The sequence below is a fragment of the Chenopodium album genome, chromosome 2 (genome assembly GCF_948465745.1).
Source record: "Chenopodium album chromosome 2, dcCheAlbu1.1, whole genome shotgun sequence".
Taxonomy (NCBI): Eukaryota; Viridiplantae; Streptophyta; class Magnoliopsida; order Caryophyllales; family Amaranthaceae; genus Chenopodium; species Chenopodium album.
This window is the reverse complement of record NC_137835.1, coordinates 79,455,010-79,564,456: the sequence shown is the minus strand read 5'-3', so window position 1 is coordinate 79,564,456 and position 109,447 is coordinate 79,455,010. Positions and strand designations below refer to the sequence as shown.

General features: G+C 35.2%; 12 protein-coding genes, 1 long non-coding RNA gene and 1 pseudogene across 13 annotated transcripts; 4 read left to right on the top strand and 10 right to left on the bottom strand.

The window, feature by feature from the left end:
• Nucleotides 1–829: 829 nt before the first annotated feature.
• Nucleotides 830–6,326, bottom strand: LOC145589124 (fructan 6-exohydrolase-like). Its single transcript, XM_081645686.1, has 7 exons — nt 6,182–6,326; nt 5,964–5,972; nt 3,084–3,952; nt 2,335–2,493; nt 1,921–2,168; nt 1,477–1,567; nt 830–1,140 (listed from the first exon to the last, which is right to left on the bottom strand). The coding sequence occupies exons 1-7, from the start codon at nt 6,309–6,311 to the stop codon at nt 934–936; spliced, it is 1,713 nt and encodes a 570-aa protein (XP_081501812.1). The 5' UTR covers nt 6,312–6,326; the 3' UTR covers nt 830–933.
• A 1,167-nt stretch (nt 6,327–7,493) lies between these two features.
• LOC145589115 (AAA-ATPase ASD, mitochondrial-like) lies at nt 7,494–9,929 on the top strand. Its single transcript, XM_081645679.1, has 2 exons — nt 7,494–8,069; nt 8,641–9,929. Exons 1-2 carry the CDS (start codon nt 7,519–7,521, stop codon nt 9,539–9,541), a joined length of 1,452 nt encoding a protein of 483 aa, XP_081501805.1. The 5' UTR covers nt 7,494–7,518; the 3' UTR covers nt 9,542–9,929.
• A 721-nt stretch (nt 9,930–10,650) lies between these two features.
• On the top strand, nt 10,651–16,858 carry LOC145589106 (uncharacterized). The gene is made up of 3 exons (XM_081645673.1): nt 10,651–10,911; nt 12,822–13,167; nt 16,599–16,858. Exons 2-3 carry the CDS (start codon nt 12,876–12,878, stop codon nt 16,676–16,678), a joined length of 372 nt encoding a protein of 123 aa, XP_081501799.1. The 5' UTR covers nt 10,651–10,911; nt 12,822–12,875; the 3' UTR covers nt 16,679–16,858.
• A 2,850-nt stretch (nt 16,859–19,708) lies between these two features.
• On the top strand, nt 19,709–21,062 carry LOC145576850 (hyoscyamine 6-dioxygenase-like). Its single transcript, XM_081634558.1, has 4 exons — nt 19,709–19,916; nt 20,047–20,297; nt 20,377–20,695; nt 20,790–21,062. The coding sequence occupies exons 1-4, from the start codon at nt 19,716–19,718 to the stop codon at nt 21,060–21,062; spliced, it is 1,044 nt and encodes a 347-aa protein (XP_081490684.1). The 5' UTR covers nt 19,709–19,715.
• Nucleotides 21,063–25,009: 3,947 nt separating this feature from the next.
• Nucleotides 25,010–28,416, bottom strand: LOC145602225 (eukaryotic peptide chain release factor subunit 1-3). Its single transcript, XM_081658403.1, has 2 exons — nt 28,260–28,416; nt 25,010–26,720 (listed from the first exon to the last, which is right to left on the bottom strand). The coding sequence occupies exon 2, from the start codon at nt 26,690–26,692 to the stop codon at nt 25,379–25,381; it is 1,314 nt and encodes a 437-aa protein (XP_081514529.1). The 5' UTR covers nt 26,693–26,720; nt 28,260–28,416; the 3' UTR covers nt 25,010–25,378.
• Nucleotides 28,417–33,142: 4,726 nt separating this feature from the next.
• On the bottom strand, nt 33,143–34,730 carry LOC145576840 (AAA-ATPase At3g28580 pseudogene; annotated as a pseudogene).
• Nucleotides 34,731–35,447: 717 nt separating this feature from the next.
• LOC145602216 (DDT domain-containing protein DDR4-like) lies at nt 35,448–45,878 on the bottom strand. The gene is made up of 12 exons (XM_081658391.1): nt 44,718–45,878; nt 44,508–44,618; nt 41,484–41,570; nt 41,345–41,382; nt 41,185–41,266; nt 40,747–40,853; nt 40,433–40,601; nt 38,366–38,458; nt 38,097–38,217; nt 37,183–37,225; nt 36,895–37,074; nt 35,448–36,808 (listed from the first exon to the last, which is right to left on the bottom strand). The coding sequence occupies exons 1-12, from the start codon at nt 45,336–45,338 to the stop codon at nt 36,064–36,066; spliced, it is 2,397 nt and encodes a 798-aa protein (XP_081514517.1). The 5' UTR covers nt 45,339–45,878; the 3' UTR covers nt 35,448–36,063.
• A 3,182-nt stretch (nt 45,879–49,060) lies between these two features.
• On the bottom strand, nt 49,061–53,086 carry LOC145576830 (HIPL1 protein-like). Its single transcript, XM_081634539.1, has 7 exons — nt 52,993–53,086; nt 52,733–52,890; nt 51,355–52,155; nt 51,065–51,278; nt 50,076–50,254; nt 49,654–49,895; nt 49,061–49,481 (listed from the first exon to the last, which is right to left on the bottom strand). Exons 1-7 carry the CDS (start codon nt 53,084–53,086, stop codon nt 49,061–49,063), a joined length of 2,109 nt encoding a protein of 702 aa, XP_081490665.1.
• A 7,215-nt stretch (nt 53,087–60,301) lies between these two features.
• LOC145589097 (protein NUCLEAR FUSION DEFECTIVE 4-like) lies at nt 60,302–65,826 on the bottom strand. Its single transcript, XM_081645664.1, has 2 exons — nt 64,277–65,826; nt 60,302–61,849 (listed from the first exon to the last, which is right to left on the bottom strand). The coding sequence occupies exons 1-2, from the start codon at nt 64,727–64,729 to the stop codon at nt 60,704–60,706; spliced, it is 1,599 nt and encodes a 532-aa protein (XP_081501790.1). The 5' UTR covers nt 64,730–65,826; the 3' UTR covers nt 60,302–60,703.
• Nucleotides 65,827–74,575: 8,749 nt separating this feature from the next.
• Nucleotides 74,576–84,411, top strand: LOC145602209 (uncharacterized). Its single transcript, XR_014104509.1, has 4 exons — nt 74,576–74,853; nt 76,166–76,287; nt 78,922–79,019; nt 84,276–84,411. It is a non-coding gene; the product is annotated as an uncharacterized LOC145602209 (long non-coding RNA).
• LOC145602181 (protein NUCLEAR FUSION DEFECTIVE 4-like) lies at nt 76,916–81,762 on the bottom strand. The gene is made up of 2 exons (XM_081658354.1): nt 80,841–81,762; nt 76,916–78,198 (listed from the first exon to the last, which is right to left on the bottom strand). The coding sequence occupies exons 1-2, from the start codon at nt 81,303–81,305 to the stop codon at nt 77,047–77,049; spliced, it is 1,617 nt and encodes a 538-aa protein (XP_081514480.1). The 5' UTR covers nt 81,306–81,762; the 3' UTR covers nt 76,916–77,046.
• On the bottom strand, nt 82,027–84,818 carry LOC145602198 (protein NUCLEAR FUSION DEFECTIVE 4-like). The gene is made up of 2 exons (XM_081658378.1): nt 84,181–84,818; nt 82,027–83,385 (listed from the first exon to the last, which is right to left on the bottom strand). Exons 1-2 carry the CDS (start codon nt 84,649–84,651, stop codon nt 82,267–82,269), a joined length of 1,590 nt encoding a protein of 529 aa, XP_081514504.1. The 5' UTR covers nt 84,652–84,818; the 3' UTR covers nt 82,027–82,266.
• Nucleotides 84,819–85,083: 265 nt separating this feature from the next.
• Nucleotides 85,084–87,071, bottom strand: LOC145602191 (protein NUCLEAR FUSION DEFECTIVE 4-like). The gene is made up of 2 exons (XM_081658365.1): nt 86,538–87,071; nt 85,084–86,365 (listed from the first exon to the last, which is right to left on the bottom strand). The coding sequence occupies exons 1-2, from the start codon at nt 86,994–86,996 to the stop codon at nt 85,235–85,237; spliced, it is 1,590 nt and encodes a 529-aa protein (XP_081514491.1). The 5' UTR covers nt 86,997–87,071; the 3' UTR covers nt 85,084–85,234.
• A 1,252-nt stretch (nt 87,072–88,323) lies between these two features.
• LOC145602173 (protein NUCLEAR FUSION DEFECTIVE 4-like) lies at nt 88,324–92,758 on the bottom strand. Its single transcript, XM_081658343.1, has 2 exons — nt 92,059–92,758; nt 88,324–89,673 (listed from the first exon to the last, which is right to left on the bottom strand). Exons 1-2 carry the CDS (start codon nt 92,527–92,529, stop codon nt 88,546–88,548), a joined length of 1,599 nt encoding a protein of 532 aa, XP_081514469.1. The 5' UTR covers nt 92,530–92,758; the 3' UTR covers nt 88,324–88,545.
• Nucleotides 92,759–109,447: the final 16,689 nt, after the last annotated feature.

Here is a 109,447-nt window from a genome sequence, read left to right as displayed (position 1 = left end):
TGGTGGGCGATGACTGGTGTCTGGTACCTTGGTGAATGGTGGTTACGTGGCTGAGGAGGCATGAGGGAGGTGAAGGTAAGGGGTGACTGGGTGAGTCCGTGAGGGAGTAATGGAGTCAGGGTTTCAAATGAAAACTGACTGATTTTTTGTTTTGATTTTTGAATAAAAGCTTTTTTTATTTTCTGATTTTTTTTTTTAATTTTAAAAAAAAAGCATTATGACCGGGTTTCAGGTCCAGACCTGAAATTTAAAACCCCGGGTTTGGACCTGAGCTAGACCGGGACCGAAAACCTTGAATTTCAAGGACCATGATCGGACCTGAATCTACAGGTCTGGTCCCAGCAGGTCCGGTTCAGATCGGTTTTCAGGTCCGGTCCTGTTTATGTACACCCCTATTTGCATTTAGATGTAATTGGAGGAGTAACAAAAGTTTCTAGCTGGGCTTGAAAAAACCAATTGCAAAAAAGGAACAAGAGAGGATAAATATGAGAATTGTAATTGGTTTGGAGGATTTGAAGCAAGTATCATTACTGTATAATTAACACTCTGTAATTCCGTGTATTATCATGATATATATATATGTAGGAAAATTTTCAAAACTAACCTTTTAAATATCACTTTTTATAATAAACAATCTTTTGAAAATTATCTAGCAACATTAATAAAGAGCATTTCTAATGATAAGCTACAAGCAGTGGCGGAGCCACATTGGAACAAATAAAAGCACTAATAAAGTATAAATTGATTGCAAATGTTAATAATAGCACATAATTGGTTGAGCGTGAATAATTAATGTTAACATTGGCCACAATCTTGTACGGAGTAGGGAAATACCGATCGAGTAGAACTGAATTCACATCTTCCAATCCATGACAAATGCTCCAAAGTAGGTTTGAATAATGAATTAAAGAAATTATGATTATTCACAATTCATTAATTGTTCTCGTTAATATCTATTGGAAGATTAACTTGAGCCTTCTTCATACTCCAAGCACTTAATTTAGTAATACGAACATCTTCGGTTCCATAGTTGAACAAATACAACTTTGCTTTGTCATTAATTGCAAGTTTGGGATAAACCCTAGCAGTTATGCAATTCTTTCCCATACTACCAAAGCTCTCTACTATAGAATGATCAATCTGTCAAAATAAATAAATACGTTATAAATTGTAGAGCATTTTACATTACTTTGTAACTAGGTGTGTTGAAGAGTAATTTCTACCTCATTTGATAATTCTTTGCTCGTTTTGATTTTTTTTTTAAAAGAGCAAAAATCATCGAAAAAGTCATCCTTTAGGGTCTGTTCTCATTGACTGAACTGAACTGAATATTTTATAAGAGAAGGAATGAACTGAAAATAATCGTATGAGAACAGACCCTAGAGCACACGCTTACAAGTTACAACTGCAAGATGAAGGTGCTATCCGTGCAAAGTGTTAACACTATTAGTTTTGAAAAAGATTGTTTGAACTTACCAAAGCTCTTAAAGATAGTTCTTCTTTAGCAGGATTCACATCCACAAAAGTTCCATAACTGGGTTTTGTAGTAGTTGGATTTTGAGATGACCTGTGCAACCAAAACAACAAAGGTATAATTGTAAAATATATACAAGATAGATACCTAAAATATTAATACGCAAACACAATCTAAGAGTTAATTAGTTAGAGGTTCCATCGACATTTAAGGCTTGTTCTGATTGACTGAACTGAATTGGAGCTAAACTGAACAATACTGAACTAATAATCTGAAGAGAACAAACCCTTAAATGATTACTACTCCGTAAATTTTATCTTGTATATTGATAATAATTTATGTTCAACTTAAACTTTTTGACTAAAACTTCCAATTGCATTACCATTTCCAACAGGAATACATTGATAGAGTCTAAATTTAAAGAATACGAAGAGTAGTAGTGTAACCTGCTTAAGTCATTGCCCATTAAGACGACATATTTGTTTGAGGCATTCGGGTCTTTGAAAACTCTAAAGAAGATTGCCGTGTATTCTTCTAAGCCAGTCGTAGCAAGTGTTAGAAGCCCAAACGGCCCAATGGTTCCGTTAACGGATACTCCCTTTTCTTCGCACAATGTCCTTGGATTGGTCCAAGTTGGGTCCATTATTTCAGCATCTTTTAATTCTGGTATTTCAAATGAAACTTCTACATCCGCCTTCAACAATATCAGTCAAGAAATTATTACGTATTAATGTATTATTAAGCAACTTATTCCATTATAATCCTAAAATGATCAAAAGACCAACCAATATTTATAAAAAAAAAATATGTCAAATAAAAAACTAGAAGAATTATTTGTGATACTCCGTAGTTAATTTAACCTGAGAGCCTGTGATTCCGGAGATTTCAACAACTGATCCTCCTTTAACTATTTGAGAAGGAAAATCTACTTGACCATATCGTAGCGTTTCAACTTCCGTGATTGGCCATTGCACTAGCTGTTTGCCAAACTCATCCAGCACCATTGTTCTTGGGATTCCCTTAAATACAAGATCAAAGTTATATTACAAAGATATAATCAATTTATATTAAAAAAAAGACTTTTTTTTTTTTTTTTTTTTTTTTTTTGTTGTTGTTGTTGAAAATTACCTATTAATTTGATATCTTGTGAGAAACTACCTAATGTAAAGAAATATATGAAATAATAAGAAATTACCTTTTAAAAAGTAAAATGTTGTAAAATACTATCTCTGGTAAGAATTCTACCATTGACATGATTTTCCGGCGTTAGCACCCCCGAAATCATCGTGAGGGCTAATTTTCAAGGCGTTAAGGGTATTTCCGGGGTGATTGGGGGATATTTTAAGTTAGTGGGGGATAATTTCTGGCAACAAGATGATAGTTTCGGTCCTTTGGGAGTATGTGTTTTGAGGTGAGCCAATGTCAAAAAAAAAAAAAAAAAAAAAAGGATTAACAGTAATCTGACCGAGATAGTATTTTACAATATTTTACCTTTTATAAGTTAATTTTTTTGTAATAAAAAAGTAATTTTATATATATAAAAAAAGCTAAACATTAAATGCCTAACAAACCAAAAAATAAATAAAAACATTATATTGTGATAATATACCTGTAGTCCAGCCCATCCCTTTAAGTTGTTAGCTTCTGCGGAAGAAGTTTCTCTAGACCACCCAAATAGTATTCTTCGGTTAGTCTTACTATCAAAGAATGACTTGGATGCAAAAATTCTACCATAATCACACATCAAACCCGAACCATTTTCAATAGATCCCTCATCCGGTACATAAATGTCTTTACCAATATCGTACCTTCCAATAGTATAGAGTTCTTTTTTACCATCGATTAAGCTTACCTTAAAGACATGTTTAACATCGTCACCAATAACAGATGTATCAGCACCTATCGACTTCCCAACATAGACCGGGAAAAAATCAGGACATTCCCACATCCCGGAATCTACAACTGAACGTAAAGGATGATCAACGACGGTCCATGTTACAAAGTCGTCACTTGTGTAAAGAGCTGCTAACCCGTTCTTCCTATGTTGTGTACCAATAACGATTCTCCACTTACCATCCGGTAGTAGCCAAGCAGTGGACGGATCTCTAAGGTTAAAGGGATCAAGGTCGTTGGTATTGGGTGAGCCAACTATTATTGGATTTTCGGGTGCCTTAACCCATTCCTTAAGGTAAGGGTCGGATAAGTCTTTGGGTAAGGCTAGGTTTTGGACTTGGTAACCTTGAGTGTCGATACCGGTGTATAGGATCGCTGGTTTATCTCCCAGGAGTATGGTGACGGATCCTGACCAACATCCTCTTATATCGTAAGGTTCAGAGGGAATGAGGGCAATTGGTTGTGTTGTCCAGTTGATTAAATCAGTAGATGTAGAGTGTCCCCAAACTAGTTCATGTTTCCAAAATGTACTATCGGGATTGTGTTGGTAAAAGAAGTGATATATTCCCTTGTAAATCATGGGTCCTATAACATATATATACAAACAAAAGGGAATGTAATTAGTATCATTTTGTATCAATATTAACACTATTGGGAGGGGACTGAAACCTAACCACTCAGAACTGATCCCCAAATTCGGATTAGCCCAAAGTATGAACCGGATGGAACACCAAAAAAAAAAAAAAAAAAACACTATATTCACATTAGCTATTCCCCTAACCCCATGTGGCAATGTATGATCGATCTATCCCGATTTTAACAACCTTGGCCACGTGAAAATAAATAAGTTTGGGTTCCCGGCTTTTTGAAGGGTCAAAGTCACAGGATCAGTTCTGGGTGGTTAGGTTCCAGTCCCCTCCCAATTGTTGTTGCGGGGGATCGAACACAGGTCCTCCCTACCAAGTGTAGTCCCAATCACCACGCACTACACCAACATCCAATTGGTTCCATTCATTCTTTATAATAAGTAGTATGTCACATAATTTTACAATATCATATTTTTACAATTTTTTCTTATTGATAATTTGATATAATTATTAGACTTGTGCATTAATTAACAAACATAATATATAAAAGAATCGTCTCAAATAAAAAAAGGTTAAATTAGATACAAAATTAGTACTATATTCCTTTCTAATCCATATTAGATAGTTTGACTTTCTTTTCTTAAAAAAAAAATAAATAAAATTGATGTGTGCATCATGCATGACATTGGGATTGTAAATAGGGCTGACAATCTTTGACCCGACCCAAAGTTACTGAGAGAAGCCCAATCCAAATTCAAACAACCCAAATTCAACCCGATTGACCCAAATTTTATATTTGGTAATGATAGTAAGTGTTACATTATTTTGGATAGTTTCTAAGCACAATTCAAAATTGACCCAAAATCTAACCCGAACCCGACCTGCTGACCCAAATTGCCACCCCTACTTGTAAATGGACCTCCTTAGTTGAGTTAGTTCAAATGTTCAATGGAAGGGAAAAATTGTTTGTATATTCAAGTATTATACTCGAGTAGTATGGATTTATGGATACATTTTTTTTTTACTAATAAGCATATGCAATGTCTGATATTATAAAATTGCATCAATCAATCAATTAACCTATACTAAAAGCGAATCTAAGATGACATTTGTCACGATGTCATTAATAATTTTCCCACCTTTTTGCACTTTTTTTTTTAACCAAATTTAAATAACTTCCATTTTATAAGCTACAATAATACTTATTTCTATTTTGACAACATATCTAATCCAATCATACCAATTAATATTTTTTTAACATATATTCTATATACTTTAATCTTTTAGTTACAAGTATACAAACATAGATTAAAAATAAGGTATTAAATATATCATTGTCCAAGATTATTATAATATTAAGGAGTATCAATTTTTTCCTCCAAGCTCCAACATTAATCATTTGACATTAATCGTTATGCAATGTGATTATTAAAATTAAAATAAAAACCGCTACTACTCACTATAAATACATTTTAAAAAAGTTGATTATGGAATACTAATTATCCTAAAGTAATATAAATCAACTAAATTTTCATTTAATGCCGTTCAAAGTGTGTCAACAAAAATATAAGGACAAATGTATATGAGTTCGTATACGGGTACTAATTTTTTTTTCCCTTTTTTTTTTGAAAACATATACGGGTACTAACCTAAGCTTATATTTTCGTTTTCTTATATAAAACCTAATAGCTTCTAAATTTCTATTAATAAATTATTTTTTATAAAATTCAAAACAATAACCTTTACGCATTTGGTATAAATTAAAATTCAAGTTATTTTGTGACAAATATTTTTTTTGGATAAATTGTTAAATTAACAACCATTCTTTATTCCCCTCAAAAAAAAAAAAAAAATAAAAAAATAAATAATAACCATTCTTTATAATTTTTATTGTAAAGTTTAATTATAACCGTGCATGGCACGAGACTTAACCTAGTGATATTAATAAAGACCGGTAAAAACAAAAGGAGAAGAGCTAGAACTAGAAGAGGTAATGGAAAACTACTAACCATTTGGATCTGCAAAAAGTCAACCCAAAAACCACTCCAACATTCAGCACCAATTTCAGCAAGGAAGAATCCAATCACATCCATTAACATAAATGTGCACCCAAAAAAAAAAAAAAAAAAAAAATCCATTAACATAAATTAGATATCTCATTACAAGGAATAATTAAGCGAGGAAGATAGAGTTTACAATAAAATTAGTGTTAATAATAGAAAATTACCGTTCATCCAATATCGTGTTGGCTGAAAGTGATAAGCAGTTCTATAAGGATCATCAACATTATAATCCGGTTGATCTTTCGCTAAGTTGATTAACATTTGGTTATCATTGTTGTTAACAGGAATAGCCATTTTTTTAGAAATAATGATTAAGAGAATTTGACTTTGATTAGATGTAAATTAAGTGTGCGTACTTGGGAGCTTTATGTATACTCTGTATTTTTTAAAAAATAAAATAAAAATTAGAATAAAAAGACTTTCATAGGAGCAGTCAACTTTTCTTTTTTAGGAAAATAAACAAGGGGTCTATTTCATTGGAGGAAAGTGGAGAGGATGTATAGTAACAGCCCTAACAGGTAAAGGGGAGTAAAGGGAGTCATGCAAAATAATGTCAGTTGGTTTTAAATTAATACTTTGTATTTTTAATTGTTTATTTAAAAGTATGAATATTCACTCAAGGTTCACCCGTGTTAGTATTTGCTTATTTGATGATGAAATGATCAATAATCATCAAACTGGATAAGTATTACCTTTAATTTACATCATGTACTCGAATAACCAGGTGTTTATAAAAATTTCTTCAGACGATAATGGTATCACCATGCATGGTACCAACATACTCGTACTTCTTTATTGCTAACGATTGCTATTTAAGTCATTAACGACTCAAGTTATAAAAGGCAAGAACGTCTGTCTTCCTTTTGATACTCATCTTGCATACTCTGTGCCACATATGAAGAAAAATTATGGTCAGGAAAAGCTATGTAGTACTTTACCAATTCTTGAAGTCCATATAACAACTCAACAAGACAATAGGTAGTGCTATTTTTGTGCTAATGTCTCCATCTATTCTCAAAATTTACAAGAGATAAGTTCAAATTTTGTATTAAAAATAGCATCATTGGCATGTGCATACTCCTTAGTTTTGGCATATAATGTACCTATTTTCCAAGCAAATTATAAAATCTTTTTACTTGTTGTACACAACTTGTGATATTATTTCCTGAAATTTCAGAATTTTTCTTAGAAAATTTGGTCAAAAACAAGTCTTACTTACAGAAGTAGTAGTGTAGTACATAGTGCTACTTGGCACTTTGGCAGCTAGACTCACGCCTATTAAATGCTCAAATCAAATTTGTAGTTCACAATAATTTTACCTGATTTGTTCTTGTCCTTAACTATTCTTAATAAAAATAAGGTAAGTATATTCCCATTTTATTTTCTATAAAACAATCATATTTTGTCATATGATTCTTGAATATTATTACCACATATAATGAAACTACAACACCCAAAATTATTCATACCACCACATTTTCTACCAAAAAACAACACCAACATGCTAGGAATATGGGCAAAACTAGCTTCTTCACTAGCAAGTTTCATGTTTGTATGGGCAATGTTAAGCCAATTTATCCCTTACGAGCTCCGTAGCTTCATCGAAAAGCGTCTCACGCAATTTTATTCCCAATTCCATCCCTACATCGAGGTGACAATCCCCGAGCACTCCGGGGATCATCTTAAGTGTAGCGAGGCCTATACCGCGGTCCAATCCTATCTCTCGTCTATCTCTTCCAAGTCCGCTAAGCGGTTCATGGGGGAGATAGGCCGAGATGGAAAGAGCGTGGTTTTGAGCATGGACAAGCACGAACGTGTCGAGGATGAGTTTCGTGGTGTTAAAGTTTGGTGGATTTGTGGTAAAACCGCTACTTCTAAGAGTGTTTTTTCACAACAAAACACTCCTGGGCCAGAACATAGGTTTTACAAAATCACATTTCACCAAAAAAATAGGGAATTAATTACTGAAGAATACTTGAAATATGTGGTCCAACAAGGGAAGGCAATCAGAGTCAATAATAGGCAGAGGAGACTTTACACTAATGTTGGAAGGTATGGCTTTTTTTTTTTCCTTCTTTTTAAAATTCATGTTAATATTTTAATTCTTTTACTAATCACCTTTAAACCTTTTATTTTATTTTAATATATATATTACTACATGTGAATTATTGATATTATCATATTTTATGGATGATTTATATTTCTAGGTGAATCAAATGATCTTTCTCCTTTATTTATTTATTTATTTTTTATTTTTTTGCGTTGTAAGTAGATGTGACCGGCTATTTAATATGAGTATGTTCTAGACTTGTAGTCGTATGGAGTACTAATTTTGGGATCAAGTTGAGTCAATTTTGGTTTGGATTAAAGTTATTAATCGATTCGTCTACTTATAGTCAATTTTGCTAATTCTAACAAATTTGAGGTCATATTCTATACAACAGTAAACCGTGTAAACAAATATAGAAAAAAAAAAAAATTAAACAGCCTATAATATTTTTTTTTTTTAAGAAAAACATGAGTCATTAATATTATTGCAACTCAAGCTCCGTCAAATAAAGTCAAAATACGGGGAAAAAGAAATTTAAATCCACAGCCTATAATTTCTTTTTTTTTTGGATAGGTACTCAATACATGGCAGCATGTGGAGTGGTATACCATTAGAGCACCCTGCAACATTTGAAACACTAGCAATGGAGTCAAACAAGAAAAAAGAAATAATAGATGATCTTACAAAATTCAGTAATAGTAAACACTTCTACAAAAGAATTGGTAAGGCATGGAAAAGAGGGTACTTATTATATGGTCCTCCAGGAACAGGGAAATCAACTATGATTGCTGCAATGGCTAATCATCTCAGGTACGATATCTTCGACTTGGAACTAACAGCAGTGAAGGACAATACAGAACTGAGACGACTTCTGATCGAAACCACGAGCAAGTCGATAATCGTGATCGAAGATATCGACTGCTCGCTTGAGTTAACTGGCCAGAGGAAGAAAAGCAAAATGGAGGAGGTTGATTATAAGGAGATGGCAGAGAATGATAAGGAGAAGGGAGGTGATAAAGCGGCGAGGGCGGGTTCGAGTAATGTTACATTGTCAGGGCTGCTGAATTGTGTTGATGGGATATGGTCGAGTTGTGGGAAAGAGAAGATTATTGTGTTTACTACGAATCATGTGGAGAAACTTGATCCTGCATTGATTCGAAGAGGAAGGATGGATAAACATATTGAGATGTCGTATTGTGGTTTCGAAGGGGTTAAGGTTCTTGCTAAGAATTATTTGCTTGTTGAAGAGAATGATAATAATGAGGATTATCAAGGGTTGTTTGATGAGATTGATAAGTTGTTGAGTGAGGTTAAGATAACACCGGCTGATGTCGCGGAGAATCTGATGCCAAAGTCTTGTGAAGAAACTGCTGGTATGTGTCTTCGGAAGTTGATTAGGGTGCTTGAGGAAGCTAAGGAAAAGACTACCAAGAAGAAGAAAGCAGAGGAGGATACAGAGGAGGAAGTTGATTAAATGATTAATCCTGTCCAAAAAAAGAAAAAGGATTAATTGTTATCATGTTATTTTGTTTGAATGATTGATTAAATGGGGCAGGGAAGATTGATATTTTAGCTAGTAGTATTATTGGTTTTAGAAAGTTTAATGCTAATTTTTTTTTTTTTTTTTTTTTTTCAAGCTAAGGTGATGTTGTGTACCTAGTTATGCTGAGAATTGACTTGTATTGGGTTGATTCTTTGGTGAAATCAACAAAGTTAGGTGAGGTTGTAGTACTTTGTGTATTGTTGTCACTCTTGATGGTTGGCATGTTGTAAACTTGTAGGCGTAGCCTTGTGGATAAAGGTGGCCATTGGGTTGGGTAACTGAGTTGTGAACTCATTCCAGCCAGGTTGGAAGGATTGAAATCGGCTCACTAATCACACTAGCTAGGAGGTGAAGCTCTTTGTTTTCTGTCTAAACCAAATACCTTGTGATATACATTACTGTAAGAAACAGGCTTTGAACAATTTTTTGGATCACATGTATCGCACCCTACTTGCTCTCATGCACATTAGTGACATTACATATAGTCATACACTATAAGTAAATGAATAATGGCACGTGTCGGTGTTACACAAATTTGACCTATTCACAAGGAAGATTGAACCAAGCTCAAGTGCTCAACTATACTCATTACTCAGGTTACGAGTCTACGGGGACCAATGTTAGGATTAGGAGCGGAAGCACAAAATGATATAGAGACACAAATAAATAAAAGATGGACAAAAAGAGTAATAAGAGACACAAATTTAACGTGGGAAAAACCTTCAAATGAGGTAAACCACCCACCAACAACGAGTACTAATTATCTAATGTATAAAAAAGGGTATGAGAGTACAACCCCGAAAGGTATAAGAGTATGGTATGGCTCTCTAGATTATATTGGATCTGATTATCTAATGAGCTAGTAGTAGTGTGTCTTGTGTCATGTCCACAAATCAAGAGGAATGTGAATATATGATGGATATTTATATACAGTACTACAAATATAAGCCTTGACCTTGAAGAGCAAATATTATAACTTTGAAAGCTATCAATATTAAGTAGCAATAATAACTTGTTTGTGACTTAGTTTAACCAAAACCCTAAGTTGGGTCACATTGGGGGCGGGGGTTTGAACCAGCACGAGAGCCCTGGAGACCCTTCCATATGCATTTGTGGCCTTTTTAGAGGTCAATTAAACCAAAAAGGGTTAATCCAAATTAGACAAAACACAGAAAATTCAATATTGCCGCTGGGCATTTTGGGTAAAAGTTTGGAATCTACAAAACAAATCAGTATTGGCGGGCAGAAATCAGAGAGAAGGGGATCATCTTCTTTATTCACATCTTTTCGTCTGGTGTAAGGTAATGTTCGAATTTCTCATCAATTTTTCCATAAATTACTCTACTTTGCTAATTTTAATGATGTTTATTCCTAGTTTCTCGACAATTTTAGGGTTTACTTCCTTAATTTCAGAGCTTTGTTCATGTAGTCGATGAAAATTTAGATGAATTGCTGTTTGTTCTTCTGTTCATTTTGATTGGTTTTTTTCCTTGTTCATCATCAATATTTTGATTACTGTATATTGGTCTTCTCAACAGATTGTTTGATTGTTCAAACCCCATTTCTAAGTGTAAATTGTCAAGTTTTTCTGTATATTCCTAAACCCTATTGGTACATTAGCGAATAGTAGCAATGTAGCATGAATTGATTAAGAGCTGACCACATTAAAACAATTTGGAGCGTAATTAGGTTTTAAGTTGCAAATATCTGGGTGCAAATTATGTAGTTATTGTTGGCGTTAAGACATAATCATTGACCTTAAATCATACCATTGCGAGCTAGATTGAAAAGATCACTTACTGAATTACCTGAATGGTAAGAAGGAATTGGGACATCGAATCCGTGCTAGTCGCTTTTCCAGGAGTCAAGGTGTGTTTGAGTATTGATGTTGTTGGGTGTATACTTTTATAGTTATATATGAGAATCCAAAATATAAATTTAATTCTTTTGGAGGAAATAAATGATCATATGAATGACAAATTAAAATAATTAAGCTGTTGTAATTTGATATCAAGAGAAGGTTCGTGGTAATTTTTTCTCCCTCCATCCCATTCCACCGGATTTAATTTTATCAAAGGGTAATACTGGAAGTTGTTTAGCAATCTGTTGGGATTCTAGAAATCGAGACTATATTTTCTCACACCCTCAATTGTATGTGACTGGTATTACCGGGTGAGGGAAGTATATCAATTAAAGTTAGAGATGGGATGAGAGAATCAACAAGCAATCAGAACATTGGATGTATTTTAATTGATGGTTTGCCACCTTTTTCAGTTCATTGGATATCTTTCATATTTTCTAAGAGATGACGAAAGGTTAGTAGTGTGTTAGACAATTATGAGTTATGACATAAATGTTGATTAGAGTGTCAACAAACTGGAAGAAATTGGATATGCTTATTAAGGTTGATGCAGAAAGAAGTACATTAATCTTGCTATTGTAAACTGGTAAAAGCTGCTTTAGATTTCGTGATGGAATGTGGTCTAATTTTCTTGATCTAAGTAAGTAGAAGTCGAAATAAGTCATTTGTCTTTTTTTTTTTTAATATTTATTTTCTCAATTAGTATATACTGATGCCAGTGTCAGCTTATGCTTTAAATATGGGTTTTGGACTTTTAGGCATTTAGCAATAAAGGATATGAAATATTTAGGGAAGCAGATTTTTTATAATACACCCAAATAGGGTCTTGTTTCAGAGCGAGGGTATCTTTGTTTTATGGAAATATGGAATATCACATTTGTAACTTTGAAAGTTATGTTTAAAGTAAATCTTATTTGGTTTGAAATATCATTTTATTGGTGGTTTGTGGACTCTTTTCTTTAATTCGCTGTTAGGATAAACCCTCTATCCGTAAATAAGTATACTGTTTTGGAATGTCAAGATACATTTTTCAACTTTTATTTAAAAAATTAAAATAAAGTAATGTTTGGATCTTTGGCGATATCCCCATTAGAATATTTGACGGAGGGTGCAAGTTATTCAACTATTACAAAGTTCTCTTTTTAAAACAAATTACCACCATTAGTTTAGTAATTTGGGACAATGTGATGACTTTTTCTGGATGAAGTATTACCAGGGCACCAAGGGATTGGCTTTTTTTGCTTTTCTTTTGGGGGGTGGTGGAACGTGTTTCTAGGCAATTAGGTTATTGGAAATTTCATCTGGTTTGTAAATATACTGATTAGGCCTGCATTCTACTTGATTCATCAGGAGGGCTTGGAAGATTGCCTGCAATTCCCATCCTGCAAACCTGTTGCTGCTTTAATGGCATCAAAGCGTAATGTAAAATACTCTCCACTTGCCACTGATGAGGATGGAGGTGACATTTACAGTTATGACAGTCATATAAAGGGAAAACAGTATGATCCTCGGTTTGATTACACGCCGAAATATCTAGACAAAGTTCCATGGAAATCAATTCTTCTCGCACTGTTTCTTCTTTGCCTTGGTTCACTTCTTCTCTTTCTGTCATTTTTCATCCTCACTGGTCATATGGGAGGGGAGCAGTCTCAAGCATATGGTCTTCTTGCGCTTGGAATTCTTAGCTTCCTTCCAGGTAAAGACTTTCCCTTATTTAATTATATTCTCTCTCTTCCTCATTCCCCCCTCTCTCTTTTTCTTTTTCTTTGTTTGTTGTGGGTGTATGGGAAGGGGCAGTAGGATGGGGTGGTGGAGGAAGCCATTTTTTTTCTTGCTATGCAGTTTGCACTTTTTTGGTTCAGTCAATGAAGGCTTTAGCAAGCATGAGTAGAATTATGAAAAGAAATGGAGAATGTATTAATCAAGTCATTGACTAACTGGTGAATGTCGTGCCCCTCTAGCTACATGCCCAAGTGATTTTACTTATCATTTTATTCATTCACCGAGTTTTGCAAGTATATTCTTAATTTTTTGGGAAGCATCTTTCTTTACTCTTCCCTCTCGAGTGTATGCCTTTTTGCAGCTGTAGTGTCAGTTGGAATATTTTATTATTTGGTTTAAAATAAGACGTGATGTGGAAAGCTGAAAGAGGGAATTTAGGCTACTCAATTCTGTTGATGGTCATAAGCTGTTATAAGGGGAAGTGATCAACACCATAAAAGAATAATAATGGCTTAAGTGTTAATACTTTGGAGCACATGAACTTAAAGGTTCTCAGGGCATAAAGTGAAAAAAAGAAAGTTGAAAACTGTTTTGAGACAAACTTTAGATTGGATGTCTTTGACAATTATACTAGCGGGCTTCTGTAGTTCTGTTTGACATTTTTCTTCAAACAAGGAAGTCTAGGATTTGAAGATTAAATATGATAGAAATTTGACCACCCGAGTGAAGAGAACAAATCACACTCGTCTTTGTTTAAAGTCCGTCAAAGCTAGCTTACCTAAGTGAAGAAAACAAGATAAGTCCTCTTCATTAGGATGTGAACTAAAAGGACCAGAGCTTACTCTGTTCAATGAGGAATTTATGAAAAGCAAAAGATAAATTAGATGCAGAATTGACACATTAAAAAAGCTAAGACAATAAAATTTAACGTCTTCTACTATTTATCCACCTAAAGAACAAATTGATTTTGAGGAATGATTTCTTTCATGCTTAAGGAGTCAAGGATATGATCTACCTCAAGACCTTTATAGTGAAGCTACCATTAGTCCCATTACTAAGCTTCAAGGCTGTGATAAGTTGATAATAATGATAATTCTCACAGAACTCTTTTGGAGTATTGGACTAGATAATATCTCTTTTGTTCTTCATGTATCTTAAAACTTAATTGCTTTTCTGCTTGATTCGTCTACTGTTATTGGACTTCACACGTGATTCTTATTTTTGTATGAAAAATCCAGAATTATAGAAAACATAAGAACATATTCTATAAGTCCTAATTTATAGCACTAGTAAAACAGTAGCCAATGCTATTGACTTCTAGTTAGAATGTTTTTGATTGATGGGTGTTGCTTACTCTTCTAGCCAGTTAGTATCTTCCATAAGTTTCTTCAGAAAGGTCTTTTAAGATTGCTGGATAGTGGCTGTAATTGCTGCAACAATAAATCCTGGGACAGTAATTTAGCTGCAAAACTATTGAACCGGAAACTACTACTCTGTACGGCTCCTTACATCTGAAATTGCCCCTTATCCTGTTTAGAGTGAAAGCTTTGTGGGAGCATTGGGTTAATGATTTTGTAGTTGTTATAACTGACTTGCAAATTTTGGTTAGCTTGATTAAGTTGATAATAGTTATTGACACTAAATTTGGATGTATCTTGATCAACTGTATGACTTGGATCCATCATCATAGAGAACTTGGTGATTATATTACTTTTATTACATAAAGCAAGCGGCTCTTGAAACTTTTGATAGAGGCTTTCCTCATGAAGTTTGTTCCTTGAATAATTTCTTTTGTGATTGTATTGCTTGATTTACTTGACTTGTTTAATGAACAAATGTTCTTTGCGGTGTGCACTTTGTTCTGCAGTCTTTGAAATTAATCTTACTCATTTAAATCAGCCTTATTTCATTTGAATGAGTATATTCTTTTGCGATTGTATTGCTTGATTTACTTGACTTGTTTAATGAACAAATGTTCTTTGCAGTGTGCACTTTGTTCTGCAGTCTTTGAAATTAATCTTACTCATTTAAATCAGCTGTATTTCATTTGAATGAGTATATATTAATATATTATATAGTGTATAAAAGCTCTTCAACATACTGTATTAGTTATCTTTTAAAAATAGGCTCCCTCCTGGCGGATAGGTTTAATTGCCTTGTTTTATTTATATTATTATCTTCTCTGCTATGTATCTACTGATGGGTAGCCAGCAGCAGTTATCTTATCTGTTAAACACTGCCACTTTTGGCATTCTGGGAAAATTCTTCTCCTGTCCCCTTTAAGGACTGTGCTTGTTACATTTCTCATAGAGGCAGTAGTAGCTTATGGCTTCAAAATGCTTGCCTTTTGCTCACGAGTCATTGCTGACAGATCACGTAGAAGGCAGAATGAGAAAGATGAAAAGATCTATAGGTTTTGCCTTTTGGGCAGCATATGTTTCTTTCAGATTTATGTGCTCCAGCTTTCAGAATTCAAAAAGTACTACACTTAATTAAAACAAACTCCTTCATTGAGCTTGCAAAATTTCGCTAATCAATATTTCTTGACAATTCTGATTGATTTGTTGAAGCATAAATTGTCATTAACAGCACATATTCTGTTGAAACTCCTTCAGTCTTCTGCTACCACAAGATGGATCTTCTGCTTTGTATGATCCCTAGTTGATATCTAGGCAAGTAACAAGCACTATAGTTGACTTACAAGTGTTCTGGAAGGTCCTTTCTCTTATATCATAGATTTAATGGTATAAAGAATTTTGATGAGTGACCCTTGAGCTTTGCCATGTTATCCTAGTATATATTCCACGTATATTAGCACCTTGGCAGCAGCAGGAGTTGTTTCCATAATGCTTTTTTTTTTTTTTTCCTTTCTAGTTTTGTTTTTGGTGCTATTTACTATTCATTTAATCTTAAGGGGAGGAGGAGGGATTGTATTAGCATTAGCTCCCCTAGAGCTAAATCCAAAAAAGGTTTGGAAGTATCTGCATGACTTTTGAAATAATTTGGGGGTGAAGGAGCTTAGGAGCCTGCCCAAAACCCTTCTTGGCCCATGTATTTCTTCAAAACGTACAGAAAAAGAATGGGCAACGAGAAGAAATTGAAGATTTAGATTGCAGGCACTCCAATTTCTAGGAAATGGAATGCCTTTTTTTAGAAATAACTTTTGGCTCACAGATGATGGATTTCTGTGTTTACTGTCTAAAATTTATGCTATATTATCAGAAGAGATTCTTCTTATTGCATAGTTTTAATGTAGAATCATGTGCACTAGTCTTTTGAGATTTTAATTCTGTTTTACACAGCATTTGTATGTTCATGGTTAGGAATGTTGAGACTACCTCATTTTAAATTCCTCTTATGTTTTATCGAAATATAATAATGTCCTGTTTCAAATTATTAATGCAGGCTTCTATGAGACTCGGATTGCATATTATTCGTGGAGAGGTGCTGCTGGCTATCGTTTTGCAGCCATCCCTGACTACTGAGTCTTATTCTTCAAGATTTGCACCTCTGGTTCATGTTTCTACTCTGTCTATTCTAGTCTGTATGTTGATGTTATTATGCATGCCTGTTGTATAGAGCACTAACCTTTAGGAGTGTACTTTATGATTGTATTTTGTCACATTATGTGTATTAATGAATAAAATTATGTGCTTTGTTATAAATCTGATATTTTTCCCCCCATATAGTGGAACGTTGTTATTTTTTTGACAATATATTTTAGGAGAAATATACTGCTCCCTCAGTCCCTCCATCCCTTAATTATATGCCTATTTTTCTCTACTATGTGAGAAAGAAATAGACATATAATTAAGTGACAGAGGGAGTATTACAAGAGATCATGAGATTACCAAAATATAAATAGTCATTGTTTTTGGTTCCTGAGAGCCAGTGAGGTGAAAGAAAGTGATAGTAATATAAAATTAAACAAACATTTAAAGGTTTAAGGAACCATACCATGGCTCAGTCATTTCATGAATTTGAAGGAAAACGTTAAGTGTTAAATTTGACTTTCAATTGCTGTAATTCCTCTTATCTGACACAATTAAAGGTGGAGAGTGTCATGAATCAATATCATGTATATTATGGCGTATACACTCAAATCCAAGACTTTTAAGACTTTACGAACCAAATTAGTTACTCTATCTAAATTTTAAATTAAATGGTGGATCCACCCTTAAATAAAAAGGTATGGGCTTGCGCCTTTTACTTGACAAACAAATTGAACAACTCAGCAAATAGCCAAATACCACTATGGAATGATTAAAAGTGGTATATTGGTTAGTGGATGTATTTTAAACTTGAAGGTCACATGCGATCTTCGAGTCTAATAAAGATCATGCTTTTCGTTTCTTGTAAAACTCATGCTCTTTGTGCATGCTTTGTATATGGCCTTTTTCCACATTTGAAAAATCAAAATAGCTTCCTCATAAAGAGTAACAGAGTAAGACTGTACAATACTTTTACCTCCTTAATTTCGGAAGAAGTGACACACCTTTTCTTTCTTAATCGTTTTAAAATAATTTAAAACTACTATAAATACAAGGAATTTGTTGTGAAAATAAAGGAAAACATAATAATTGAGAGAGAATTAATCTAAGTATATTATTCCATATATTAGGGGTATATATACATAGAATACAATTAGGGTTTGCTTAGATAACAATAAACCCTAGATTTAGAATATTCTGGAATGATATAAGGATAATGGATATCCACACAATATTTTCATAACACTCCCCCTTGGATGTTCATTATCGAAGATTGTGCCTCGTTAAAACCTTAATAGGAAAAACCCTATGGGATAAAAACCTAATTAAGGAAAAAGAGTACAACATTCTTCGTAATTATATTGACATTCTTCGTAAAAAGAGTACAATACTTTTACCTCCTTAATTTCGGAAGAAGTGACACACTTTTCTTTCTTAATCGTTTAAAAATAATTTAAAACTACTATAAATACAAGGAATTCCTTTTATTAATTATATTTACCATAGCCCTCATGGTCCAATAACTTCTCAGTTCTCATATATTTTTTTTAAAAAATAAAATCTTTTGTAAATTAAGTTCACTAACTTTATATTAAACAACTCATTTTTGTAAATTAAGTTTACTAACTTTATACTACCTCCGTTAACTATTATTTGCAACAAAGGGGTATTATTTGTGAGATATAAAATATTCCTTTATTGTAAATAATAGTTAACGGAGGTAGTATTAAACAACTCGTTCATGATCTTCATCCAACTATTACGTATTATGTACATTTGTAAACCACGTGTCAATTTATCAAAGGAGCATGTTAAAGCAAAGAGCATGAATTTAACATCTCTCTTTAAAAAAGAACTTTGAGAGGTCAAATGATAAGCTGGAATCCACAACGCCTAGCTTGTTTATAAGCTTCTTTACTCCCATATAGGGTGTTTGGTTTTATTGGGGAATAAAATTGTTGTCCATAACGAAAGAAAGCAAGATAAAGTCTTGAAATCAACCTCAAATGCGACATGATTTATGTGAATTATATTCTTATGTCCAATTTCTATATATACATAAGGAAAATTTTTAAGGGTGAAATTCATGCTTCATCTTAAAACAGACAATTAAGAAAAGAAAAGCTCATAATAATTTAAAGTGTTAATGAGTGATATAACATAGTTTCCCATAAATTTTACATTATAATTACTCCATATATCATAAAACCAACGAAGTATATCATACTTTGCTAGGAGATCAACCTTTGTTTGGAAGGGACCCATATATCCTGTTTGAAATGATATTTAACCATCCATAATGTGGCTTGTACCATTATTTATTTATTTCACATTTTCACATCATATTTCTCATTAAATCATAATTTCGTTCATTCCCCTTACTCCAAAAATGTCCTTAATATCATGTTTAAGATGTGATGTGCGCAATTAAGTAGTTGGATTAGATTTCTTAATGTGATTTGCATTTGGTAGTTGCTAAACCGGCTTAAAGTGCGACATATTACTACTCTTAATAAAAAGGAAAAAGTAAAAGAGAAGGATAAGTTTACTTAGGGTATATTAGTAACTATGTTACTTATCCAACTCTTATACTCCGTACTTTGTACCAAATAAACAATAACACCTTATTTTATCCTTATCCTTTCCTCTTATCCTTATCCCTCATATAAAACACCCTGTATAAATAACCGTTATAACTTTATATATCAAACACCCTGTATAAATAACCGTTACTCTATCAATTATCTTGTCTTGTGTCAATCAAAGGCTATAAATCAGGAAACTAAATATATGATAAATATGAATAATATTCTCCTAATATTCCTCCCAATACTTCCTAACATGTCTCTTTTTTGAAACATTAAAATGCGGCTTATTATTTTTATTTTGAGTAAGTATTAGTTTTCTATAATTTTGTGCATTAGTATGTTTTTCCTAACACTTCAAAATTTCAAATAGATGCTACAAGTAGTTAAGATTTTCAAGAAACCATTTTTTTAAGGGTAAATTTTTTTGCAGATCATAACAAAAGATGGACAAGTTTGTTTCTACTTGGTCTGATGGTAAGACGCTGCCTGAAAATTATGTATTTTCAACTGAAATGAGACCCGGGGAGCATGTTCCCGTTTCCAAGAATATTCCGGTCATTGATCTTGGAAAGACGGTAGGGCTTGATCGCAAAGATACAATTCAAAAGATTATAGAGGCTAGCCAGGAGTTCGGATTCTTTCAGGTCCAATTCTGCACACCCCTACATATTAAGTTGTTACATAGAGTGTACATTTTTTTTTACTGATGTCATGGTATGAAATAAGCTCATTACTATTATGCTCATTTTGGTTGGTTTGCTTTGTGTATGAAAGGTGATTAACCATGGAGTTCCGCAGACAGTAATTGATGACGCGAGAACTGCTTATCAAGACTTCTTTGATCTTCCAACAGAGGAAAAATTGAAATTATATTCATCTGATATAAGTCAGAAATGCATATATTACACAAGCAATGTCACGTATGATGACGAAGACATTCATGCTTGGAGAGACAGTTTACGACACTTGTGCTCTCCTCTGGAAGAATGCATCCATTCTTGGCCTCAAAAACCAACCAAATACAGGTTATTTATCGAACATTACATAAAATCTACGAGTATGCTTGTAAAAAAAATGTACGAAGTATAACATATACTATTTCAGGGAGGTTGTGGGGAAGTATGTAACTGAAGTTAATGAGATGGGAGCAAGAATTCTGGAGCTCATAAGTGAAGGACTAAAGCTTGGAGTAGGATACTTCGCGAATGAATTGAGTCAAGAACAATATTTGAGCATTCATTGTTATCCTCCATGCCCTGATCCTAGTTTAACCTTGGGACTCAGACCGCACTGTGATACAGGACTCATCACCATACTTCTCCAAGGAACTGTCGCGGGGCTTCAGACATTGAAGGATGGCCAATGGATCGGCGTTGAGGCAATTCCTGATGCATTTGTTATTAACATTGGATACCAATTACAGGTACAAATATTACAGGTACAAATATTGATCTTTTCCTCAAAAATTGTTACTACTGTACTAACAATAGTTCGTTCCTTGTCAAATTTTGCTATAGATTGTTAGCAATGGTAAGCTGCATAGTGTGGAGCATCGAGCAGTAACGAACAAGGATGAAACTCGGATGACTGCTGCCTTCTTCATAGAGCCTAAGGGAGACTGCATTGTGGAGCCTGCGAAAGCGTTGATTAATGCTGAAAATCCTCCAATATATAAGAGTGTAAAATATGCAGAGTTTGTTCAAGCGTTTAGGGAAGCCTATTTAGGGAAGATTAAGAATGCATTAGAGCCTTATATGATAGCATCAACATCATCATTGTCAACCGAGTAAGGCCCTGTTCTTTTGAGCTTCTGGGCAGAGCAGAGCAGATTTCAGCAGAGCCGAGCCGAGCAGAGCAGAGCAGAGTAGATTTTATTATTATTATTATTATTATTATTATTATTATTATTATTATTTATTCATTATTATTATTATTATTAAATATTAATTATTATTATTATTATTATTATTATTATTATTATTATTACTAATATTATCGTATTATTATTATAATCATTAAATTTTTAAAGTTAAATATTTACTATTATTATATTAATTATTATTATTATTAAATATTATTTAATTATTATTATTATTATTATAAATTAATAATTAGTATTATCTTTAAATATTAGTTATTATCTTAATATTAATTGTTATTATAAAAATCAATTATTGTTATTATAATTAATATTATTAGTTATAAGTATTATTATTACTATTAGTATAAGTACTATTATTATTACTATTATTATTAATTATTATTATTAATAATAATTTATTATTATTATTATTATTAAATATTAATAATTAAGTATTATTATTATTAAATATTAATTATTTATTATTATTCTTATTAAATATTAAATATTAAATATTAATTAATTATTATTATAATAATTCAATATTGAGTATTAATTTTAAGTAGAGCATAGCAGAGCAAGACAGAGCAGAGCAGATTGAAGCAGAGTAGAGCAGAGCAGATTTTAGCAAAGCAGAGCAGAGCAAAGCAGCTCTAAAGAACGGGGCCTAAGGCTATGTCTAGTTCTAACTTATTTAAGTTGATAATTGGTCATTTAAGAAATTAATTAGATAGATCTTAATTTATTTTTTTTCCTTTTCATTTAGGGTTTATTTATCGTTAAAATATCTTTACTTTATTGCTAAAACTATATGAAAATTTGATATTTTGGAAATGCATATTATAAAAATCTAATGACAGTACAACTCATTTGATAATTTTGATCTTATATAGTGTATTAATAAGGTTAAAATTTGGTCAAATTTAAAAATCTGATTAGATCATATTAAATCAAATGAATTAAGCGTAGCCTAAATCAAAGAATAACTCGTATATCCAACAACAAAGTTCGCTCGTGATTGCTAATGTATACTTCGTAATAACATAAACTATAACATCTTATACTCAATTTTTAAAAAAAATTATTTATAATCTTCCTATTTACTATTCATTTGGTCAAACTTTAAACCTTGGACCACATTTTGTAATGTATACAAGAAGAAATATGAGTAAAACATAAATACAGTCCCTGAAATATTGTGTAAGGGTAAGTTTTAGTCCATCTCAACCTTTTTGGAGAGTTTTAGTCCCTCCCCCACCTTAAAAGGTGATTTCTAGCCAAAAGTTTAGGGACTAAGCTGACTAAGCATTAATTTAGGGACTATGACTCAGCAAATTAGTTTAGGAATGTTGAGTCATCAATTTAGAAAATAGTTTAGGGACGTTGACAAAGCAAATAGTTTAGGGACTTCATTGATTAATGTTTTCAACCAGTACAAAGCAATTTTTGTTTTATAGTTCCGTTTTTTTGGGTAACCTATTGAATCTATTAATTTGGTTTTCCAAGTATGTTAATCGAATGATTGTTGGTAACATGAATACATTATACAGATTAGAGTTAATTTTACATCAATTAAAAAGCGTAAAATTAATTGATTGACAGTGGACTATAAACAATTTATTTTGATTGTGCCGACTTAAAAAAGATGATGCTTGAAATTGATTCACGCCCAATTGCAGGCTTTGCAGCGGCACCCACCATCACCTCAAATCGCTTCGCTGCGCCATCTGCTAGCACTTAATCGCGGCATAGATGCAATCACCATCATTCGTCCAATTTGAACAGTAGTAGTAGTCATGCAAAATCACCACCTCAATTGCTGCAATTTTTCCCCTCAAAATGCCAATGTCAGACCCAAGTAAATCTAATTAGTTGGCAAAAATCCAAAGTTTGAAGTAATTTACAATCAATTGAAAAAAATGAAGAATAAAAAAAAAAATTACTCAAAAGAAACATTACTCCCTCCGTCCCTAAATTACATTCCTACTTCTCTCTATTATGTGAGGAATAAATGCTAGGAGTAGGAATGTAATTTAGGGACGGAGGGAGTAGCATTTAGCAGACGATTGAAAAACTGAAAATACCTAGAAAATTAATTACTCGGCTAAAATCCAAACTTTAAAATAAGTAGCTTTAGTTTGTTTAAACATGAAATCAAACAAATAAAATAACCAAGGAATTTGTAGTGAGAGAATGAGGAGTCGATGTAGAAAGCCCAGAAATCAGAAGTTTGGTTGAAAAATTATTTTAAAATAAAAAATCATCAGTCTTAATCAAGCTTAGTTAAATAATGAAGCCTGCAGAAGAATTTTGGTTGAAAAATTATTTAAAAATAAAAATATGACTAAACATCCCTAAACTACTGATGACTCAACATCCCTAAACTAATTTGCTGAGTCATAGTCCCTAAACTAATGCTTAGTCAGCTAAGTCCCTAATTTTTTTTTTTTTGGAAAACGCTTTTCAAGGTGGGGGAGGGACTAAAACTCTCCAAAAAAGTTGAGAGGGACTAAAACTTACCCTTATACAATAGTTCAGGGACCGTATTTATGCTTTACTCGAAGAAATATCATACTCCGTATAAAATATGGTGGAAATTGGTTAAATATGTAGAGTAGTTTCTGAATTTCTGCTTCGTATTTTTAATATTTTTACAAATAATATTTTTACAAATATGATTTTAAAAATGTTAATGATCAAAATTTTGAGGAAATACAAGTTTATCAATTTGATAAACCGGACATGTTTATCAAATGGCAATTATGTAAATATTTGGTCTTGAAATTTAAGCTTATATAATAAAAAACTCAGTGTAGTACTTATGTACAACTGTCAAAATACTACTCTTCACGGCATTATTTGACGGAGGTGAAACTCACAAACATCCACTTAGTCAGGAAGAAGGTTAGACCAACTTCAATGGAGATTTCAACGGGGGAAGAAAAGCTCACAAGCAATCAATAAACACCTAACCATACCCTTAATTTCTCCCTTTTATCTTAGGGTTTTCAATTAATTTGGTAGCAAAGCCGCCGAAAATGATGGTAGTTGAGGTTGGCGAAGTCTCCATATCAGCAACTTGAAGGAGGCAAAGAAGATGAAGGTAGGTGGTGAAGAGATAAAGTCTCTATTGTTGTGAGAAGTATACGAAGAAGATGAAGATGGGAACAATAACAACTAGTTAACTGTGATTATCAAATTACATACACACGCTTCATTATCAACTGAAAATGACGCTTTTACCCCTTGATAAACTTCAATTGTTTATCAAATTGATAAACCCGGGCAGCCCACAAAATTTTACCAATTAGACCGCATAAATTGCAAATACTCAGATAGGAAAATTTAAAAAGGACGGAGAGAGTACAATGGTTTTTTAAAACTATGCAAACAATGTCAATGTAATTTTGTTCAATGTTCCCTCTATGATAACAGTAAACTACGAATGCTTACTAAAGAATGAAATACGGAGTAGGATTTTGGGAGAATGGTGAAACTAGAAATAAGGATTTAACCAATACACTGTCGGCTATATAAGTATCATTCCTTAAATCCAATTGAACCAAGCAAAAATAAGTATTTTTTCGGCTATTTTCAAAATTAAAGAAAATATAGCATACAATAAACGAATTCAAAACGATCAATACGAAAGTATATACAACTACGGCACTATGTTGAAAGTAACTGACTATTGCGAGAGAATAAAGAAGAAACATTTTCTATACTTGAGCATACAGCTTCAAACTATGAATCTTTTGCCAAAACACTAACATAGAAATGTTTAAAGCAAAGGGCGAATCAACCCCTTGACCTAACATACCTAGGATAACTGTTTCACTACCTCAATCAACAAAGCTCAGAAGAAAAAAGGGATCCTAAGCAAAAGAAAAACGACATCTTTATACCATTACCTCATGCAATGAATTCTATGATATCAAACAACAATATGATTCATTCAACATCTCAATCAAAATCACTTCAGGTATGGTCAACCTCAAGACGCAATGGTGTATTCTCGGAGCACAAGAATTCTAAATTCTAGAGGGATCTCGAGAAAGGTATTACACACAACGTTATATGAAATATGTTGAAATTGATTAATTAAACCTTAAATGGAACAACTCTGTAGAAATCCTCAGAGGACAACCTGAGCAGCAACGTAACTGCGATGAACTTATGCACTACTTACTTCGGTCTGGTTGATGCTCAAGTTGTTGGGCATGGGAATGCCAAGCTGATGATTGATTAATCTGAATCTCCATAGGTTTCCCCATCATCAGAAAGCTCATCAAAGGATCGCATATCGAGTTGGTAACGGAGAATTCCTCCTATGCCACCAAAACCCCTGCAAAATTGCGATCCTTCTTGGGATTTGTTAGTGACAAATTCAAGGGAGCATCCAAAATTCTTGTACTCATTAGCAAACCATTCCAGCAAAGAAGTTTTTTCCTGCACCTCCAACTCAGCATTAGTTTCTGAGTCCCGGAAATTGCTCTGGTCAGCCTCTTGCTCCTTGTTCAAATGTTTTACAATAAGTTCACCAGTTGAGGCATTTTTGAGTGAGTATCTATTGATATCCAGATTTTCCCAGACAATGAGAATCTCAACAGCCCCCATTTCCAAAGCCTTGAGTGTATCTTCAACACCAAAAACATACTTACCTGTATCCTGACTGATCTCCTCAAAGTACTTTCCTATCAACTTCTTCTCCTGAATAAACTTCACATTGGCAAGAATTTCAGCAGACAGCTCTATTGCCTGGTTAAAACCATTCTCACCACCATAAGAAACATCAACAACATTAAGAATCTTTGCCTGAAGGCGAGGATCGAACATGTCAGATTGACTGAGCTCAGTTTTAAAGTCAGCTGATCCAGCAAGTATAAGTCCTGAAACATTAGGCTGACTTGTAGCAGGATTAATGAAAAACTGAGTGGCGAGTTCTGCGGTCTTCCTCACATAGTTATGCCGCTTCTCCATTCGAAGACGAGCAAAACGTAATGCAGATTGTCCTCCTCTACCGTGCTTCTTTGGAAGATCAACAGTAAATTTGTGAAGCACCTCCCTGGTGTTCCCACTCAGAGTACCGAATAGGGTACCATTACCATCCATGACTATAAAGCCAAACTTATCATCAGACTCAAGTAGTTCATTCAATGCCTCTGTATGGAATTTGTTGTCACACAAATACAGGGAAGCATTTATTGGCCTGAAGGGCTCAAAATCAATGGTTACTTTCTTTTCTTTACCATCATCCGTTACGATGGTTCCGGTGTATAGAACAAGCCCATTAGGAGGAACCTTGTTGTACAGCTTCAACCTCTGTTGCGCAGATGTAATAGCTGCTAGCACAGATTGACGATTCACCCTACTCTTGATATTAGAAGCAGTTCCGTACTCATCACCCAACATCTTTGTAACCCTAGCAACTTGATCACGCGGAGGCATGATGAGGGAGATCATGCTTGTTCCATTCCCCCTGGCAGCTTCCAATGCCTTGATCAGCTTTTTGATCTTCCATATTTCAATATTCTTGTCAGTCTCATGGCTGTCCGACATCTTAAACTAGAATTTTGGGTATATTCACCTGCACAAACAAGCCTCCCTCAATCAGTAATATGAAACCACTCACACCAGGTACCAATTACATGGTGATTTAAAAAGTATATACTTTGCATTATTTCTCAAGATAGTAAAATATATAGATAGGTCACAAAGCCAAAATATAAAAATTATAACTTTATAAGACAAACTACTAATTACTGATTTGACTAAGATTTTCAAACAATTTTTAAATGTTAAGTTTTATAACAGATGTGTTTCAAAAAAAAAAAGTTTAATAACAGATGAACCTAAGCTACATATAATCACAATGATCGCATACTCTCATAATTATGACCAGCACCATCTCCAACTCTAGTAGTTAAACAACTACTAATTAAAAAGTCCACATTTGGTAGCAAATCAATCCCTATCGAAAACGGTTGGTATCCTAGGTGACTTCATATAAACAGTGAACAAGCGTTACGAGTCCATAACAAACATATCCACAAAGGAAGTAATGATGACCAGCAGAATCTCCAACTCTAGAAGTTAAACAACCATTAAATAGAAAGTCGAATACATTTGGTATCAAGTCAATCCAGTATCGAAAACGGTTGGTGTCCTAGGTGACTTCATATAATCAGCGAAAGAGCGTTACGAGTACATAACAAACATAATCCACAAAGGAAATAATTGGTCAACACAGGTCTTCATAAAATAGGGGATTGCTCCTTTGGTGCTATCATTAGCTTGGTTAACAAGAACTTTAATTGGCAACACGCGGCAAGATTATATCTCCCTGGAAGGCTGGAATAGAATTAAAGTTAAAATAATTTCCCAAAACTCCACTACAAACCTTAATCTGGATTTATGATTGCGCCACAACCAATTCATCTATCACTGAATCGATTTGCTACCGACTGAATTTCCTAATTTCTCACAACTCCCTACAAACCTTAATCTGGGTTCATGGTTGCCACACAACCAAATCATCGATCACTGAATTGATTTGCTACCAACTGAATTTCCATACTTCAATAATTCCTAGCATCATTACCCAATATCCCTTTCTCGCCCACAATGTTTTTTCTTTGATAATACTCCAAATCACAGAGATCAACACAAAAACTTACTCATATAGCTACATAGAATAAGATCAATCGCTAAAAACCCCTTTTCAGCATAGATTAAAAAAGGGTATAATCTTAAACTCAGAAATTCAATTAAAAAGGGTGCAATGCAATTTAACCAACAAAATTGAAGCAATTAACAATAATAATATACCATAATTCTTCAACCCTTTACACAAATTTAAACAATTACAACACGAATCCGTTCAAAAAACAATTCAATTCAGCATTTTTATACCAAAAACAACTCAATCTGAACAGAAAGATACAAAATTTCATCATAAAATCTACAGAAACAAAAGCTATAGAACAAAATCACCAATTCCACACAAAACCAGACAATCAAACTGATGATAATATTGTAATCATGCACATAAAAACCCCAAATTTTGGAATTTACACAAGCAGTAAAAGATGATGAATTTAAGAAAAAAAGGAGGAGAGAGAAAAACCTGGAAAAGATGAAGGGGGATCTGGGGTGGATCTGAAGGAGAAAAGCTCACACCGCCGTCGAATGAGCTTTAGAAAACTAAGGGGACGGCTGTGTTGTAAAAGGGTCTTAGGGTTTTCTCGATTTTCCACTTTTATTGTTTGAGATTATGGACTACTTCGTACTTGTATTTTCTTTTGTTTTTTCATGAGCAATAAGTCAATAAAATTAGGAGGTGTTAAATACCGCCGTAAAAAATGATCAAAATCGACAATATTTAGTATAAATGGACAATTATACCCTTAGTATTTTACCACTATCTTCCCTTTTGCTACCATTCACTAACATCTTGACACCACCACCTTGACTGGCGACGACCACAACCACCTTGAAAGGCGACCCACCACATCCCCCTTAATGATGGGGAAGGTGGTGGTTTTTTATTTCCAGTAACCGCGGTAACCGAAGCACAAAACTGGTTCCGGTTACCGCGGTTGACGAAAATAAAAAGAAAACCACCAACTTTTACCGGCGGGGGAAGGTGGTGGGTTGCATTGAGGTATGGTCGCCAGTCAGGGTGGTGGTGGTCGTCGTCGATCAAAAGAGGTGGTGAGTCGCAAGGGAGGATAAGGGATGGTAATACGGACATGTATATGATTGACCATTCACACCAAATGTTGGCGGTGATGATCATTTTTTATGTCGGTGTTTAACAATCCACTAAGGGTCTGTTCACGTCAGCTTATTTCAAATTAATTAGCTCCAATCACTTCAGTTCGATTTAGTGCATTTCAGCTCCTAATTTCCTTCTCTCATAAAATATTCAGTTCAGCTCCAATCAGTTCAGTTCAGTAAATGTAAACAAACCCTAAAATTAATATTACCCTCGTTAATTTTTCAATAAGTCTTATGTAATTAAGGTGGATATACATTAATTTTATTGTAAGACGGTTAGTTTGAGGATAAGTCTTGTGTAACGTAGATGTACATTAATTTTATTGTAAGACGATTAAGTTTGTGTAGGGTGGATGTATGTTAATTTTATTGTAATATGGTTAGTTTGAGAATAAGGGCATGTTCGGCAAAATGTAGCTGTGAAGGTAGCTGTAGCTGTGGAGGTAGCTGTGAGTTGTGGAGATAGCTGTTAGCTGTCAACAAGCTGTTAGCTGTGAAAAAAAGATAATTTAGGTATGATTGTTCGGTAAAGTAGTGGTTGACTAGCTGTTACATTTAAGAATCAATATTTTATTTTTAAAACTATACATTAAATTTTCAAAAGCTACTTCAAAAGCTACCTCTAACTTCAAAAGCTAATAATCCTAGCTTTTAATAAAAGCTACCTCCACCACTAAAAGCTACTTGAACCATTACTTTGCCAAACACTCACATTTTTTGTTGAGTAGTGGTTTAACTTGGTCAAACCACTAAAAGCTACCTAAAAGCTACTCAAAAGCTAGCGCCGAACACGCCCTAACTTTAACTATTTTTATGGTAATTTTAACCCCTTAAAAGATAACTTTTAATTTATTGTTGGTTTGAATTTTATTTTAATGTGTAATTTCTTATAGATTCATAATTACATACTAAAATTTATTATTAGACAAATAATAATTTTTAAAGTATAAAGGGTAACTTTAAATTTTAAAGATAACTTTTACAATAATAAATTAACTTACACCCGTTGTTTTTTTTTTTTTTTTTTTTTTTTTTTTTTTTTTTTTGTGGAAAATTTGTGAAATCTAATATATATATATAAAGGGGAGTTTTTCCCCGAGTTTTTAGAGAGCCACGTAGGATCTAATTTTCTCAGCGCGCCATGTAGGATTATAAATCTTAGTAGTAGCCAATTATTAATTTCTTTTAGAATTAAATAATTTAAATGCCATGTAAGCAAAATTGGCGAATGAGATTTTTAAGTTTAAATTAATTAAATATTATATATTATCTTTTAATATTAGGAATTTTATCTAAATATAAATAAAAAAAACATTATTTAAAAAAAAAACAAACCAACCGTACATCGCACTGGCTTCATCTAGTAATAATAATAATAATAATAAATATCTTTGGTGTATAACACTCCGTAATAATAATTAATAAATATGAAGTACAACTAATAATAATATAAAACACTACTGCCCAAAAAAAAAAAAAAAAAAAAAAAAAAAAAAAAAAACGAAGTAATAATTTTGTGCTTACTAATACGGAGTAATAACTTTTTACACTTATTTCTTTCTTTCTTTTTTTTTTTAATGATAACTTTTTATACTTTTTGCCAGAATTTGAGTTCATTATGGTTTAAAAGTTGGAAAAAAAAAGAAAAAAAAAAAAAAAAAAACCTTTGTACTTTTATAATGGGGTTAAATTCTACTTCATAAAACTCAACGAATCTATTTCAAATACAGTACTTAATTGAAACTTATGATTGAAGCATCATTGAACTCAATTTTTCTATCTCCACTTTAATAAGTTTGTGTAAAAAATCTAGTACTTTTATCCGAGTTCTAATGACATTGCTAGTTGTATGAAAATAGTATAGTGCACCCGAGTGCACAATGCGCATGGTGCACCCGGAAAGAATATTAGACATATTTTAAAGAACATGGGCAAAAAAAAAAGAACATACTAGTCTTTGAAAAAGAACATACCTGTGTTTGACAAAAGAACATGTTTATGTTTGACAAGAACATGACATTACAAAGAACATAAAGTCTTTACAAAAAGAACATGTTATTTTTCATGGTTATTTCGGTGGTTAAACGTGTTTGAAAAAGAACATTATATTTGACAAAAAAGAACAAGTTCGTGTTTGACAAAGATATAGGTGATCATTGGGCGGACCGGGCCAAGGTTAAAAAATCAGCTCACTTCTCGAGTTGGGCCAAGTTTTGGGCTGAAGTTTTTGTGCCCAAACCTGCCCAAAATGGTCCGGTCGTGCGGGCTTTTCGTGTTGAGTATAAAAAATCAACTAAAATGCATAATAACGCAATCCCAAACCCGCCCAAAAATTTAAATTTACGGGTCGGTCTGATCTAATTTGGGGGTGAAATTTTTTTTGCCCAAAACCCATCCAAAATCAAGCCGGGTCGGTCTAACTTTGATCACCTCTAACCAAATAACATAAAGTCTTTACAAAAAGAACATGATAATACAGTAAAGAACATGTTCTTTTTTCTAGTTACTCGGGTGATTGATTTTTTTTTTATTTTTTTTAATGTACATACATTAAAGAACATATTGTATAATGTAAAGAACATATAGTTCAAATTCAAAGAACATATTAATCAAATTTAAAGAACATATTATGCTCACGTTCTTTATAAATATCTATAATGTTCTTTTTTTCGCCCATGTTCTTTTAAATATACCTAATGTTCTTTCCGGGTGCACCATGCGCATGATGCACCCGGGTGCACCAACCATACATTATTTCCATCTAGTTAATTAAATCTTGTAATAGTATGTACGTACTAATGTATGTACTAGGTGTTTAATTGTAAGGGTTCTAGTTCCTCTAGTTAATTAGGTTTTCCTTTGGAGTATCTCTTCTTTTTCTTTTTTTCCATCATTGATGATCTTGTTTTTTCCCTTTTAAACTTGTGAATCTTGCATCCATACCAAAACTCTTCATCATCTTCATCTCCATCGCCATCTCCATCTCCATCTCCATCTCCATCTCTATCGACGTTATTACACGATCTTTCTTGGCCACCACTTTTATAAACTACCTTACCCTTCTGTTCTTCCTCTTTCTTTATTACGGCTTCTTTATGTTGATCATTGTAGTTATCATCATCAACACGAGAAACATCAAAATATGAACTACCTTCCATGGTTTGATTGTAAGGATAGACGAGTTCAGTATCTTGATGATAATAGTTATTATAATCAACATGTAGGTTGTAAGGATAGACGAGTACATGATCTTGATAATAGTTTTCAATATAATCAACATGTAGGTTGTAAGGATAGACGAGTTCATGATCTTGATAATAATGACCATCATCATTATATTCATCAGCACTAGAAACATCGAAATATAAATGACTACCTAAACATTCCGCCATGGTTAGGTTGTAAGGATAGACGAGTTCATGATCTTGATAATAGTGACCATCATCATACTCATCTTGAGAAACATCGAAATATATACCACCCAAATATTCCGCCATGGTTTGGTTGTAAGGATACATGAGTTCATGATCTTGATAATAGTGACCATCATCATAAGCATCAACACGAGTAACATCAAAGTATAAACTACCTAAACATTCCGACATGGTTAGGTTGTAGGGATATACGAGTTCATGATCTTGATAATGACTATTATACGTAACGATGTTACCATTCCAAAAATATGACTCCATCATGTTCATATTTAATTTTAGGAAAGAATATGCTTTAGTTTAAAATTGGTCGATCTTCAAATTAAACTCAGTTTCCCATATATTTATAGGTTTTTTTTTAGTTAACATCGTATTTCATTAGGTTTAGGATTATCTATCTATAAAGTGTGATTTAAGAATTTTAGACAATATTTGATACTATGTATGAATATTTGACAAATCACATTATTTTTATCTTAATAATCTTATCATCCCAAATTATTGGTTGTTTGACTTTTTAACTCATATCAGCTTTAATTTATTAAATAAAATAAATAAATAACTCATTAACCATTCTTCAAAAAAAAAAAAAAAAAAAAAAAAAAAAAAGTAAATAAAGATTGTAATTAAATTACGAAGTATATTGTTTTGATTCTAGAGTTAAGGCCACACTTAGATCGTGTAATTAGGTAATTTCGTACAAAAGCAAATTAAAAAGAGGACATTGTAAAATGTAAACCAAAATAGGGCAAAACAATGAAGGCATAAGCATAAGGATATTAATAGTATTACTGTATAATTATTATAGGCAACTTATCTTATGCATTTATACAGTTATACTATAGACTTTTAATTTAAATAAGTGATGATATCTAGCTTCCTAATTTTCCTATCAAGTTCCATTAACTTAATTCAATCTTTGTGTTAGTTGTCTCCTTCACTTCCTGTGGTTGTGCAGCAGCAGCAGCTTCTGCTTCCTCCTTAGCCTTTTTCTCCATTCTCCTTTTCTCCAAGGCTGCCTTCTTAGCATCCTGGTCTACCTTCGCCTTTTCGAGGGCACGAATGAGATTCTCCAAACATGTATCAACACCATCATCAGGGAACTTAGGCAATAAACTCTCACCAACATCAGCAGGTGTAATCTTAGTGACTTCCAACAGACCTTTAATCGCGTCAAACTTGATGTGTTCCTCAATCAACAAATAGTTCTTAGCAAGTACTTTGAACCCTTCAAATCCACAATAAGATAACTCTATGTGCTTGTCCATCCTTCCTGCCCTTATCAAGGCCGGATCCAACTTCGCCACAGAATTCGTTGTAAACACTATTATCCTCTCCCCACCAAGAGATGACCATATCCCATCAACAAAGTTAAGCAACCCTGAAAGAGTTACAGAGCAACCTCTGCTCCTACCCTGACTCGACGATCCTGCACTCTTACCACCACTAGTCTTAGAACTCTCCTCCCTCTTACCCGTTAAATCAACCGAGCAATCAATGTCCTCAATAGCAATTATAGACCTACTCGTCGTGTTAATCAATAGCTTCCTCAACTGAGAGTTATCTTTAGCCGCGGTTAGCTCAAGGTCATACACATCATACTCTAACAAGTTGGCCATTGCAGCTATCATAGTAGACTTTCCGGTCCCTGGAGGACCGTAAAGTAAGTAGCCCCGCTTCCACGCCTTCCCGATCCTCGAGTAAAAGGCCTCACTATCCCTAAACTTCAGAAGATCAGCAATAATTTCCCTTTTCTTTTCAGGGTCCATTGCTAATGTATCAAAAGTTGCAGGATGGTTAAACTCAACAGCATTCCAAAGTGATTCAGGGTTATTAGACTGTCCAACTTTGTTCAAATAAAGTTTTCTTGTCCTATTTTTTTCTCTAACATTTTTTCCTTCATTAATCACATAGTCCAAATACTTCCCAGTTATTAACTCTCTATGCTTCTTATGAAAACTAAGCTCATAAAACTTCCCCTTGTTCGACTTCGACGTCGATTTTCGTGATCGGAACTTCCACCAAACTGTGATCCCATCAAAAGTATCAGTCATTTCCTCATCAACATCCATGCAAAGGATACGTTTTTCGCCGAAAAGGTAAGGTAAACGTAGTCTTTTAGCATTTTTAGACCCGTTTTCGGCTAAATAAGCTTGTATAGAAGTAAAATCATCATTCTTGTAAAGGTTAACTCGGTTGGAAAACTCATCAATGTAAAGATGAATGTAAGGGGACAATACGTCGAACAGTTGGCGTGCATAGCGAGTCATTAAACGGCGAAATTGATAGGGTGCGTAGTTTCTAAGAATTGACATTAAAAACATGAGGGTTGCAATTGCTGAACTCGTGTTCACCCACTTTGCAAGGGTTCGTTCATGGTTTGCCATTGCTTTGGATTCTAGGGTTTTCAGCAAGATTCAAACTTTTTCAAGGGGTTTGGGGAAATGTTTGAGATTCACTGCTCCCCCACTCGTATAGTCGTATGTTGGTGTAGGCAGTTTATACTCTGTATTTTGTATACGCCACAGTACTAGGGTTGTCAAATAAGTTGTTTTGTGTCGGACTTGTGTCAATATAAACGGGTTGAAAATTCTGAATCCAAACCCGCTATGTAACACTTGAGCCAAACATAAACTTGAGCCAAACACAATTATCTTATATCAATTTCGTATCAAGTCATGTCATTTTGTGTCAATGTTCAGTTACGGTTTTTTTTTTTTTTTTTTTTTTTCATTTCATTTCATTTTGAAGGTATTTTAGTGAATCGATATGGAGTAGTAAAAGATTGCAGTGGTAGAGGATGGGTAATTACTCATATCAGACTTTTTATGCCTTCTGGTTTCAAAGCCTAGCTCAGTGGTAGAGGATAGGATTAACATACAAAGTTGGAGTTCTAAATTAACTTCAAATTTTCCCACTTGAAAATTAATCCTCTCAAGTAAGGTCGTAAAGAATAAATTACACAAAATGCATCTTCAATAGGTTATACGCTAGCTTGCTCGTTTCATTCAAATTGATTGTTTACAAAAAAAAAAAAAAAAAAAAAAAAAAAAAAACAAAAAAAAAACCCTGTGTTAAGGCGAGGATAACAAGCTGAAAGCAAGTGAGGGAATTCCAGCATATGTGCATGTTATAAAGGGAGCAACAGGGCAAAGAATTACAAGTATCGTAATAAAGTTACAAAAGAAGCAGCAGAATAAGCCCTTAAGTGGGAGGAGAATCGAATTACAACAAGGTGATCCCAGCTCCCTTTTAAGACAATTTATCAACCAACCTAGTCAACCCAACTACATACTACTACATAATAGATACTTTTGTCGTCCCAGTCAACAAAAATTCAAGAACAGGGCTCTTAATCTAGGAAACTTGGTTACCGGTTGGGTTAAGCTATTGTACACGGAACAAACTCTCAACAATTTTGCCCATCTCTCTCAAACCCTGTAGATGTACGAACTCTGACAAATGACTAATAAATCTACCATTCCTCCGCATTGTGTTGCTCCCTTGTGGAAAATCCAGAGTAATATTGCACAACAGGAATCCCTCGAGTATCCCACAGAATAAAATCCGCCAACAGTAAATGTAGAACTGAATATCCTTCATGGACCTTCGTGGGCTAGACTGTAAACTCATAATGTCCATATATGATACAACTAACCACCCAAAATGGGAAACAAAGACTAGGAAAAACTCCATAGCCTTGATCCTTTAAAAATGAGATCACTCACCTTTCTGATCATCATCCTTTGCTAAAGCACTGGGTCCATCATCAAAACCGGAACCAGGCGCTAGTTCATTAAGGTCAAGAAATCCCCTCGCTTCAATCCTGTCAGGATCAACTTGCTTTGGACTTTCAGGCTTAGGCAAGGGCCCGTTTTCACTTTTCTCAACATCCATGGGAGTAGACTCACTAACTCCTCTTTCTAGCTGCTCTTCCTCGTGATCATCCTCATCAGAGTCCTCACTTTCAGTCGAGTAATTCGGATAACCAGTTCTATCATGATTTACCTTCCTGTTTTTCGTGGATGTCTCAGTTTCAGAATCAGATAGCTCGTACTTCCGGTAATCTATACGATTCCTCGTAGCGCGTTTACTACGCCTCAAACCCGAGTCTAGGTCATCAACTGACCTTATTTTAGTTCCTCTTCGAGTCCGACCCTCAGGTTTCTTAAACCTTTCTCTTGGTCGGTCACTATCATCACTATTGCTCAGCAAGTCTTCTTCCTCTTCTTCTTCCACCTCATCTTCTCCATTTTCCTCACTCCATTGGTATTCCTCATCTCCTTCACCTTCAGAGCTGCTAGTCATTCTCTTCTTATGTTTACGCTGTTGCATATATGCCTCGTCATAAACAGCTTCCCCAACAATATCGTCATCACTATCTAAGTATCCCTCCTCATTGTCTGAAATCCCTTCAACATAATCTTTTTCTGAATATCTCTGAGGTCTTTGTCTCCTCCGATTACTAAATATCACAAGAAATTAAAGTTGTCAGAAAACCCTATCATTGCAGTGAATTAAAAAGAAAAACTAGTGTGTAAAGAATCTAACCCTCGATCCAATGGTTCAGAATTGTGGTCTACATCCATTTCATCATAATCAGCTGGAGACGGGGGACTAAATGACACATGCAGGGAGGAGTGTGAAGAGCCATTCCATCTACCGTTGGCAGATGGTTCAGGTTTGATAACATCCCTTTTAACACCAGGTTCTGGAGATGGCTGTTTGCGCCTACAATCAAAGAAGCAAAAGGAGATTAAATTAGTGAAGATAAGAAAGCATAAAAATATATAATACAAAGTATACATGTATAGAATATGTCCAAAAACATTTCCATACTTGGTAGTCTTGATAGCTTCATTGATAGAACGATCGAAATCATCTGCATAAGAGTATAAAAAAAACCACTCAATCTTTCAGCAAGCACCAAGGTTAGGTAAACGATAAAATCAAAGATCCAGGATCAAATAACAAGCTCTATTACTACAAAGTGGTAATGAGGTGAAGTCTATTAGAAATAATGGCAAGCTATCTAGAGCCAACTATAATCGCCTCACCACTCCTTGATAACACAAAACTGCTCACACCATTAATTGCAAAATGGGAACTAAATTGTTTGCATACACAAATAGTAGAGTATAAAACCTGTACTTTCTTAGCTTAGGTTGCGAAGGCTATTCAAATTTAATAGTTCAGCTTCACTATAAGAAAATATATAGACAAAAATTTAAAGTTGATCCTCAGTCAAATTAAGACAATATCTTTGGGGAAATCAGGGTGATTTCATTATCATGTCCTACAACCAAGTGCTGGAACTTTAAACCTTCCATAGATTGTTACTTCCTCCATTTCATAAAAATTGCAACACTCCACCCAAAAAGCTCTCACATATTTAGTCCAAGTGTGGCAATTTTTTTTTTTTTTTTTTTTTGAAACAGAGGAAGTATATATTTTAATATTTCTCAACCCCCCCCCCCCCCCCCACCCCTCCTCCTTCCACCCCCCAAAAGTCCCAGAAAACAACTAATTTGGTGTCTGGGCATGAAGAAAATAACAATACTTCTCAATTTCTTATCCCATTAGGCAATCCTGATAATTGTACGTTCACAGCCACTAGTAATGTAATTCTCTGGCACTCTTGCACACCCTACCAAATATATTGGTAAAAGGCTGATTCATAAAGCATTGTATGATAGGCGAAAGCCCTCAAGGTAGACGCAAATGCATCCAGGAGAGAATTTAAAAGTTCTTACCAAATGTATAAGTGACAGGTTTCCTGTCACGAAGAGAGCGGCCACCAGCAAGCCCATCCATGACAAAATTATCCAGAAGAAGAGCTTGGCGTTGCTGCTTTTTCAGCAATTTTTCTTTTCTCTGTTGAGAGAGGGAGAGAGAGAGAGAGAGAGCAGCAAACAAGGCAAGAGAACATAAGCAAATCAGGCTCTTCTGAAGAAATTAGTACAAACTTTCCACTCATGAAAGTGGAAATTAGCAAAGAAGAAACAATTCTAAAAAGCTTTACCCTGTAAATCTTCTCAATCTCAGGAAGCATATCGTTCTTTAACTTCTTTCCAAGTGAAGCTTCTGTTCTGTTCTTGCTTGAGAAGAGCTTCTCCTGCAGACAGGCACATGGACATTAGCTTTTTAATAAAATTTGATGACAAATCCCAGCCAAAATCCAGTGACACTTCACACATCAAATGAAAATTCAATTTTTTCTAGCAAAAAAAAATAATTCTAACAGAATGAAGGCAGCATACAACTCGAGGATCAGCTGTATCAGACTAATCTCACAGAAGTTTATAACTTGAAAGGTCAGCTCTCAATGAAATACAGAGAGTATATATATATATATATATATATATATATATATATATATATATATATATATATAGATCAAAGGTTAACAGTTAAAGTTAATGATTTGTAATTGAGAAAGAAATCTTAATAGGAAAAGCTAAAGTTTGACGTATATGTTTCACCTTATTTTGTCAACTCACCCAACACTTCTTTCTCTCATGTTTTTAGTTCTCTCCTCATTCAACATTTCTCTGCTTTCCCTCTCATACTCAACAAAAATATACATCCTAACGAACAAATGTATCTTCTCATACAAGTAAAAGCCAGCAGCATAGTTTTTGTTCATAGTTGTAGCTTAATACCACTGTTTTTAATCACTACTCCTTCACATATAGAATTCTCAGTACAAGTCAGGTGTGTGTTTCTACAACCCAATGCACCTTTATATCCTAGTTGCAGAAATGTGCAATACTTAGCCCTACTGCTCAAACCTTGCTACTTCTTTACTTCCTTTATTCTAATTACTTTCTTCATCTCCCATACCTTGTTTACTCATTTAAACAGTTATATCTTCAAAAAGTTCAAATACTCCCTCCGACACATGAGCTTTGCATTTGGGTCAGATCCAGGGATTAAGAATGTTGTCAAGCTTAATACATATATACATACTTCCTTAACGTTGCAATTAAAAAAGCTTATATAACATGAAAACCCCAAAGCTGCAATTGAAAAAGAACGGAGGAAGTATATATTTTGGGACATTTTGAACTGGTAAAGGTTAAGTGTGGTATGGTTGTATGGCCAGAAAGTAAAAAGGATTACAGGAACATTTTACTTCAAACATTATTTATTTACTGTATTTGTTCAATGGGATCTTCAAACAAGAAAATTTCCTACACATAAATCACTTCACTCTAATAAGACACATCATCTTCTACACTGAAAGGCTTGAATCAAACAAGATTAACAGTACTCAAGTTTGCAATCTTCATAAATTCCAATGCAAATGAAATTTGATACCCTCTAGATTAATATATAAGAAAAAACATCCGCATGCTAGGATCGTTGATTTGCCTTGATGTACTAACATAAGCTTTTAAAATATTTAATAATATGTATCTAACTATATAAGCTCAAATGTGTGCACTGAGTTGAAAATTAATCATCTCTCAAAACTCCAACACCAATAGATTAAGGATGAGTGTAAAGGAAAGCTAGCAAGTTTATACTAACATGAAATTCATGCTGTCAGCTAGCATTATTAAATTAGAAACAACTAGCTATATCAGTTATTAAATTTATCGCAGAATGAACCAATGAACTGATATATTTTCTAAGGTATAAAAGCAATGTGGAAAACCCTACAGCTCTGGAAGTAATAAAAACAAAGTTCTTCTAATAAAAAGGCAGCAAAGGCCACAATTCTAACAAAAAGGAGAAATGAAGAACAAGAAATGAAAAGAAAAAAACAGGGGGTTCATCTTTCAAAAGATTATTCACACAGGAATGGTAAACAAGAGCACATGCAGGCCATACTTTTATCTCTCATTTATTCATACGTAGCATTTAAAGACTAGTACTGATGTTGACCAAGCTGCTATTCTGAAGATTGCAGTGAAGTGGGAAATAATTGTTTATTTGTATTTTGGGTTGCACATAAACTATAACCGTTTCCAGAAAAAATGGTGCATTAATCAATGTCTATTTTGGTTGTGACAGGAAACAAAACAACGTGGATGTATCCTTCATGAGAGAAATATAGCAAAAAACAGTAATTCCAACAGCTTACAGAAACATCAAGGAATTCATCCAGATTAGTTGCCACTGTTTCCCACTCGTAAGTTGTGCAAGGAAGGACATTAGAGCCCTTAGTCTTTCCCTTCTTCATCTCAACCTTCCTTTCAACTTTCCTGATCTCCCGATATAGCCTATGGCCAACAAATTCATCATCTTCATACCTGCAAAGTGACACAAACCTTAATTTCTTAAAAAACAGTGCAAAATCACAAGTACTCGTATACAGATGACAATAAACAAAATCATCTTATTAATTTGCAGCATGAAAGACATTTAGAAACTTGGATAAGTGATCAGATGTAATACCAAAACGAAGTTCCATGTGAATCACCGCCAATTCGCTCTTTCCGAAATGCAGAAAGCTGAGCTCCATGTTTGAGTGAATTATCAATATAACTCCTGATATCATCTTGCTACAGATTACAAGCAAAACACATAAATGTAAGTATCTAGGGGTCATGGACAGGACGGACACAAAATTCAACACAAACAAATAGATCAAAATATTTGTTAGTCACACTAACATAAGTGGTGAGCTTCTCATGACTATTGTCTCTAAACTGACCAAAAATTAATTGAGATATAAGCGATCATAACATGCCTCTTGGTACAATGAGGAATATTGCTCGTGACACAAAGTCCTCCAGACGATGGGCATGAATTTTAACAGATATTAGATGAAGTTGTGAAAGTCAATTCTAAATAAAAGCATAAAGAAGGCTTGTGATTAGATAATAGTGATACCTCTACTCGAATATCACACAGGGCTTTCAGGATCACCACACGCACTGCTGGATCAAGGGTCTTGTACATTTCAATCTCAGCCCTACAGATTGATAAAGCAAGCACATTAAAGACATAATCACCAAAAAGTAGAGAGCTCAAAAGGCAATCAGACACTCACCCATGATTAGCAACTATAGGCAACTCTCCTTCAGCAACCTTCAAACAAATACAAATTCAAATAAGATTAAGGCAATCCAGCAGAAGGGGCAATGCAGCAGCATATCTGTTCATAAAAAATAACTAAGCAGGACAATTACCCAATGCCACCAGTCTCGCAACTTTCTGCATAGCACGGTCACCCAAGTTTCACGTCCACAAGCCATCCGAGTAACTGGAGGAATTGCCTATCAGCATCAAGAAATATTTTTAGATCACTTGGAGAAAAAGCAGAGTAATTCAATGACCAATAGTACACAATAAGACCACATTAAACCAATAATCAATTCAGGAATCACTATGGTCAGAATCCTAGATCCAATACTCAAGGAGAATAGACAAGAGGTTTGCTAAAACCAAGAAAAAAGGGTTACAAAGTCCAGTAGGAGAGCTGTGAAGGTTTACCATCACCAGTAAAGTCTAAACTAAAATAACAATGTATGAGAGGGCAAAATGCAAAAAACACAAGCAGAGCAGAAAGAATTTCCTCAAGACCCAAGATGTATTAAGCTAAGTAAGCTCACTAGACAACCTTATCAGCAAATTCAAAGTGTTCAAGGGCAAAAAAATTACCTTATTTTTTTAACCTGTGCAACAATAGAATTAGCAAAATAAAAGATGATAACCTATGATGCCCCTAATGAAAAAGGAATTTCTTTCTCTAAAATCACATACACAAAGCCAACTTCTCTAATAACATCATGTACCAGATCGACAGCTACTAAGCGTGATTATAAACTGAAACATCTAGCCAAACAACTACTTCAGAGAGACTTACTGCTTTTAAATAGGGCTACTATGCTAATACAAAAGGTACATAAACATATAAAAGACCATTTCAACAGATCATTCCATGAGATCACAAAAAGAACAAACCACCCACACTTAATTATATGCTATTTCACAATCCAGCACAGACCAACTGCTCTCCCTATTATATCTCAAACACGTAATTAGAAAAATCAAGTCAACTACTAGGCATCCAGCCAAGGATAATTTTTGTTTACTAATTTACCCACAAGCAAGTAAGCAACCTTACTTACCAACCCATAGGTCATGGCTCAGTCTTATCTTTACTTGTTGAAAAATTTAAGGTAGCTTCTCTACTCCCAGATATGTTATACATTTATTACCCCGGTTTATCCAAAACCAGCTTGACCTGAGCTTAGTGGCTCAAGCTTCACCAAAAATATAAAACACTTAAAGTCTTAATAAGCAGTTCCCATTTTCCTATACCAATAGATCAATCCTATATTCAAGCAGAGCCTAAAGAATAAAAATATTCAGCTTTAAATTTATACACTTGTTTACTAACCTAGTAAAGGGTACTGTGTTGCCAAAATACCTTAAAAAGGAATAATTTCTCAATTTCTTTGCACATCCCTAGATTATATCAATAAGCACAAAAAAGATGCCCAAAAGCTTTAGCTTTTCACCCATTACAAAATTCCAGCAAATTGAGTTCCATACCTTGTCAGCCTAATAATAAAATTAATAATCCATGTAATCATAGTTAACATAATCCTCCTCACTGTCTTCTTTTTTGAGTTTAGCGAGTTCAGTCACATTCATTAGTAAGCCCAAAAAATGTATACATACAGCTTCATTACATTAACAGACACCCTATAAAAATTAATAATACAATTTACAGTTCAATTTTGGAAATATATATTTGTAAATCAAAGCTCCCCCCCCCCCCCCCCCCAAAGAAAAAAAAAAAAAGAAAAAAGAGAAGAAGAAGTTCTCATCCCACCAAATAACTGATATCACCTATTTACTTGCATACTCTACGCTAAGCTTATAATTGACAGAAATTAACATGAAAGAAAAGGTGGAAGTAAGCTACCTATCTCAAAGCCCACGACACAGGCTTAATATTTCAGACATTAATTGAACAAAGATACCACAACTACACACTCACATGATTCTGTATCCCCTAAAAATTTGAGGCATACTCTTACTACGTGCCTACAAATTCACATTGGAGGCTCCGTTACGTCACATGCTCATTAGAAGGATCATATTGACCAAAGTCAATGAGGAAGCAAGGTAGAAAAAATGTGAATCCACCCCAACACTTCAGGTTCCTAGACAATATTGCATACATTGAAAGAAATTTATAAGAATGAATGGATGGTAGATATCAGTAACATAGAGTAACATTGCATATGCACACATAAAGTACCATGTGGATGTCCACTACCTTATTTGGTTAAAGTGTGTGTACCCAAGACCTATCTCGCCTACATCATTTTCCCTTGTGACTCTCTACATTAAAATAAATAAATAAATAAATCACATTAAATACCATTGCTCTCCAAAGACATTTCAGATTCATGATCATCTGCAGCACGCTCTTGGGGAGTAGGGGCTCAAAACAGACTGGAAAATTGATTCTTCCTAATTCAATCGTGAAGCTAGTGAGCTTAACCCCTTTCCTTGCAGCAAAATATAACTAAACACAAGCTTCTAGAGTTCTACTATGCTACCTCATAAAGACATATTAGAGCAAAGATACAAATTAACACTTCATGTATATCTAAGGTTTCAAACCAAGATAAAAAAATCTACTCATCTAGCAGTCTCGTTCACCAATAGTATAACTAGCATAAGCCTCTAGAGTTCTGCTACACTACCCTCATAAAGTCAGACTAGAACAAAAATACAAGCTATAATTTGCCTGTATACCACAGGCCTCAAAGCACAATTCACGGCCTGATCATACATCAATCTCTTTCACAATATTACCAACGAAGTCTCTTACCTGAGCATCAAAAGCCTTCAAACTACGAAAGAGTTTTTATAGAACTAGAACATGACAATCAAACTCAACTTTAAATCAATGGAATCCAAGGAGTAGATACATTAATTCAAGCAGGTGCATACACGCAATAACCAGCCCTCTGATATCAAAATTACACATTTGCGGTATTGAATCCTCTTCCATCTAACCAGTTTCAATGAAACATATATCATAGTAAGCACACATGCATTTTCAATAAACGCTAACTAGTTTCAAATTTTCAATCCAATAAGCAAACAACTAATACTTCTACATCAAACAAACATACCAAACGCTAAAATATTTTCCACACTTAAAATAGATTAGAAAGCAATGGACCAACCTTCAACAATGGGATATGTATATCACTCAATGTACTATTGGGAGTAAGCAATGCAGACTCCAACTCCTCAGCACTGAATTCAGCATTAATGTTCAAAACTGCCCTAAACAACTACAATCAACAAACACAAACACCTCAATCAAGCTCAATAAACAACAAAAAACACCAAATTAAATAACAAAATTCCATCTCTTTTATATCTTAACTGACATGGAGAAAATTGAGTATTGAAGCCAATTCCCACATAGACCTCAAGTGCCACCGCGGCATTTGCTCCGGTGTAGGTGGATTCACCAATGAAGTTACAACCTTACTACAATGCTCCTTTGGCAAATCATCATCTTCCTCTTCAAGTACCTCCTCCTCTACCACCACCTTCTCAACTTTCTCCCTCTTCGGCGGCCTCGCCCTCCGCTCGATCACCGGAGGGTCCACATACTTAGCCGGCCGAGCCGTGCAAGCTCGAGTTGGCCTTTCTCTCCTAACTATTACATTATTATTACTATTATTAGTGCTATCCTTCTTTCCACTTTTGCTATTGCTCTTATTAAGAGCATCATTACCACCCAGCTCTTTCTTGTTTTCATCCTCAATTGGGTTACTACCCTCTTGCGTTACAGTTCCGGTTTCAGTTTCGGTTTCGGCTTCGGTTTCGGCTTTGGGTTCAGGGTTATTGTTGGTTTCAGGCTTTTGGGTATCACCATTAGTCTCCGGTTCAGCCAAAGATCGGTGGATCGGGGACGATACGGCGTCCTCCATAGCAGGAGGATCAAGAAGGTGAGGGTTAGGGCTAATTAAGGTGGGATTTGGCAAAAGATCATAGCTTTGCATTGAAGAAATACAATGAAATTAAGCCCAAGTTTTTGGGTACTTAGAAAAATCCAAGAGAAGGTAAAATAACCCCAGAAAATATAAATAATCCAACATTCATTACATCATACCACTCTTCTCTGTAAATCTCTTCAACCCCAGAAAAATCAAGAAAACAGGGAGAAAAATGGAAGAAATTTAGAAACCCAGATAATAAATTGGATTAATTTTTGTGGGTATTTGGCAATTTTGATGTTAAGCTTAACCCCAGTTCTTCTGGGTAGTTTTAAAAATGGGGGGGTTTAATTGGAGTTTTTTTTTGGGTTTTTTTTGTTGAGTGCACTGGATTTTTTTGGATTTTTTTGTGTTAATTGAGTTTTGGTGTATGGGAAAAAGGGGAGAAATAGAAGGGTTTCGGTAATTAGGGCAACTGGGGTGAAAAAGGCAGTCTTCAAAGGAGCATATGACAAGGAGCATGGAAATAGAGGGAGAGGTTTTGCCTTACTTCCACGGTCTCTTTTCTTTCTTGTTTTTTCAATTTTCCTTTTCTTTCTTTTTTCCACACTTTTTCTTCATTCATGGGTAAAATTGATTATGCATATATGGAACACTCATACATTGTATTAGGATATTGGATCATAAAGTTATCATGATGTTAATTATAGGGATGTTCCTTTCAAAAAAAAAATTAAGGTATATTAATGGGACGAGTTTTAGTTTAAACTTGTATTGCATGCTACATCCACCCATCTAATGGATGGTGAAATGGAGATTGGAGATAAAAATCGAACTTGACATGTGTGATGGGGCGGGTGTGAATGTTACAATGTATATATCCCATGCATGTCTCATCTTCATATATTGTCCACTTCAAATACACTATACTGCTTACGAAATAATGTCAAAATTATTTTAAATTTTATAACGAAATTTAATTGAGCACTACAACTCTACAAGCCAATGTAATCCGACTATATTAGTGTATTATGTAGAATTTAAATTAAAATTTAATTTGATAGAAAAAATTGCTAAAAAGTAATACAACCTTTAGCCCATTATTTTTTAATAATACAACCTTTGGATTATTTTGTAATAATACAACCTTTAGGGGATGTTCATTTTAAACAAGATAAAATCAAATTTTTGGTGGACTTTGAGGTTAGGAAAGGGGACGGATGAGTTTTAGGTGGTGGGGATGAGGAAGAATGGAATATCCCCTCCCCTTCTCCTACCTCAAAACTCATCGAAAATTTGATTTTATCTTGTTTAAAATGAACACCCCCTAAAGGTTGTATTATTACAAAATAATCAAAAGATTGTATTATTAAAAAAGAATGGGACAAAGGTTGTGTTATTTTTAGCAATTTTTCCTAATTTGATATGTAAGCTGAATTCAAGGACGAACAAAGTAAATGGTGAGATGAGTAGATTGAGTGTCAAGCGGAGATGGATATTTAAGTGGGGTGGTGGGTAGGGGTTGGTAAGGCTGAGCAAATTCATCCTAAGATCCAATATGATGATTAGGATGGTATTGGATCGGTATTCCTTAATTTTTTTTTTTTTTTTAATACTAGGGTGGCCAATGTGCGCGATGCGCGCGTCATAGCTAGACATGTTTGGATAGCCCTTTCATTTGTTGGCAACACTAATAAGGGAAAATAGGTAAACAAATACTTTTAAGGGTATAAATGCTCGCACACTATTCTTAAGAGTTAAAAAATAACAATTAATATTAACGAGGGCAAATAAGTAAATTAACCATTTGAAGGATATACTAGTAATTGTCTAAACACTATTCATAAGAAATCATTAACACGAGGAAAAAACTAAGTGGAATGCTAAATACCGCCGTCCAAATTTATCGCCACCACCATCATTTCGAGCAAACAGACAATTTTGCCCTTACTAAACCCAAACCCATCTTTGACCCTTATTTTTTTTTCTCTCTCCTCAAACACCAATCACTCACCTTTTTTACCACACAACCACATATTTGGGGTTTACCGGGAAGAAATTGGCGGCGAGCTCAAGTAGCGGCGGTGGCGCGATCTCAAGCGGTGGAGGCGGCGCGGACTTAGACATCGGCGGCGGCGACAGCTACGGCGGAAAGGAGGTAAGTAGTTTCCGATTAGTTTTTTTTTTATGAAATAAGTGGGTGGTAACCGGAGGTGAAAACCGGTTGCCAACACCGGTAACCGGCGACCAAATCCGGTTGACCGCGCCGGTAATCGATTTTCACCTCCGGTTACCGGTGGTGGGCAACCGGTTTTCACCTCCGGTTACCGGCCACACCATATTAATTTTTTTTTAAAAGAAAATTGAGCAAATTTCGAATTAGGCTCCGATTACCATGGTAGCCGGTTTTGGCCTCCGGGTACCGTGGACGGTAACCGATTTTGACCTCCGGTTGACCATGGTAACCGAAGCCCAAATCCGGTTAACGTCCACGGTACCCGGAGTCCAAAACCAGTTACCGTGGAGCTCTGGTTGATCCTTGATTTTTTTTTTCATCAGGCCACCTCGATCACTATCCATTTCTCGTCGACTTTTGCCATCGTTGTGGATGTGCGGTGTAGAAGGTGGTGGTTGATACGGTTGTGGTTGATGGACTAATGTTAAAGAATGAAAATAGGGAAAAAAAAAAGTAAGGGCAAGATTGTCAATTTGCTTGAAATGATGGCGGTGGCGATAAATTTGGACGGCGGTATTTAACACCCCTTAAAACTTAAAGGCAATTAACATCATATAATAACGGTATATATTCAAATAAACATTTTGAGAATATATTTGTCTTCACACTATTCATAAAGTGTTTTCTCATAAATTTTAAAAGGTAGGGATATTCGATATCCAAAAAAAATGTCTAAAATATTTCATATTTTGGAATACCAATTTGGGTATTATATATCTCACCTTTATTATACATCTCACCTTTTCTTATAAAATATCCAATAGGATTGTTGTTACAATTACAAATGTAAATGGAAGTAAGAGTATCAAAAAAGTAAGATTAACATACATGTCAACTAATGACTACTCCTTTGTCAATCTAAGCATGAGTATTGAGGGGGAAATATGTGAATAAGAGAAGATGTTTGAGTCTTGACGATGAAACTAGTATTTGGGTCTGAACTATTCCTGGTTCAGTTGTATTTTTATTGGAGGTTATACGTTTGAATCTTGTATGAATAATTTGTTTAAAAAAAATTATATGTAGATCAATCAATCAACCACAACCTTAATCCCATAAGTGGAGTCGGCTACATGAACCAAATTTGATTATTTTGTGTAGTCATCCACAAAAATCTTCTTCCTTTTACAATCCAAATAAACACATGGGGGAGAGTGCTATGCTTGATTGGTAGAATAAACCAAAAAAAAAAAAAAAAATTGCAATTGGATTAATAAAATCAACTTAATATCTTCCCTCAAAAACAATAAAAATAAAAACTTAGGGTTCGTTTGGCATTAGTTTTCTGTTTTTTGATTTTTTGTTTCTTTAAATCATATGATATATATCATATAATGAATAAAAAATTAGTTAAACTTATTAATATCATAATAATTTTGAAAACTGACAACCAAAAAATGGAAACACCTTTTTCCTGTTTCCTGTTTTTGGTTTTTAGTTTTCAAAAATACAAAAAACTGAAAACAAAAAACGATACCAAACAAGCCCTTAATTTCTCTTTCTAATTATAACAATAAATCCAATTTGGAAAATAAAAATATGTACAAACTGATCACATATCTAGGCAATTCATCATAAAAAGGACCAAGGAGAACAAATAAATCATTAAACTCGTGCATAGGTGTATGCTCAACTGGGTGGCAAATGAGTGTGAAGGAGACGGCGATTGAGCAGGTGAAATGGCTGCAACATCTGTGGTGTATTCTTTGGAGCACGCATACTTACAACGACTTGGACGAACAACTCTGTAAACACCACTGCTAGTAAGGACATAAACATCTTTATTCAGGTCTTCCCCGAATGAGAATATGTAACCCAGGGCCGGTGTTGAACTTCCTGGGACAGAGCTACACTTTATAGGAGAGTCTGCAGCACAGCTATACGAAAGCAATCTAGAGGTGAAGTTCCCACTATTTTTGGGATGTTCAGAGCCTTCCCACATAGCTTCTCCATATAAATCAGCATATAAGTACCTAAAATCCACCAGATAGTTTGTTTATGTCTTAAGTAATACCAAAACTGAACAACTCATTCATCACCTGTGAACTTGGGAGGCAAAATAGACAGTGTTTTTACAATACAGATGTAATGCAGACTCAATTTTCGTTTGTATTAACTAGAAAAGGATAGCTGAAGAAAACTCACCTGCCAGACATACAAGGATCAGTTTTAGACCTATAAAAGTAACCTCCAGTAATTGATGCTGATCCCTCTTTTGAACTCACAGTGGAATGGTTGTAACCCATCACAGGGAAAATAGGGTTTATAGAGTTCAAAGAAGTATTTCCTCCGGGTGATGTTAGAGGAGTATAACTGTAGGGGCCTTCATAAACTCGCCAACCATAGTTTCCACCTTTTGTGATTATGTTCACTTCTTCAAACTTGTCCTGTAGCAAAAATATTATGATGGTGAACAAAAGCATTAGGTGGTATTGTATAACTTTTCCATGAGAATCAAGGAGCAACCATAAGACTTCAGCCAAAAAAGACAATACAGACAGAAATGCGCTACACAGGTTCAGAAAGCCAGTAAAGAGTGATTATGTAACAAAGAGAAAGATCAAAACCTGTCCAACATCAGCACACATAAAGTATGAAGGCCTTTCAGCATCAAAGCTGCATCGCCAAGGATTCCTTAATCCAGAAGCCCATATTTCAGGTTGTGACTGACTATCGTTGATATACGGGTTGTCTTTTGGAATAGTGTAGTTTCCCCATAAACCCTCTTTACTTATTTCTGCAGCACCTGGATAAACAAGATAAGTTACATAAGTAGGCAAAAGGAATTTAATATGAGAAAGTGAAATAACCTTATTGCAAACCATACAAGCTTGCTAGCTTCAGTGTTTCTTATTGGGTTTTACAAATTTTGAGATTTTTCATTTTATTTTTGTATTTAAAGCATCATATTAATCGCATCACAAATTTCACAAGGCATTTCACATATGAACACTTGTGACTTGAACAGTTGAAATAAGGATACTATCTTTGGGGTACACAAATGGAAATTCCAGCATCAAAGATGGATGGCTAATTATATATGTGTTACTCCTAAGATACCAATGAGGACAACAAGAGCAAGTGATCTATTAAATTGCAAAAATACACCTCTGACACTAAGCAACTGGCTTTAGCAGTTTAGCATATGTTCTATTAATTTAAGGATCATGTAGTAACTTCAGAAATTAATTCTGATATGACTTATTGAACATAAGGAGAAAGGATTTTAAAATCAGCATTAGATAAGAGAAGTTTAGAAGAGAAAATCACTCCAGAGTCCAGACCAGAGTAGCAAAAATGGCATAAAGCAGGAATTATGAAGAATATTGTATACTTCACAGCTTAATATGGAGTAACATGATACAAAATTACTATGACAGTGGAAAAACTTGATTTCTATATTTTTGCTTTCTACTACTTCAAGCTAAGAGTAAACATTACGCAAGAAACAACCTGCTTAAAAAACTAAAGAATCAAACATGGTAACATCATAGCATTAAACCAAATTAATGTTTTATAGAATAATCACATAGGAATACAAGAAAAGAATACTAACTTGGGGAGTTGTTGACATCAAACCTCATGATTTTACCAAGCAACGATTTCTTGTTCTGAGAAAAATTATAGGGATCACCACTTTCTCCTCCGTCTCCCATCATGAAGTACAAATGCCCATCTGGACCAAAAAGAATTTGTCCACCATGATGAGATGTAAATGGCAAGCCCATGGTGAATATTCTTCTGACTTCTGCTGGGCTAGCAGAGCTTGCTTGGATAGTTAACAGAAGAGATTAACTTTAAGTCCCTAATTAGTCAAAAAAGCTTAGTTTGGGTCACATGATTTACCATTGATGGCTGGATATTGGTACCACCGACAGAAAACTCAGCAATGACACTTTGATATTGGCAAGGTTGCGCACCATTATCAGGTGGTAGCTTTGAGGGATCACAGTTTACATCAGAATTACATGCACAACGCCCTTCACATCCAGGCCACACTGTCTTATCACAATTGAATGAAGCGAAGAAACGGCCATTGTCAGTGAACCTTGGATGAGTAGCTATGCTCATTAATCCAAACTCAGCATCAAAATGTACTATATCACTTAAATCCAGAAAGGGGCTTGATTCATCAAACTCGATTACTCCAGCTGAACCTTCTCGTGGAAACGTTGCCAGCCAAATTTTTCCTTTTTGGTTGGAGAAGAAAGCTCGGTTGGAGCCATCAGGATGAGGCACCATACTAAGGTAAGATTCATTTCCAATTTTCTCGAGGCACAAACCAGATGGGCTACTTGGGGACTCTGCAGTAATATTAAAAGAAACAGGTTCTCCACCAAAGCATAATGATCCATCACTTGAACCTTCACCCAAGGCATTGCAGAAATCAGTTTTTGACCGCCACATTTCTGTGATCTTGGTAATACTGGAATGTACTGATGATCCGCCCTGACGTTGTAATGAGGGTGCAAATGGTGAATTCAATATTGACACATTCATACACGTATCCCATACTTTTGAGCAAAAGTTGCTCGCTGCATGACTGGATTGTGGTGATGTTGTTGACAAAATAGAGTTGCACAGAACAGGAACTGAACGAGGCACACTATTGACTCTGAACAACTCCGCTGAAAATTGATCACATCTCTGTAATTACCAAAACCCAAGAAATCCTCAGAAAATACATGCATAAGTAACACTTACTGGATAAGAACAACAACAACAATCATCTGACCACCTAAAACTAATCCCATCAAGTGCAGGTTCTGGGAGTGTGTGTTTAGCAGTAGCTTTTAGTGCTTCGACCAAGTCAAAACACTACTAACTTGGAGTAGTGTTCTGAAAAAGCTTTCAAAACTGCTTTTGAGTAGTGTTTTGCAAAAATCTATAAAAAAACCTTTAGGAGAGTATATTTTTTGGTTTGTTTGACTACTTCAACAACTAGTTGTGCCGCCTCTGTCAGGTAATCTTTTTCAGCTACCCGCTAAATAGTAGACAACTGACAGTTATGTACTACAGCACTGAATTTTTACCAACCCTAGTGAAGGTGATGAGGATGTATACAATTGTAACAAGTAGAGACAGGTAGAATTACACTTCCTAAATAACCCGTAGAGAGGAAGAGCAATTACACCAAATAATTAAGCAGCAAAACAAGTTATGCAATTCAATTTTGCATGAAGAGGCAAAAAACTATCTCTAATGAAAGGGAAGACAGTCTTACAGCACAAAGGATTGATTTCACAATAGAGGCACAGACGGGATCAGCTACATTCATGGACTGAAATTGCTTCTGCAGTTGCACATCCTGTGAGGAATTACAGCATGAACTCCCATTGTACGGGCAAAATTTCAAAGGGTTCTTCAACTTTATAGGATAACCTAAAAAACCAAGGAAAAAAATCCACACTAGATGAGATTATTTTAAGATACCATAATGCAGAAACAATTGAAAAGCGAAGAAAGATGAATGAAAGGACTCACTCGAGTCAATGCAAAGAGGATGAGATGACAACTTATCAGCAAGAAATAGCACACTAAAAAGATAGAAGCTGATGGTAGTAAATGGAACACACATTTTTAGAAATAATGCGCAAATAACGTCAATTCTCTACAATCCAAGATACTAACAGACACCGCCTTTTTTCTATCAACTCTTGAAGATTCTACTAGAAAATGAAACCCCCATGATTCATGATTGGTGAAGAAACTAAAAAGATACAGTTGATTTAAGATTTTATACAGAATAAAATTGTATGGGTTTTCAATAATTTTAATTTGCTCAGATCATACAAACTCTAAACTTAAGTCATCATCTTCTATGATTGGTGTACATGATTAATATAAATATATTAAATTTCACTCTTGTCTACATTTCAATTCAGCTCCTACAAGAAATTCATATTTAATACCAGCTATTCGCCTATTCCAACCAAACAACCCAGCCCATATAAAATCTTACAAGTTGACTTCGTCCAATTTTCAGAGTAAAAAAATATATTAAATTGTTATGAAGCAACTTGTGTGAATGCCACACAATTATTTGGTCTTCTTTGTCATCACCATTAAATGCATAGCCAAGTTTTTCCAAGACTATTAACCTATATGTATGACTAATGTGTATCTAGTAGTAGCTTGTTTCTACTATAAATACATGGTGAATGCACTTGCAAATGCACCCATTCTCATTTTCATCCGTAGTGAGATAATATTACAGATAGTAAAATACTTCTTTAGCTCTCTCTCACTATATATATAATTCATAACACGTTATCAGCACGGACTTCAATCAGTTAAAATGGGAGACTTGATGAAAATACAATTTGACGTATTAGACTTGTCCGGACATAATTATCTTGAATGGACAGTTGATGCCCAAATGAATTTAAAGGCTCAGGGATTGGAACATACAATCAAAGAAATTACCATCCCAGGAAACGAAAAAGATGCCCCTACTCAAGTTAAAGTTCTTACTGATCAAGAGAAAGCAAAAGCTATAGTTCTCTTAAGGCATCATTTACATAACAGTTTAAAAACTGAGTATTTAATGGTGGAAAATCCCAAAGAACTATGGGATAGCCTGAAAGGAAGGTATGACCACCACAAAAGGGTACTCCTTCCTTCAGCACAGTTTGAGTGGACAAACCTGAGATTTCAGGACTTTAAATCTGTCAGTGATTATAATTCATCACTATATAAAATTGTATCAATATTGAGATATTGTGATCAACCAGTCACTGAAGTGCAAATGATAGAGAAAACACTCTCTACATTCCATGCTAACAACATTGTATTGCAACAACAATACCGTGAAAGAGGCTTTGCAAAATATTCTGAGCTTATTTCTACATTATTGGTTGCTGAAAAGAATAATGATCTTCTGTTGAAGAATCACAACCTAAGACCAACTGGGTCTCAAGCATTCAATGAAACAAATGCTGTAGAAAGCTCAATTCCACCCGAGACAAATGTTGCTCATAGAGGTGGACGTGGAAAACATAATAATCGTGGCAGAGGTCGTGGAAATTTCCGCGGACGTGGTCATGGCCGGGGTAGAGGTCATTTTCCCCCTAGAAACAACACTCAAAGGGGGCATCAACAAGGAAACAAAAATCAAGCCACCACAAAAGGAAAAGACACATGTTATAGATGTGGCATGACTGGACATTGGGGACATACTTGTCGTACGGCCAAACATCTTGTAGAACTATACCAGGCTTCCATTAAAGGGAGAGAAAAACATGCCGAAGCAAATTACGTTAATGAAGAAAATGTCCCTGGAACTAGCCTTGATGTGTCTGATTTCCTCATAGACAATGGTGAAGCTGGTGGTGAATTTATCTTTGGAGAGAATAATCATGTTTAGATAATTCATCAATTACTATGATATGTATTATGTTTTCTTTATGTACTTTTCTTTATGTTTTTCATGTTCAAGCTATGTACTTTTGATCTTTCATCATTAATAAAGTAAGTCCAGTTTAATTATCTTAAACTAATCTTATACTTATTATTTTATGAAGATATGGATCTGCCCAAAGTTGGTTCCAAATTTCAATGCCTCTTGGACAGTGGAACAACACACACTATTCTGAAGGATAGAAAATATTTTTCAAAGTTAAGATTGTTTCAAGCAAATGTTAATACCATTTCTGGTCAGCCAAGCTAATAGAAGGTTCTGGAAAAGCTTGCATAATACTCCCAAATGGAACAAAATTAATCATTAATGACGCTTTATATTCGAGTAAATCTCGAAGAAATCTTATAAGCTTTAAAGATGTGCGTCAAAATGGTTTTCATTTAGAAACAATGATAGTGGATCAAAAGGAATATTTATGCCTCACGGCAGAAAAACATGGCAAGAAGCATGTGTATGAGAAATTGCCAGCATATTCTTCAGGGTTATATCATATAGATATACGACCAGTTGAAATAAATTCGATATCTAACCAGAAGTTAGATAATAAGAATCTGCTAACTTTATGGCATGATCGTTTGGGTCATCCTGGTACAGGAATGATGCACAGGATTATAGCAAATTCAGTAGGACATTCAATTAGGAATGTCAAAATCCCTCGATCAGATGAATTAACATGCTCTGCATGTTCACTTGGCAAATTAATAATAAGGCCATCTATGAACAAAATTGCTACTGAATCCCCAACATTTTTAGAGAGGATTCAAGGAGACATTTGTGGACCAATTAATCCTGCAAGTGGACCATTCCGATATTTTATGGTATTAATTGATGCCTCAACTCGATGGTCACATGTAAGTCTCTTATCCAGTAGAAATGTTGCTTTTGCAAAACTTCTCGCTCAAATTATTAAATTAAGAGCACAATTTCCAGACCATACAATAAAAAGAATAAGGCTTGACAATGGTGGGGAATTCACATCCCAAACATTTAATGATTATTGTATGTCGATTGGAATTGTTGTAGAACATCCAGTAGCTCATGTTCATACACAAAATGGACTCGCTGAGTCATTAATTAAGAGACTACAATTGATTGCAAGGCCATTATTGATGAGATCAAAATTGCCTTCATCTGCTTGGGGTCATGCCATAATACATGCGGCAACTCTTATTAGATTGAGACCAACTGCTTATCATAAGTTCTCACCACTACAATTAGTTTTTGGTCGAGAACCTAATGTCTCACATCTAAAAATTTTTGGTTGTGCGGTGTATGTTCCTATTGCTCCACCCCAACGAACAAAGATGGGTCCACAAAGAAGGCTGTGAATTTATGTTGGGTTTGAATCACCCTCCATAATTAAATATCTTGAACCAATGACCGGTGATTTATTTACGGCTAGATTTGCCGACTGTCATTTCAATGAGACAATATTCCCAGCCTTAGGGGGAGAAAAAGTAGACCCACGAAAGAAAGAAATAGAAATCATTTGGAATGAAACACAATTGTCAATGTTCGATCCACGAACAAATATGTGTGAACAAGAAGTTCAGAAAATTGTTCATTTACAAAGCACTGCAAATCCTGATGCATTTATAGATGCAAAGAAAGTGACCAAATCACATATACCAGCTGAAAATGCCCCTGCACGAATTGAAATTCCATGTGGTGATAAGATCATTGAAAATGAATCTCTAGCACGCCGAAAGCGTGGAAGACCACTTGGTTCAAAAGACTCTAAACCAAGAAAACTAAAAAGACCTGATGAGATCAACAACATTCCCCTTACAGAAGGTCAAGAAAGACAAAATACAGATGAGAATAAAGAAAAAGATGATAATCCGAAAGGGGATGAACAAGATGACCATGACATCGATAACAATGAAACTTCAATAAATTTTCTACCAGGAATTATTGGAATAGAAATGATGTTATCGTAAATGAAATATTTGCATATTCTATTGCAATTGAAATGGCATCCGACGAAAATGATAGTGAACCAAGAACAGTGGAAGAATGTCGTTGCAGGCATGATTGGCCAAAATGGAAAGAGGCAATGCAGACAGAGTTAAAGTCACTCGAAAAACGAGAAGTGTTTGGCAAAATAACCCTTACACCAGAAGGTGTAGTAAAGCCAGTTGGATACAAGTGGGTATTTGTGAGAAAACGGAATGAGAAAAATGAAATCGTTAGATACAAGGCAAGACTTTAGCCCAAGGTTTTTCTCAAATTCCAGGGATTGATTATGAGGAGACATATTCTCCCGTAGTTGATGCAACTACGTTAAGATTTCTGGTAAGCTTGACAGTCTCAGAAGGACTAAAGATGCGATTGATGGATGTAGTGACCGCATATTTATATGGGTCACTCGATACAGACATTTATATGAAAGTCCCAGATGGAGTAAAATTACCAGAAAACCACAAGCCTAGACATTTACTTTCCATAAAATTAAAAAGGTCACTTTATGGATTGAAACAATCTGGAAGGATGTGGTATAATCGTCTTAGTGAATACCTTATGAAAGAAGGATTCAAGAATAATCAAATCAGTCCTTGTGTTTTCATTAAGAGATCACAATCAGGATTTGCAATTGTTGCGGTTTATGTTGATGACTTGAATATCATTGGAACTCCGAATGAACTTGAAAGAACTGCAAAGTACTTGATGAAAGAATTTGAGATGAAAGACCTTGGACAAACTAAATTTTGTCTTGGATTGCAAATTGAGCACTTAAATAATGGTATTTTTGTCCATCGGTCTAACTACACTGAAAGAGTGTTAAAACGTTTTTTCATGGACAAAGCGACCCCAACAAACACCCCGATGATTGTTCGGTCTTTGACTATGAAATATGATCCATTTAGACCTCGAGAGGAAAACGAAGATGTCCTTGGTCCTGAAGTACCATATCTGAGTGCAATTGGAGCTCTAATGTATCTAGCTAACAATACTAGACCCGATATAGCCTTTTCTGTGAATTTGTTAGCCAGGTTTAGCAATGCACCAACGAAGAGACACTGGAAAGGAGTAAGACACTTACTACGATATCTACGAGGAACGAAAGATCTTGGTTTGCTTTATCAATCAAGGCAAGATGCCACCCTCATCGGATATGCAGATGCTGGATATCTATTAGACCCACAAAATGCCAAGTCACAAACTGGATATCTGTTCACCTATGGTGGAACTGCAATATCTTGGAAATCAACAAAGCAGACCTTGACTGCGACTTCATCAAATCATGCTGAGTAGATTGCCCTTTATGAAGCAGGACGCGAGTGTGTATGGCTAAGGTCAATGATCAGTAATATCCAAGAAGAATGTGGGATGAAAGAAGTAACTGAAAGTCCAACCATCATTTACGAAGACAATACTGCATGCATCGCCAAGTAACTGAAGGATATATCAAAGGTGATAGGACTAAACATATATCCCCAAAACTGTTCTTTACACACGATTTGCAAAAGGAAGGGAAGATAAATGTCCAACAGATCCAATCATCTGATAATCTTGCAGACTTGTTTACAAAGTCCCTACCTTCGAAGAGTGTTGAGCGGTTGGTCCACAAGATTGGGATGCGTCGTCTTCATAAACTATGTTAAAATCAGGGGGAGCACTACATGCACTGCACTCTTTTTTCCCTTCGATCAGGTTTTTATCCCAATGGGTTTTTCCTGACAAGGTTTTTAATGAGGCAGTACACTATAGCATATAATAGAATATTTTTCCTAGCAAGATTTTAATTAGACAACATTTACTCAGTTTTGTGTGGGCATTCAAGGGGGAGTGTTATGAAGCAACTTGTGTGAATGCCACACAATTATTTGGTCTTCTTTGTCATCACCATTAAATGCATAGCCAAGTTTTTCCAAGACTATTAACCTATATGTATGACTAATGTGTATCTAGTAGTAGCTTGTTTCTACTATAAATACATGGTGAATGCACTTGCAAATTCACCCATTCTCATTTTCATCCGTAGTGAGATAATATTACAGATAGTAAAATACTTCTTTAGCTCTCTCTCTCTATATATATAATTCATAACATAAATGTAATTGTTTTATCTAGGAAACCAAATTGTATGGATCATGATTGGTTCATTGTGTTTTGTGCAGGTATTTAAATGCTGATTTTATGGTAATATTATATTCCTACTAGTTTATTTAAGGAAGATTGGTAATGCATGATCTGAATTGAAAAGACCCATGTGAAGAGAAGCCCACTTGCATATTACAGCAGAATTAGTTAAAGGTAGACATTAGTTTTTCCATTAGGCATAAACAAAATTTAGAATTTAAACAAGTAGAGTGAGACACTAGCTCACCTAGTTACATATTATACACTACCATATTCACATATATAAGGGTGATGCACAAATCACTGAGATATAAGGGGAATTTTCAGCAGTTTTGGGGTATGTAAGGGTGTTTTGGGCACGTCTTAAAAAATAATGTTGAGGAGAAAAATATCGGAATATACTCTTGGATCCACTATTGTCTCTTGCATAACAAAAATTTAAGACATGAGTATCTTATATTCTTATGTGACTTCCATTCATGGTTTTAAATCTTGGATGCAGTCAACAGTCACATAACCACTTTCGCAAGCAATGGGGGTGGAAGGCGGCTGTTTTGGCCGAATATATTGGTCACAATGAGCTCAAAATCCTTTACAATACAGTGATACAACCGAGATATAATAATACCTTGCTTCTATTTGATTTAGACAATCTCCAAAGTACAAATCTCGGTTAATTAACATATTACGCATGCTTCAATTAAGAGTTGAAAAAGGACAAAAACAGCGGCAAAAAGAAGGAATTTAAAATGCAAAAAAGATAAATTGCACGAGGCTAATGCATCACAAGATATAATTGTATCAAAATACTCAAAAAATGCTAAACTATTGAATAGAGAATCACCTAACACAGAAAGAGCAAAACAGTCAAAAAAATTGTATACCAGCAGAAAGTCAAAGGAGAGAGAAAGAGAATCCGGGAAAGGAGGGCAGCAAATGGGACGAAATCTTGGGTGTCTGCTTCTTGTCTGTGAAATGACATCATATTGGTATTTTTGTGATTTTGAATTATGCTGAGGTTACACAAAGTATGAAGTATGAACCTTGCAGAGACCAAGTAACAAGCAACAAATTGTCCTATTTAACTCTAATTGATATGGTAGTAAAATTTTAACCCACTTACCTGACTTCTCCTTCTTGCTCCCCTCTTTGAGTAAGTTTTTGAGACATCATTTCAGCTTTGCTACGATTATAATTATATCAGCCTTCGTCGAGAAAGTGGTTAAACTTGATAGATAGTGAGAAGAACCATTGTGGATGCCAAAATTTTGCCAGTATACATATCATGAATTTTTTTTTTCATACTGAACCATTGAAAAGAATTGATTTTGAAAAGTTCCATCAGTTTCTGAAGCATATGAAAAATCGATTATTCTGGTCACAACTTTCAATTATGATAGAGTGAGTTACTGCTTCATATTACAAAATATAAAGTAGACTATGGTTTACCTCATAGTATAAAGCAAATGGTACAAGAATGTGCCAAATATGTAATTCATATTTACATGAACTGAGAATCCTGTAGTGTCAGGTGGAATACAGAATTTCCATCAGCCATTAGAAGAGACCAAGAATCATACATTTTATGGAGTGCAAAATGCGGGATAATTATAAGAGAAATATCAGGAACCAAACTTTTCTACACATTCAGAGAGACCAATTTCTTGGTCACATCTTGCTTCCTTACTGCCTTCAGGGCTTTAGAAACCTCCTACATATAACGCGCTCATAATAGCTTCTAGTCCTCAAAGATAATACTACGGCAAAGAGAGATCCCAGGAAAGTAACAGCTGCCATGATGAAAAAAGACAGCATAAAGCAATGTACACCCACACAAGTATTGGTTTCGCTGGATGTTTCTTTATCATAGATATGACCAACCACCCTAACTGACAGAATGTATGACCCAAGAGGGCCTGCTATAGTAATAGTATTGAATATGGTTCCCATATTTACAACCCCAAATAACTCGGAAGCAATGGTTGGCATCAAAGAGAGCTGTGACCCATAACAAATGCCCACCAAAATTGAACCAGCATAAAGACACCCGGGCATACCAGAAGCAATCACCAAATGCCCTATACTCATGATTCCCAAACTACCAGCCATGAATAGAGGCCTTGCCCAGCTTTTCATATGAAGGATGTAGTCTGATACATATCCACCCCCAAACCGCCCAAGAGAATTCCAAATACTCCACAATGAGACAAGAGTTGTGGTTTCTAAAGGTGTGTAACTAAGAGCCTCTCCAATTTGGGTGAGATTGTTCAATGTTGCTAGCCCAGATCCAAGTGCACAGGCTGTGGCTAAAAATAGAAGCCAGAAATTCATAGTCCTCATGGCTTGGAACAAATTGAAGTGTCCTTCCAACTCTGATGGCCTACTACTCGCTTCTGCATCTTCCTCCGGATGTTCTGACAGTCTCTGATAAGAGGTATCATCTTCTCTCCCATGTATCTTTTCAGGGTCTACCTGGTCAGTGACTCCCTCAGAGGATAAGCTCTGCTGAGCTCTAAGAGCAATCCACAGGGGTGAGGCGAGCAAGAATAGCAATACAATAACTATGAGGATATGAGCTAATAATTGAACAGTAACCACATTCTCCAAGACAATAACAACCACTAGATATGCAGAAACTACCACCACCACCCATGAAAAGTTGTTAAGATGTCGTCTTTCATCTACAGCATTAGCATCATAGATTTTCACAAACCACATGAGCAGTAATGGATTTACTGTAGACAACAAGGAAACCATTAGAAGAAATGAAGCAGGATTTCCAGGGAATATGGTTCGATAAAGCTGAATCAGCATCGCTGCACTCAGACCCAGAAAACCCTGAAATGGAAAATTGTACCCGTCTTAGAAATCAAACCATGTGTTACAAGACTACATGCAAATGCAGTAGTTCATTTGCTGACATGGTTAACAGAAAACATCAAGCAAAACCTGGGAGATCACGAATTAGATTGATTAGATTCAGCAATGCAAAACATTTTTTTTTTAAAAGATTGATCAACACTATAACAGTGATAAGTTGATGACAGATTGGATTTATGAAAATAATCAAAAGCACAGACCACCAAGAAAATGAAAATAAACCAAGATTAACAACATGCATAGAATATTATACAATTCAAACAACAGTATCTAGTTTACTGAAGAACTTAATAAAAGCATTATACAATGGGACGACACAACTTTACTTAGATGGGATGACACAACTTTACTTAGATTGTTCTTTCCTTCAAAAAACCCACGGGATCAAGAAACAAACTTGAATGCTGGAGAAAGATTAATTTTTTGTAGTCTGCATTAGGAAATCTTGGGAGGTTACTGCAGATCAAATTATAACGAAGTCTTCCCTTTAAATTAGAACTTCGTGAGGAACCTGCAATTATTGTCTCATGTTTGTTTTCCAGAATTGCCACAAAAAAATAAAGTTTTTCATATGTCTCTTCAAAGCATTTTTAAGAAATAATTCACCATTAAGCCATGTGATAATTGCTTTGAGATAAAAGGCCCAGTAAAGCTAAAATGGAAAATTGCATAAACATCTAGAGCCTGCCCAAAGCCTCAACAAGTAACTTTACTTTAATGTTCAGTCCAAGAAGAGCCCAAAGCAACTGATGACAGTGAGTTAATGTCTACATAAACAGACAGCAAACATTCTTCTTGTTCTTCAAGCATAGAAAGTTTAAAGCACACCATGGAATTTGGAAAAAAAAAAAAAAAAAAAAAAAAAAAAAAAAAAAAAAAAAAAAAAAAAAACCCAGTTGAGCTAATTATCATGCTTGTTTATTTCACGATGATCATAACACAAGGGTTGTGATTAACGAATTGCTAAACACAATAATCAGACTTTTTGCATATCTCCTTGGTCACAAATATCACAATGCCTTATTCCCTCTCAATCTCTCATTTTCTTACTTTCCAGTTACTCCCCTCTATTCCATCCCGTCTCCTTCATTTCCAGTTTTCCTTTTCACTCTAACAAACAAATGAAAATTAATCTTCAATTGCATCTTCTGTTGTTAACATTTTCCGGTTGAAACTGTTTTTCATGCATCCAAATAGAACCTTAAGGCCACAAATCCACTAATACCTTGCAAATCCACACTCTACTACTCTAGAATACATTTTCTAGTATAATGTTTTCTCTACCCTTATGACTTGCCAAAGCAAAGGAATAATAAAACTACTTGGAATTCTCCATTAAGGGTAATATGGAAAACTGGAGAAGTTAAAGTTAGGGGTACTAATTGAGTTAAACAGCTATCAAACAACTTGAACTCGACTATAAACTATAAACTTGAGCAAGCAATAACTCGACTCAATAATCTCATGAACAATTCAATAGTTTATATAACTAACATCTTTTGACAAAAAATAGAAAGTTGACACTTAATATTCCTGTAAAACAATAAAATGATGAAAGATTGAAACTTTAACGAGCACGAATCAAGCAAAGGCATCATCGAGCTTAGCAAGTAGCGAGCACACTTCAATTACTTACTTAAGTGGTCAATCATAGCCCGAAATTGGCCAAAACTCATAAAAAATTATCAAAGTACAACAATACATTCAATTACATAATCAACCACCAATCACTAAATCAATCAATCAATCAAAGCCTTAATCCCAAAAGTGGGGTCGGCTAACATGAACCAAATTTGATTATTCCGTGTAGTCATCAACATAAATCTTTCTCCTCCATCCCTTACGATCCAAAACTTCATCCTCACGTAAATCCATGCACTTCATATCCTTCCTCACTCCTTCCAACCAAGTCATCTTTGGTCTCCCTCTTCCTCGTTTAATCCCTCCATGGTCCCACTCTTCCACTCTTCGCACCGGTGCACCCTCGGGTCTCCGTCTTACATGTCCAAACCAACGCAGACGATTTTCCCTTAATTTATCTACAATGCCCGCCACACCTACTTTCTTGCGAATAACCTCATTTCTGATTCTATCTCTTAAAGTGTTTCCACACATCCACCTTAACATGCGCATTTCCGTAACCTCCATCTTTTTAATATGCTCTTTCTTAGAAGCCCAACATTCTGTACCATAGAGCAACACTGGTCTTATGGCAGTCCTGTAGAATTTTCCCTTCAACTTTAAGGGAATGCTGCGGTCGCATAGCACTCCCGTGGCCGCTCTCCATTTAACCCACCAATCACTAAACAAAACATATAATCAATCAAAAACATAAAATTAAGCCAAGTAAAAAAAAAAAAAAAAAAAAAGAGGGTAAATGTAAACCTTCATGATACCAACAGCAGTGCCACTATAATCCCGGAAATTATGAACAGCTGTAACGACATCCGCGGTATTAAAGAAGGGCATAGCATGTCCAGCCAAGAACAAGAAAAAACAGACCACCGGAACCGGTGGCCGGTAAATAATTCCGGTCACCGTTAACCAAATCAAGAAATAGCCAGTAAAGCATTGGATCGACCCGGCTAAGATAGCCACCTTAGGACCACCGAAGAACGACCGGCGATAGGCGGTGGCGGCGTAAAGTACGCCGGCGAGGATGCCGACGTTGGCACCCAAGTCTTTGAAAAGGGCAACAGTGTCAAGGGTAGTTTGGGAATAACCTTGGGAAGATTTGAGGGCAGGAGAGTAAATACCAAAAGTGGATGGTGTGCCACTAGTTGATTGAATCCATATACTTGCTACTGTTGATACCCATTTGTTGTTCATCATTTCCATGATTTTTTTCTGGGTTGATTAAAATCTATGTTTTGATTGGCAAGGTATCAAGTGTAAACATATCATACAAGAGTACAAGATACAACGGATTTGATTTGATATTGACTTGTTAATACTCCCGGTTTGGAGAGTATTTGTCTATTTGACACTTTCGTCACCACGACAATTTAGTGTACAAGCACTCAAGCACTTAACGATGAGTATGGAACGGGTATCCGTACCGTTAGTACTAATGGTTCGGGTACCCGATAACCAAAATCCCTAAAAGTGATATTCATAACCCGGATCGATAAGTTTGGGTATCTGGACTTCGGGCACTCGGATTTTCGGATCGGTTATTGGGTACTCAGTAAGATATCCAATAATGATAATTAAACTTAAATATGTAGTTATTATGATATAATTTACCACTTATTAACAACAATATCATATGATTTTGACCAAATTATTAATAATATTACTAATCATTGATATTATGAAGTAAAGTAAGAGTTTAGATTTTTAAAAAATATATTTAAGTAGAGAAAAAAACAAAAAAAAAAAAAAAAAAAAAAAAAAAAAAACTTGAATCGGATCGGGTAAATGTTAATTTTAAAATGATACCCAATTAACATATCCGATAACAAATTATCGGAACGGGTACCCGAACCGTTATGGTTATCAGATCGGGTACCCTTATTTTCGGAACGGTTACGGAACGATTTTTCTGGTAGTTTTGCTCAGCCCTGAAGGAGTACATATTATTGTTACCGGGCCTTCGAGCTTCGAGTGTACCTTTCTATAGGTGCATAGGTCTTTTCGTAAATTCGCATAACTCTCCTTTCTTTTTTTTTTCTCCTTTACTTTTACAATTAAAAACCTTTAACTTTTACTATCTCGTCGTCTCAAATTATGAATTTAACATCAAATTAGAGGTGATAAAAAAATTTGGGTCAGACCGGACTAATCCTTAATATCAAATGTCATGCCCACACCCATAAAAAGTGGATTTTTTCGCAGGCTTTAGCAGGCTTTTCGAACTATTCAAATTGAGTTCAAGGTTTTTTTTTTTTTTTTTTCGGATTGAGTTTAGGGTTTTAACTATATGAGTGTATATTGGCTTGCCTAAACCATCCTTTTTTCCAATGGATTGGGCCGGGCTAACAGGTCGAGCTAATTGATCACCTCTACTTCAAAACTAATATGTATCTAAATATATATATATATATATATATATATATATATATATATATATATATATATATATATATATATATATATATATATATATATATATATATATATGATGTGTCTATTTTATATAGTATTTTACCCCCGTCCCTTCGTCGTAATTAGTAGGGTTTTTGGCTCTTTAGAGCCACTTTTATTACTAATTGGTGTTTTCTAGTGTTTTCGTAGATTTGGTTGACTTTTGCAGGGATTTATGCTTGTGGAGTATTTTCCCGAGATATTTTGGAGCAATCACGAACATTGGAGAAACACGACCAGATTCTATAGCCCAGGGCCGATTAGAGCCATCGAACCGGTGATTAAGGGCTTGGTATAGGTGATACCGGGGCATTTGGACCGAGTATTCAAGACCGGAAGAGAAAACCCAGATTGGCCTGAAGAATTGGAGCCCAATCGTAGTCCAAATAGTGGCCCAAGTGAGCCGCCCGGCCAAAGAGGCTGGCGCCCGGAGGCGCGCCCGGCCGGGCGGGAGAAGCTAAGGTTGGCGCCCGGTGACGCGCCCGGCCGGGCGCGAGATTAGTATTAGGAAGCAAAAAGGCGCGCCCGATCAGGCGGTGCCTCGCCCGATCGGGCGCGTGCATATATTAGGAGACGATTAGCGTCGTTTTAGTTTGTTTTAGTTTAGGATTTGTACGGAGTATAAATACTCCTCCGTAATACGATTTTAGGACTCTCTCCTCTTTTCACTCTCTCTCTTTCCTTATTACTCTTTCTTTACTCTCTTAATTGGTTTCTTAGATTTCTTTCTCTTAAACCTTTGTTCTTAATCTACTCTTAATTCCAGATTTATTTTGGTAACGATTTCTCTTCTCTTAATCTTAGTTGTTTATTTTATTCATTTAATCATGTCTTGCTTTATTGCTTTGATTAGTTTAGTTTCTACCATGTGTGAGTAGTTCTATTTCTAGGGTTTATGGGGATCCATAAATAATATGAAGGGGTAATTTATTGTTGTTAATTATCAATGCTAGATTAATTTCCTATTGATTGATTTAATGCTCTGTGACTAGATTAGGCCTGATCTTTTATGCATGAATTTGACAATATTGATTCGAGATTCGACAGATGAGAATTGATGTTTAGGTCTAGTTTCAATATGCAGATTAATTTATAAATGGTTAAGTCGAGATGAGATTTAATGCCGGTAGATTAATTCTGTTACTGTAATACGTAGCGAAAGCCCTTTACAATCTGGTTAATTGATGCATTGATGTTTGACTATTATTGATTATTGGTATTGCATGATAACTTCTTATTGAATTGTTTTAACGCTTTACAATTACGACTTGTAAAAGTATAGCAATATTGAATTGATGAATCGAGCAGATGTTAATTTGATATTAAAGGCTATTTTCAATAAGAACTTAGATATAGTAAATTGCGAGAGCCTATTAGATCTATGTTGATTAATAAATTGTAAGAGTCTGTTAATCATGTTATTTATGCAATGTCAATGATTGATTACTATGTTTTACCCTGGAGTATTATTTATTGGTGAACCTATGCCCTAGATCCTTTTATATATTATCTTCTCCCTATTCTCATTCTTTGTAGTTTAGTTTCTTATTCAAATATAAATATGGGTTACTTCATAATCTAGATTATTTTAGTTAATTAGAAATAGAAAGACTTGTTTCCCTGTGGAGATTGACCCAACTTCCCTATCTGCTTTAGTTAGAAGGGCGAATGGCGCCCGACCGGGCGCGAGAGTTGGGCAAATTTCACAACTTAGATCGCCCGACCGGGCGAATGGCGCCCGACCGGGCGCGAGAACACAACCAATATTCAAGTTAGATCGCCCAACCGGGCGAGCTGGTGCCCGACCGGGCGCGAGCCATAACCGACGCTCCTTTTCTTCTTCTTTCTTCACTTTTCTCATTCTTTCTTCTTTCTCCATTACTTTCTCTCTCTAAAACTCAAATTCTCTCTACCTTCTCTCTAAGATTTCTCCTCCATTTCTCACCCAAATTCAAAACTTTTTACATTTTTGTAATCCTCTCTTGATCCTCTACATTTCCATATAAAAATTTTTCAGATTTAATTCAATAAATTTTTAAACCCATTTTCTAACATGGCGTCAAAGAGGGCTAGGTCCATTTTCGGTAGGAGCTCCAGTTCGAGGGAGGAATACGACCCAGATTTGCAACTTCCATACTGGCCGACGATCCGCATTGCTAGCCGAAAGCAAAAGGAGCGGCTAGAACATTTAATCGGTCGTGAGGTAATTCCTTCTTGGTGGTTAAACCGCCCTACTCTAGAATCATTTGGTTTGTTTGATTTTGCAAAACGATTTTTAAATGACATTGGCATGAGAAAATTTGTTGATATGCACTATCCTACATTCCGAGAACTTACTTGTGAATTCTTGTCTTCTTTACATGTTGTTAGTAGTAGAAATAGGCCAAATTTATTTTTTAGGTTGAACAATAGAAATATTAGCTTAACTTTTGTAGAATTTTATAAATTATTTGAATTAAATTCTGAACTATCTCACCAATGGCATGCGGACTATAAAATGGGTGACATATATAATGCTTTGACTGGTTTGCCTACTCCCGACCCCCAACATGCTAGTACCAAACCTATTCACCACCCTGTCCCAAAAATCTGGCAAAGATTTGCGGGTTTGTGTTTTTTAGGTAGGGCCAAGCCCCATAATGCCCAATCTAACGAACTAGTTGTCATAGGACACTACGTGTATGGGTACGGGAAACTGAACATATGCAGGTTTATAGTTCACCATTTGAGTAGGCATGCCACGGCCAGCACCACATCAAAAACCCCTATCCGTTTAGGTGACCTTATCACTCGAATAGCAGTGAAAAAAGTCGGTTTTGTAGTGGACGGACCCCACCAGCTGACCAACTGTGGATCAGATACCTATATGACTGCTAGGTATTTTGAGGAGTTGAGGTGGGTTCGGCCGGATAGCGAGCAGATACCCTTTTGGTGTATTAGGACTGGGAGCGAACAACCTTTGCCCATTTTCCCCCTTCCCAGTCCTGACTTGACCGCCTTTCCCCCAGGGCAACCTTCTTACACTTATGATGTTTTAGTTGCCAACGCTAGGGGGCAGGCACCACCACCACCAGTTCCACCACCCCAGCCTCAGCCCGAGGTGGTATTCTCTCCACCTCGCATGTCTCACTCCGTCCCTCATGTTAACTCTGACCCAGTTTGGGATCTTTAGAGTATAGGTCAGGTCTTAGGACGTATATAGCATTCCCATACTGACCTTAGGAGGATGGTAGGTTCCATAGACCGGAGGTTAGGGTACCTAGAGAGGAACCAGGGTAGAGCTCTTTACCCTATGTATGATGACTATGCTCGTCGGGGCAACATTCCCGACGACGCTATTCACCCTGACTGGTTTCAGCCTCCACCCCAGGGATACGATAGGGATCCCACTGCCCGTGGTGTTTACACTGACTATTCTTCCTTCTACGGGTACGGCCAGGACAATCCTTTCGGGGGACCGGCGGGGGGGAGTTTTCATGCTGATTATTTTGGTGGTAGCTCTTCTGGTGCAGGTGGTGCAGGTGGCAGTGGAGGTGCGGGTTTCGGCTCGATGGATGAGGATGATCAGGACTAGCTATGCTGGGCTAGTTCCCGAGCCAATGAGGACATTGTCTGATTCTGGCTTGGGGGAGATTTTGGTTTTGGTATTTTTTCTTTTCCTCTTTTCTTTTATTTTTGGTGTGTTTTCTTAGGTTAGATTTATTGCTTTCTAGGTTAGTTTTATTGTTTTCTTATATATGAAAAAAATACAAAAAAATTGAAAAATAAAAAAAATTCAAAAATACGTTCCAATGAATTGTAAATTATGCTTCCCTGTGCCCCTTACTTGACAAAAATTGTTTTGATTCTTGGTATTTGATGATAAGCATTGTGGATTAGTTAATCATAATTCGATGTTTGATTGCCTTGAAACCTTAACATGCGTCAATTTTGTCCAACTACTTGTGAATATAGTGCTTGACTAGTTGATTTGGTTAGGAATGTGTGATAGTTCCTGGTATGTCAATGAATTTGAGTATTGGTTTACAACTATAAGTAATATTTATATAATTCATTATTATGCACATTGAGGAGGACGAAGGCATTTGTTCTTTTAGCTAGCCTCCAGAGATTGTAGATACATTTGTTCCCTTCTTGCTACCCATGTTGTTGCCTTGACTTTTTGTTGTTTTATTAGCCACATTACAAGCCTATTTTGCCCCATTGGTTATTAGTCCCAAGCTTGGCTTGGGGGAGCTATTAGTGGGTGAGGTGAGGGAGTTTGTAGTATGCTTATTATTTGCACAACTTGGGTGGGCTTTTGAGAAGTTGTTTTGTTGTTGATCATGTTTATTTTTGATGAGTTTGAGAGTTATATTTTCTTGAAAAAATAAAGCATGATGTTATGAAAAAAAGAGAAGTTCAAGAAAAAAATATGTTGAAAAAAATAAGTGAACTTCAAAAGAAAGAAAAAAAATGTGTTCAAATGTTCTAGTTGGAGGTTGATCAAAAGAAAATAATTTTGAGCCTCAATGAAAAATTCAAGTTTGGAAAATAAAGTTTGTTTATTCACTCTATTTCTTCATTATTATATTTTATGAGTGATATGTAAGAGTTGAGATTATTTACCATGATTGGAGTATATTTGGTTGATGTTAGAGTTGGTTATGTAGGAGATGTTGATCATTATTTATTTTGATCATGGGTTTTGATAGGATTTGCTCCCTTAAGCATAGCTTTTCTCTCACTTATTCCCAAATTTATCCTACCCTTTACCCTAGCCTTACATTACAAGCTTTAAAGACCTTCCGACCTTTGTGCGTAGAATTGTATGAATGTGAAAGTGTTGTTTATCAATGCAAGTTATGGTTTGACATATTTCGAGTCGACTGGTAAGTTGAGCGTTCATTGTTTTATACACACGAGAGTGTGAGTTGGGATGGTATTGTTCACATAAAGGGGTTGGATGGAGAGCGATCGAGTACATCTTTTACTCGCCACAAAAATGAGAGTTGAGTGCGTGAGCACTAGTCTTGAATTCTATATGCTCTCGTGGTTTGCTCTGTTTGACAATTGTTAGGGAAGATTGGTAATTAGATGGATTTGATTGGTTGATTTTGAAGCATGTTTATTTGATTTACCCTGGATCGTTTGTGCTTGATTTTTACTTTTGGGGTGAAGCATATTTATTGATTCATTGATGAGATCTTTGCTTAGGGACAAGCAAAGGTTTGGCTTGGGGGAGTTTGATGTGTCTATTTTATATAGTATTTTACCCCCGTCCCTTGGTCGTAATTAGTAGTTTTTTTGGCTCTTTAGAGCCACTTTTATTACTAATTGGTGTTTTCTAGTGTTTTCGTAGATTTGGTTGACTTTTGCAGGGATTTATGCTTGTGGAGTATTTTCCCGAGATATTTTGGAGCAATCACGAACATTGGAGAAGCACGACCAGATTCTATAGCCCAAGGCCGGTTAGAGCCATCGAACCGGTGATTAAGGGCTTGGTATAGGTGATACCGGGGCATTTGGACCGAGTATTCAAGACCGGAAGAGAAAACCCAGATTGGCCTGAAGAATTGGAGCCCAATCGTAGTCCAAATAGTGGCCCAAGTGAGCCGCCCGGCCAAAGAGGCTGGCGCCCGGAGGCGCACCCGGCCGGGCGGGAGAAGCTAAGGTTGGCGCCCGGTGACGCGCCCGGCCGGGCGCGAGATTAGTATTAGGAAGCAAAAAGGCGTGCCCGATCAGGCGGTGCCTCGCCCGATCGGGCGCGTGCATATATTAGGAGACGATTAGCGTCGTTTTAGTTTGTTTTAGTTTAGGATTTGTACGGAGTATAAATACTCCTCCGTAATACGATTTTAGGACTCTCTCCTCTTTTCACTCTCTCTCTTTCCTTATTACTCTTTCTTTACTCTCTTAATTGATTTCTTAGATTTCTTTCTCTTAAACCTTTGTTCTTAATCTACTCTTAATTCCAGATTTATTTTGGTAACGATTTCTCTTCTCTTAATCTTAGTTGTTTATTTTATTCATTTAATCATGTCTTGCTTTATTGCTTTGATTAGTTTAGTTTCTACCATGTGTGAGTAGTTCTATTTCTAGGGTTTATGGGGATCCATAAATAATATGAAGGGGTAATTTATTGTTGTTAATTATCAATGCTAGATTAATTTCCTATTGATTGATTTAATGCTCTGTGACTAGATTAGGCCTGATATTTTATGCATGAGTTGGACAATATTGATTCGAGATTCGACAGATAAGAATTGATGTTTAGGTCTAGTTTCAATATGCAGATTAATTTATAAATGGTTAAGTCGAGATGAGATTTAATGCCGGTAGATTAATTCTGTTACTGTAATACGTAGCGAAAGCCCTTTACAATCTGGTTAATTGATGCATTGATGTTTGACTATTATTGATTATTGGTATTGCATGATAACTTCTTATTGAATTGTTTTAACGCTTTACAATTACGACTTGTAAAAGTATAGCAATATTGAATTGATGAATCGAGCAGATGTTAATTTGATATTAAAGGCTATTTTCAATAAGAACTTAGATATAGTAAATTGCGAGAGCCTATTAGATCTATGTTGATTAATAAATTGTGAGAGTATGTTAATCATGTTATTTATGCAATGTCAATGATTGATTACTATGTTTTACCCTGGAGTATTATTTATTGGTGAACCTATGCCCTAGATCCTTTTATATATTATCTTCTCCCTATTCTCATTCTTTTTAGTTTAGTTTCTTATTCAAATATAAATATTGGTTACTTCATAATCTAGATTTTTAGTTAATTAGGAATAGAAAGACTTGTTTCCCTGTGGAGATCGACCCTACTTCCCTATCTGCTTTAGTTAGAGGACTTAGGAATTATTTTTTATTAGGGGATACGACTTTACCCTGTCAATATATATCATCAATCATCAATTAACCTATACTAAAAGCGAACCTAAAGTGACACTTGTCACGATGTTATAAAAAATTTTCCCACCTTTTTATCTTTCCTTTTTTTTTCTTTTTTTTTTTGTTTTTTTTTTGTTTTTTTTTTGCCAAATTTTAATTACTTTCATTTTATAACCTACCATAATACTTATTTCCATTTTGACAACACATTTAATCCAATCATACTCAATTTAATTTTTTTTTATTATTTTTCAACATATATTTTATATATTATAAATCTTTTAGTTACAAATATACTAACATAGTTTAAAATTAAGGTATTGACATATATCATCATCCAAGATTATCATAATATTATTATAATTTTATTTCCTCCGACTTAAAATTTATTATAATTAAAAATGGGAATAATAATTTTGGTAGGATACTTTGTATAAATCTTACAAATATACATAACGTCTATAAGAACAACTGAACAAAATCATTTGTTGAGACTTGTCTCTTTATTTATTTATAAGTTATGGTTGAATTTGCACATTTGTTGAGACACAACTTTGACCACAATATATTTTATTAGAGACTATTATTTTGTTACAAATATTTTTTTTTGGATAAATTTGTTGAATTAACACCATTCTTTATAAATTTTGTTGTAAAGTTTAATTATGACCGTGCATGACACGAGATTTAAGGATTTAATTTTCTTAGCGCGTCATGTAGGATTATAAATTTTAGTTGTATCCAGTCAAATAAGAGATTATTATTTTCTTTTAGAATTAATTAATTCAAATGCCATGTAAGCAAAATTGACGAATGAGATTTTTAAGTTTAAACTAATTAATTATAAAAATATTATCTTTTGATATTAGGAATTTTATCTAAATATATAACAATTTTTAGCACATAAATAAAATAAATGTTTTTAAAAATTCAAACAAACCGTGCATCGCACGGGCTTCATCTAGTTTATGCTTATTTGTAAAATTAACCGTATTTAAGACTCAATCTGTTTCGAACTTGACTCATATGCATAGTAAACTAGCTAAGAGTAAACCTAGTTATTGGACAGGTTAGGTCATGGACGGTGTGGGTCAGTTGCGGGTTAGGTAAAAAAGGGTCATATTTTATTGGGTCAATAGCAAGTCAGGCCAATGCGAGTTACGGGCCAATATGGGGTCAATAATAGGCGGGCCAATAAACTATCAATTAAAATAAATGTGGACAAAACTATTATTAAGTATATATGAATACGAAAATATCTATGTAATTTTATTATTTTATTTTTACATTATCTATTTTTTTATCTATTAAATTGGACAAACATTTTAGCCTTATATTAACCCTACCTAATAAGGGTCATGTAGACCCTATCCATTAAGAGCCCTTTAAACTTGACTCTGACCCTATTATCATTGGGGTACCCTACTCAATAACCAGATTTAGCTAAGAGTCAATCCAAAACCTAAAGTCACCCACCCAAAATTAACCCAAACATGAAGTAAACGGGTACAAACCTGCCCAAAATCTAAACTAAATAAATTGAAACCAAAACGACCCGAATTGAAATCAACTCAAACTCGAAACAGTAAATGATCCAAGTTAACCCATGACCCAAATAAATACAATTCGACCAAGTAAACACTCGGACTTAACATTGCCTGAATCCAACTTGAACCATAAAATCTAATTTGGCCCGAACCTAACTAGCCCACACTATTGAGCTCAACATCTCTATAATTTACGAAGTGCGAGTATTATGAATTTATGCTTGTTGTTAATCTCCCTTTTAATTTTATACATTACTATATAAAATAGACACACTCACTAGCTCACACACTAACCTAACATTATCCAAATTCGGGCCCAAAAAATAGACCCAATTTGTTAATTGGACCTTTACACTTTAGCGCGCACGCTGAAAGCTCCATTGAAGCGGCTTCTGAGCATTCTCATCTCCAATCTCCATTGAAGCAATTCCTGAGGTAATTTTTTTTTCTTTTTTAATTATCGAATATATCAATTTCACAGTTTATCGTTAATTGTAATGGATGAACTCATGAACAGATGTATTTCGATTCAAGTGTGTATTATTTTTTGGGTTTAAGTTTGAATTCGTAATTCTATTATTCAATTACATATCCGAAATCTCAACACCAATTTAAGGTTTAATGATCATATTATTGATGGTTTTTTCATTAATCTTATGTATCTATCCCTTTCCCTTAATGTTTATCGAAGAAGTTGCTTAATATGATTAAATATTTTGAGGGGTTTCAAAAAAAAAAAAAAAATTACATATTTTGAGGTGTCCTTGTTCATGTCACTTTGAAATCTTTTTATGAATTTGACCACGGATTATCAAAATATGGGCGAGTCTTTCATGGAAATAGTGCCTTTACTCGTAATGTCATATTGTCAGCAACTGTTGTGTATGGAATTTGTAGCAAATGTCTTCGTGCCAAGGTACCTACAGAGTTTTGTACTCCTTCCGTCTCTTTATTAATGTCCACTTTCTCTCTATTATGTGAGTAATAATTGATAGAAAGTGGACATTAATAAAGAGACGGAGGGAGTAATGTTGTATGGGCGAGTCTTTAACTTTGATGATGTTGTGGAGCTTCTACCTCTTTCTTTCCACTATTGAACACATTGAGATTCTGGTAAATATGGCTCACTTAGCTTAGAATTTATTATATACACCCGGGTATACGGTAATTTGCTCATTAATTTTTGGTCATTTACTAAATGACCAAAAATATTCAGCTCATTTATTAAATGAGCAAAAATTAATGAGTAAATTACCCAGGTGTACACAATAGGCTCTCCACTTAGCTTCCCCAATGATATATAAGTAATAACATGTGGACAAAGTTAGTATATTAAAAGCATGTGGACAAAATTATTACTTCCTCTATTTTTTTTTAAAGCATCACAGTGATAGAAGAGAGATAGAGAGAGTTTGTTAACTAAAAAGGAAAGTGATGCAACAAATATGAAACTTTCGTGTTAGGAAAGTGATGCAACTAAAAAGAAACGGAGGAAGTATATTAATAGTGCAAAAGTAAAAATATGTGCCATTAAACAGGTGGAATCTTTATAGGTAATATTGTTGACATTTGTTGGTCTTTGTTGCAGTTGCCAAAAAAAAAAATGTATATGGCTTAAAATTCCCTAGTATATTACCAGATTGGAATGCTCTAATCATGTAAGATTCTTGTAAGGCAGGTTTACGAAATTGGATCGCCAACTTGAATTCTTCGCTAAAAGTTCTCTTCTTGTGTATTTCTTGTCTAGGAACACAAAATGTCTGATGTGCATCTGAAGCTTGACCGAAGTACCATATATTGGAGGATGTGGTGGAAACTTAGAAAATCTGTGGCAAGTGGTGCTAAACTGCTAACTGCTTAGAGTTTAAGGTTAGCTTTATGTGTTTTTGCTAACTGGAATTGTTTCTGCCCCTTCCCTCTTGAAAGCCCTGCTTTTGTTTTGTTAGTTATATATTTCAAAATAGTGTCATTTTGTTAATTTGTAATCATGCTTTCATTGACACAAACATCAATAGATTAGTGGATAATTTGTAGTTTGTTGTTATATGCTCATTTTGTGAAGATGACGTTATTCTTTTACTTGCTTTAGAATTTTGTTCAATCAGTTTTGAAATTTAATTTTTTTCTGCATTCTGATATGTGTCTCGTACAATAATCCAAATGGAACAGCCGATCAAATTTCACAAAATCCTGTCTAGCATCAGGCAATACTATATATCACTTACACCAACTTTAGGTAGCCAGGAGGGAGAAAAATGATGTCATTGAGCACCATTGGAAGTGTATCCAATTCTTTAGATCTTAATCGTGACATCCATTTTTATCTCAGCTGCCTCCAACTACGAAAGGCTTCACATTTACACATCCTAATTCCTAATGCCCGAGGAAAAAGAGATTGCGGTATGAAACTGTTATAAGCAGGGAGTACTTCCATGCTTTAGATTAAACCTGCTATGCATACTGTACTTTTCTTACAACTTACAAGAGACCGAGACTCTATCAATAATAATCAAAACCATTGTCTTATTTCATTTCTTATGCTCCTATTGATGACATCATTATATCTTATAGAACAAAGTGGACCAAACAACATATGATAGATGAACAAGAACCCTTACATTAAAAGCTTTACTTTTTAAGGAAACGCAATCTTCTTAGCACAACGGACTGGTAAAATGCCTTAGTTCGGAAGAACAATGTTAGAGCAATAAGAAATCCTAATAGGCTTATGAATGCCAAGATAAAGAAGGATACCATGAAACACTGAACCCCGTAGCAAGTATTGTCCTCCCCTGCTTGTTTGTCATAGATATGTCCAATCACCCAAACTGAGAGGATGTAAGTGCCAACCGGACTTGCTATACCAATGGTATTGAAAATTGTACCCATATGCTGAACACCAAATATCTCTGCAGTAATAGTAGGCATTAGGCTCCACTGAGCACCATAACATATCCCAACCAGGGTAGTTCCTATGTACAAATTTCCTGAGAAGCCCAAAGAAATAACGAGATGCCCTGCAATCATGGTTGCTTGAGTGATTGCAACCATCAGCGGTCGTGTCCATCCTTTTTGCCGCAGTAATATATCAGATATGTACCCTGCTCCAAAACGACCTAGGAAATTCCATATTGACCAAAGTGAAACCAATGTATTGATCTTGACTGTATCATAACCCAGTGATTGCCCTATCTGGCTTAGATTGTTTATGGTAGCAAGCCCTGAACCCATTCCGCAAGACATGGAAACAAACAACAACCAAAAGTTTAAGCTCTGCATGGCCTTCATAATATCTATGTTTTCTTCGGCTGGTAGTGGTATTTCATTCAAAGTAATGGATAATTCATTGTAATCTTTTTCACCCACAAACTCATCAGATGCATGTAAATAATTACTGTCAGCCAGTGGCTCTTTTTCCAGAAGCAGTGTCTGAGATTTTTCCTTGCCAATAGCTTCTAGGGCAATTCTAAGAGGTGAACCAAGCAACAACAATAGAACTACCAGTGCAAAAAGGCGTGCCCATTGTGGAAAGACGAGTACATTTTCCAGTATGATGATGATCATAAGAAACACAGCCAGAATCAGGGCAATTAGTGAGAAGCGATTTAGGTGCCTTTTGTCGTCGGATCCACTTGCTGGGCAGATTTTTACCAAGCACATCAGTGAGAAAGTGACTGTAGTTGGCAACAAAGCCAGCATTAGAATGAAGTTACTCTGGTTGCCCTTGAAAAATGCTTGATATATTTGGATTAAAATTGCTCCAGTCAGTCCAAGAAATCCCTGGCCATTAGGGGAAAAAGGAAAGTATCAGTAACTTTATTTGAACTGGAAGTTAAGAAAAGCCATGTATGTGCACAACTTATAACAAATCAAAGTTTTGTGCTGAAAAGTTGTTAATAACTTAATTTGTTATCTACTTGAGAAATTCTAGACTCTAGAGTCTTAAAAAGAGTCTCAAGCATTGCTTATTACCATTGTTAATGCAGTTAATCTCTGATTAAGTGTCTTTTATGGCACTAATAGTGTTGGTGCCATATAGACGCCTAGATGAGTTACATTTTGATAGTAGTTTTATTTTTATTTTTGTTTTTTTGAAATATACTGTATACACTCGTAAAATGTTGGCTGTAGCTCATTACTTTCTCTTTTATTACCATTGCTGTCTTTTACTATGCCGTTATATTTGATCTAATATGCATCTTTACTGTAGTTTGTTTCTTAAAAAAAAAAGTTAGTATTGTCAGATCTTACACTCATAAATGGACGATTTTTTGACCATCAGCACTTAGAATGAATTTCCTTTGATTATTGCTATGTTTGTTACAGGTCTACCTGGCATGATTTCTGACCTTTGTCTAGTACTGTAATATTGTCCATGATCTTTGTGGCTTTTTGTGCAGTGTGGACATAGGTTGCCGGGTGTTTGCCTGTAATTTTAGTTCAAAGTTTGTATTGACTACTAAAGGGTTTATAATCCTTTATTATCTGTTTATTGTGATACAGCTGACTAATAAGACTGCTGATCTCTGGTGAGGTTGATTCAAAGCTTGGAAGGCGTAGATTTGAATGACATAGAAGAGGTTTGAATCCATGGCAAACAAGTAATACTTCCTATGTTCACTTTTAATTGCAACTCTTCTTTCAATTTATTGCTTAACATAAAAAGATGAATTATGAGTAGGTGTCACTCGATGATGTGTTGATGACTTGATGTCTGCTTGAGCTTCCTGCTTTTAGTATCAATAGAGTTGATTTTGGTTTAGATTGTGGGTTTGTGGTCCAGCCAATCTTGTGGAGTTGTAGAGAACAGGCTATTCCAGGAATATTTATATTACATGTCCATTGAGTAAGTTATAAGTAGCCTTCAAAACTGTATTACTAAGTAATATCGCTTTCGAAATTGCTGGCCTATTTGGGTGGCTTACCTATGGTTTATCCGGACTTGTTGACGAGTGTCTAAGGTTGTTGATCTCTATGTGAGATTGTGAGGTGGGACTTGGGAGTCCTTAATTGTTTAACGTAACAATCAACAATTAATAATACTAAGTATACTTTTGCATCTTCGAAATTTTAGAACCAATCAAATAAGTATTTATGATTTTTTTTAGTCAGAAGAAAAAGAGATGCCCGATGAATCTATGGGTTTCTTATTTGAAAAGAGATTGTTTAGTTAGAGGTATAGGTGTCAAAAATTGACTTGATTGATCCGAACAATATTCGATTTAGATTTCAATTTATATAGATACAATAATTTAGCATGACTCAAATTTGAAATAAACCTAACCTCACTCGACTTTGCTGGACTTGACCTAATTACTCGAATTGACATCTTTAGTTAGGGCATTCAATAGTTTTCCAACTCATCAATTTGCAAGATTTAATGTTTTTCTTTTTACTCCGTTTATTTTATTTTAAAAAGTAAATATAATGTAAAGATTAGGAGCATCTTCTTAGAAAATTGTGCCCTAATTTATGTAAGTATGCAGGAGTAAAAAAAAAAAAAAAGAAAATTTATTATTTATAAAAGGATTGATGTCCTTATGGGTCGGAGTAGAATAGCCGAAAGAGGCCATATTATTAAGTATGCCCCCAAGAAATCTGATTTTTGTAGAGTGAAGATTGAATGAATGTTTTTTTAAGGAAGTCATATGGGATATGGCTATAGGATTTATTAGTAACTAAAAAATCTAAGTGCATGAAGCAAGACAATTGAACCATCGATCTCCTAAATTGTCTAGTGGTCCTAATTTTGAGAATTGTTGATTTTAATATGGGACAAAGTGGTCCCACTTGAGTAGTTAGTGCATAGCTAAATTATATCCAAAATACAGTATATCCTTTAAAACTTAATAGAGAACTAATCAGAACAAAAATCTTTATCTAGATCTCAAAAAAAAAAAAAAATATTTCTCTTGATAATTTTCACAATATTGATGGGTTAAAGGTACATGTATCAATTTTAATATAATTAAGAAAGATACACAAAGTTAGACCCCTTTTTTGCTCCCTTTATTGATAGACAATTTCATTGCCTGCGTTCGTTGGTTTAAAAAAAAAAAAGAAGAAATACTTTTTCGTAAACTATAAAGTAATTGTATCAATTGTACAATTTTTTTTTTTTTTTTTTTTTTTTTTTCTCTAATTTTAAATTTTTATAACCTTTTGTTTTCGTTGATTTAATTAATTTTATCAAATTTATTTCCATTTTGACAAATTGCTCTATTACTATACCTTACACCTTATGGAACCTATAGATATTAGTCTTCTATTTTTGACTTAGTAATAAAGTCTAACGATATAGGTCTTCTATTTTTGACATTGCATTGATTGTAATGTACTGCTGTAGGATATTTGCAGACACATGAAAAACAAACAATTTAAACATATAAATTTAAAAATTAAAACAATTGAGTTCAAATCACCTTCAAGATGCCCACAATGGTCCCGCTATAATCTGGAAAATTCAGCACACCAGTGACAACAGTGGCAGTGCTGAAGAAAGTTGGACCATGGGCAGCTAGGAACATGAAGATGCACATGAGGGGTACAGGAGGCCGAGGGATGAACCCGACAACTGCAAGCCACATTAAGAAGTAGCCTAAAAAGCATTGTATATTTCCTACCGCAAGGACCACCCAGGGCCCGTGGAAGCAATGCCAGGGGTGAGGTCTGGAGGAGGCGGTGACGGCAGCGTATAGGAGGCCAGAAAGGACTCCTACATTACTACCAATGTCTTTGAACACAGACACAGTATCCAGGGTTGATTGATCGTAGGATTGGGAGGATTTGATTGCAGGTGAATATACACCAAAGGCATAAGAACCTCCTACGATTGATTGTATCCATATGCTGGCCACTGTTGCCATCCATCTTTCACTACTGCTCATATTGATATAGGTGATATTCTTACAACTCGTTTGAATAGGATCGAGTTTAGGAAGCCAAGGGAAGAGTATTTTCTTGCTTAAATAACACTAGATGACTAAGATGAGGGAAGGCAGGGGGAGGGTGATAAATACATTTGTTGAAATTATTTTTGCATGCCTATATTGCCCTTACTAGGGAGTGCGACCGGCAACGGGACTACTAATGGTGTGTTTTGATAGCAATGATTGGAGTTGGAGGAAAGGGAGAAAGAAAGCTAAGAAAGCTGGGCTGACTTAAACATTTTAAAGGATGTGTACTACGGAGTAATTATGAAAATCGAGCCCTAAAAACCCGTAAAAGAACAATTTTTGTAGAGTGAAGGGAGGTGAAGTGAGAAAGGATAAATAGCAAAGGAGAAAGAAGAGATAAGTTAGATGACAGAGTTGTGGTGAGGGTGAGGATGGGGTGATTGTTAAGGCTCATTTTGTCATAGATAAGTGTTAGTGGTTAAAAAAGGAAAAGCCAAGATAGGAACTTGACATCTTTGTCATATGAAAGCAATGGCTTAAAATTCAATTTATTCCTATTCTCTCCAACTTACAATAGAATTTAAGATAAATGTGATTTGTTTCCATTGTAGGTTTCTTTTTTTTTTTTTTCTTCTTTCTGAGGTAAATATGGAAGGGGCTATTTAAACAAACAATTTTCACCATTCCTATACAATACAACTTCGTAAAAAGTGTTAGTTTGTTACTTCCTATATGCTACCAAATGATTAATTACTAAGTGCTCCCTCTATCCCTTTTTTTGCACTAAGGACTTGTTTTTCGTGAGAGTATTTTGGGTCAAATAGTGAAAAAGTAAGGGACAAATAGAGTAATCAATAGTAACTATAGGACCAAACAATACAAACAAGAAGCCACATTGAAACCCCTTCCTTGAGGGGAAAAGAATTGATACATACATCCAAGCTTTACAGTTTCAAAGAATATGTAATCTTCTTAAGACAACAAACTTATAAAATGCCCTTGTTCGGAAGAACAATGTCAAAGCAACAAGAAACCCCAAAAAGCTAACAAAAGCCAAGATAAAGAAGGATGACATGAAACAGTGTACTCCATAGCAAGTATTGGAATTCCTTGCTTGTCTGTCATATATATTTCCAATCACCCAAACCGAGAGGAAGTAAGTTCCTATAGGGCTCGCGATACCAATGGTGTTGAAGATAGTACCCATATGTTTCACCCCAAAGATCTCTGCAGTGATTGTAGGCATTAGACTCCACTGTGCACCATAGCATATCCCAACCAAAATAGTTCCAATGTACAAATTCCCCGGAAATCCTAATGAAATAACAAGATGTCCCACAGTCATGGTTGCTAGACTTATTGCTATCATTAATGGTCGCGCCAAACCTTTTTGGCGCAATAAGATATCAGATATGTAGCCTGCTCCAAAACGGCCTAGAAAATTCCATATTGACCATAGAGAAACCAATGTATTGGTCTTCACCATGTCGTAGCCAAGTGACTGTCCTATCTGACTCATATTGTTTATAGTAGCAAGTCCAGAACCCATTCCACATGACATAGCAATAAACAATAACCAAAAGTTTAAGCTACATGTGGCATCTAATATATCCATGCTTTCTTCAACGGGTTGTATCTCATCTGAAGTACTAGGTAGTACTTTATATTCCTCAGTTGCAACAACACTCTCAGCTGGTGATTCGCCTTCCAGAAGCACTCGGTACATATTTTCGTTTCTAGTAGCTTCAATGGCGGTTTTGAGAGGTAATGAGAGCAGTACTATAAGAACTGCAACTGTAATAAACCGTGCCCATCGTGAAAATTCGATAACATTCTCCAATATGATAATGATCATTATAAAGGCAGCTAGGACCAGGGCAACCACAGAGAAATGGTTGAGGTACTTTTTGTCATCCGGTCTGCTTCCTGGGCTGATTCTCACCAAACACATTACTGTGAAAGTGACTGTAGTTGGCAACAAAGCTAGCATTAGTATGAATGTGCTTTGATTGCCCTTGAAAAATGCTTGATAAACTTGGATTGTCATTGCTCCGGTAAGTCCAAGAAAGCCCTGACCATATGAATTACGAAATCACTCAATAACATTCAATTAACAATAGAAGATTACTTATGTAAGCATAAGCTGTAACTTCTGATATTTGTTGAGATAATTTTTTGGATATTATGTACTCTAAGGTCTAGATGACTAGTATGAAGTTTGTGTTCAATTTTTTTTTAAAGTTGAAATAGGCAACCCAAGAATACTTTTATGTAGTTTCCTTGTACAGATCTTTTGGGTAGTCTTTGGAATGGTCTTGATTATCTGGATGACTTGGGATCATGTGCTATCAATGGTGTTGTGGACCGATACGACTCCTCAATATGGGTTTTGTCCAATTTTTAGAGATTAGAGTTAGGAAGACTTGCTCAATATCTGTTTGTTGAGATTTTCTTTGCTTTTGGAGGGACTCTCTAGTGTAGACCTATGGCTCAATCTGTTGCAACTTGCAAGTATGGTTTATGTGTTTAGAGAGATTCGTTCTATAAGGTAAAATCTATGGCTCAATCTCTATCTTATAGTTCACCTCCATGGATCCTAGAAAAACTTATATTAGAAATTGCTTGGATTTTGCATGGAAGACATGCTCTATATCTAATTTTGAGTGCTTTATGTGTTTAGAGAGATTCGTTCTATAAGGTATAATCTATGGCTCTTTCAATCGCGACAATCTGTTGGAAGGATGGTGTTATCTAAGGTCTTGTGCCATGCTAGCAAAATTGGATTTGTTATACAAAAGCACACAAATACACAATATTCTAAGGGTAAAAAAAATACATATGTAACTTCAAATTTGAATGAACTGACCTTCAATATCCCCACAATAGTCCCATTATATTCTGGGAAATTCAGAACACCTGTAACAACATTAGCTGTACTGAAGAAAGTTTGAGCATGGGCAGCTAGGAACATGAAGAAGCACATAAGGGGCACAGGTGGCCGAGGTATTAGGCCAACAACCGCGAGCCACATGAAGAAGTATCCCAAGAAGCACTGGACTGCCCCTGCAGCAAGGACTATCCATGGTCCATGGAAGCATCGCCAACGACGAGGTCCAGATGAGGCAGCAGTGGCTGCATACAGGAGACCTGAGAGGACACCAGCATTAGCACCAATGTCTTTGAAGACAGAGACTGTGTCAAGTGTGGACTGATCATAGGATTGAGAGGATTTTAGTGCAGGGGAGTATACGCCAAAGGCGTAGGAACCTCCCATGGTTGCTTGTATCCATATACTAGCCACAGTTGCCACCCATCGGTTGCCAACGATGTTGTCCATTGCATCTATTTTGTGTTCAATGAAATTCTAATGTTTTTCTTTTCTTTGTTTGAGATTAATTTGAGGGACTTGTGTTGTTCTTCTGTATTTCTTTTCTTTCTTTGAGATTAAATTTAAGGGACTTGTGTTAGTTGATGCACTCATGGAGTAGGTCTTTGGTTGCTGTTTCCACGTTGCTTGGCATTATTAGTACTATAAATTATTAAAAGATTTGATCGTATTAGCAGAAAGATTTGGAAAAATAACCCTTTTCACATAATTAAAGCATAGATAATACTATTTAGCCATTTTTTTAGATATGCAAGTTGTACACAATATATAAATTAGCTATCGTGAAGCATACATAATTATATTTAATTGTACTCATAATTGAATAATTCTCAAGAAAACAATAAGCAATAATAATTTACGAAAATACGAAGTGTACTTATTTAGTAAACATATACGTGTCCGCACAAGTTTGAGGTGTACTTGAGAATTGTTCTTCATACTCATCTCTTCCTTAAAATGTCATACTTGCTAATGCACAACTTATGAGGTGGAGTCGACGATTCTTGGCAATAGCAATGGCGGTTGCCTTTTGTTATCTATTTAGAGAGCGGTGTAGTTTTCTTAGCACAACAGACCCGTAAAACACCCTTGTTCGGAAGAACAACGTGAGAGCAACAAGAAAACCCAATAAGCTTACAAATGCCAATACAAAGAAGGATACCATGAAGCAATGAACACCAAGACAAGTATTTTGCTCTGCTGCTTCTTTGTCGTAAATATGCCCAATCACCCAAACAGAGAGAACATAAGTTCCCAAAGGATTTGCTATAGCAATGGCATTGTAAATGGTTCCCAGATGCAAAACACCGAAAATTTCTGAAGCTATAGTAGGCATCAAACTCCACAATGCACCATAACATATTCCCACCAAGATTGTTCCTATGTACAAATTACCAACAAATCCAGAACTGATAATCAAATGTCCTACAGTCATAGCTCCTAGCGCGATTGCCATGACTAACGGCCTAGCCCATCCCCTTTGGCGCAGTAGGATATCAGATGTATAACCTGCTCCTAGACGACCAAAGAAGTTCCATATCGACCATAGGGAAACCAAAGTATTAGTCTTGGTTGTATCATATCCAAGCGATTCTCCTAACTGACTCATATTGTTTATGGTGGCAAGTCCTGACCCCATTCCACATAACGTAACAAGAAACAAAAGCCAGAAGTTAAAGCTTCCCATAGCTTCCAAGAGGTTCATGTTTTCGTGACACAACTCGACAACTTCTTCACCCACAAGGCTCTTCTCAGGTTCATTTGAATCAGCATCATCACAAGGTGGTAATGCATCGTCTTTCACGAGCAGTGGGTGTGATTTCACCTCATTGTTAGCTTCTGTAGCGACTTTTAGAGGCAAAGAGAGAAATGAAAGAAGAACTAGAAACGAGAGAAGGCGCGCCCATTGTGGGAACACGAAAATGGCTTCCATTACAATGATGATCATTAGATATGTAGCAAGAAGTATAGAGACTATGGACATAGCATTCAGGGGGTTCTTGTTCTGAACTGTTTTATCAGGGCATTGTCTCACAAAATATATGAGTGATATTGAGACTATACTTGGCAATAATGCAAGCATTAGTATGTATGTACTTGGATTTCCATTGAAAAATGCTTTATATATTTGGATTAAGATTGCTCCACTTAGTCCTAGAAAACCCTGCTCATATAATATACGAATCATAAATTAGTAAAACATACAATCATCTTCTTGAAATCATGTAATAATAGTAGAAAATCATATTCAAAGTTCATTAAAACATATTTTATAAAGTTGAATATAGACTTCAATGCTTCATTTATATTGAGTAGATATATATATATATATGTACCTTCATAAGCCCTACAACCGTACCGCTACATTCAGGGAAATTTTGGACAGACGTAACAACATTCCAAGTATTGAAGAATGTTAGAAAATGAGCAGCAACAAACATAAATAAACACATAAGAGGCACGGGTGGCCGAGGGATGACACCAACCACAGCTAACCACATGAAGAAGTAGCCCAAGAACCCCTCGGCCGCCCCCAACACGTGTACCACCCATGGTACGCTATACCTAGAGGACGCCGCAGTGTAGAGGAGGCCGGAGAGAACTCCGGAAGTAGAGCCGATGTCTTTGAAGACCGAGACGGTGTTTAAGGTGGACTGATCATAGGATTGGGAGGTTTTTAGTACAGGAGAATATATGCTAAAAGTGTAAATACCACCTAGTAATGCTTCTATCCATATGCTTGAAGCTAATGCTATCCATCTACTATTGTACCTACTAATTACAGAGCTTTCCATGACAATTATTAATTAATTTCAACTTTAGATTATTTTATGTTAAGGATAAGATGGTCGAAAATGGAAAATACTTAATTTGGTAAAGTATACTGCATGGAATATAATCAATATATATGGACGTTGTACAATATAATGTTGAGAAACTTTATGTTATTGTGGTTTGTGGATGTAAGTTAATTTGATATAAAATCTTATGCATGGCCTACGTAAAGCATTAAATTATCTGGTTGGGAGGAGTAAAATAATTTCTCTTTGCTTTAGTCATTTTCTATGAGTGGAGAAATTAAAGTGACCACAGATATAAATTCCCTTCTTTTTAGGTCACTTAAATCATAAAAAAAATTTTGTTAATCTGGATGGCAATTCTGTAAATATATTGAAAAAGCGTGGTTATTTATTCAGTACTTTTGGTGAGCTGTTTAATTACTGTTTGCAACTTGCTTATGCTGTTTGGTAAGGAAATTACACATGTACCCCTCAACTAGTACCTGAAAATACGCATGTACCCCTTCCCTGATACTTGAAAAGACAATTATACCTCCCGATAAACAAATGGGGAATTAACTGGGTACAGCTCAAAAATTTAAAAGTAATATCACCTTACGTAAATCGATAAAAGTTTTTGCAAATCTTTAATCTCACACTAACAAAAATTATAAAAGCGAGATATTAATAATGAACTCATCAAGATGAATCAAACTTAGCTTGATCCCATATAACTAGTTTTTTTTATAAGAGAATCCATATAACTATATTTGTTTTTATAGATTGAGAGAAATTTAGAAGATTTTCTCTTATTTTTTAAAATCAAAAGATTTCAAATTGGAATATCATTGTGAAATGAAGGGAGTATCAATCTAAATCATACAAAGAGTCCACATAACAATGGATAAATAAGATGGGTCTTTTGTCAAAAACTATTTTGAATTTTTAATACAAGTAGGGTACGGTGATTTTTATGTTTGAGTAACGGATATAAAATGACTAATCAAATGAGTTTTAACGGGTTATTTCAATTGTTAAATAATCGCTAGAGACGAGATCAAATCATATCTTGACATCTATTTATGGAAGGGACGTCGTACAAGCGTGATTTGTTACACTAGACAAAGGCATCATCTGGTGAAAACAATAACTAGCCAGAATTGAAAATCCATTACAATGATGTGGATGGTGATGCCGTATTTGTTGGATTATGTGATTGTTATAGAACACTTGTCTCTGAAATAGAAACTACTTACAAATAGAACAAGGACAATCAAACAAAAACAAATAAACATAAAGTTGAACAATACTAGTATACCAAGGATTGTAACAAGGAGAATAATTATTTACATAGATGTACTCACAAAATATCAAAATCAAACCTTTTTGTTCAAATAATTTACATATAAAATATAAATAAGCAAACAAGAATATATACTTTCATGAAATTGACTAACAAGTTCATAGTGTACTTAGTAACGAACTAACGATACAAATCTCTTTCTAAAAGTGTGTGCCAATGCGTTATCTTATAACTTATGGTTGAACCATCAATCCATCTTCTTTACCGTCTTAGAGAATAGTGTAGTCTTCTTAGCACAACAGACCTATAAAACACCCTTGTTCGGAAGAACAAAGTAAGAGCAACAATAAACCCCAAGAAGCTAACAAATGCCAACACAAAGAAGGATACCATGAAGCAATGAACACCAAGGCAAGAATTATGCTCCCCTGCTTCTTCGTCGTAGATATGGCCAATCACCCAAACAGACAGAACATAAGTTCCCAAAGGATTTGCTATAGCAATGGCATTGTATATAGTTCCCATATGCAAAACACCGAAGATTTCCGAAGTTATAGTAGGCATTAAACTCCACAATGCACCATAACATATTCCCACCAAGATTGTACCTATGTACAAATTTCCAAAGAATCCTGAACCAATGATCACATGTCCTATAGTCATTGCTCCTAGCGCGACAACCATGACTAATGGCCTAGCCCATCCTCTTCGTCGTAGTAGGATATCAGATATATATCCTGCTCCAAATCGACCAAAGAAGTTCCATATCGACCATAGTGACACCAATGTATTAATCTTGCTTGTGTTATAACCAAGTGATTGGCCTAATTGGCTCATGTTGTTTATAGTGGCAAGACCCGAACCCATTCCACATAATATAGCAAGAAACAATAGCCAAAAATTGATGCTTCCCATAGCTTCCAAGATATTCATGCTTTCTTGACACAATTCGACGTTTTCTTCACCCACTAGGCTCTTCTCTGGCTCATTTGAATCATTTGAGTCATAGAGTAATGGTTCTGTTTTTAGGAGAAGTGGTTGAGATTTCTCCTTCTTGTTTGCCTCAGTCGCGATTTTTAGAGGTAAAGAGAGGAATAATATAAGGACTAGAAAGTTTAGAAGGCGCGCCCAATGGGGGAACACTAGAATGTCTTCTAAGATGAGGATGATCATAAGATATGCAGCAAGAAGCATTGAGACTATGGACATAGAATTTAGGTGGTTTTTGTCTTCTGATGTTTTATTTGGACATAATTTCACCAAATATATGAGAGATAATGAGACTATACTTGGTAACAATGCAAGCATTAGTATGTATGTGCTTGGATTTCCCTTGAAAAATGCTTTGTATACTTGGATTAAGATTGCTCCACTTAGTCCTAGAAAACCCTGTTCAAAAACTAGAATTAGATGAGCAATTAATCGACATAATTTTGTCTTAAGATACTAATACGACTTAGTTAACACTCAAAAATTTCGTATCAAATTAATCGGTTATATTCATTTCGGGAGAAAATCATATGTCCCATATTTTGTGTCCCATTGGTGTTCCACTAAATATGATTGGTTCTTAAAATATTTATTTGTCTTTTAAAATTTGAGAAGTAGGACCTTGTAATTATTACAACCAATAATATTAAGTGGAACACAAATGGAACATAAAAAATGGGATAGAGTATTTAAACCCATTAATTTCTTATAGGATTTTCTAATCAAGACGAATTCAACAAAAATCAAGCAAAAAGTAATTTATTGAAGAATAAGAAACATAAAAGCAGAGTGTTTCTTTTTTATTGCAGAATTAGAAACATAAAACATTTTCTTATTTTGAATTTTAGACATATGGTGTACTTTGATAGAGTTATGAGAAAAGAGAATGTTGGAAAGCTTAATTATATTGACGTAATTCCATGAGTATATATAGTACATGAGTAAGCAATATAATACGACTAGATACATTAGAGTACATGTCTAGGTACATTAACTTAGAATAAGGGATATCTTTGACCATCGATCTAAAGAGTAAATTAAGGAATAAATCAATGGATCATTATCCTTTACACGCCCCCGCAAGATGGACGTCCAGAATGAGAGGCCGATCTTGATTATAATTCGCAAATCTTGTTAGGAAGTGAAGTGTAGGTGATGTGAGAAGGGTTGCATCGCATTGTGATTCTCCGGGAGGGTTTGGAGAGAGGGGAGTATTAGAAGTTTTTTTTTTTTTTTTTTTTTGCTAGCATGTGCTTGCAACATATGGGAGATTGGGAGAAGAATAAAAAATATAGGGTTTCCTTCACAACTATTGAAGGCGAGATAGAAAAAAAATATGATGGTGTTGATGGTGGTTTAGAACGGAAAGAATGTTATGTTTCTCCATAATGATTTTGGAGAAAGAATTGCATGTTTGGCAACACTTGGTAGGTAAACTACGGGATGCCGAAAAGGGATTGTTTCTCCGGAAGGGGTTTGGAGAAAAAAAATAATTGATAATTGACATCCCTTGGTATACAAAATACGGGATGTCAAAAGAGTTGAGCGAAGTGTGATTTTGGTTTGAATCTTTCCGGGAAGGAAGTTCGATATGGTCACCATCATTTGTCGGCGTCGGCAAAGGGTTTTGATAGTGTAACCATGGTAGTAGCGGAAGCAAGAAAAGATGGATCAAAAGCTTATGATACCATGATAGAGTTATGAGAAAGAGAATGTTGGAAAGCTTAATTATATTGACGTAATTCCATGAGTATATATAGTACATGAGTAAGCAATATAATACGACTAGATACATTAGAGTACATGTCTAGGTACATTAACTTAGAATAAGGGATATCTTTGACCATCGATCTAAAGAGTAAATTAAGGAATAAATCAATGGATCATTATCCTTTACATACTTCATCTTTTTCAAAAAAGTGCATAGCTAATTATTGCCTTTTCCATTAGATTGCGTCAAGAAATTAATTATTTTATGAAGATTGGATATGATTAAACTATAAGTTATATTCAAAATATTACGAGTATTTTTTTTCCTAGGAAAGTACCAATATTGAAGTTGATCAAGTCATTAAGGATTTAAGGATGTATTAATATCGATAGTAGCTTTTGGATTAATCAAAACACTATTTGTTTACTAGGCCTTATATGACTGTTCAACTAATCCTATACATAAGAATAACAATGTAACATACGATTTACGACTTAAAAAAAAAAAAAAGTAACATAAAAATGTTATTTTTTTTTTTAGCTCAATCAAACATACGATTGGCGTTTGATAATTTCTTCCAACAGAACCTTTTGCTGTTGGTCTGTTGTTCAACTTTACTTCTCTTTATTGTGAAAATGTGAAGGGAATAAATTAAACGTGCTTTAAAAAAAAAAAGGAATAAATTAAACGTTATCTTTTACAAAAGCCTTTTTTTGTTTAGTGTTTGACATTATTTATCCAAAAGCACCTTTTATATATTCTCTCCAGCTTTTACTTAAATTTTTCGTGAATTATTCTAACAGCAAAATCACCTAATGAAATTAGGTAGTGTGTGTCAATTAATCGATTTAGCGAGTAAAAAGTATTAAAATTAAAAGTAGTATTTAAGATTTCAAGTGTAATTTTACCATAGTTAAGTCTTTATTCTTCTCATTTTGCAAGTCAATCAATTATTAGTTATATCTAGATTAATTACTAAAATAACGAACAATTATTATGACAACTACTTTTGTCAAACATGTCCTATACTTATGAAATAACCCCTTTCAAACCCGTAAACGAAAAAGACATACCTTCATAAGACCTACAACAGTTCCGCTACAATCAGGGAAATTCTGGACAGACGTAACAACATTCCAAGTATTGAAATATGTTTGAGAATGAGCAGCAAGGAACATGAACACACACATCAAAGCCACAGGTGGGCGTGGGATAATTCCAACAACAGCTAACCACATAAGAAAGTAACCCAAGAACCCCTCGACCGCCCCCACCACATGAACCATCCAGGGCACGCCATTACCACGGTTGTTCCCCGAGGTAGCCGTGGTATATAAGAGACCGGCTAAGACCCCGGCGTTTGCACCTATATCTTTAAACACCGAGACGGTGTCTAGGGTGGACTGATCATAGGATTGTGAGGATTTAAGTATAGGAGAATACGTGCTAAAAGTGTACGTACCACCTAGTATTGCTTGTATCCATATACTTGCAGCTGTTGCAATCCATCTACTACTGCTTCTACTAATTATGGAGTTATCCATTGTACTTCATTAACTTTTCTTTGATAAATTTCTGATTTTGGTTATGATTTGAGAGAAATGGTAGGAGCTTATATTATAGTGTCGTATGCTATGAGAATTGGAATAAGGACAACGTACATATAACTGTATAACCTATGATATGATCGATATGAATTTTGTGCATGGCCTACATGTGAACATTATTATTGTAGGGAGGAGTAGTAAAAGAGTTTCTGGCCTTCTCCATCTTAATATCTTATATAATTTCCTTTGAGATAATTTATATGGACCATATCTACCCTTGTGGTCTCAAGTCTTATTTTTCTTTCAACGTTACATCTAACATGATCTTAGTTCTTTAGGGGTGTATGTGTACGTGACAGCAAAAAAAAAAAAGGATCCCTTGGTGTAGAAGTTATAAGTTCATGTGAAATCTTTAAATTTACGTCCCTCATTCGTCTATTTAATCAAAGTTACTATCAATCTTTGTAAGAAGTTATATGAAGTTGATTCAGAATTTCACACGATTAAGTTTCTCGCTTTAAAAATTGATTTGACATATTACGGATATGAGAACAAACTAATTTTCAATGGTTCACTCAATTAAAAAAAAAAGTGAATATAATTCTAGAAAAACACATACTGTATTCCCTCCATCTATCATTTAAAGATTGTACATGCAATTTCAATTTTCGCTATATCAAAAAGGTACACATGACAAACTCAAAGGAACATCCCAAAATAATATACTCTATACTCCTTACAGGACAATCATCAGGATATGGGGAGATTAGTAACTTAGAGAATAGAGGTGTAAAAAACTAATCCTAAAATTGACCCGAAAAAACCAAATTCAGATTTTAACTTGTATGGACATATTAATTTAGCATGACTTGTATTGAAAATAGACCTGACTCAAACCAACCTCTTCAAACCCGACTCAAACATTCAAATTAACACCTATCGTATTGAAGAGGCAAATCAACCTGGAAAGGCCGTTAATGTTGTTCAACTCACTACTCTATAGTCTATACCTTCTTCACCTTATCTAAAAATAAGACAAAGTGGTCACTTGTCAATATACCGCCAAACAAACGCGTATTAGAGATTGAAACATGCAATTTTAGAGGTCGAATTACCATCAAGAAGGATAAGCACGTAAGGCGTGATAGTAGCAATAAAAACACACATAAACATAGGCGTCAACTGGTGAAAATTACAACTGGTGCATGTACAAGAACTCAAATTTTTGCTTTGCTTTTGAGCTACACAAATTTCATACTCCAATAATGTTTGAATTTATTTTACAACTACTAATGCTTGTATTGGTTCAAATTTGGCCAAGTGTACTTTCATACAGCCTTTCAACATTCACCATTTTTTCTATTATAGGACAAATGTACGTAGTTCAAAATATCAGTACAGTATGTATTTTTTTCTTTTTCTTTTTCTTTTGCTAAGTTATAATTGATTGGAACACCGTACTCTTTTCTATCCAGTACTGGATTTTGGCCTATACAAACAATACATGCTCTCTTAGGGTCTGTTCTCATACGTTTATTTTCAGCTCAGTTCAGTTCAGTTCAGTTCAGCTCCTAATTTCCTTCTCTTATAAAATATTCATTTCAGTTCAGTTCAGCTCATCTCAGCTGAGTTTAGTTAATGAGACCGGCCGTTAATCTCTTTAAGAAAACTAGCAACATATGAGTAATATCATAGGTTTTAGGCGTGTATAAGAAAATTCAATTTCTATGTGATTAAGAATGTTGTTGCACAAATATTTATAATGTCCTCAACAGTCTAAGGTACAATGGTTTGGTTATACCCAATATCTCATCATTACTCAATCATTTTAACATACGATTATATCTTGAAAAATTGTAAACCGTTACTCCCTTAAATTTGTTGTCTCGGTTAACTTTTAATGATCTTTGAGGTAACGAATAGGGACATAGAGAATACTCCTTTTTTTGTTTGGGGGTGGTTTAGAGAGCCATGAAGACGGATGATGAGAATTGATCCCACTATTCATTGAAATCAAGTAAGGAAGCTCTAACCACTCGAATTATCCTCACTTTTTCTTCTTTAGTGTGTGCTGAGATAACTTGGCCAAAAAAAAATAATTATGTAATCAACCTCGACATATACCGACCTTCGAAATTTTAGAAGTAATTTAGCAAGCTCGATCTCTTAGTATAGTGAAATATAGTTTAAATAGAGCAATTATATATGTTTACATGCTGAAACTACGCGAAATCTCTATTATGCACCAGAGTGCACAAACTTTGGTTTTTAGTGTTATTATTATTTACTACTTCGTATTTTGTAATGTATATTGGCCACTCAGAGAGATATAAGCAAAAATTACCAAATGAGCTAACTATCCTTGGGCAGGGGTGGTTCTGAGCATGTGCAGGGTGGTCGATCACACATGGTCCCTAAGTGAAACTATTATAAGAGGGTCCCTTCTTCTTCTTCTTTTTTTTTTTTTTTTTTGACGGCAGAAAAACTTGTAAATTAATAATCTATTCTTCAATTTTATCATAAAATTTATAATTAAGTAAAATAACTTTCCTTAAAGAAGTAATTTTAGGACCCAATTTAACAAAATTGCATTGGGTCATTTTCAATGTTAGCATTTGTTGCCCATCCTCTGCCCTTGGATGTAACTTATACTAAGCTAGTAAGCTAGCATATATGCAACAATAAATTCTTTGAAACTAGCTAATTTGGCTGGTCAAGTAATAACAAATGAAATAATCTATGAATGCTAACAATCAAGTAATTAATTAACTAGCTTAATTGTTAAAATTTTTGTACTCCACAACCAATTAAAGAATTTGAATAGCTAGAGTCGTGCTTACGTGATTTTCCTCTATGGTTCTTCATACATAGAAAACCATCATTGATATTTGACAAACAGAATATATAGCTAGCATAAGAAACATCTAATGCATGACTCTTAGTTGAAAGCTATATATACAAAATCAACAAAATAAATGAGAAGATCGACGTACCTTCATAAGCCCAACAGCGGTCCCACTATAATCAGGAAAATTCTGAACAGACGTAACAACATTCCAAGTATTAAAGAAAGTTTGTGAATGTGCTGCAAAAAACATGAACACACACATTATAGGCACGGGTGGCCGAGGGATCACCCCAACAACAGCCAACCACATGAAGAAATAACCCAAGAACCCCTCGGCCGCCCCCACCGTATGTACCACCCAGGGCACACCCGCATTGCGGTTATGCCCTGGGGATACGGCGGAGTATAAAAGGCCGGATAGAACCCCGGCATTTGAACCAATGTCTTTGAAGACCGACACGGTGTTTAGGGTGAATTGGTCATAGGATTGGGATGATTTAAGGATTGGTGAATATATGCTAAATGTGTACGTCCCACCAATTATTGCTTGTATCCATATGCTAGCTGCTGTTGCTGCCCATCTACTATTACTACTAATCATAGAATTTTCCATTGAATGTACAAGTTTTAATTTCTGTTTATGAGGTAGGAAATTTGGAATGGATTAAATAGAGATTTATTTATGTTACATTAAAATGTGTATAATTATGGATGTCGTATAAATTGTGGTATGTTTATTGTACTGTTTATGATATTGATTGGTTAAATAATTAATTAAGTGGAGTATTATAATTGTTAAGTGGAGTAAAAGATCGAATTTCTCTTATGTTTAGTCATTATCTATCAAGAAGACAAAGGAACCTGATATAATTGACTATATGATGACTTATAAATTTTATAATTAGTTGATCAAATATTATTCTGCCTTAATTGCTGGGAGAATTTTTGTGTTAATCTCAATGTAAATTCTTGATTTTGGGTTAATATGGTGGTGCATGCAACCTAGCTATTTGTAATATAACTTGTACTCTTAAAATATATGAAAGATTTTTAGCTAAGGTACTTTGATAGTTGGTTTAGAGTTGGTGACACTAAAGACTTAAGGATTACAAGTACAATAATGATAATTACTAAGTGTATGTGACACTTTGTTTTGCATTGTTCACTAGAGTTTGGTGGTCCTCTAGGTCATCGACAATTAATGTGTATATGTGGTAGGATTACGGGAAGAAGATTTTTCGTTTAGCAAAAGTGATGGATATCGATCGAACTTATGATAAGCACATTTGACGGTGATGAAAAAAAAATTAAAATTATAGGGGTTATTATTAATTTTATCAGTTAAACACGATAATAAACTCCAATAACGTACTTAGTCAATCATAATTATCAACCAAAATAATCAATCGGGTACAATAAAATAACCAAACTATATATCAATTACTCAAACAATTTAGCTATTAGGCTCATCAAGTAATGATATTTTGCCTAGGGCATAAATATAATGCAACCAAAAGCCTAAAAGTTAATCCAAAAATAAGACATGATCTACTCCAATTTCTTCAATTCTTTAATTTTCTCATTGAACGACCTTTCATTATTACTAATGTTATAAGATTATAACCTAATTCTTTTTTTTTTTTTTTTTGTGTCAATTGTCTAATAAGTCCCTTCAGCCTCAGAAATCAACACTTGATTAATTAGACAAATATTTTTAAACATCTTAAAATAGTACTTCATACGTGTAAAACAGACTATCAACTACTCCGTACTCCATATTAGATTCATATGGTGATATGGTGTTCCAAAAGACAAAAATAATGCAAGGTAGTAGTAGTAACGTTCGAGACCAGAAGAGTGAAAATAGAAGCAGGACAAAACTCAGTAGTCTTAGTCTTACATCAGTATCACTATATCAGGAAACATGGAATGGATCATCTAACTAACGTTAATTCGTAATTGAAATGATGATTTTATGCCATTTTTCCATCAATAAATGGCACGTAATGCACTACTAAATACTAATGCATGATTTGTGTCAACAAGCAAAGACCTTTACTGGTGAAAAAGAAAAAAAAAAAAAAATACATACGTAATTGTCGCGTACAAGAATCCTGGGTAACACAATTCAACTACGTTAAAGTACAACAATTATATTATTTTTAGTTGATTTGCTTGGCTTTTAAGCTACAATCTAACTAGATACAAAACGTATAATCAGCTAATTAAAATATTAAATACACTTCATCATGATGATCGAATGATCGATGATGGTACGCTCTACCTTCAACTCACGTACGAAGTACTGCCTTAAACTAATTGAGGAAAAAATTTACTGTATTTTGTGATTTTTATTTATTTAAACATAACTAAAGTCATATAGTAATAAACCCTTTATTTATTGTTCTCATCAGATTATTTTCAGTTCATTTTGTTGTTTTAATGAATACTACAAGAAGGGGGGGTTGAATTGTAGTATGAGAATTTAGCCAAACTTTTTGCGGAATTAAAATTAAGTCAGCTAAAGGAACTGAGAGATTAACTAAAGGAACTAAAGAATGCAAGAGAGATTTTACGTGGAAAACTCCTTGGCCCTAACAAGGAGAAAAACCACGACCACTTGGGATTTTGGAAAAAGACTCTTCACTATAATAGGGCAAATGATCCTATTACAAGCTAAAGACTCAAACTCAAGTTCCTCTACAAACTTGAGACCCTGAGGAACAAGACACCCAACTTGTTACTCTTCTCTTCTCTTTCTCTTTCTCTTCTCTTCTCTGTTCTCTCTTCTCTTTCTCTTCTCTTCCTCACTTCTCTTTCTCATACACAAACGTTCACTCGAACTTCCCCATTCCCCAAATTACAACTCGAAAGATAAACAAACTCTAGTATAAGAACATTAAGAACACTCTAATGAACTTGTGTGGAATTGACACTTGACTCAATTTGAAGCTTGAAAACTTATGTGAGCAAGGGTGAGTTTTTCCAACAGAAATTAATAGCTATTTATAGATCAATAAACGCTTTGGAAAATTCTCTTTGTGCAGCAATTCCATTACGCCACTACTCATACCCACTAAGAAGATCATGTCTCTATAATTAAGGAACCATGAACTCCTTAATGTGTAAACCCATGACTGAAGAAGAACATGGGAGAGTAGGCCGCAAGTTTTGGAAAACATGGGAGATTTTATTTTGCAAAAGATATTTTCCGAAAATCAGAAAAAGAAATAAATTAAAATCTTTTTAACTTGAGAAAAAGATAAACGTTTAAATGATAACAGTTTTCCTAAAAACTAGCATGCACATATTTCATCTTTTAGACCAATTCCACACAGATTTTTCGAGTGCTATTTAATATCTTATACTTACATAAATCCTAAAATATAAAAATATATTTAGTCTTCATGTTCTCTGATGAAGCTTCTACTCCGAGGCTTCTGTTCCTTGGGAGGAACTTCTCTTCTCTAATGAGGCTTCTTCTCTGAAGCTTCTGTTCCTTGAGGGAACCTTCTCTTCTCCGGTCTTCATTTCTGAAGCGCCAGTTCCTGTGAGGGAACTCTTCAATATAGATAGCTCTGCTTCTGGCCTTCTTGTTCCTCGTGGTATTTTTACAAGACACTTCATTCTCCTAGTCTTTGTAACTGAGTACACACTTAAACAATCAAGCCCTTATTAGTTTGTAAGTAAGTGAGGTTGTGTCATCATCAAAATCATTAAGTCCAACAATATTCCCCCTTTTTGATGATGACAAACAAACCAAACTTACTTACAAGGAAACAGAGATAATCAATTTTATTTCTAAAGAAAGGAAATGCAAAAACAAAATACAATGCATAATGGAACTAATGTTTAAGGAAATAAAAACAATGTATAAATAAATAACTTAAGAAAAAAACTGAAAAACTTGAAAAAATTTGTATATACATTATACCTGCTTGTAGAGATTAGGCAGCTTGGGAAGATTTTGAACAGAGACCATAGAATGATTAAGTTTCCTTGATAGTTTGCATCCTTTTCCCCCTTTTGGCATTATCAAAAACTAACACACACAAGTATATAGTATACCATAACACAGCACCAACTAGTGGTTTAGTGTTAAGACAAGAAGCATGCATAGAGAGAAAACATTCACAAAGCATATAGGCAAAAGAAACATAGACATTCATCATCCAAAACCGATTAAAAACATCGGCCAAATGTACCAAATTCGCAAGTTTTCCAAAATAAATTAAAAAGTGCCCAAAATATTACAGACCCAAAAAAAATTGTTTCCAAAAGCAAATAAACATAAGTTTCATCAACATAAAGAGGCTGCAAGGAAAGACAGGTTAAGATGCAATGCTCTGGTCATCATCAACAGCAAGATCCTCTAGCTTCTTGCTGATTTGAGACACTATGTCCTTCACAATGGACTGTCTCCCTTGTTCAGAGCTTGAGACCAGCTTCTTGACATCAGTGCTCAGAATGAGCATGCTCTTCTTCAGTTCAGCCATGTTTTGCTTTGAGTCCTCTTGTTCCTTCAGCACCTTCAGGACCATATCCTTCATCTCCTTGACCTCCTCGCTGGGAACCTTTGATGGGGAACTGAAAGCTGCGAAACTTGTTCCTGCAGATGCATGCTTGCCCAGACTAGGAGAGCTTGAGACTTTCTGTAATTCCTCTTGCACCCCAGTCATATCAATGCAAATGGGTGCAGAGGGCTCCTTTTTCTTCATCAGCCTTAAACTCTTCCTTTTCTTCCTTCCCCCTGTCTCAATCACTTCCTCAACCACCTTTTCCTCTTCCTCCTCCTGAATGTCCTGCACCACTCCCTCTATTATCCCAGCAGCTCTCTCTTCTTCCCCCTCAGCTATGGCACCTACTTCCTTTGGCCTTTTATCTTTTTCCTCCAGCACAACCTCAAAACATCCATCTACAACCTTCATCTTATGGTTTTCAAGGAAAATGGGCTGCATGTACTCGGTGTTTTTGAGGGGCAGGGGTTCTTTATCAACAAAGGAAATACCAAATCTTTCAAAGACATAGGTGAGAAGATTACCATATCCCACCTTCCAACCTTTTGGAACACAGTGAGAGAGGTGTTGAACCATGATAGAGGGAAAGTTTATTTGGATCTTTTTGGCTAGGCAATAGATGAGTACAGAGTCAAGCTTGTTGGCACTGTCTCTCTTTTGGGTGCGAAGAATAATATCATTGAAAACAAATTTTAGCAGAATTTTGTCAAGAGGGGTTAGGTCATTGTGATTTATGTAGGTTTTCTCCGGGTCTCCACCTAGAAACTCCACTATCTCATCAATATTTGCATCAGGAAGAGGGTTCCTTATCACATTACTCTTAAAATACAAGTCATATCCAGTATTAGGAACATCAAACAACTCAGCCAAATACATCGCATCAAACTCAATTTCTTTTTCATACACACAGCAACGAATAACACCTTTAGAGTATTTGAAACTTTTGCAAAAATCCCTCATAGCATCAACATACATACTCCGATTAAAGCATTCACTCAACAAATTCACCCAATTTTGAGCTTCAATCAAATCAAGCAGTTCATACAATTTAACAGACTTACACCAAGGAAGATTAATAGCCAAACCTGTCACAAAGTGATCACTGATCTTCTCTTGCCGTTTCATGGCTGCAGGCTTGTCTCGGTAATTGACCCCTAGTTCCGGAGCGCTTTCTTCTTCTTCTTGCATGTCATCGGACTTCCTTTTTCGAGAGGACTGGGATTCGGTGGTTGAATCCACTTTTGGAGGCTCTTGGTCATCAATGGGGTTAATTTCCGGTGGGATTTCCATGGTAATTTCTGGAATTGGGTTTGTGTTAAGGTCGGCTTCAATTTGGGTTTTTGGAGAGGTAGACATTGGAGAATAGTTTTGATCGGAGTGATGAGAGAAAAGGTAATTTTTGTGTGGTGTAAATTTGTGTGAGGCTAACATCTTTTATGGTGGAGGTAAATTGGTGAAGTGAGGTGTCGCTTGGGAGGTGAGGTGAATTTAGTTGATTTGACACTCATATTTATTGCTTAGGGAAACGCAAACCGTGTTTCAAGAGAGTAGTGTAAGTGGGCTACTTTTTGAACAAAAGATAATGATGAATTTAGATGCATTCATCCGATTTTTGTGTTTAGATAAAAAGAATTTGGAATTTTGAAAAATAGATAAACACAACAATTTTATCTTTTGAATATTATCAGTAAAGAACACTTGCAAATACAACTTGATACACGGAACAAATCAACAAGGCTCATGCAACCAATTTTGGACTTTTCATATTCTATGTCTTTCAAATTTACATGCCCTTAGTAAATATTACTCCTGCTTACAACCTGTCTTAACTATGTAATTAAACATATAACACTTGTGCACAGTATACAACAGATTAAGCATGTCAGTTTGAGCTTCATACCTGAGGGAACTTGATGCATTTTTCTCAGTATAACTTAATCATCCCAAGTTCCATTCTCCTCTTCTCATGCCTTTCTCTATTCAAGGGTTTTGTTAATATATCTGCAATTTGATTGTCAGTTTGGCATAAATCTAATTTAATCAAACCCTTTTCAACATTATCCTTAAGGAAATGATGCCTTATATGAATATGCTTAACTCTTGAATGATGGACTGGATCTTTAGATATGCAAATTGCACTAGTGTTATCACAGTAGATAGTAATGCAATTAAATTTAATACCAAAGTCACGTAACTGTTGTTTTATCCAGAGGACTTGAGAGCAACAAGCAGCTGCTGCTACATACTCAGCCTCTGCAGTAGACAATGCAACAGTATTTTGTTTCTTGGAACCCCAAGAAACTAGACAAGAGCCAAGGAACTGAACCATACCTGAGGTGCTTTTCCTATTGACTAGGTCACCTGCATAGTCAGCATCTGTGAATCCTTTAAGCATAAAGTCATCACTTCTAGGATAGAACATACACAGGTCATCTGTTCCTTTGAGGTATCTCAAAATTCTCTTAACAGCCGTTAGATGTGATTCTTTAGGATTAGACTGAAATCTAGCATACAATCCAACACTAAAATAAATGTCAGGCCTACTGGCTGTTAGATATAGCAATGAACCAATCATACCTCTGTAAGTGGTTTGATCCACACTTGTTCCTTGTGGATCCTCATAAAGTCTTGTTGCTGTTCCCATAGGTGTATGATTTGTCTTGGCATTCTCCATGTTGTACTTCTTCAGAAGTTCCTTGACATACTTCTGTTGGTGAATCATTATTCCTTCAGCTGTTTGCTTTATTTGAAGTCCAAGGAAGAAATTTAATTCACCCATCATGCTCATCTCAAATTCACCACTCATTAGCTCAGCAAAGTACTTGCACAAACCATTGTTAGTAGCACCAAATATAATATCATCTACATAGATCTGCACAACTAACAAATCAGTTCCTCGAGATTTAAGAAAAAGAGTTTTGTCTACTTTTCCTCTTTTGAAATCATTTTTCAGTAGGAACTTTGAAAGCCTTTCATACCAGGCTCTTGGAGCTTGTTTAAGCCCATAGAGAGCTTTATCAAGCTTAAAAACATGATTTGGAAATTTTGGATTTTCGAAACCTGGAGGTTGTTCAACAAACACCTCCTCATTTAAGAAACCATTTAGAAAAGCACATTTCACATCCATTTGATAGAGTTTGAAACCCATAAAAGAAGCAAAAGCCACTAGTATTCTAATAGCTTCTAATCTAGCTACAGGAGCAAAGGTTTCATCGAAATCAATACCTTCCTGTTGGTTGTAGCCCTTCACAACCAATCTAGCCTTGTTCCTTACTATGGTGCCATGTTCATCAAGCTTGTTCCTGAACACCCATTTAAGCCCAATTACTTTCTTTCCCTTAGGCTTTGGCTCAAGGTGCCAAACCTTGTTCCTTTCGAATTCATTGAGTTCCTCTTGCATGGCCACTATCCAATCAGCATCTCCCAAGGCTTCTTGATGATTTCTTGGCTCTAGAATGGACAGAAATGCATGGAATGCGCAGTAATTCCTCATTTGTGATCTTGTTTGAGTTCCTTTTCCTATATCACTGATAATGAGATCAGTAGGATGGGAACCTTGATACTTGAATGGCCTGGGTTGAAATTCCCTTGCTGGAACTCCAATTTGAGAAGCTTCTGGTTCTGTTCCTTCTGCTTCTTCTACTTGTTCCTCATTCACCTGTTCATCTGGTTGAGGAACCTCTCCATTTTCTTGATGTTCCTCTTCTGGAGCAGGCTGTTTTTCCTTGGTTTGCTTTTGAGTCTCTTCTTCATCCCTCTCTCTTATCAATCTAATTTCAAAATCATTATCATCTTCTTGTTTCTGTACACTCACAAACTGGTTAACTTCATCAAAGATTATATGAATGCTTTCCTCAACACACATTGAGCTTTTATTGTAAACTCTATAAGCTTTGCTATCAGAGGCATATCCTAGAAATATAGCCTCTTCACTTCTTTCATCAAATTTCCCTAGGTTTTTCTTACCATTGTTATGTACAAAGCACTTACAACCAAAGGCTCAAAGATGAGATATGTTTGGCTTTCTTCCCCTGAATAGTTCATAGGGAGTCTTGTTGATGATACTTCTGATTGTTACCCTATTAAGGATGTAACATGTTGTATTCACGGCTTCAGCCCAGAAGTTCCTTGGCAATCCACTTGCAATCAGCATCGTTCTAGCCATTTCCTCAAGGGTTCGATTCTTCCTTTCTACAACTCCATTCTGTTGGGGAGTCCTTGGAGCTGAGAAGTTATGATTCATGTCATTTTCCCTGCAAAACTCGTCGAATCTTGAGTTCTCAAATTCAGTTCCGTGATCTGATCTGAGATGGACTATGGAGTGACCACTGATTTTCTGTATTTTCTTGGCAAAAGCAACAAACTCGTTAAAAGTTTCATCTTTACTAGCAAGAAAAATAACCCAAGTGAATCTATAATAATCATCAACAATAACCAAAACATATTTCTTGCCACTCCTGCTTTGAATTCTCATGGGACCACACAAATCCATATGGATTAATTCCAAAGGCTTTGTAGTGCTCACCATTTTCTTCAATTTAAAAGATGAGCGAACATGCTTTCCTTTCACACATGCATCACAAACTTTGTCTGTAAGAACTTGATAATAGGAAGTCCCACAACCAAGTTCCTTGACCTTAGCTTGTCCAGTAATGAAAAGCTAGCATGTCCAAAACGTTTATGCCATAGCAAGGGATCATCTTCAACAACACTCAGACATGTAAGGTTGTTCCTTGGGATTAAGTTGAGGTCAACTGTATAAGTGTTCCCTCTTCTAGTTCCTTCTAGAACAACCTTTTCTGACTTGTTGTTGATGATGTTGCAAGAGTCAGAAGTAAAACTTACAGAATTTCCTTTATCACAGAATTTGATATACTGAGCAAATTGTGCATTAAGCCCTCGACCAGGAACACATTATCAATGGAATGAGATTTTGATCTACCAATTTTGCCTTTTCCAATGATCTCGCCCTTCTTATTATCCCCAAAGGTTACTGTTCCTCCAGGGTAGTCTTCTAGTGAGAGGAATTTTGATTTATCACCTGTCATATGCTTTGAACAACCGCTGTCGAGATACCACGAGTTGTTCCCCCTCACTAGGACCTGCAAGAAAACTAAGCATTAGGATCAGGAACCCAGGTTTCCTTGGGTTCCTTAGACGTGGATGCAATATCAGTTTTCTTGACCCACACTTGTTTTACATTTCTTTTATCAGCTTCTTCTCTTATCCTACACTGTCCATAGAGATGTCCAGTCTTACCACAAAAAGTGCATACCTTCATGCTGGGAAGCTCAACATATTTCTTTTGCTTACCTTTCTTGGTCATATAACCAAGGCCTTCAGTTCTTTTTCCTTGAGCTTCAGCTATCCACTTAGGTATGACTTTTGGGTCAATACTTCTATCCTTTCTAGCATTCAGTTCCGATTCAAGTTGATCCTTTTGGGTTTTTAAAGTAGAAAGCTCATTTTTCAAGTTTTCAAAATCAACATTGAATTTAAGCAGCTGATCGCTTGAGGAACTGCTAGAACTGATATCAGAATTCATGAGCTTATACTGAGTTAGTTCAACATTCAGAAGAATACTTTCATTCTTAATTCTATCAGCTATCTCAGTTATGTATTTGTACGTTATCTCAGAAGAATTCATGAGCTTATACTGATTTTTTGTATTTAAAATCAAGTTCTCTTAGTTTGCTTTGAGACTTGGCATAGGCTGTTTCCAACCAAGCACCATGTTCTTTGCAAACCTTAAGAGCTTTTTCACATTTATTCAACTTCACACATGTATCTCTAAAGAATTCTTCTTCCTCTAGACATATATCAATTAAGACATCTTTAGAGAGAGTTTTAAGCTGTTTAGGATCAAGAAATACCTCTTTCTCGAGTTCCTCAAGGTAAGCCTTTTCATCATCTGATTTGGCCATTAAACAGAGATTGGCTGTCTCCTCTTCTGGTTGGTCATCATCTTCTTCTTCACTTTCTGAGTCTCCCCAGGCTGCTATCATGGCCTTCCTCATGTCTGACTTTTGATAGTTTGCTTTGCTGAATTTTTCTCTTCCCTGTTCCTTAGCCTTTCCTTTCCCTTTATCATTTTCCCAAAGGGGACAATCTCTGATAAAGTGATCTGGAGATCCACACTTGTGGCAGTTGTAGTCAGGCTTTGGATTTGAGGTCTTTTTCCCGAAGTTCCTTGAGGTTCGGCCTTTCTTGAACATCCTTTTAAATCTTCGCACAATTAGGGCAGCCTCATCCTCGTCCACTTCTGAGTCTTCCTCCTCATCAGCCTTAAGAGTCAATCCCTTGTTCCTCATGGGTTCATTGTTGACTCCAAGGTGTAGCTCATGAGTCATGAGAGAACCTGCTAGTTGTTCAATATTGAACTTGGTAAAGTCCTTCGTTTCCTGAAGGGCTGTCACCTTAGCTCTCCACCTCTCATCTTGTGGAAGACTTCTAAGAACCTTCCTAACCTGCTCATCTGTAGGAATCTGTCTACCAAGGGAAACCAACTCATTTATGATGTTAGTAAAACGGGTTAGCATCTCTTGAATGGTTTCCTTAGGCTGCATTTCAAATCTTTCATACTTAGACATAAGTAGATCGATTTTTGAACGTTTAACCTCATTAGTTCCTTCATGAGTAATCTGCAGCACATCCCAGATTTCCTTAGCGTTCTTGCACCCCATAACATGATTGTGTTCGTGAGGTCCAATTCCACAGTGGAGCAATTTCACAGCCATAGCATTTATTTCCATTTTATCAAAGTCCTCTTTTTCATATTCAGACATAGGCTTAGGGATTACCTCGTTCTGAGCATTTGTTTTGGTGACTTCGAAATCACCAACCTCGATGACCCTCCAGACTTGGTAGTTCTCTTCCTTGATAAAGATCTCCATGCGGTTCTTCCAGTAGGTATAGAACTTGCCGTTGAACATAGGAGGCCTCTGTGTTGAGTATCCTTCCTCGAGCTTCTCATGAGTATTCATTTTCTCCAAGACCTTTCTTCTTCAGGGTTTCCTGATTTTCTTAGAAGTGAGGCTCTGATACCAATTGTTGTTTTAATGAATACTACAAGAAGGGGGGGTTGAATTGTAGTATGAGAATTTATCCAAACTTTTTGCGGAATTAAAATTAAGTTAGCTAAAGGAACTGAGAGATTAACTAAAGGAACTAAAGAATGCAAGAGAGATTTTACGTGGAAAACTCCTTGGCCCTAACAAGAAGAAAAACCACGACCACTTGGGATTTTGGAAAAAGACTCTTCACTATAATAGGGCAAATGATCCTATTACAAGCTAAAGACTCAAACTCAAGTTCCTCTACGAACTTGAGACCCTGAGGAACAAGACACCCAACTTGTTACTCTTCTCTTCTCTTCTCTTTCTCTCTTCTCACTTCTATGTTCTCTCTTCTCTCTTCTCTTTCTCTTCTCTTCCTCACTTCTCTTTCTCTTACACAAACGTTCACTCGAACTTCCCCGTTCCCCAAATTACAACTCGAAAGATAAACAAACTCTAGTATAAGAACATTAAGAACACTCTAATGAACTTGTGTGGAATTGACACTTGACTCAATTTGAAGCTTGAAAACTTATGTGAGCAAGGGTGAGTTTTTCCAACAGAAATTAATAGCTATTTATAGATCAATAAACGCTTTGGAAAATTCTCTTTGTGCAGCAATTCCATTACGCCACTACTCATACCCACTAAGAAGATCATGTCTCTATAATTAAGGAACCATGAACTCCTTAATGTGTAAACCCATGACTGAAGAAGAACATGGGAGAGTAGACCGCAAGTTTTGGAAAACATGGGAGATTTTATTTTGCAAAAGATATTTTCCGAAAATCAGAAAAAGAAATAAATTAAAATCTTTTTAACTTGAGAAAAAGATAAACGTTTAAATGATAACAGTTTTCCTAAAAACTAGCATGCACATATTTCATCTTTTAGACCAATTCCACACAGATTTTTCGAGTGCTATTTAATATCTTATACTTACATAAATCCTAAAATATAAAAATATATTTAGTCTTCATGTTCTCTGATGAAGCTTCTACTCCGAGGCTTCTGTTCCTTGGGAGGAACTTCTCTTCTCTAATGAGGCTTCTTCTCTGAAGCTTCTGTTCCTTGAGGGAACCTTCTCTTCTCCGGTCTTCATTTCTGAAGCGCCAATTCTTGTGAGGGAACTCTTCAATATAGATAGCTCTGCTTCTGGCCTTCTTGTTCCTCATGGTATTTTTACAAGACACTTCATTCTCCTAGTCTTTGTAACTGAGTACACACTTAAACAATCAAGCCCTTATTAGTTTGTAAGTAAGTGAGGTTGTGTCATCATCAAAATCATTAAGTCCAACACATTTCAACTCTAATAAGTTTAATTCAGTTTAGCTCAGCTTCTAATTTCCTTCTCTCATGTAATATTCAGTTCAGTTCAGTTCAGTTCAACTTTAATAAGTTCAATTCAATTCAGTTCAGCTCTAATAAGTTCAATTCAATTCAGCTCTAATAAGTTCAATTCAGTTCAGTTCAGCTCAGCTCAGTCAATGAGAACAGACCCTAAGATTTAGTTGTATTTGTTTTATTATGCGGTATTCAAATATCAATTTTTCATTATTAAATTCAAATTTCGAACTATGTTATGTAATTATATAATTATTATCATACAATGTATATGTTTAGGACACTGCACGTTGCACAAAATTGATTAATGTTATGCTAATTTGGAATATATGGTACTCGTAGTAATGTGGGTTGAGCCGAGACAATATTTGTAACTTTGTAAAATTTTAATGAGTTATAAGTTTGGATTCCTTATTTTAAGATGGTGATTATGGTTACGCCAAGTGTATGAAGTATTGAAGTAGCTCGGGGTTGCTTTTAAAAAGTCAAATTAAAGGACTTTTTTATTCATTAGTGGGCTTCAAAATATTAAGGTCCATGTTCGATATTAGACCGGGCTTGTGGGGTTGGCCCAAAATTGTAACTAAAATTCTAAAAATTAGTCAGGCCGGGACAAGGTTCAAATTCAGGTTCATGGCACTCAAGATTGCCAAGATCTTGCCTATGTTGAGTGATACTGACTATACTTAGGGTCTGTTCTCATTGACTAAACTCAGCTGAATTGAACTGAATTGAGCTGAACTGAACTGAAATGAATATTTTATAAGAGAAGGAAATTAGGAGCTGAACTGAACTGAATTTCAACGTAAGAGAACAAGCCCTTAGTGATATCGATCATTATAGTCCCTCCGTTTTATAAAACTTGTTTCACTTTTTATTTCTTTCTTTAATTTCTCTAAAATTTCCATGCATGGATAAATGGGAAAGTATTTAAAAATGAAGGTAGTATCACCCAAGATAAACTATATCTCATTAGATCCATATATGGATAAATATCACCCAAAATTTTAAAGAATAAAGAGTATAACCGTCAAAGTAAGGACCTGTTCATATTTACTGAATTGAATTGATTGGAGCTTAACTGAACTGAACTGATTGGAGTTGAACTGAACTGAACTGATTGGAGCTGAACTGAAATGAATATTTTATGA

Bases quoted from the DNA above. Each gene is read 5' to 3' on its own strand.
- LOC145589124 (XM_081645686.1), bottom strand. From the start codon at position 6,311: ATGGCTATTCCTGTTAACAACAATGATAACCAAATGTTAATCAACTTA. The intron at 2,494-3,083 runs GTATATTATCAC...CTTGTATTTAAG, and splicing joins AGGGATGGGCTGGACTACAG to GGAATCCCAAGAACAATGGT. The intron at 1,568-1,920 runs GTTACACTACTA...TTGGTTGCACAG, and splicing joins ATGGGCAATGACTTAAGCAG to GTCATCTCAAAATCCAACTA.
- LOC145602191 (XM_081658365.1), bottom strand. From the start codon at position 86,996: ATGGAAAGCTCTGTAATTAGTAGGTACAATAGTAGATGGATAGCATTA. The intron at 86,366-86,537 runs GTACATATATAT...TTATATGAGCAG, and splicing joins CGGTTGTAGGGCTTATGAAG to GGTTTTCTAGGACTAAGTGG.
- LOC145602181 (XM_081658354.1), bottom strand. From the start codon at position 81,305: ATGAGCAGTAGTGAAAGATGGATGGCAACAGTGGCCAGCATATGGATA. The intron at 78,199-80,840 runs GTGATTTGAACT...CCTAATGGCCAG, and splicing joins CCATTGTGGGCATCTTGAAG to GGATTTCTTGGACTGACTGG.
- LOC145576830 (XM_081634539.1), bottom strand. From the start codon at position 53,086: ATGTGTGTTCCATTTACTACCATCAGCTTCTATCTTTTTAGTGTGCTA. The intron at 52,891-52,992 runs GTGAGTCCTTTC...TTGGTTTTTTAG, and splicing joins TCCTCTTTGCATTGACTCGA to GTTATCCTATAAAGTTGAAG. The intron at 50,255-51,064 runs GTTAGTATTCTT...TTGTTTATCCAG, and splicing joins TGATGTCAACAACTCCCCAA to GTGCTGCAGAAATAAGTAAA.
- LOC145602173 (XM_081658343.1), bottom strand. From the start codon at position 92,529: ATGGATAACTCCATAATTAGTAGAAGCAGTAGTAGATGGATTGCAACA. The intron at 89,674-92,058 runs GTATGTCTTTTT...GTTTTTGAACAG, and splicing joins CTGTTGTAGGTCTTATGAAG to GGTTTTCTAGGACTAAGTGG.
- LOC145589097 (XM_081645664.1), bottom strand. From the start codon at position 64,729: ATGGAAATGATGAACAACAAATGGGTATCAACAGTAGCAAGTATATGG. The intron at 61,850-64,276 runs GTTTACATTTAC...TTTCCATTTCAG, and splicing joins CTGCTGTTGGTATCATGAAG to GGTTTTCTGGGTCTGAGTGC.
- LOC145602225 (XM_081658403.1), bottom strand. From the start codon at position 26,692: ATGTCGGACAGCCATGAGACTGACAAGAATATTGAAATATGGAAGATC.
- LOC145589115 (XM_081645679.1), top strand. From the start codon at position 7,519: ATGCTAGGAATATGGGCAAAACTAGCTTCTTCACTAGCAAGTTTCATG. The intron at 8,070-8,640 runs GTATGGCTTTTT...TTTTTTGGATAG, and splicing joins CTTTACACTAATGTTGGAAG to GTACTCAATACATGGCAGCA.
- LOC145602198 (XM_081658378.1), bottom strand. From the start codon at position 84,651: ATGGACAACATCGTTGGCAACCGATGGGTGGCAACTGTGGCTAGTATA. The intron at 83,386-84,180 runs GTCAGTTCATTC...TCATATGGTCAG, and splicing joins CTATTGTGGGGATATTGAAG to GGCTTTCTTGGACTTACCGG.
- LOC145576850 (XM_081634558.1), top strand. From the start codon at position 19,716: ATGGACAAGTTTGTTTCTACTTGGTCTGATGGTAAGACGCTGCCTGAA. The intron at 20,298-20,376 runs GTTATTTATCGA...ATACTATTTCAG, and splicing joins CAAAAACCAACCAAATACAG to GGAGGTTGTGGGGAAGTATG. The intron at 20,696-20,789 runs GTACAAATATTA...ATTTTGCTATAG, and splicing joins ACATTGGATACCAATTACAG to ATTGTTAGCAATGGTAAGCT.
- LOC145589106 (XM_081645673.1), top strand. From the start codon at position 12,876: ATGGCATCAAAGCGTAATGTAAAATACTCTCCACTTGCCACTGATGAG. The intron at 13,168-16,598 runs GTAAAGACTTTC...TTATTAATGCAG, and splicing joins AATTCTTAGCTTCCTTCCAG to GCTTCTATGAGACTCGGATT.
- LOC145602216 (XM_081658391.1), bottom strand. From the start codon at position 45,338: ATGCAAAGCTATGATCTTTTGCCAAATCCCACCTTAATTAGCCCTAAC. The intron at 41,571-44,507 runs GTTGGTCCATTG...TGATGCTGATAG, and splicing joins TACATATCCCATTGTTGAAG to GCAATTCCTCCAGTTACTCG. The intron at 40,602-40,746 runs GTATTACATCTG...GTCACTTTGCAG, and splicing joins TCACATGGAACTTCGTTTTG to GTATGAAGATGATGAATTTG.